At 33.5% G+C, this 131765-nt stretch overlaps 2 protein-coding genes across 7 annotated transcripts; one reads left to right on the plus strand and one right to left on the minus strand.

Moving 5' to 3' along the window:
* The first annotated feature begins 4049 nt into the window (after window positions 1–4049).
* On the plus strand, window positions 4050–4768 carry LOC135122907 (cuticle protein CP14.6-like). Its single transcript, XM_064047400.1, has 2 exons — window positions 4050–4240; window positions 4292–4768. Exons 1-2 carry the CDS (start codon window positions 4229–4231, stop codon window positions 4682–4684), a joined length of 405 nt encoding a protein of 134 aa, XP_063903470.1. The 5' UTR covers window positions 4050–4228; the 3' UTR covers window positions 4685–4768.
* Window positions 4769–8417: 3649 nt separating this feature from the next.
* On the minus strand, window positions 8418–99626 carry LOC135122911 (protein abrupt-like). Of its 6 annotated transcripts, XM_064047429.1 has the most exons (9): window positions 74658–75051; window positions 60262–60765; window positions 54822–54972; window positions 37623–37832; window positions 32855–33071; window positions 28083–28139; window positions 16879–17155; window positions 12417–12602; window positions 8418–12347 (listed from the first exon to the last, which is right to left on the minus strand). In XM_064047429.1, the coding sequence occupies exons 2-9, from the start codon at window positions 60528–60530 to the stop codon at window positions 11870–11872; spliced, it is 1845 nt and encodes a 614-aa protein (XP_063903499.1). In that variant the 5' UTR covers window positions 60531–60765; window positions 74658–75051; the 3' UTR covers window positions 8418–11869. The 6 variants fall into 6 exon arrangements, 5 of the variants coding, with proteins under 5 accessions (XP_063903499.1, XP_063903497.1, XP_063903496.1 ...); XM_064047427.1 differs by lacking the exon at window positions 74658–75051 and adding an exon at window positions 99549–99626 and having other exon boundaries at window positions 8418–12602; XM_064047426.1 differs by having other exon boundaries at window positions 8418–12602.
* Window positions 99627–131765: the final 32139 nt, after the last annotated feature.

Consider the following 131765-nt stretch of genomic DNA (forward strand, 5'->3'; position numbering starts at 1 on the left):
ATAAATCCTAAGAAGGTGTCAATAAGAATTTATAAAAATTCCTAGGCATTCCTATAAATAAACTAAGTTTTGTGTTACGTATTAAAAATAGAACACTCTGTACAGCGCATTGTCATCAAAGAACCAAGTATATCTAATATTTTGAATGTGTTAGCTTCTGCTAGAGGTGCGAGCGAAATTCTAAATAATTTCATTCTTTAATCAAATAATAGTGTGGATTAAATTTTTAAACAACTTTTTTTCAAATTGTGTTTTAGCAAGAATGTGCGAACTTTGTAAATAGTCAATATTAAGTTTAATATTTGCCCCAAAAACACTGCAAACTTTCTAATAATCTATTATTAAAGTTTAATATAAAGTTTTTGTTCGAAAAGTAAACAATATAAAACAAATGTTGGTGCGGCAAACCAGAACACGCGTGGAAAAAAACTCCTTAACAAATACATACATTTTATTTACCAAAACTGTACAACACAAGTTTTAATTCCGAAAGTACCGCAGTTATAAATAAATATAAGGAATTGTATACAAATACAAGCTGTTGGAATGGATCTTTGCATTTAACCGCTTCGCTTTGCGCAAGGACGAAATGATATTCTGTGGCTTTGTAATTATCCTTGAAGCGAAAACGGCGCCGTTAGATTCGGAGGTCTTTCCCGGAATATTTATTCATAAAATTCTTTATACCAATAACCGCGGCGGCGGTTAACTTAAGAATAAAATATTGCGGAACTGTGCGTAATTAAAGTCACGTACTCGATCGATGGAATAAGCTGATAAAAATATTTGTAAAATTGGCAATATATTACGTCGGAGTGCCGAGAATTTAAAAAGTTTGTGTGTCCGCGGAATGCGAAAAAGGCAAATAAAGGATGTAACACGGTGTAGGACATCACATTGGGATAATTCCAAAAAAATGTGTTTTATATCACTTATAAAAGTTTTAAATGATTTATTGCTACAGTTTTAGTGTTCATAATTTTGATTACTACTACTTTTTACATTAGTACAACTTCTGTATTTCTTAGAATAAAATAATGTGCAAAACTGGATTGTATAGAATATATTTAAATATAATTATGTAATATCAAAGTATTTCCGAAAGCGTGGACTTTTTTTTAGGACAAGCCGATGCAAGTGCAAAAAACGGTGACAAAAAACAAAATGATAGAGATATTTAAATAAATTGAGTGAATAAGAAAACGGAATAACCGGATATACGAGGCAGTAATTACAAAAAGCAGTAAAACTATTCACATTTAACTGAAGGACAGCAAATACCTCGTCCATCTATAGTATATCATTAACTTTTAGTGAACATTGACATATTAATTTTATTGTTATCAAGACGCAACCAAAATTGCGGCCAAAGACACATTTGTCGATTAATATAAAATTTTCTACTAGAAATAAATATATTTTAATCAAGACAGACATGCAATAAGAAACCTGCATTTTCGTTTCCTAGAAGTTGTAAAACAACAAGAAACAGTAAAACAAGACATTCCTGGGAATAACTCTTTCACAGTGCACCAGAAACTAATAAATATGATCAGATTTTAAGAATATAACGAAGATTTTTTAACGAGAATTTTATTTTTTGATGCATGTTTTACAATTATACATGTCTCTGTTCGCATGAAAAGTATAAATTAAAAACTCATTCCGTGTGAAAGTACCATCTGAGGTCATGCCATTTGGTCGAATTACTTCCCAATTTTTTTATAATTGTTTACGTGTTTTATTTAAGCTTTTGTGTTAGACTCTGGGAGTTTTACAAGACTGCGTCCATTCTTTTTAAAATAATTAATGAAAATACGGCGACGTCGACCAAAATTATTAAATCTGTTTCGAAACGTTGGAAATGTTTAGAAAATAATTTCACCTGTTTAATAATTTGTGTGCAAACCCAATTTATTTTCTCTCTCCACACTCTGTGGCGTTTTTCCGAACTTAATTAGCTGAAATTTTTATTTTTAATGCTTTCGCGTATTTAGGTAATTAACGACTACAAATCTCATTAAAATCCATTTTTATGATGTTTTATTATGATTTAATATGTTTTATGAACTGAAATTGTTGGATATCGCGTAATTATCTTCAATGAACGCGAAATGTGTAACAAATCGCATCAAATACGCGAAAATACTTGACGTGTTACGAGTACTCGAGAAAATCATCGACCTTATAAAACGTTAACGTAATTCTATTAATAAAACGAAATTACGTGAATGGTTCTGCGAATATTTTGTGTACAAATGTCAGCAACAAGCCAACTAGTAAAAACAATAAAAAAGTACACGTGCATTTAAATAAGTTTTTTGTATAATACTCGTCATATTATTACCATGAGGCGACACTTTGGCACGTGTTTTTAAATTGATTCAAAAGTGGAAAAGACGTATTTTTCGGAAGATCATCTTGTTAAGTTTAGATTTCGTCTCAGTGTGTAACAATTCGGCAAAATCAATATAAATATTTTTGGAGATAACCAGACGACTGTGAAACGTAGTAGCAAACTTGAATTAATTAGTCGTCATTCCTTACTTATATTTATACCGTGTAAATAAGCACAGATCATGGCACTTAGTTATTATTATTAGTTTTAACAACAAGCTGCATTAAGTAGGTTATGTCAACTCCATACACTTATTCAAAAATATTCAGCCAATTTAAACTTTACTTAAGTAATGACTTAATCTTTAATCTCGAATCAAATTTTCAACTCGTTTAGCAGTGACAACACAGGTGCTGCTTCTGCGTGCTCGAACGTCCATAAAAATGTAAAGGAGCTAATTCTTCGATTAATCAATGTCGAATAATTTAAGAACAGACAAAACGGGTTTAAATATTTAACGTGCGATTTGTCTACAAATGCTAGTTTTCTCAACTGATGGAATTGACAAGCAGTTACACCTCCCATCAAAATTAGCAACATCGGTGACACAATTTTTCAGACGTTATTGATTGCATAGATCGTTTCGAAATCATGAAGCCGACATTATGCATCGAGACAATCCTTTAAAAATTTCATAACTTAAGTACGTGATTTACTTAGAATCAACACAGTGCAGAAAAGTAAATAATGTTAAGTGACAACGAAGCTGCAGCTTTCTGGCGATTTATCGGCGTTGGGTGCATTGGGACCGAATTTTATAAATTATTTAGTTGAGAGGCGAAGCCTCACATAAATTATTATTATCTATTGATGAAAATATCGACTCGGCAAAGCGGAGGCGGCGTTCGTCTTAACTACTGAGATTTATGGGTGGCAGGATTTTTGTAATTTACGATAGAAATCTTAAGCGTGATGATGTGACTTTGGGAACAGTTTTAATAAGATATTGTAGATACCATGTCCAGTAATTGCTCATGACATTTGATTTTCTCACGGATACCGAATTCTTTTACCACCTTTCATGAAGCGCTCAAAGAAAACAGTAATTTGTTTAATGTCAATACACAAAAAGAATGATGCATAATTAAACACACTATTTTACAGAATCAATATACCAGTTAACTACCTTCAAAGATATTTACACTTTTACTTTCGGTGTTATTAATACAGATTATCCAATGTTTATCACAGTGTTATGATATAATATGTTAATTTAGTAATTTGTTCGTAACGTTTTAATGTACGGTCTGAATAATGTTATAGCTCCTGTTAATCGATGTAAAGGGCAAGCATCTAAATCTCTCAAAAATACCTGGCTGAAGGATCTCGTGCTGTCACGAATTCATTACCTACCAAAGCGATGACTAATCAAACATTTGTATTGATCCGATTATTTTTTTTTAATGAAGCAGACGCCAGAATATCTAGGTAGCGTCTGCTTACGCTAGAGGAAACGTGGACAAAATAGGAAGCATCTTCAAATGTCACGAATTCGTAAAATGTATCCTTGTGCTCAAGAGGAATGTTAAAACACAGTTCGTGCAAACCGTAGCACACGTTTAATTACTTTGCAAAAATTCATGTTTGTCACATCTGAATCGATGATGCAACACGTCTTACATTTTTTTCAGGTGCAGTTAATTAGATTCCTTAGCCTTGAAATTTGGAGAAGAATCAACCTTGACAAGAAGATGAGAGTAACATTTTGTAAACACAATATAACTTCTATTACAACACAGCAGTTTGAGGAGCCCGTGATTAGTATAAATAAACCCGAGAAGGAGTGTCCACATCAAAGTGAATCTTCATCTCACTGATAACACACCAAACATGAAAACCGCCGTGAGTATAAAACAATCACCGCCGACCATCCCACAGCTCATTTATTTCCAGATCGTACTCTGTGCCATCGTGGCTTGCGCCGCCGCCGCCTCCGTGTCTTCACAGGATCCCATCCCGATCGTCAAGCAAGAGCAAGAAGTCAATTTCGATGGATCTTACCACTCATCTTACGAAACTGGAAACGGGATTTCAGCTTCGGAAGAGGGCACCGTAAAAAATGCCAACAACCCCGAAACTGCAGCTGCTGAAGTTACGGGCTCGTTCAAATACACCGGAGATGATGGAGTTGTGTATACGATCGAGTACGTTGCCAACGAAAATGGATTCCAGCCTAGGGGCGCCCATATTCCTGTAGCTCCCGAAATTCCCGCTGCCATTGCGAGGTCTTTGGAGTACAATGCTGCTCATCCCGAACCTGAAGAACCTGCTCGCAGGAAATTGTAAATGACTTTGGTAGAGACTGCTTTTTATACTGATGTACATATTAAAGTCACTTAACGTGAAATAAAAGAATGAAGTTGTACTACACGGTGTCGAACAATGTCTATCCATTTAATCCCCACAGTTCAAAATAGTTAACACTAACGTTCAACAAAGCATTCGTAATCGGTTTCTGAGCCTGGTTTATAGTGAACTGCAAAAGTTAAGTTATTAAAGTGGGACTTTTATGATTCCACTTCGAGATTAAAATCTGGTGGCGACTATTAAACAGTCATTTCCAAAAAAAGTCGAATTAATTCTATCGTAAAATTTGGCAAAAACGATAAGAACATTCCAATATTTTAAAATAACGAACAACTAGTTATGTGTGAGTTAAGAATGCACATTTCCACTCCAAGGGCTGTTAGCTTACGTAAAACGTTACCATTTGTAAGAAGTCAGAGCTGGTAGAGCGGAAATACTTTGAGAAATATACTACAAAATACCAATAAAACGACTCAGTTGACTCAAAGCCGTCCGGACGGGTCCACTTGTAAATCTTGGAGGGAGGAACCATTGATGGCTTTTGTCACTGTATTTCGTGATTTAACCTAACAGTGTTTCGTTTTTTTCTTTTCGTAGTTTATGAATGATTTTCTGATACTTTGACTGACTGTATTAACTCTTTTTATATCTCCACTCCAGATATGTGTCGCATTTCATGGCAGAAGGTCGAACAAGCCAGTACAGTTCCTACACTTCATCAGTACCTAGTAAAATTTTACAACCGCTACTTTGGGGGATTATCGGACAATGCAGGGGGGTAATGACGCCAATAAAAAGAGCGTGCCGCCAGTGTATAGTGGGCTAGAAACATCCAGGGTTGCATTGAATTTGTGATTTAATGTTTTGTGGATCTAACCTTCATGGTTAACTTTGAAATACCAATAAAATTTTATTAGATACTGATGTAGTATACTTACTGCACATAGGTGAAATATTGTATAACTGTGAAAAGCGATTGTTAATTCTTCAAACATTCTGAGCACGAATCTTCGAAAAATATAGATCAAGAGAAATCTTGCCTTAAAAAATGTATTTCATATCAAACAAATCCAGTTTTTAGGAAAAAAAAATAGTCGCAGTGTAAGAAAAAAAAGTGACTCATGGGGAGCTCGAACCTGCGACTTTCATCTTATTAGCACTACGCTCTAATCGACTCAACGTTCCTCTTATGTTACTAAAAAATGTTGCAATATGATTTTAATTTTTATTGTGAAAACCGTCCAACCTCGGGTGTCATTTGGTAGCGATGCCAGCTAAATTTTATTTTTATGTATTAGTCTGTGCCTCTGACATTTCTGGCAACTGAAAAGATTAATGAATAAATAATAAAAATAAATTATTATTTCCAAATACTTTTGTTAAATCTAAATATGAAGACAAATAACACAATACAAAACGTTTAATAATAATTATAAAATCATATGTGATTTTACGTTTTCGTGTGATGAATATGTGATGTGTGAAATGAGAATTGAGATGTGCGAAATGAAATTTGAGGTGGGAAATGAGATATGTGAAATGAGCAACGAGATGTGTGAAATGAAAATGAGATGTGTGAAATGAGAAATTAGATGTGGGAAATGAAAAATGAGATGTGTAAAATGAGAATCGAGATGTACAAAATGAAATATGACTCTGCCCTAAAATAAGATATGCGAAATGAAAATTGAGGTGTGTGAAATGAAACATGAGATGTGCGAAATGAAGAATGAGGTGAGTATTTGGAAGAGATAACAACAACAGGTAGAAAAAGACTCTATCACAAAGCAAGCAAGGTTAAAAATTGTCTCGAAACTTATTAAGGCCAGTCACCATGTTTACCTCTTATGGGGTTTTCAATGCATTTTTAGAAAATGATATATCCATTATTAACAGACTTATTGATATGAAATTTTAAATAAAACCTGTCCACAACATTTTACCGGATCTTATATAAACGTGTTGACTGGCTTTAAGGCAGATTCATAAATCACAAGTACAGGAATATGTTATTTTATAAAACTGAAACAGCATTTACCACGAAACTTTGGTGTTAACGTTTTACCATGTATACGACATTGCTAAAATACGTAGCATTATTAGCACAAAATCTAAGTAGGAAGTAACATAAAATATAATTTAGTTTACTTAAATTAGATATTAAGATATGTTGTTTCGATTTCTATCAAAAATCAAACACAAAGGATCGCTAGATTCTCATTTAATTCTCTCAAATTTTTGAAACCGCGTAATGTTTTGATGAATTTTACGTTGTATCTATCAAAATTAACATATTTCTCCTGCAAAAATTGATGATGACATTATAAAAAAATTATCACATAAAGCTTTATTGAAAAATTAGCCTTGACATGCATGCGGTATTCGTCGTATCTCAGAGAGCAGGAATTCTACGTGAATAATTAAACTTTTGTTAGATTTGGTTGTTCAGTTTTTTGTTTTTAAATTTTTAAAGATGGTTGTTTAGTTTTTTTTCATTGTTTGACAGTTTTTCTGCACATTTTACTAAATTATGCACATATTTACAAAAAGACGTCATTGTGACTGTAAATACGTGAGGAATGCAATTTTGCACTATTATTGAAGTGATTAATTAAAAAAACAAACAAAGACAAATATGTGGTCAGAGACATATTTTCTTCTAGTCGATGGAGTTATGACGATATAAATTTCAGCGCATAAAAATGTGCAGCTTGATTACTGGGTTAGAATTGCAATTACGACTTTCTTAATCATTTTTACCGTGTTTGGTAATAAGGTTTTAGAAATTACCACTTGAGTCTCGGATTACTTTTCACTTTTTTCGATCTTTTTAATTACTGGACTGAAATTAAAACCAGCTTTGATGTAATTCTTCATTTCGTATTTAATCAGATTATAAATCCAACCTTCAAAGAATCGAAAAAGAACAAACATGGAGAAAACGGATCTAACTCATTAATAATTTTAATTAATAACTGCAATGTCGGCTTGAAAATGGGAAAAGAGACCGTAAGTATGCTGGACGAACCGCATATTATGCAGGGTTTTCCAAGTTTTTTTTTAAACAGATCCATATTTATTTTAGTTTTTTATATTTATATGCAGAACATCGTAACTACAAGCTAATTACTTACGAAAGATATTTCCAAATGAACATTCATTAAGTAGTGTACAAGTATAATTTTCGACAAGCTTTTCTGAATAGGAAGTTCTTAATTTTGATCGACAAGATATGTTCAAATTAATTAATATATTCATTAAATAAATAATAATAATTATAACTGGGTTACTAAATAATAGTTATCTAGAATACTGTGAAAAATTTCAACTCTATGGTTTAAGGATAGGCAACCTAATATACATGGCTACTGTACTGAAGTTAGCTGCAGATTTGAATGTGAATCTAACTTCAGCGACGTGATTTAAATAACTTTCCCAGCAATGAATAATTCAAATAGTTTACACCAAAAACAGTGTGTTCATATTTTTCTAATTGTATAAAATACGTGCGGCTGGATTATAAAGTAGATGAATTTAATATTATTAAAGTGTGATTAACCTGTTAATCTGAAAATTGTAGTGGTTGAATTTGCTCACGTGATCCATTAACTGCATATACGTTGTTATGTATCTGTTTTTGAACCCTATATGTATGAATAAAAAAAGGTAAAATATTTTAATATTAATTTATTATGTATAAATGATACCCAAGCAATACACAACGTATTAATAATAGAATAATAATAATATGGCAAATAGGTATTTATTTATAACGTCACTAATCGTGTTGATCTTATTGCACCTACCTCTAATTAAACAAGGACAATAAAAACTTAACATAACCCTAACTTAAATATTAGGAACATTTTAATTACAAACAAAGAGAACGTTACACATTTAACGATAAAAATCTCAAAAATAAAAATTCTTCACATCTTTTCGATTTTAAGTACAACATAAATAAGAATTGTAAAAAATAAAGAAATGCAAATAATGAAAGGACACAGGGGTATTTTAGGTATACCTATCAGTTTATATACTCTTACACATACACCTATTTCATATAATAATATAGTGTATATACGATTCTGCCGTTTAGCAAAACTATATTTCGGTGTCAACGGTTCACTACGCTATATAAAAGTTACAAGTTATTTGTTTTTAAATGTATTTTCACCTCTCGTAAAGGGAGTTATGTTAGGAACTCTGTTCAGCCTCATATCGTTAGATGTTTCTAACGATCAGCTGTTAAATTATTTTCTGAAGGCACCCAGTCCCTCAACAATAAACACATTTCACATAATATTCAGACCCTACATATTATAGTTTAATAAAATATTAAACATCTCAATAATACAACGAAAGAGAATCGTGAGTGAGTAGGAATACGGGACTATCTGAAGGCTTAGTTGCTGTTGTCGATTAAAAAAATATTGTTGAGGAACCGTACTAAATTAGGAACCATTACTCCGGTTTATTTGCATTTCTTAACGACTGCTGTAGAGTCCTATATATAAAACACAAAACTTTTTGCAATTTGCTGCGGACAATAAATTGCAAAAAGGTCTTCCTAATATATGGCACTGCACACTTATATAAGCTCGCCATAAGTCCCGTAAGGATTTCTCACAAATACTTAACATCATTTCTTGCAAATTCTATAAAACAACTGTATGTACACGTCTAAGCTTAAAAATTAAAAATATTTTTTGATATTTTGTTTTTTTTTCTTTAAGTACAAAAAATACCAGTATTATTGGAGAGAGATCTGCAATGTCATTTCTGAGTTTTTAATACGTGTCACGTGAGGTAAGTCTCACTAATCATAAAAATGAGGTAGGTAACGTGAAAAAACAACAATATCAAAATAATACTACATCACAACGGCATTAAATTAATGAGACATCTTCAACACCCCTCATCCTGCAGCCTTGAGAATTCAACGATTACTGTTAAAAAATCGAGAAGAAAAAAATGAGAGAAAACAGAACTGCAGAAAGTGGATGGCTCCCTTATCGTATAGACCTTAATAATAATTATTTGCATTTTATTGGTATTAAATGAAAAATAAAAAATATGTACAGTAATGCTAATTTTAAAATTGAAACGTCACATAATTATAACGTGTTAACAAGAAATATGAGACTATTTACAATAACATACCTCAAAATCAATATTGTTATCTTCCGAAACAAAAAGCACCATAAAAATATTGTGTTCCTTCGTTCAATAAAGTCTAATTATGGAAGGAACAGTATTCAAGCTCATATTTGCTTAAACATTATCGTTTTGTCCTTAAACCGCTGCCATCAACAAGTGTGTGTATGTAATCCGGCATATTCACGAGCTTTTTGAAGCTATCGGTTTTATATACTTAAGTATTTTCACTGGGACCGAATATGCAGGCGATTTAAGGGCAAAACCCGAAGGTGCTTCCTCCTATGGTATACATCGAAGTATTTGCATTTAACAATATCTTCTATGCTATAGTTAATCTTATTCAATAATTAACAATGACCTCTATTCGAGTGCTATCGCTATTCTAGTTTCTTTAGTCTATTTACTATGCTTTGTCTTTGAACGTAAGCAAATACTTTCTATGAACATTTAACAATGATTACCACCGGGAAACAACGAACTACCAATCGAACTTGGCTTATAGCGACAAGCATGAATGCGAGGTATAAAAATAAGTACTTTCTGAGTCAAACTTACGAAATAAAAAAATGATTAAAAAATACTTATAAATAATACGAGTATACAACTATTGCAACAGTATATAAATAAATGGAAGAACTACTCAGTAAGTGATCGCGTTGCCTGTAATGCGCATGTCTTGTTAAGCTTATTATTGTTAAGTACGTGTGGACAACGAGTTCTGGGGAAGTCGAACTGGAAGTCTAAATTCTAATAAAGAAGCACTATTATTCTCACTTAACCTAGTGACTGATGATACAATGAAGCTATATGAATAATCCTAGAAAATGACTTGATGATACCTGATTATTTGCTATTATTTACCTGACGAATTATCACTGATCATGACTAATCAAGAATGTAAAAAATAATTTGATACTGATAAATTGTTGGCAAGAATCTGAGAAAAATCCCTGAACTGTGAGATTCTTTTGTTAAACGAAACGGCACACAAAGAAAGTGATACGGAAATTTGTACTTCGGTAAGAATGATATTGGAGTATCCTGAGTGATGAACATGAGTTTACATATGTATATGTACACATGTCTATATAGTATTTGATTGTTATATAGCTACGAATTGCTTATAACGGGAAGCATACGAACATATGTGGAAGCATTCTATAAAATAAAGTAAATCTCAAAAAGTTGTAACATTTCAGTATTTCTTCTTTTTTTTAAAGTTACGTACAAAAATATTGATGTAAAGGCAAAAACGCTTTGTACCATTTTCACCTGAATTGAATGTATGTATACATGTTGCGATAAACATATTTAATAAGTAGATACGAAACGTGAAAATGAGTAGACACTATTAAACATGTTTATACGTGGACCATGGTTCTGAGCACGGCAGTACAGACTTGACAAAATCTTTCTTTATGGAAGTATCGGTTGCATAGTAACTAAGTTATATAGGAACACGTAAAATTCTATAGGTAGTGATATTGATCCGACCTGAGTTGGAGGTAATTGGATTAAAACATTTTGTTAAATCTGGGCTTGCGTGCCGTATCGAAACTGAAATGTACGGACCCGTTGCGAAAATAATTCAGGTCTAAATCGCAAGTATAACAACCCGGCAAGATAGTCTAATGCAGTACGAACCTACACAACAGCCTACTGAAACACCGATTTAAGTTATCTTATAACTGCAACGTAGTCCAATATAAACTTTATACTATTTTTTTTTCTAAATTACCGTATACACTTGAAAACCCTTATTATCTTGCACTCGTAACCTATACTATCTTTGAGGTAGACGGATGGAATTTTTAGTATTATTATAGCGGCAGCCCGCTATAAAAGGAAATGTAAGTAATAAATATCTATAATGAGATAAAAACTGAGGTAGTTGGATGGAATAAATGAGTATTAAGTTGGATGATACTTGGCAAGAGTGGCGGCGACTGATTCCTCGAACATATACAACTAACAGTTTTCGTTTTCATTCTTCCATCCTATACACTATTCCCCCGCTTTGACCGCTTCCGGCTCCGCTTCGTCCTCACTATAGTCCTCCTCCTCGCCCCCGGAGGACTCCGCCTCCTCGTTCTCTTTCTCCCGCTCCCTCTCGTGATTCACCATCTCCGCGTCACCCCGCCTGATCTCGTCGCTCCGCTTCAACATCATCTCGTTGGCGCTCTGCATCTGCTGCTGCATCTTCTCCAGGAAGTGCTGCTGCGAGGCCTTGTCCAGCCCCATGGCGTTCAGTTGCGCCAGCTTGGCGGCGTGCACTGCCGCCGCCGCCTGCTCGGAGGACATCATCCCCATACCCAAGCTGTTCTCTGTGATGAACTGCAGGTAGGTGTCGAGGATGGCCGAGCCCGTCGAATTGGCCCCCGACACCGGCGGCGGCAGGGGCGCGGGATACGGCTCTTTCGACAGATTGTGAGCTAGAGAGTCTACGCTTTTGGCGGCCACCGCCTGGCCCGTCGAGTTAAACCTGTTCAGTTTAAAGTTAGAATTCTGCGGGTGGAGAGGGGGTGATAGCGCTAGGTCTAACCCTCCATACCTTTGGTGCGAGATTGTCAGGTCTTCGGGGTCGTTGTCGCCGCATATCGAGCTGCCCGCCTCGGACGCCGCCCCTGAGTAGGCGCTTTTCGCGTCCAACTTGACGTCGGAGCGGCGGGGGCCCGTGGGGGAGGCGCGCGCTCGCAGCTCGGCGGGACTTATTTTCACACCGGCCTTCGCTAGCAATCTACAAGAAAAAAATACGGTCAACAAAAGGACTACATAAAAATGCAAAAATTCAACTGCATTGAAATTACTCTTATGACAAAGGGACGGAAAACGTGGCGTTAAAATAAAACAGTTCTATTGTCTGAAAAAGTGAGATTTCGTCAAAATCGTAACGGAGTTGCTCTTGTTTAGGTCGTCGTAACGCAGAGTTTGGACATCTCATGATAAACAATTTTTAGCCATAAGATCTTGGATCTAATACTGAAGTTAGTCACCATGAACACCTGTTTGTAATTGAGGACAATCATCATCCTGCAATCTCTATGATCTTTGGAGTAAATATCATTTCCATCTTCTCAAAATATCATTTTTAACAAGGCTAATTGTAGTATCTAGATAATATTTCTAATATGAATTAGTCTTTTTTCGTTTGTATTCAACAAACATGTATATCTAGAGGAATTTAAAAGATGGCGCCACCTCTGCAAATTCTGTCAGTCTCTTCAGGGTAATTCAAAGGAAATATTTACATATGAATCGAGACACAACACTAATTTCTTAGCTATATCTGATCCGTTTTGAGCACTCTAAATGCCTAGATGCGGTTGTATTACAAACTTTGTATCAAATTTTAACGCTGATTTCTTTAAATCACAAAGGATATCTAGGGAAAAAATGTAGACTCTAGAAGCTAAATTTATCATCGAAGCCTATTCTCGGTCTCACCAAGAGATTCTACCACCAAAAACTGTATATTTCCGGAATGTACCTAATATTTCCATTATTAACAGAGTTATTGCTACGAAATTTTAAATATATGTAACTTGTCCACAAATTTTTCTATATAACACAATGAAAGTTCATCATCATCATATTTTTAAATTTTGGTGAAATTTTTCATCATGTATTTTTAAAAATCAATGTCGTAGTTATTATTCATGGAAATTTCGGAACGCAGTTTTCGCTACTATTTTCAGCTTACAGAAATCTTGACACTATGTAAAAATCATTATCGACAAAATCTGACTCTGCTGGATCTCATTTCCTTTAAAAAAAGTCGATAATGTTTCTTGGATAATGTCTAGAGTTTTATAAACTGAAAGCAGTAGCGAAAACCGAAATTTTCACAAGTTAATAACTGAGATATCGATTTTTAAAAATACGTAATGAAAAATTTCACCAAAATACGAAAAAGATGATAAATTGTATAAAAATAAAAAAACTGCTGTTTTGTTATACACCGCAAGTTATGGGAAGGTTATATTTAAAATTTGGTATGAATAAGCCTGTTAATAATGGACTGCAAAAATAGGTTGGAAATCCCAATGTTTGGAAAATTAACAAATGACAACTTAACTATCAAATGCGCAAACCCACTCATGGTAACGTAGGTTTTATTATCAACGTAATGTCACCAAACACTAACTTAATATGAACTGCCAAGGCTGATTTTTGCTCGGCATTACTAAATTAATGATGTGTACGCATTGATTTGTTGATAGACGCATAAATCCGCTCCCCCCCCCCCCCCCCCATGAGCGCCCATGTGTGAAATGAAAAACTAAAAACTAACTTTTTTTCAGGAAAACGAGACAACTGGGTGTAGTTTCCACGTTCTCGTGATTATATGTATCTTCAAGGAATTCGTTTCAAGACTTCTGAAATGTGACTTTTTACAAATCTAATATCTCGGTTAATGGTATACGCTCCTATTAGGACACTTTCAAATTATAAACTGTTTGTGAAGAGGATTTAATAAAGATCATGGCAACTTTTTCGAATAAGGTAACAGCAGGTGATGACCAAACATCAGGCTTCCTGATTAGAGATGCAAGATATGTGTTGACTAAACCGCTATGCACCATATCAATTTAGCTCTCATTGACTTCTTTTGCTAGGATCATTTCAATCTATAACAAGGATATTTATGCAACTTGGATCAATAGCCGGACTTGTTGCCGGAAAATCTACATCACAAACATCAAAATGGATAAATAGTTCTAATCATTTATAACGACTTTTCAAACGCCTTCGATTGCGTAGAATTGTAGATCATAAACTTCTTTTAAAGAATACAACTTAGCTTCCTCAATGTGGTGCCATAGATTGTCAAACTTGTTGAGTCGAATAATGATAACATATTTAAAGAGTGCGTTGCAACATCCGGGGTACGTCAAGGCTCAAGTCTTAGACTTGAATCAATTCTTACTTTCTCAACCAACAGAGTGCCATAAACACTTCAGCTCAGAAATGTAGATGTGCGGCAAGCAATTAGAAGAATAATTTACCCAGATTTTATACGATTAGTTGGAACTGTAAAACCGGAGCCTGCTGGCAATAACCGGAATATTACAGCCACTGTCGCTGAATTTGTTTCTATTGATTTATAACGTACCCCTTAGGAACAATATATAATATTTATAACAAATATTTATGAAGTGCGTCTTGGTCACATTTTCCCCTACAAATCACTAGCAACAAACGTGGAAATATAAACAATTTAAATGCCACCAAAATCGATACGATATATTGGTCGCAAACAATGTTTTTCATTTTTAATGCTTCAATTTCTATACTAACTCTGCGACAGTGGAAATGTATTTGCCCAGGTCTCGTTTCTCACAGTACAAAGCGCTAAACATTCGATTAAAAAATTCCATATGACATGAATTATTTACGATTGCTGTGTACCTCCATAACTCTGTTTCATCCAGCAGTTACTTCTTATTATTTCCGAAGGAGAAACCGCATGGGAATGCATACTTTCGAAACAACGTGGCTGAAAAAAGTATGTCGAACTACAGAATCTATAGGGAATCTAAAATATTCTATACAAATGACTATTGCTCACTGGAAGAATGTTGGCGAGTTCAACGCATTTCCCTAAAGGTTAAAAGCAAGACTTTGCCTACACGAAAGTGCTCGAATTCAAATCATTTTTCATACAGGGTTTCCTTTGGTTAGTCGGAGTGAAAATCGTCTCTGAAGCGTAAATAAACAAATCGCCAATCAAGTATTAACTAATTTTAGTGTCCCATTAAAACCATTAAAAGAAAAAAAACTGAATAAAAAAAGCAACGACAAGACAACAATTTTGAATCGTGGATCGTTGGGTCAATTTAAGTATTGACCTCACGCAGAGTATTATACCTAGAGCTTTGGGAGTGAAATAAACTTATAGCAAAATTCGCTTGAAGCCGAGAGAGTTAAAATAGCGCCATAAGAAGCCATGTGGTCAATGACAAAGTACTGCCGAAGATAAACGAATCGCGTTCGGCAACACGACTACGTAGGTACACTCTACAGTATAAGACGAACGACAGAGAATTTAAAAACTTTCTCGGGGTGTGTTAATAAATATTTTGTGTACATTACCAATGGCAACTGCGGAAACCGAACGGTGGTTTTCCTATTTGAAGAGAAGTTTATTCAAGAAAGGTTAAAGCCCACCATTTTTCAAACACAAAAAAGAAGAATTGAGCTGAAATTTAAGGCGTTTGGAAAAGTAGAAGGTGGGTTTATAGAAGGTGTGTATAAAATGTATACGTAAATTGATCCTCCAGTACAGTAGAGTACGAGCCGCCACTGAAGCTGACCTTATTGGCGAAAAATATCCGCTTTTGTGTTAAGTTTGGCGGTTCCGGACCGTTTTTTCCTGTTTTATTAATTTTGAAAAATTCTGATACTCATAATGAAATGAATGAATGGCAGTTTTTTTATGTTTGTTTTAAACCAGTAAACCACCCACACAGTTACTATTTTTAATTCATAAATGACACAGACAATTCTTGTTTCCAATACACAAAAACAAACGTTTTTGCAACGTGTTAAACAATGAACTTTTTTATAAACCGTAATTATCCAGACTGTTTTCAAACAATGCTTTCAAGCAGGTAATACGCAATTCAACTACACTTCGATATCTGTGATATCATTCCCACGGTTATTACTTTAAATTCCTACTGACCCATAATGGAACATTCCAAGCGCTGACACCCCACTGACACTGATAGTTTCAAAGTCGACCTTATAATAATAACCCAGTAAACTGTTTTATTGTACATTTCTGATTTAAAAATTGCGACCACAAGCGCCAAACCTTGCCTCATTCAAGCAACCATTGTGCTTAGGGCCACTTATTTACCATTGTTCTCTGGTAATGCAAACAAGTACCCGTCAACTGACTAAAACGCTACATTTTTTCCGCTCCTTTTTGTATTTGACTTTCTCCATCGGTACAAAAGCATTACTATGAAATGCAAGACTGGTTGTTTTCTTTTGTTTCGGCGGCTTACCTGCTGGCTAGGTCCGGATCGAATGGGGCGGGCATGGGCAGAACTGGCAGGTCTTTTGTACTAATTCCTCTATGTTGTCGAGACATGTGCGAGTGAAGGGAATTTCGGGATTTCGCTACTGTTCCACATAACACACATCTATAACCAGGGCATATCGTATGTTTATCTTCTAAATGAGTTCGTAACGTGTGAGCTGACCGGTAGATTTTACCGCATTTCGGACAGGGTCTAGGGTCTGTCGCTCTGACTCTCATCATGTCCAGAGAACGCCTCGAAACTAGAAACAAAACAAATTTAATTACTTGTTTTACATCACAAAGTTTCAGAATCACAATTACACTTACAGGGTAAAGCTCGCCAGCAAAATAGCCAGTCTGACAAACGTAACCAAAAATGTGGCGCTTTCGAGTTTGGCGCACCAGAGTGCGTGCGACAAACACATAGCGACTTTTTACAGGACTCAAGTGACGAATGATTAAAAGCGTGTTTTTTTTTGGAAAATTTACTGGCAATCAAAATATCACTACATCTCGCGCAACTGGTAACTAATAAATATACAATACTTATGCAAGATTTAGTATCTACAATAACGCAAAGTCAAACATGTTAAATCTCTCTGTGATGCAAATTTCACTTTGACGCCGTTCAAAGTTCCTCTGAATTCTTTAGTCAATTCCCGTTTTACAACACTCGCAATTATCCCGTTTCGCACAGTTCTACAAGCTCCATTTAATTTGTTTCATAATATCCCACTGTTTGGAGTGCTTGCTTCTCATATGATTTCGTACAGAATTAGGATGTGAAAATCGCCTCCCGCACTCAGTCACAGGACACAAAGGACTGTCTCTAGGATAGTGTTCATCAATATGTGACCTCGCAGCGTTGATCGAAGGCAGAATCAGATCGCATAGAGGGCACTCGTACTTGATGGGTACTCCAGCTGGTTGTTCGGCCGCTGGATATCTTCCTGACCCGCTGGTGCTGGCATCTGGAATGCCAAATCTCGCTGCACTTTTAGTTGCATTTATGTGGTATTAATATAAATTACCAAATACAATAAGCAACAAACAAGACGGACTAACTAGGCTACGTCAAACCGCTCACAGAAAAACATCAAGTTCGGGATTCTGCTTACAAACATACAGACTTTTTACTTTCTCTAACGAAAAAATCTGCTTGAATACACAAATAATACATCGGATTAAGTGAATGGGTTTCTGATTTTACCGGTCTTGCTGAATCTACTCAATCAATAAATTCTAATTAATTGCAATTGGATTAAGTCGACCAATGAAGGCAAATTTGGAACTATATTGGATTAAGTACATTACGAAACATCAGTTTAAGTAAATCCGGTTTAGGCTTTAATTAGATTCTCCCAATATAGATTCAAGTAAGGACACATTTTGGTGAAAAGTTTCAAATTTATCCTGTCACTTTTCCTGTCGTTCATGAAACTAAACACTCTTAACTCTATCAAATTTGACTCATATACGTGTATTTTTTTTACAAATTATAAATTCTGAACTATATTATAACATGATTTGAGCACTCTGGAGGACTACTGAAGGAAAAATGCTCACAACAGGTTGTGGTATAGCTCGGAATTGATAAGTATTTTTAGGCAAAATTTGATGGTTTTCTTGATATTTGTGAACCCACTGGGTGCGAATAATCGCTAGAAAGAGTGAGAATAATTGTCAAAAGTTGTATTTTTGACATTTTTTAACGAATTCCGTGAAGCTACAGCCGCCAAAATATGGGAACAACCGCCAATCGTCTCCTTTTCCAAAAAAAGTCGATTTTATATAAAACAAGTGTGTCTAGGCCTTCATTATGGTCAAAATAGATCGCAATACAGCTCAAAATTGATAAATTTTCAGAAAACTGTATGTATTTCAATGTACACCAGCTTCAAAAAGGACACAGTGTACTGAAGAACACACGACTTGAGTGTGTTATCGTTTCGGGAAGACGGTCTACTGTAAAAGTTAATTTTTGTTTTTGTAAAAAAAACTTTAGGAGCATCGTGAAAATCCCTAGATCTGATGCTTTCCTGCGGCTTATTCAACGCAAAATTCCCCGGCTAGCTGTACTATGTGGGGGCGTATTGTCTCTGTCTGATCCCATGAGCTTGTAGCTGGTGGTTGATCAAATAGTGCTTGGTCTTGCACTTCTTTCCGCAAAAGTTGCAAACGATCCAGTTCTCCTGCGAGGTTTGAACGTGCACGTTTATGATGTGCTGTTTTAGGTTACTGGAGTTAGAGTAAAGCCTGCCGCAGTATTGACATTTGGGCTTCTCCTGCCAGGAACAATTAGACGCATTCGGCTGTGCCGCCCCTGTAACAACAGAGGCGGCATTAGTAAATAAGTTAGGAAAAATAACGTATCTGGACGAGTTCGTGTTTCCCTATTCTATATTGCACTTCCAATTACCAAATTGGCCATTATCCCTGCACAAGTCCGTTTCCTTTTTTTCCTATTCTTCCGTTTATTAGCCATAAATCCTTTTTAATAACTGCTTATCTGCTTCCTCGTATTTTTTATGGGGTTCCGCGCAAATGTAAAGTATGAGCTGCGAGCTGTTTAACGACCATTTTTATTTCCTACTCGCTCCATCTTGGGCATTACCACAATTACTCGATGCAACTTATTTTGATTTCAGTTTCGACATAAAAACGACGTCGTGTAATAAATTTCAGATGGTCTGAAGAGCTCGCTCGAGCAATGCTAAGTACATCCTTTAATTTAAAGTTATTAAAATAATGGAGGTCATAATTGGTTTGAATTGAAATCATTAAAGTAATTACTCTTTTTGAATCGTACAATTTTAAATTGAAAGCTAGATCTACATCGCGGCCTCACTTGTCTTTAGGCTAATAGTGGCGTGAGAAAAAACGACGCTTTTAGCATCCACAGCACCACAAGATTTTTTCTTCACGCCCTTGAACTTATAAACATACGAGAAAATGAGACGCTTTTGGCACTTTTTTACACGGAATTAATTGTCTGCATGGTACAAATCTCGCGCCTTACTGTTTTAGTCAGACCAGCCATTGGAGGTGAAATAGAATCTGAAGGAACGTTGCTATCAATCGATTGATTGTGTTTTTCGGTATCAGCTAATAAAGCTTTAATTAAAAATAGTAATATATAGCGCGGTAGGGGAGAGAGGGTCGCGTTGGCACTGCGATGAATGGTCGGATCGTCGCGGTTAGGCATTAAAATTTCTAATTTAGCGCCGAGCATAGTTGGTACGGTGCGATAAATCGTTACTTTAATGTAACTAAAAATATAAGTGACCTATAAACGGCATCTAGCAAAACGTCGAATTCGGGCTTGGTAGTTAATATCATTTCATTATACTACATTATCCCCTTCCTGACATGCAATAGCGAGCATTACTCTGTGAAATAAAAAAGCCCATGACTGGGTCCTTTTCCCGAGCGTAATAAAATTAATGCCCAAGAAAGACGTAATCTGTCGACGTAAAAGTAAAATACGAGTAGGCAACGAGTAATTTCTTAAAATATACCAAAGCAATGGGGACTTTATCGAACATAAAGTAATAAATGTGCGTTATAGCGTCCAAGCACGAACAGTCGATAACGAGGCCTGTATTGCCGACTGATACAGTCCGGTAATGTAAGGCGAAACACTGACATACCCTACGCACACTTCTTTTTTATACGTCGTTGCGTCTTCCTCTTCCTTTTTTCCGACTCGGTCGACGATTCGCCGTTCTTTTCCCCGAGTACACTTGGTGATAAACAGCTTTTCTGTATTTCTGAGCTTTCTCGGGATTTTCTCACACCTACAGAAATATCCGCTGAAATGTGTTCATTTCCTTTTATATTCCAGAAATCGAAATGTTTTCATAAATGTGTTATTCACCAATGCATCTCAATCCTAGTTCCACATAAAAATAAGGTCTACATTTTCTATTGAGTTCAGCGACTCCAAAAAACGATCATGCGTCCAACGCAAAACTTCCTAATTCCCACAAATCGAAACAATTTCAACCAAAATTTGATCATTAGCGATGTACAGGAACGACAAAAAACGCCGTTACCAAACTTCCTTATGGTCTAGAACGTAAATCATCTATATCCTCTCATTTTTATGGATAATAATGTATGCGTTCAATTTCGAAAGCAATTTTTTCAAGATTAATATCAAGGATACAGTTTTCAAATGTAAACTTATCAGGGTGTGCCAAATTCCACCAAATTTTATGGCCATCGTCACCTTAGGTCATTTTAAACTTTTGTATTTATTTTGCTTTACAAAAATTAGGAAATTTTGCGAGGTAAACAAATTTGAGGACGAAAGCGAGCAAGAAAATTCAAGGTGTGTCGTGAATTATTTCATACCGGTGGGCAATGTCTGATGAACATCACGCCTCCATAAATTCATGTTAATATCAATTGTCAAGCTGAAACGATCATAAAGAAAGAAAAAATCAACAGGAATGTCTGTTTTCGGGTTTCATCGGTACATTACCGCTGCGTGCTAATTACCTCTCCTGTAAAAAGAAAGAAAAAATGAAAAAGCAGCCAGACACAAACATTACGGTATTAATAAAATTTCGTGCAGTGAACGTTCCCTTAATTACGCTTATGTACCCATTATGTACCCAAATAAAAACACAATTTATAAAAAGATAATTGAAATACTTTGAGTTGAAAAATCCTGATTATAAAATAATCATCTCCCATCGCCCATAAAATTCAGAGTGAATAACATCATTATAATAACCGGCTCCGAAAATCGCCATATTTTCATGTTTATCGCCAAAATTTTAATACTGTGGAAAAATATTCCCATTCAATGACCATCTTTAAGTAGTCAACCATTTATTATACCTCAAGTTCATGACACTAAATTAACCGGTTTTTGCCATTTTATATACCCCTCAGCCGTCGAAAAATGTCCCAACTTCTTCTATAAGAGCAAGAACAAAAAGCGGCAGATAGAAATCAGCGGCTTAGGGTTAGTACTTAAAACTTTCCCTTCTTATCACCTGCACATCTGGTGAAAAAAGCCACGATGAAAAGCCCCTAATCGGGTTTGCTACGTTCGACGAAAATTATTAATAAATGAAGCCGGTGTTTAAGTTGACTTCTGTTCGGAGAATTAGATGGAAAAGAGGACATGGAATCACGTCACAACAACGTTTCGATTTCTTTACGGGTGAGTTTGTTCCGAATGGGAATCGGATTAACAGAATGGCAGATGTTTAAATGGCGGCCATAAGTTAGAAGAGAGTGGATGTTGATGTTTGTGAAAAATACGGAGACATCGGAAGGGGTATTCGTATCCTGCGACGATCGATCAGTGGAAAACATCGTCAAAGGTAGAGATTTTGGGAGGGTGGAAATGTTTATTGCGAACGGCGACAAATTACAAATAGTAGATCTACTAAATTAGCAGAAAGCGATTTTTAAGTCAATGACTGCAGCTAAAAGGACAGGAATTTTATGCAAGTCTTTGTAAATAATTTGTTATGGATGTTACTTTGAATTCCGTTGCCCTGCTTTCGCTCGAGGCTCAAAATCAGATATAAAGGCTATAAAGTACCCACTCCTGCCTCGAGCAGAAGCGAGACAGACGAATTTAAAGATACATTCCTTGAAGTCTTCTCGTATAAAATTGATTGTTAACTTAACGGAAGGGTCCGGGAAGAAAACAGAAAAATACATGATCTCAAAATAAATAAAGTATTCAATTTTACAAACTAATCTACATAAAGAGGTTCGGTTTCTTCGTAGCCTTGTTGCAAACAAATCAAACTTTTACCATAAAATTTCATAAAATGTACATGCTGCGCAGGAAACGATAAATAACAAAAATAGCGCGAATATTTGTCTTTTGACTGCTGTGATCTTGGAACTTAAAAAGAAAATCCATAGTCAAATAAATGGAACTTTTTTAACAAATATTCCAAAAATAATTAAAGATAATTTTCTCAAATTTTTTGCTCTATTTCCATAGCGACAACTGAAATTTTTGGGCTTTGATATCAGTCTTTTAGCAAAGCTTAATTGTGAATTTTTCGCAATAATAAGAATGATATTAAAACTTAAATTTGTATAGCGCCTTGTTTGCTTTCTTTTTTTAACTATAATAAAAAATTTGAAAATGACATTGAAACTAATTTTTCCAAAAGTTAAATAACTTCCTTATTTCCATAACTATAACTGAAATTTTTAGTATTCGACAACTGACAATGATTTTACATTAAACTGAATAAACGAAAAAAATCTGTTTACATATTATACAGGGTGACTCAGAACGCTACTGCATAATTTTAATGGTGAATTATATGGCAAAAATAAGTAAATAATGCATGGTCAATTTTTTTAAACTATGACTATAAGAAAATATTAACATTTCGTAATTGATCAAAATTACTTTCCACCGGAGTTAATTATTAGGATACAATTCTTACTTTAACACCTTGGTCACAGTTCGTTCAATTTTTACGTTACCAAAGAAATACGTAGGTAATAGTGGCATTTCCAAGGCAACAATCAAATTTTTAAGGTGTTCAAGAATAGTTTTGCTGATAAATTAACGATAGTGAAAAGTAATTTCGATAACAGCAAATTTAACTTAACTTCTCTACTTCTAAGAAATGACATATGTTTGCTAGAACTTTTTACTTATTTTTGACATATAATTTTCCATTAAAATTAAATAATAGTCTCTGAATCACCCTGTATGCTCATAAAAAATTGAAACTATATTTTTTTTTTAGTTTTTCAAAAGTCAGTTTTGATTTTTTTTCGGTTTTCATGATCAATAAAATGTCAGTTCACAACGATAAAAGTCAATTTATGTCATGGAAAAAACATACTAAAAATTGAGTTGTAACTTTATGTAATGCTATATATCTGATTAATTATATTTTCAACTATAAAGAGTGTTCTGGTTTTCTGTATATTTTTACATACTTTGATTGACTTTATTGTAGGCTATATAACTGTTCTTTACTTTTGAAATTCTGATGCAATGTTGCCGCGTTATTCAAATTTTCGTAACATTTTTTAGCAATCGAGGAGTTATAGTTTCTCCAGTTTTAATTTGTGTAAAAGTTAACTTGCTTAACAATAGATTACTACTGCCGGTGATGGGACAGTCATAAATAAGGATTTAACCATGCCGTTACCATTATACAGTAGAATGGTTAAATCCTTATTTATGACCATCCCATTACCGGCAGTAGTAACCTATTGTTAAGAATGTTAACTTTTACACATCAGAAAACCGAATTAGAACTGGCGAAACTATAACAAAAAATCGCAATCGGATTACTTTTAAAATCTGTAAGACAATATTTTAGAGGGAGATAAATAGAAATAATAGTTTGTGGTATCAATTAAATTAAATTTTAATACATCCAGTGTTTTCTAAAAATTCTAAAACATTACACTTTTGAAATATCGATATTGCACTTTTTCAAATACAACACCCTGTATTTTACCACTTCAATTCATACCACAAGAATGCAAATCTCTCTATAAAATATTATAACGCAGATTTTTTTTTGTGAAATACTTATTGCCTAAAAAATTAAAGTAATTGGAATAACGTGACAACGTCGCATCAGGATTGCAAACACAAAGTGTGGTGGTTTTAAAGCCTAGGAAGGATTGCATATATATGGTGTTCTATTTAAAAATACCAAGTTGTGTACTATGTTTCAAAAACAGAACACTCTGTATAGTTGGAAATAATTTAATTGGAATGTAATTTTTAATATACTGAGATTCAATTCTAAATTAAAAGATAGAATACTTGGTTATTTGTGTAATTTATGAGTAAAATGCCACTCTAGAATAAGAGGAAGAAATTTTTTTGAACGATTGTACGAGCTCTCGGCCGAGTTCAAACTGATTTTATACAATTCGGTTTTAAATGACGCAAAAATATATTGATAACGTAATTATTATAGAAATATAGCTAGATTGTAAGGAAATATTTTCTGGGCTCCTATAAGTGCAAAAAAATTCTCATTACTTGTCTAATATCAAAAGATTCTACAGAGAGGTAGAACACAGTTAATTCGAGATATTAGACAACTCGACATTTTTATTTTTCTCTTTGAAATTGTAGCTGTATTTTTCGCAGATTGACAAAAATTGGGGCAACCAAAAAATGGCAATCTATTTTTAGGGTTTCTCCAATTTTCTGGTGCGTGTTGAAAATCAGTAAATGCAGCATTTTTTATATTTTTGAAATTTACGTTAAATAAGCAACTTTTTTCTTCTGATAAAAATTCTTACTTTTATTATTTTATACTTATGTTAACTTTGCCTGTATATAACAGTTTCTATATCGATAAGCTTCTTTCCCTGTGGATATATCAGTGCCGGACTCGAAAATTGTGTAGTTGTTAAGGCACCATATTTAAAGCAAAATTATGTTACACGAATCCTGTTTTGATGGGCCGAGCGATCTAATCCGACCCTGGAAACGGAGCAAACATAGTCGTTTTGACGGACACTTATCCTACCGAACGTTGCAATCATTTTCGTTTATTTCTAGCCGTTCTCTAAGCATTCTTATTAAGTAATAAGTAAAATAATCACGGACTCCACACAAAGATCACAAAATTGGTAATCACATCAAAACAAAATGTTTTTAGGAAGAGCTTATCATCCAATTTACACTCGAAAAAATCCTCTACAACCCACTCATCTACAATAAGACTTGTTAAACTGCAGGGAGGAATACTTAAGTGGTTTACACCCATTGTTTATCCAAATTATTTCTCAGAAGAATATTTTGATGTTCCAAGCACAGATTTATGTAATTATTTGTATGGTTACTGGTTTCTACAGTTGTTTATTAGCAAATTTACATTATTCCTAGAAAAAATTAAGTCTCGTCTCGGCGTATATTTCGAAGCTTTCTTTCATATCCACTCTTTTTCAAAGGTTAAATAATATGTATTTAATAACTTAACCGTAAAAATCTGCAAAATTCAATGATGATAAAATCACCTCTATTTAAAAATGATAATAATAATAAATAACTTATAGTCTGCAAAACAGAATCTGCTTTGAATTTAGCAAAAATTTTAACCAATAAACTCACTTTCGGCGAATTTAAAAAATGCAAATAGTCAGATATCAATGTTAAAATCGTAGAAAAAAACACTATTTACGACTTGAAGTGAAACATCACTTTACTCACCGCTAATGCAGCTCGTAAAATAAATTCGCGAAAAAAAGACGGTACTTTCATCTCTTGCTGTAAAATATGCTATTTTAGTGTTGCTACGAGCAAAAGGTCATCACTAAAAAATTAAAACAAAAAAAATCGACATGAGAGTTATTTTTGATAACTGTTAATTATTCAGTTTTCGATTTTCACTCAATAATTCGCACAAGGCACACCAAGTATTTTTCTTTTATTCTTTCAGAACGAAATACCGTTTGAAAATAAAGCACACTTAATAACGTAGCGTTGTCAATAAAGTCAATACAAAATCTTTATTGGTTTCGCCTACGAAAATAAACATGCTCTTCCAATTTTTCGCCAATGGTTTTTCATGGAACAAAAAATGAACTCTATTTTTGTTGTATCTACAGTGTTCTCGATCCGCTCATTGTTAATCTTGGCGAAAAGTCTTGTTCAAACCACAGAATTATAAAAATCTAACTCACGAACGTTTCAAAATTTTGATCGAAATGGTAATTTCATGAATAATTTTGATAAGGATTGACACCTCATTTTTGGACGACGATTTAATTAATGTACTTTGAGGAGATTGCGGTGGTGTTAACGTAAGGTTGTTTTGTTCGTTTCTGGGTCATGTATTTTTCTTTCCGACGTCGTTGCATGTTCCTGGGTACGAGATATGGGCGTTCGATGAGTTTTCTATATTCCGGCTGTACGACGATGCAAGTAATTTCATTTTCGTCGATGTCTGTAGCGCGTAAACAATCTTAACGAGCCGCTTCTGCAATTGATCGAACTGCTCTTGAGGGGCAGAAGGTCGAGGGGAGGCAGATAGCAAGCACACAGTCAAACATCGAGATTGCTGTGGATGTACTCCCCCGTTCCCGGCATTGGTCTATTGATTTATACGGTCCGTTCGTATGTCTCTCCTCTTTTGTCCAGGCCGGACCGAGAAGGTGGTGGTCCGGAGGCAGAAGCGACACCTACAGAAGGCCCCCTCACTCCGGCGCTCATACAAATTTAATTGGAGTGCTTTCGGGTGTCGCTGGAACTTTTTTACAGTGAAACGCAATTAAAGGCTGGGGTTGGAGGAAACAATTTTAATACACCGGAGGAAGCTACAAGAAATTCAATTATAATAGGTAGTTTCCGGGAATGGGCGTGCGTAATTTTATGAGTAACCCTAGCAACTGAGGGCCCCTCTGTCAAAATTGTCTATTTGGTCGAATGTTTATGAGGAGTTCACTAGCTTCATTTCCCATTATGTGGACTTGGGGTTAGCGCTCCAAGAAATCGATGGCCGGGTACAGGCAAACAATACGAGGAAACTCTTTTAAAGTAGAAGGAGAGGTTTCGCGGTGTGTCCCCGGAAAATGGATAACGGCGAGACCGTGCGTTAAGCTGCTTATCGGAGCGTATTTTCTTTTAATCCTTAAACCATTTTATCGGAAAAGTCTTTTTGAGTGTAAATTTACCTAATTAAAAAAGGGTCGCTCCGTCTAATACACTTTGCGAAGAAGAACAACGCCACTCATCGGGCGAAATTTGTTTAAACTTTGTCGGCTGTTTTAAATCTTGACCGAGTTAGCCCGCATGGAAATTTAATTTTTCCTCTCCATCGCTCAGGTCACGACTAATCGACCAAATTCCATCTCCGCTTCGGTTCCTTGCCTTTTCCACAATCCACCAGTCACTTTCATTTTTCATTAGTTTTCCTTATACCCTCACTGGTCACTGTCAGGTCATCTGACATATTGCACGAGTCTTGTCAAAACTGCACTGACGGCCGGGATAAGAATAAAATATTTAATATAAGAACTTTAGCGTTCCGGCGTGGATGTCCTCTGGCAGATGTCACTTCTTGATTTTCCTTCCATTTGGCCAGCCCTCACTAACTTAAATATTAACTACATTTCCCTCCCGAGACAACTTCCACGTTTCTTACCCGACTATTTAATATGTTTGACTTCGATTTGTTAAACTACTTAAATAAATAAATACAAGAAACTGCTTACCGAAATTATCCGTACTGTTGTGGATCCCCGAAGGACCGGGCATGAGTCCTCCTAATCCTAAAGGTTAAAAATAAACATTAATATTGTGCTCCCATAAAAAGTGGCTTTAAAAGATTGCGTTTTCACGTGCCTTAGGAAATACCTTTGATGGTCGCTTTCTGTAATATCGCGCGTACGAGAATCATCTACTATAGGAAAAAAGCTTTAAACGAAACTGGGGTGGTTTTCGGCACGCGAAATTATTTTCGCACATGTCTCATTGCCGAATTTCATTCGGTGGAAAAATTCGTATGGGCATACGTGATATTTCGCAAAATCGACGCTTCGATACACTCCGAGAAAACCATCGCAATAGATGATTTACTGCTTCTATTCGGATTCGTTTCACCTCCTACTCGTTCCCAGAAACACTATTTCCACTACCACAACAGACATGCTACTTCAAATTTTTACCAGGTATGGTAAACTCTACATTATCGATTTCCTGATGGTAACAAAATTGAGCCATAAAGGTTTACGATATTGCGCCCCCAAAATACTTTTAACCCATTTCAGAAATTTTTATTTAAATACGAATTTGGAAATCGGGTCTTCTTCAATCGCATCATTTGACGGAAAGCAATATATTACTACAATCATTGTGCTGTAGTTGGCGGCAACATTGGCTGCAGTTTCTAATGACAATACAGGGGGTCGCAATGAAATAAAATTGTCTAATTTATGTACATTTAAAAAAGCGAAGTGATGGGACACTCTGTATAAGAAGTCGCTTACTCTACAAACGAAATAACTTGATATTTAATCAACTTGTCAAATACTTGCAGAATATAAAACCCATCAACATTCGCAATAAGCTCCAAATTTCACAAATTTATCTCACGCCCACTCTTATTCAACACAAGACGTTTGTCGACTACCAATAAAGACTCGAATGATTGCTGAGAATATAATAAAATTTGCATGAAACGATACAATATGCAACAATACACGTGTTTTGATATCGCGAAAGTTTAAAATTGCAAATTAACGGGTTGACGGTTGGGGTGTTAAAGGAGGCTTTTGTGGTTGTTTTACTCATCATATTTATTTGCATTTTTGTGTACTGGGATGAGAATGTTAACATACAGTAGAGTTGTTGTAATTTTGGCAAGGTGTTGTAAAACTGCACCAATTGCAACGTCCGGTATGGTTCTGTTTCTGTCTTCGTCCGACACGTTGTATTTAAATAGGTAAAGAATGCTGCCAAAATTAAAAGACTCCTATTTTACGATCTCTCCTTGTACTAATTAACAAATATAAATAAGTAAAAAGCATTCCACTTTGAGTAAAATTGAGTCGAATGGCTAATTTTGTTTCTGTTCTTTGGAAAATATAACAGATTTTGAGAATTAATATGAACAAAAATCAAACACCAAGTATTCTTTTGAACTCAGGTATATTAGGTTGGCGTATTATCCATTCCCCATCTTTTCGACGTAGGGTAGGGACTGAGGTTTCTTCTTCATGTTGCACAAACTGATTTGTTGGTATAGTTTTTTGTCCGCCAGTAACCTGACATAATTATCCCGACATTTACTTCGAGCTGCTTTGGCAATTTTCTTACTTCATTAGTCGGATAGATTTTCTAACCAAGTAAACAAGCTAAAAATTGTCCTACAACAAAAAATTGTAATAAAAAAATGTTTCTTGCAAAATCGTGAGGAATGCAGCTGAAAATACTATCAAAAATGTTTGTTTTTGACACATTTAGTAACCTTACATTGAAAACAACGAATCTAACAAGAAAAATTAGGGAATTTCAATTGTTCTGTACAGACTACAAACTTCGGCCATCTTCGTCGAAAAGATCGTAAATGGATAATAGTAGTGTACGAACAGGTCTGACGTCATAGCCCACGTGACCTGGTGGACTTTGCGCCGTTGGTTGCAGCGTTTGCTCGTGTAGCTGGTTGCGGCATTTTGGCAGCAGATGGTGTGCTTTAGGTATTTCGAATCTTGAATGTTGATAAGTTGATTTTATTATTAATTTATTTCGGTTTAATCCCGACGTAACACACATGAGGAAAACTCATCAACATTAGTGTCAGGTGCAGGATTCGAACCTGCGTTTTTTTAATGAAACCAGAACTTAAATTTAGCGCCGGCCGAGCTGATTTTCAGTCGAAGCGATCTAATTAGACAAAAAAAAAATGTAGGAATTTTTTAAATTTGGATGTTGGTAATTTTGTTTAGGTTTAAAATCGCAAACTGATATAGTAGTTGCAGTAATAATAATAATTAATAAAAAAAGTTGTGATGAAGATGAAGTGTACCTTCAGACTGTTGGATTGTTATTGAGCCAATACACCTCTGTAAATTTATTGGATGCTGAATTTTTAAACATACATATCAATTTTGACGAAAGGTCGAACGTATTCTTACGACGTTATTTTTGAATTCACTAAAATTTTAATAACATCGCACCAGTAGCAGGTAAACTCCCGTGTCAGGGACGTACTTTCAAAATTTCAGTGTGCCGTCAATCATTTAAAATTTTAACACTAACACATATGTGTATTAAAAAAGGAATAAAGTGTAATGAACAAAATAACGTTACATAATTTCTTCTCTGTGGGTCCCAATTCTCTCAATTATAACCCCTATATTTTCACCGAAGGCTAATCGGCGTCATCAACCCTGCCACTCTGGCGTTCAACCCCTCATAATCACGTCATAAAACTTTAGTGGACACAAGAATAACGTTCTGAGTGTACTTGTTGTACTCCCGTGTGGATTTTTGTCGAATTTCGTCAACGTAATTGCGTGATACCCTGATACTTCCGGCTGATTTGTGCATAGAATTGAAAGCTAGGACATGGGTCAATTGCGCCCCCCGGTCTGAAAAATCTGCGAGTGGTTCTAAACCCACTGGACAGTTGCGCAAAAACTACCCGAGATTTCAGGGACAGTTGCGCGCAGCGGTCAAAAAGATTTGCATAAAATTTGAAGGGTTAATACCACAAAAGCATCTGCTGACATTTTTATCCCTGTACTCCTAGCCTTACTATGAAAGTGTCCTGACTTTTTTACCACAATACCCGAAAACTACGGTGAACTCAGGAAAGTAATTGTTTCAAATTTTAACTCACTTTGAAATGTTGTGTGTAGTGGTCAAGTGGTTCATACTCATGGTTTCAGTTCATTGTTCAGAGGTATCAAAATCACTGTTGACTGTGTTTAAATTTTGATTTTTTGAATATTTCTTTTTTTGTATTCGTGATATCTCTAGCCTTAAATAACTTGGAACTATTGAAAATTCCGCTCTTAAAATTATGACCCGTTCAAAATGAGTAAAAGCTAGTTGAGTTCTTATAAAATACTGTCTTCTATAGAAGATTTTTGTTTGTGCCAAAAACGAGTTCCTGGGCGTAATCCAGCAAACGTGAACCTACAGTCAGCTTGAAAGCTCATATGTATCACATTAAGCTTGCATTTCCAAAGTGGGACATCCTGTATTTATATAATCTAACATACTGAAAGCTACTATGTACAGTCGATTGATAAATTTGTGTATTTATTTATTTTTTTTCAAAGTTCGATCGAATAAAAAATTACTTGAAGATATTTCTTCTTGTTTTTCCTTGTTCTGATGAATCACCACCACTACATACAGTCATATTTTAAGGTTCGTCTTTATCACTGCGGAAAAATTTGATAAAAACGAAAAGGTGCACCCATTGCAGTGTCGTTTACATAAAAATAAGGAATTGTACTTTCCAAGCTACGTAATTAGTGTGGTTATCACTCTGGTAACATTGTAGCATATCCTTTGATAATGCAATCTCTTCCGTCGTAGGAAATTTACCTTGTAATCGATCTAGCAAAATTACTTTTGCAATGAAATCAGCAACGTATTTGACGAAATGATTTATGTATCCAGAAATCTATTAAATCGTTCTAATTGATTTTGAAAGCTGATGGGGTCGTGTGTATGTACCTTGTGAGGTCATCCAAAACGAAATTAGCTTCGCTTCTTAAGTTGTGTTTTTTTCCTTAATAACAGAGTCAGAAAGAATGTATTTGAAAATGGTATGTTGCGCACACCTACACAGTCCCCCGAATTCCAACAGAGATGTTAAAAAATCAAGTTGTGCTTTGTTTCATTTCTCCAGTCGAATCCGTTCAGATACATCAATCACCGGTGGAAGATTTTGAATGAAAAAGCCTGACATTAATACCATCATTTACCCATTTACATAAATTACGGGGCTTAAACCATTTGTAATGAACAGTTGGAATTTGATAAATTTATTACAACAAGTATTCGACATGTTCGAGTTTGATAGGTCATCCGGGGTCACAACAACGAAAGAAAGAATTACCAATTTAAACGAGAAGCATTAGACAATGTTATCGCTGTTTTCCGGATACGATCTAGGCAAGAATCGGTAATAAACGGCGAGGATTGGCAGATAAGGCATTTTAATTTCTTGAATTATTAGCCAATAATAACGGTCGTGGGACGCGGGGAGTGCGTGGAACACTTCTGGAGATTATCAATGGCTGATTGAATCGCCGCAAGCTCTAGAGCATTACGAATCATTTTTCGGTTGTCGTTACGATCGGTCATAATCGACATAATTGCCTGGTTTGGAATATTGTCGAAACTTCGGCGTGGTAATTAGCCCGGGGCTCAAATATTTACTTCTAATTATATTTAGTCTGCGTCTAATCCTCCGAATCCACACAGGCAATTATAAAATAAATTATACTTAGAGGGGTTGTAATCTTACCTTGTAGACCCAACAGCGCGCCTGGAAATGTCGGAGTCCGCGTCTGATCAATTAGCCCGCCGTTTGTATTAAAAGGATGATGATCGTCTAACATGGGGTAATCGGAAGGTTCAGTCTTTGGGGTTACAGGGTCTCCGTGATCGCTCATCGCCGTGTCACTGCTGTTGCTGTCTTCGCCAGTCGATTGCGCTTGCAGCGACGAATCCGAATTGCCCTTCTGCGAAAGAAATATGCCATGGAGTCAATGGACTAAAAATAAAGGCAGATGAGAGACGCCCGAAGTGTCATTTCAAAACAGTCAGTCATTCACTCAAAACACTAGTAGTAGCACGGATTTTTGGTTGCTCGAATAACCATTGTCAGTTACTAATACCACCAAAACAAGAGATGTTAACTATACATTAAGATAATTGCTGGAATAATAGAATATTAGAAAGTTTAGTTCGGCAAACGGGTCAGGTTCGATAGAAAGGCACTGTAATGATAGGATATTATCATTAACTAAATTAAACATAAAAATAACTTCCCTTAATGATGTTCGTTGTTGGTACTACTGCGGAAACAATTAACAGAATTCAGATATTAGCAAAAATGCGCTTCTTAATTGCGTCTCTCAGTCGAAAATTGGAAGCTTGGAGCTTAACGAAATGAGAGCTAAAAGAGGGAAATCCTCTTTTTTTAATTGAAAGCCAACGCGTATTTGTCAAAAGCTCAAAAATCTACTCCTTTGGATCATGTGGGTGCCCAGTATTTTTGTGTTTTTAAAATTTATAAAGTTTAAAGTGACAGTTTCATGGTAAAAAATTTGACCCGACCTGACCTAATAACGAATAAACACAAACATTTCTTATTAATATCAAATAGAGAAAAACAGAATGAGAAAAACAAGATCATTTTCAGTTAAATTAAACCAACACAAAATGTTATAGGTTTTGAGTGAATCTTGATGAAGTAAATATTTTACGGAACATACGGTGTTATGTACCCTACTGTTGACAGAAAGAGTTTGAATGATGCAATAAATTTTATTTTAATATAAACAACTGCGGAACTTCGGATTTTCATTCAATCTAAGCATTGCTAGTAATTTAAACAGTCCAAAAGTATCTTATTTGTAAAAGAAGGTATTTTATGCCGTCTGAATAACTCCAAAATTGTATAAATCTGCAAGTAATTTTCTTGTCTGTATTTCTTAAAACAAATGCATCACATATTTCGTTTTGAAATCTGAAACTGAAAAACCGCTGTATACAAAAGCGACACTATACAGTCAATGTGTTTCGTCGAAAAAATTGACATCTTCTCACTACAACTTCAATTCTCCTAACACTTTGGAAGCACTATTTAAAACATAAAAGGAAACTTTTACATCATTTTAAAATCTTGATTGACAATAGGCCAAACCACATCACAATAAAAAAATTTGGTCTAAAATTATTTCGATATCTCTGTTGTCAAAATTGTCACAGTTGCCAATGACATTTAATTTACACAAAAATTTGTTAATAATCGTATTAAAATGTCATTACCAAACTTTCTTGATAACATAAAAGTGATTTACAAGAACTTAAATCAGACTCGGCACGAATATTTTCTCTGAATTGGTTAAATCTATTGCCAACACAAACAGTGATTTTTGATTACGATGAAAAAATGACCTTGCGGCTATTTGACGAACTAAATAAAATATTTTTCAAAACTGCAAAAATTGCAACAATTTTCAAAATCACATGAAGCTGTACCAAAAATTGTTTCATTTTATTTTTATTTTTTAAGAATGTATTTTGTTTTTCAAAGAATTTGGAGAGAATTTCGGCAGAAAATTTTTGAAAAATTTACAACTCAACAGAAATTAATTTTAATATCTTAATTACCCGAGGTTTTAGTTTTTGGCAATGTGAAAACTTTGTTTAATTTTAGATCAAAGTAACTGGTTCACTGAAATAGAGAAGAGGTGGGTGGGTGGGGCTAATTATTTTAATCTTCAAAATTAGTAAGGTCGAAGTTGCCTGTGAAGCAAAACTAATACACCCTGCAGAAAGATAATTTCTAAAAATAGGAGAATCAGACATTTTCCAAAATTTCAAAAATTATAGAAATTTTGACAATTTCATGAAGGTAGGTATACCGTTTTTTTTTTATTCTTTGAAGTCCTCAAACTGAAATAAATCTTAAAATGCCAATAATAATGCTATCCATCCATTGAAAAAGTTGTTCAAACGTCCTAAATTTGAAATTTAGTTGGCAAAAAAAAATGAAATTTGAATGGAATGCATTTAGATAATGTATATTTTTGAAACTTTGGTGTTTTCTTTCAGTTAAAAAATTATGACAAAATGAGTTAAAACCTCAGAATTTTTTTTTATATATATTTTTTACAATGATAAAGAATTTCGGTCCCCTACTGGCTTTCTTTAAGAACGTATTTTGATTTTTTAAAGAATTTGGAGAAAATTTCGAGAAGAAAATTTCGAAAAATTTACGAGTCTGTTTCCCAAAAAGGAAACTACTGCAGATAGGATGCAGATGACATTTAATCTTATCTACGCAAACTTCAAACTTCCTTCATCTCGGAAGCGCAACAATGAGGAGAAGAAATGAATTACCCGAGGTTTTAGTTGTTGACAAAAAAAAACTGTTTAATTTTAGATCAAAGTAATTGGTTCACTGAAATGGAGAAGGGGTGGGTGGGCGGGGTTAACTCTTTTATACCTAAAAGATCTTTGCTCAATAAATAGTTCTTAACAATTTGTCATAGAGTTAATAATGAATCACTTTGTATTTCAAGCAGATAACCAACAGAAAAAATATTATCAGTGCATGCTTAACTTCGATTATTAATGTTTATCCGTCGAAAGAATGCGACGATTAGGCAGGTAGCAAACCGTCTGATTTGAATGATTTTGTCTCCTCAAAACAAAGGAAGCGACTAATATTATTTATTGATTAAGCTACGATGGAGCAAAATGTTCCGAATATTATTTTAGATAAGTAGGCCCTAGCTGTCATTACGATAATACTTATTTTATTACTATTTGCTATAGACTGGCGCAACAGTACTATATTCTTTTCAAATTTTCGAGGGAATGTGGTAAATTGGTTTTGATTTGATCAATTTGATCACCGAGTTTACCACCATCAGTTCTGTAGTTTCGGAAATTTAATAAAAGTCAACACAGACAGACGAGAAACAGACAGAAACTGGAGATCTATTTCTTCGTACTCTAGGGGTCATAAAACGTCGAGAAAACATAAAAGTACCAGTAGCCCAATGGACCCTATTACAATACTTCCTTAGCTTAGCTCTGGAAGTTTTTTTTTAATTACGTAGATCAACTCAATTTTTAAATGAAACCATACATTTTTTCTTGGAATAGTCTGTTACTAAAACCATCCATCAAAGGGTGATGTCATTCTTTTTTAACAATTCAATTATTGATTTGTAAATATTTATCTAGTGCAAAAACTGCTTTTCGGAATATATCATTTAATTACGGTCGCGCACAGTTGAGCATTTTTTGTATAAAAAAGTTAATTGTTAAATGTCTAACTTTCTGTTTTTTTACAAAATTACCTGATCCAGCATAATTCAAATTCCAACAATTCCATTTAGGTACAACCAATTCCAATAAATTTTCACAATGTGTTGGTAATTCTAGTTACAAATGGAATTCCAGTTAACCAAGGAATTTTAGCACATTTAAAGTAATTACATCAATTCAAAAGAAATTACTGGGAGGTAATATTAAGCGGGTACTGATTATTAATTTATTTCAGAACAGATGCAATTTTGTAAACATTATATTTTTTTGTTACAAATTTTGTTAAATTGTCGAATTTCGTTTTATGTATTTAAAAATTTAACAAATAAAATAATAATATTAAATAAAAAACAAAGTGGATTCATGAACAACAAGTATAGGGGTACATTATTTTATAAAATTACTGCACAAAATGTTGAGCTAACACCATTAAATTGTTGGTGGGGATGAATAGACAAATACTAGTTAGTGTTTTACCATTTACTTAATATATACATATAAAACAAGTTATTTTCTGACAAACTTTGTAATTTAAAATTAATTATACAACCTAAATTATATACGATATAACGACTCTCTTATTTCCTACTTTTTGCTGAATTTTGGATTTCACTAATTCCGAAACCTTTCTTAATAAATTATTTTTTTAAATTTCCATAAACAGCATTATTCTTGTAAATTTTGAAATCCAAGCCACGAGGCAAAGACAAAAATATACTTCCATTTAAAAAAGTTTTTGACATTTGGTGCTGTGATCGCAACTTATTGGGGCAACGAAAAATGAACCTTGGAAGTTGTTCCAGAGGGTTGTTTTCACCCTTTCTAGTATTCAAAGATTTATGAACTCTGCGCTTGACTTCGTATATTCAACTTCTTTTACTCTAAGTAAGCGAATTCTTTAATTTTGACAATTTTGTTGCTGTACTTAGAGAGACCCCAATATTTGAAAAATAAAATAAACCCCCTCTTTATATCGACCCTTACATCATCTACAAACACGATGGAATAAATTCCCTAACTACTCCATTTTTACGATTACAATTTATCCTAGATCTCCTCGTCTTTAAAACCTCAACGTTACAAGATACGTGTCGTGCGAAAGGCTCGCTCTGTCCAGAACCACAATAAAACAAATCCGAGCAACCCAGCAGCAATATTTCAGACCTCATTACCGATACAAAAGTGCTATCTACTTAGCCCCAAAACGGTCATTAACAAGCACTCACCTCTTTAGTGAGTATCGTGGGTCCGCCTTCCAAGGCCTGTCCAAGCAGGGACTCTTGCATGTCGCCGTTGCCCCTAGAGGGACTCCTTCCCCTGTCTGGCGTGAATGTCCCTCGTTCCGTACTCCTGGCCCTTTTAGCCGGGGGCGGCGATAAAGCACCCTCGCGGAGAGCATCCGATCGGTCCGTCGCCCACGGTAAAGATGAAGAATTCTAAAATCGACAAAATATTTTATGAGTTCGCGAAGCTTCCGAATGCTACACTTATGGAAATGGTACAGTTTTCCCAACGAAATACGTTATAAAATCCTCATAAACAGGGTAACGGTATCGCGTTCACATAACACTTATTTGATGTTCCGGAATTATTCACGGGAAATTAATAAAAGGGGATGGAACACGAAAGTGCTGACTGTACGAGAATTAACGAATCTAGGAGCAGGCGAAATCGTTCACACACTTGCTTCAGGAAATTAATCAAAGGAAGGTGAAATTTTAAAAAGTACAGCGCGAAGGCAGATTGCAAGCTAGTAAAAATGTTTTCAATCTCTTCGTCCTCACGGAATGCGAAATGAAAATCATGCGTGGTGGCCTTGGGCGAAAAGTGGGCAAATTTGTTATTTAATTTTGATGCTAGTCGATTTTCAGGTTACCGGGGGCGTCGAAGAGCTCAGCATGGTGATAATGGGCATATACTGCAATAAATCAATGTAAGATATCTCAAGGCAGTAGATATTCTCAACAGGCGATCATTTGAAAGTCATTTAAAAGTTGTTGCACATTATGTACCGTTACAACATTTGGAGAGAACAAATTTTTGCGAATAAATTTCCGAAATTAATGCGCTACACAATATGTTTGAATAAAATGCCTCTGGTACATGCCACGCAATCGATTATATGAACACCACAGTCCTGCTTTCCTCGACCTTCCACCTATCAAACTAGTATTACTCGTGTTGTTATCTTCAAAGAACTATTTTTTTTTAATAATGAGCGATTATTGATGAATAATGGTTAAAATGTATGTAATTTATTTTTTATAAAATTGCTAATCAATATAATACACAATAAATAACACAAGTGCAGAAATATCATGATAATTGAATGGAAAAAAACAACATCTTAACATACTAAGTGTGCGGTCAAATTTAGAAAACTTGATATCTACTTCGTAAAAATTCAGCGATAATGTATACCAGTTTTAGTAAAATTTATTTATAAATTTCGAATTCCTGTTTAAGAATTAATCTAATTAGCTTTCCGTTTACATTAATAAATATAGGTAATACTTGATGAAGTATAAAATTGTTTCGAAGACAAACTTAGTTGCCTTCAAGAAAATGAAATTAATTTGGTGAGTTCACACTGTATTTCGGAAATTTAAAATTTTCCAATCTCAAATGTAATAAATGTTCAATGAAATTCAACAGCTACCGAACAAAATCTAATATTTATAACATGGGTTTAGAAAAACCAAGCACCACTAATGATTCCCTAGTGTCTCAAATTCTATTTATAAGTTGTTTTTTCCACTACCTCGAAAATAAAATATTTTTGGTAAATTTCAATTTCTAGAAGTTGTTTTACGCTTCATTTCTTCGAAAAATCCTATCATCTTTTGGATAATTTTTCAACCACCCTCGAAAATTAGCTAAAGATATTTATTGTAGATTGTATTATTGGTAGATTTCAACCCATAGAAGTTATTTTCGGCTCCATGTCTTTGAAAATTCCTACCATTTTTCCAGAATCGTCTGAAATATGGCAGATTGTATGATTTAAAAAAAAAGTTTCAAACCGATTATCAAATTTAATTTTGCGATTATTTTGTGAGAACGTCTATAAAGTAAAAATAATGACAATTTTTGTGATCTAATCTACCTAGAATTTACCATGCTTCCGACAACCTTAAAACATTTCAGAGTATTCGGCTTTGTAGTCTCAATATTATATTGCAAAATGTTTAAATAATATTTATTAATATAAATTTTGGAGATTTTTTACCGTCTACACAATATTCTTAATATTTTATAAAATATGACAACGATCGGTCCAGTAGTTTAGGATTTTATCCGTGGAATAAAACATACGTCGAGAAAATAAAAAAGTAACTTATGCTCAGGAAGTAAAAATATATTTGATACTGTTACAATTCTCTCCAAAAAATCCAAAAATTTCTTGAAGCACATTTTCATAACACATCCGTTGAAGAGTGGAACTGCTGAAAAATTAAAGAAAACACATCTGATTTATATTTTGTATTGTTTAATCGAACCTATGACCTTTGCGCTGCGAGCAGGACTAGAAACACTTTGTTATTAAAAAAATAAATTTCATAGTCTTCTAGAGGATTTTTTTTAAAGATCATATGGTATAAGAGGTTGTTATTCAATTTGGATTTTTTGCGAAACGAAATATGGACGACTAGGGAAAAACTCAAGGTGGATTTATAAACCACAAGTATACCAGTATTTTATTTTGTATAATTTAACTGGTATTTATTATGAAAATTTTGAGGTGAAGTCATCAAAATGTTCTAGGGGACGATTAGACAAATTTTAGTTAGTGTTTTACACACATAAAATTTGCCACAGACGACAGATGGCGGACAGACGCCAGATAAATAGATGGAAACGGAAGCCCTATTGTTTCGTACTCTAGGGGTCATTAAACGTCCAGAAAACACTGAAGTAGCCATTCTTCGGTTGGACTCTACTAAAATACTTCCTTAGTTCACGCTTGGGGAAAAAAATCTGGTTACATTTTAATGCAAAATATTGTCATGAAGATAAATCGAAGCATCCCGGCGAAAAATTGATGACGTAATCACAAAATTTTGCTTCAAAAATTTCACTTGAACATACTGAATAATATGCCCATTTACCTATGGTTTAATAATTCATCCCTATTTTTAAACGAACATTTGGAGGTTAAAAAAAATAAATTTGCAAAATTTAAGAAACTATCCAGAGTCAAGATTTGGATGGGTGACCACCTAGGCTTGTGTAACTCCCCCAGACGCTGAAGGGCAAACTGGGTACGGATTAGTTATGTAAAAAAATGTATATCTAATAAAAAAAACATCTAAAGATTAACACTGAGAAACCAAGCAACTCGATACAAATTATTTCACATTCTAATTCAATAAAAATTGGTCCAAGGATATTTAGAAACAATTTCTCTTGTCCCTGAAGTACACTTTAATAAATTCCGCTTCTTTAAAAATTATAAAATTGTATTTTGTTTGTGATCACCTCCATAAATTAAATATATATATATAGACAATAAGGGTCATAATTTAAGAAAAAAAATTTTTTTTCTTAAAAAATTTGGATGTCTAGAGTCTAAACTCAAGGCGGATTCATAAACCACAGATACGAGACTATGTTATTTTATTAAATATAAATGGCGGTAACTAAAAAAAATTTGAGGGAACGTCAATTGTTGGTGAAAATAATCAGACAAATTTGGTTAACGTTTTACCACCTACACGATATTACAACAGACAACAGACAGAGGAACTTGGAAGACCTACTTTTTCGTACATTCACTGCATGGATCCTATTAGGTTACACCCGGGAATTAAAAAATATTATTTACTTATAGTTCTGGTTCTGAAATAGTGAACTTTGTCCAAATCTCTCCTGATGAGTTTATGTTGAGGTCCCCATGAGACTTTTCAGCTTCTCTTTCAACCAAGTGAGTGTAGTAGTATTTACAGCTGCAGTTCTTAGTAATCAGAAAGTTATCGATACTCACTGTTCCAAAATTAGCTTCTAATAGATCATATTCATTGAGATCAATCCAGTTTTTTAACAAACAAAGATTTTGTGATTAAGTAAATCTTGAATATGGACAGTTTAAAAAATTTAATCAAATTCGCTGTAATAAATTACCCGTAAATTGCTTTTTTAATGCGTGTTTGTCATTTTGAAACTGTAAATTTTACAATCATTTCATAATAATCAACTGCATCAACTCAGACCTGAAATTATAAATGAGCTTAGAGAAAACCGCTGTAAAATCTATTATTTATACCTAACTGTTTTCAGATACTGACGTTTCACTAATTAAAGCCGTGATTATTAAAAGTGAAATACGAACTCTACAGTTCCAATCTATTTAATTAATAACCCAGCGTCCGTCGAAGCGCAATATCAAGTTTTTAAAAAGCTACAAATTCAAATGCGCGGAAAGCTCGCGTCACGTGGATTTCGAATCTCGAATTTAATTCGTCGCAAGAAATAATGGCAAAATATTACTTCCACACATAATTGTAAAGGAAGGGTTATTTTAAAAGCGGAAAAATCTGGCGAAAATTTACGTTTTTCGAGATTCTTGCAACAACATAGTTTGCCGTATATCTCGGGCGTCCGGACCCCACGCAGCTGCGTGTTTTGCGTGCCGGCCCTGGGTAAAGTTATATTTAAAACTTTGCTTTTATCTCAATCTAATATCTCCATAATACATAAGATATTGTAAAATACAATCTCGGCTATTCGACGAACAATAATCAAATTTGATGAACAGGTAGGGTTCAATCAGAATAGTCACGTGGATTTTTGTGAAAAAATCGCAAAAATAAACTTAATTTCACAGTAGTCGGTATTATATTAATTCAAATAATTAAAGAAACTGATTTGAGTCAGTCAGGTCTATTTAAAGACTAAAGCGATGAGATAGTTGGACAAAAATTTTCATGACCAAGGCTACTAATGACTCCAAATGCTACTCTCCAAACAAAGGTTATGTAAAGAGCAGTCATAATTCTTTTGTTCATTTCGTAAATGCTAAATGTCTAATAAATTGCACTTTTGGTAGAAACTCCACCAACAGCCACGACTCAGAATTAGCAACTTATACGGCTCACTGCTTTCAAAGGTCCTCTGCATCATTAATATCAGGTTAAAGACATCACCAAATTCTTCACACTAAAAACAAATTCAGTTCAGGACAATCCAACTGACTCAAAATTCAACAAGTGACAAGATACGACGCCAAGAAAATGACAACTCTGACCCGGCTGGGAAAATTTTTTCAGTTGTTGGTCGAACGTACTTGAAACGAGGCACATTCAATGCTGAATCGAAACTCCAATAAATAAAATAATTACACCTCTGGAGAAGGTTTTTACGCGTTCCGGTGATTTATGGCTTAAATATTATTGATTTTTATTTCAGGCTTAATTAGCATACACGGCAAATGTAAAAAGTTGTTTTTATTATCTGCTCCTAAACCGACTACTGCTTTTTATATACCTCTATCTTCTAAATTCCACAAAACTGCCTAATGAAGAAACGCTACTTAACTTGTACCGTAATGCTACTTAAACCAGCTACCAGTCTGTTGCGTAAGTTCGCCATATCTATTTTTTTGAAAAGTAGAATAGGTGAAATGCAAACCACGTTATTGATCTCCAAATTGTCTTCGTTTCAAATGAAACGTGGAGGGTGCCGGCACGGTTAACTACTGTTTTCATGAATGAAATTTGAATAATAAACGCGTACGTAACGTAACGAGTAGTGGATGTACATGAAAATGAGGGCTTGCGTGTATAGTATTTTACCATGAATAATGAGTGCAATTCGGTACAAGACGTCTTCTCTCACTTTCCTAGTAAACAAATAAATATTTCATGCAATGGACCCAGTAAACAGATAGTCAATAAACTTTACGTCTGGGTGAGTTTGAGGACAAGATTAAAAAATCGTCCCGAGCTCTTGCATTCATTTACCTCACGGAATCGCTAGGCCTAACTGCATTCCGCTTTCAAATCGAACGAGCTCGCCAAAGCACATTAGTCCCAAATCCCCATCAATTTTGTCCAAAATCTTTTATTTCTGCTTCATTATACAGATGGCAGTGAGCATTCACCTGCTTTGAGGCTTAAACTGAAAGTAAATGGTTTCTTGTAATTCGCATTTGGCTGTGAGCTACGCTTTTTACAAAACATGTTGGTGTTTCATTATTGAAACAAATTTATTTATTTGAAATTTATCGGCGTCTCATAAATACCGATTTCACCAACTGCTGTAACATTTGAGTTTGTAATTTGCCTTTTTTTTATTATTTGGGTTTGACCTTTTCTCCTAGCCATATTATGACATGTTCTGAGTTATTGTTATTATTACTGGGCGTCATTGAATTGTTGATGATTGTTTATAAATCTCGATTCGATGTTTACGGTAAGTGCTTAATTATTGGTATTGCAGTGGAAAACTAATCACTGAATCGCCTTACGGAAGTCGTTTATCTGTAGGAAATATGTCGTAATTAGTATGTGTGTGTACCAATTTATAATTAGTAATTTAGAAACTGTTCACTAATCGGAGGTTAAACGAACTTTTACGGCCCACTGCATTTGCACTGGACTAATCAATCATTTCTAAATGGAAAAAAATCACTACACCGATCATTAATTCTGTGCATTTGCAGGAATAATTCGAATCTATTAACGAGTGTTGGAGAAATGAGCCGAAAATTTTGTTCTTTAATTATGACTGCCATTATAAAAAAGAAACTTAATAAAAGTTATAATGAGCGTATGAGTATGTTATATCTCACAGTTATTACCAAAAGTAATTGAGCATAATTACTATTATTTGCATAGAAGAGTTTTATGAAATTAACATATTCATTTCGTAAACATAGCTATTCAATTAGAGTATAAAAATTATCAGTCACTACATGAGAAAACTAGTCACAACATACAGCTCACACAACAAATTAAATTTTACATTTGCATGAAATGATGGAAGAAATTGGCGATTTATTTTATGGAAGTTATTTTTCTACCATACAACTGTGATATTCAAGACGGACTTAAGGCTGTTGCTACAACGGAATGATAAAAAAAATCGCGCTCATCAAAACTACGAAATGAAAAACTGACTGGTTTTTATACTACCAGGTGTTTAGTAAACATGCGCAATTTTTTTCCATGACTAAAATAACTTCGTAATTTATTGTTATATTTTAGGCAAACACTTCTAACAATTTATTATTATCGTTATTACGAAAATAACCGCAGTTTGATGTTCCTTCAATTCATTTTCATTGTATCAACAGTCTTAAATCATGTTGAGTCGAAATTCTAACCAAAAATCTCAAAAATCTAACAGAATTAACAGCTGTTTACTTGTACTTTCATTTATTGTAGAAACCGATGTCATATTGATAGTGATTTAATCTCTAACTAATTAATTAAGTCTTGTAGAACAAGGTTCGTCCTTAACATTTGAAAAAGTACACGAAAAACTGGCGAAATAATGTCGTCCACACTGTTTCTTGTAACTTTTAGCACATAATCCAAAAAAAGGGGACAATAAAAATTAACACAGTTGTTGTTGTAGAAACAATTATGTATGCATCCTGAGAGCAGGTTTTGAGGTTTTCAAAAGATCGTTCGCTTGTTTTTTCAAGCGGCAAAATATCACTGTATGCTCTAAATACACAAATAGCTGTGAAGGTCTTTTGACGAGGAAATTACCGAGCTAAAAAATATTTGACGACGCTAAGGGAAAGAATTGCGCACGAAATTTTTTCTACAATTGCATTATAACTATACGTGACCATGTGAAGGACTTTTCTAAAAAATTGTAGGAAAAATGCGTTCTTTGGCATCACTATGAGCAACACTTAAATTATTGACACTAAAAATTTGTCTGACGTTATTACAACTTCTTAAATACGATGGAACAAATCCAGTGTTTTCGGAAAATTATAAGATTTGATTTTGCAAAATTTTACTTATTTTATGATAACTTGTATAAATAAAAAAAATTACCAGTCACAATGTAAAAAAAAACTCGCCTACATGGTATTTAATGCATCGGATACATGAAACATGTCGAAAATATTGCACAAAAGTAGTTGTAAAGTAACTGTGACAAAAACTAAGGCGGATTCAAAAACCACGAATACAGGAGTCCATTAGTTTATAAAACTTAGATAACGTTTGCTACAATTTTCTTAAATCACATAAAATTTGACAACAATTGGTTCGGTCTAGAAGTTTCAGAAAATATCTGTATAATAAAAATTGACAGAATGGGGTACTCTTGGGGTCATGAAACGTCAAGAAAACATGAAAGTAGCCATTAACCGACTGGACCTCATTACAATACTTCCTCAGCTTATGCTCGAGAAGTAAAATGTTCTCTTAATAGTTTTTCAGAAAACCATATATATATATACAGTGACATGGAAATCAGAACACCCATTAATATTTTAATAATTTTTGTAATACGTGATGATCAAAGTGACTGAAGTGATTCAAAAACATAACGTGTTGATGGTCCCCGACCAAAATTTTCGAAAAATTCAGTCTGAAAATTGTCATTTTTCATTTTTGGAATTTTTGATGAAATGAAGCCCAAAGTTGCAATCTACAAGAACCAGTTGGATCTATAACAAAATGTCTTTGAGTAATTTCCAATTCATGCTCGAAAAACGCTGAAAAAATTATACGGTGGTATTGAAAATTTGAGGTTTTTGAAAAGTTGCTTAAAAATACTCAAAAAAATTTTGGGATACCTATATATCTCGACAAATTATTTGAAGAACAGAAAGTATTAATGCCTCTGGACTAAAATTTTCGAAAAATTTAGTTTGATAATGCATTTTTTTGCCTCGAAAATTGTCATTTTTTCATTTGATCAATTCTGGAATTTTCAAAGAAATGGAACCGAAAATAACATCTACAAATCTAAATTCATAAAAAAGTGCCCTTGGCTAATTTTCGAAATGTTCGAAGGACAAAAAACAACTTGTTTTTTTAAATTATTTTTTCGGTAGTTTTGGAGATTATCTTAATTATCGTAGTAGGTACTAGCCCCGCCCACCCGCCGTTTTTTTCTTCGAGGGTGTCATTTGCCAAAATCAGTCTTATCTTATCAAATAGCTGCTAGCCCCGTCCCCCCACCCATTATTTTTGTAGACAGTATGTCATTTGCCAAAATCAGTCTTAACAGGTACCAGCCCCACCCACCCGTCTTCTCTTTTCTTAGAGGGTATGTCCTTTGCCAAAATTGGTCTTATTTTAGCAAGTACTAGCCCCGCCCACCCGCCCTTTCTTTTCTTAGAGGGTATTTCATTTGCCAAATTTACTCTTATCTTAGAAGGTACTACCCCGCCCACCCACCCTCTCTATTCTTAGAGGATACATTATTTGCCAAATTCAGTCTTATCTAAGAAAGTACCTAGCCCCACCCACCCACCCTCTCTTTTCTTAGTGGGTATCTGATTTGCCAAAATCAGTTTTATCTTGGCAGCTCCTAGTACCGCCCACCCACCCACCCTCTCTTTTCTTAGAGATTATGTCATTTGCCAAAATCAGTTTTATCTTAAGTACCTACTGATGACTAACTTTTACAAAAAATGATGAAATACTAGCCCCGCCCACCCACCCTCTCTTTTCTTGGAGGGTATTTCATTTGCCAAATTTAGTCTTATCTTAGAAGGTACTATCCCCGCCCACCCACCCTCTCTTTTCTTAGAGGATATATTATTTGCCAAATTCAGTCTTATCTAAGAAAGTACCTAGCCCCACCCACCCACCCTCTCTTTTCTTAGTGGGTATCTGATTTGCCAAAATCAGTTTTATCTTAAGTACCTACTAATGACTAACTTTTACAAAAAATGATCAAAATTTGGAAACATTAGCTTACTTATTTGCACATGGCAGGAATTTTGAACATTGTTTATTTGGTTATGCTTTAATAGATTTTTTTTAAATCTTTTACAAAATAAATTAAGAAGGTAACCTTGTTGACAGAAAATGTAAACAAAGTGCAGTTTAGGTTATGTTCACGTTACTTAGTAATAACCTCACTTTTTTGACATATAGTGTGTATAAATACGGAGACATTTTAGTGACAAAAAATTATCAACAGGTACAGTTTCGGCCAGAAAATCTTGGGCAGTATATTTCTGTCATTTAAAAAAAACACGATGTAGTCTATGCTTTATTGTCATAATGACTGACACTTTTAAAAAATAAATTTTGATATACGGCATCATCCACATTCCAGTCTACGTCAAAATGACAAACATGGCAAACTTGAGGTTATAAGTACGTAAAGCCTGTTTTAGAGCTTGTCATTGGGATGACAGAACTGCCCAAGATTCTGTGGCCGAAACTTAACTACTAGCTCCTTTTTAGTTTTCACAAGGAAATTATTTTCTAATTTTTTTTTCGAGGTTTTTAAATATTTTTGCTGGAAAAAATTTGGTCTTCACTTTTGACATAATTTGGATAAATTTGTTCCAAAAAAATCGTTTTATCCAGACTATTTAACGAATAAAATTTTTGGAACAAAAGCTTTTTCCAATCATTCAAAAAAAAAGAAAATTTAGGTTATTTATATAAACAAAAGTTCTAGTTTGTCAAGTAAAGAAGTTAAAACAAAAAAGCGAAAAAAAAGACAAGTCATCAACACCAAAAAATTTGGATGATAAACGAAGATAAACAACGAATTATAACGAGTGCAAAAAGAACAAACAATGTAACAAAACCGCGTGGTATGAGCTTGATAAAAAACGTCTTTACACGAACATCGACTGACAACAATTAATTCGTGGTTTGACGTCAGCCCCATAATTAGGATTTCTTAATTTAATTAAATAACGACGTTTACAGCAAAATAAATTATTGTTACAAAAAAATCTTAGGAAATTAAATGTTTTCACTTTTTGTTTCAACATTATTTTCAACTACTTAAATAAAACATTAATTCGTTTGTAGTCTAAATATGGAATAAATTTATAATAAAGTCTCTGCTACAATCCAGATCATTGTCAGTTAGCAATAAACGATAATTCTTGTAAAATTACCTTGAAGAAAATTATGCAAGACGCTAGTAATTATGCAATAGACTTAATTACCAGTTTATTATTACCGGCCTTATTATTATTATTTACCTGCTAAGTTAATAAATATTAAGCGTTTTAAAATTTATGTTTGAACCAAGTTTTTTAGCCAACAAAAACAAGTTTCAACTATTACAAATTCGTATACACCGACAAGCTAAATCGCTAACGATCCAACATGTTGTATTTAAAAATGCAAACGCAAACACTACATGTTTCCCAGATCGCTCACACCCTCTTAGGAGATAAAATGGATCGGGTCCTTGCCATTCCCACAATACCGATTCATCAACTACGGCAACAGAGATTGTTCTTGAGCGAAACTTGGTGAAACTTCCCCGGAATCTTAATTGGTCTCAAAAATATGAGAAATAAAAACCGGCAACGCCGGGCTAAGTTTAGAGAACAAATTTCGGTTACATGTCGCCTCTGATTGAAACGAGGAGAAAAGAGAACCCATGTCGCCTCCATTCGGTAATTTTACGGACTTAGGGACGTATTGGCAGCTGTTTCCAATATTTTACAGCTTAAACGACACTTCCGTCCCATCAAGTCCTCAAATCATCGACGCTACATCATGCAAATGGCATAAACCTCCATGAACTCCGATCGGAAAAAATCCAGCTGCGAGCGAATTCTGATTTTTATGCGAGGTAATTATTCAAATGTAGGAACTCGGATGAGTGTTAGTTTTCTCTAATTAAATTACTTAATCAAATAGTTAAGTAGGTAATCATATAATTAAACTCATTTTTCAAGCGGTTATTAAAATTGACGCTGGTTTAGGATTTTCACTCGGCCACACGTGACAAATTAGCCAAGTCACTTACGTATTAACCGAATTTAATTAAATTACGTGAGGGATAAGACGCCCTAACGCAGTTATTAGGGTACATACATTAGTTAAGAGGTGATTAAAACTTTACTTGCAAGTTAGATAGGTGTGCTTGGGAGGAGTTTAAATGAGTTTTTTAAGCTTTAGTTTAAAAAACGTGGAGACCGTCGTTGGACTTGGAGGGAACGACGATCCTGAGATTTGGACACTTATGGCCACTACTTTGTTCTATTAAGGCCAGCTGGGAAACGCTTTGGAAAAACAAAATCGGGGTTTCACAAACGACTTTAATTCATTTTCTCACTAAACAAAGCCAACATTAAAGGAAGTGCGCAAAAAAGCACGACGAAATGAAAGAGGGAGTGTAGGTACACCTAATTTAAATAAGTTGGTATAATCAGTGTTTTAAAGACATTTGTTCGCCCTCTAAAAGGTGACCAACACCTCGTACATGTCGAGACGTATTTTTGTTCATATAGGTTTTCTGTCAAAGAAAATCGGAAAAAAAAACACAGCCAATTTTCGGAACAGCTTTGTAGTGAGCTCTTTGAACTAATCTTGACGTTTAGATTTGAAATCTCACGTATTCAACGCCGATTTTAATTCATTCACAGCACAATTGGCAGCTGTTTTTATTCAAGGTTTAAATTTATCGACTTGGGAGTCAATTTTTTGTTGACTTTGTGTCACCGCATACTGAATTTTGCCACATAGCAACACCAACTAGTTATATAACTAGAGAAAATCTGCATTAAGAAAATTATTTGAAATTGACAGGTTCTATACTTTGACAATACCTTGTATATTTTTTTGTTATTTTAGTTTATTTATTCATTCTATACAGCAAAGTAGCAAGATTTTTAAACATACATATTTTTTGGATATTTTTTACAAAAACGCACAAGTCGAATGTAAAAAAGAGTATAGAGCATTAAACGATAACGATCATTTTATGAAATTTCAAGCGCCATTTACTCAAACCATTTTCAAAATTTTGATACACCATTCGTATGTTGCTTTTTAAATCAGCTCATCAAGGTCCGGTTAGGTCAGGTCGATCAGGGATCCCAGAATTTTTTTGGAATAGTTAGGTAACTTTTTAAGAATTTCAGTTTTTCAGTACCTCCCTCCTCCCATGAGTTTTTGACCGTTTTTCGAATTATTTAAGAAAAATTAATTTCCAGACTGAATTTTTCAAAAATATTGGTCGTAATCATCAACACTTTGTTTCTCGAATCAGCTCGTCGACATTTATGTCCCAGAATTTTTTGAGAATGTTTAGGCAATTTTTAAAAAATTGCAATTTGTCAATGAATTTTTTTTCAGTGTTCCGAAATATCGAAATATAAAAAAAACTAATTTTCAAACCAAATTTTTCGAAAATCTTCTCCCGGGACCACTAATACCTCACATATTTTGAATCAATTCGTCCCAGAATTTTTAAACAACTTTTGAAAAATCTGAATTTTTCAATGCCCCCGGTATGAATTTTTTTAACATTTTTAGCTTTCGGAATATTTAAAAAAAAATGTCCAAATTTTTAAAATCAAATTTTGTATGTCATCTTTACTTTTTGCAAAACCCCAACTGTCAAAGAACAAATATTATTGTGTTTCTAGAATATTGGAAAAAAGCTGTGACGCATTTTTGTTTTCTGAGCGCAAACGAATGACTATTTTCATATTTTGTCGACGTTTAATGACCCCCTAGAGTACCAAAAAATAGATCCTCCGTTTCCGTAACTGCTAAGATAAGAATGATTTTAGCAAATGAGAAACCCTCTAAGAAAATAGAGGGCGGGTGGGCGGGGCTAGTACTTGCTAAGATAAAACTGATTTTGGCAAATCCCATACCTTCCAAGAAAATAGAGGGTGGGTGGGCGGGGCTAGTACTTGCTAAGATAAAACTGATTTTGGCAAATGACATACCCTCTAAGAAAAAAGACGATAGGTGAGTGGGGCTAGTACCTGTTAAGACTGATTTTGGCAAATGACATATTCTCTAGTAAAATAGAGGGCGGGCGGGTGGGGCTAGTATCTGATAAGGTAAGACTGATTTTAACAAGTGATGTATCCTGTAAAAAATTTAAATTATTATAAGAAAAGACATTAGACGCTCCAAAGCGCTTTCAAATACCTTCCAAGAATATAGAGGGCGGATGGGAGGGGCTACTATTTAATAAGATAAAACTGGTTTTGCCAAATGATATACTTTCCAAGAAAATAGAGGGCGGGTGGGCGGGGCTAGTACTTGCTAAGATAAAACTAATTTTGGCAAATGACATACCTTCCAAGAAAATAGAGGGCGGGTGGGTGGGGCTAGTATTTAATAAGATAAATCTGATTTTGGCAAATATACCGTCTAAGAAAAAAGACGATAGGTGAGTGGGGCTAATACCTGTTAAGACTGATTTTGGCAAATGACATATTCTCTAGTAAAATAGAGGGCGGGCGGGTGGAGTTAGTAAGCTAGTAAGGTAAGACTGATTTTAGCAAATGACGTATCCTGTAAGAAATTTAAATTATTATAAGAAAAGTATTAGCGGTTCCAAAGCGCTTTCAAATACCTTCCAAGAATATAGAGGGCGGGTGGGAAGGGCTAGTATTTAATAAGATAAAACTGATTTCGGCAAATGACATACCTTCCAAGAAAATAGAGGGCGGGTGGGTGGGGCTAATACCTGCTAAGATAAGAGTAATTCTAGCAAATGACTTATCCTCTAAGAAATTTAATTAAATTATTAAAAGAAAACGCACTACAAAGCACTTTCAAATTCTTTCCAAAAACGAATACCTAGAACTTCAAGAGAGTTTTAAATGTTTAAAAAAAAAAACGTTTATTAGATAGTCTTCGAAACTACCGAACCAATAATTGTTCTCAAATTTTATATGTAGTATGTTTGCCAGGCATATAATGTGGATGCGTAATGTTGTTCAAATTTCCTAAAATAACCTACTCATATATACATATTTGAATTTTTTTTGTTATATTTTTGTGGACTTTTTTGTAGCCTTCTTCCTTTTTTTAAATCATTTTTTGTCACTTTTTTTTTGTTTTTTTTTTGGGAAATATTTTTTGTCCTCTGTGTCGGTTTTCTATATATTTTTTGTTGCATTCTTTTCTGACTTTTTTGACACCTTTTTTTTGACTCTCTTCCTTTAGTCGTATCATCTTGGTCAAATCTTTGGCCCTCTTTCTAAAATACTTTTGTCATGGTCTTTTTTTAGCTTTTTTTTAATTTTTTTTGTTGTCTGTTTTCACATTTTTGTCGCATTTTTGATGGGTTTCTTTGTCCCTTTTGTTCTTTTTTTGTGGACTCGTTTTATCATTTTTGTAGTCGTTTCTTTTTGTGTCACTTTTTGTCGCCTCTTTTTTTCCATTTTTTGTTGTATTTTAATTTTTTAATCATCTTTCTTTTTTCATATTTGTGTTGCGTGTTTTTGTTGAAATTTTGTCGCTTTTTTGTCACTTTTTTTTGTTCACTGCTTTTGTTTTTGTCGCCTTTTTCGATCCCCTTCTTGTCGTCGCCTTTTGTGACCGCACTATATGGCTCTATTTATGAATCACTTTAGTAGTGGCGTTTTTTGTGGTTTTTGTTCATTTCTCTTTGTCTTCTTTGTTGCTTTTATCATCTCCACTACCACTTTGATGACGTCACCTCAAAGTTGTGTGTGGTATCTGTTACCGAAATCTTATAAAACAGCACACTCCTGTACTGGTGGTTTATGAATCCGTCGTCAGTTTTTTCTCTTGGTATCTAAATTTCCGCAAAAAAAAATACAAACTGAATAACAAATTTAAAAGTAACGAAGGTCGTGAGTTCGATTATCTTATGCGGCTTTTTTTATTTCACTGTGACTAATTTATAATTTTTTTTTAATTACTAGATATATTATAAAAATAACAAAATTTCGCGATTTATTGGGCTGTACTTCGGGGGCGAGGGAAGTTCTATCTAAATAGTCTTAGACCAATTTTTGACTCAAACGAGAATCAAAATACAATTGATTGAATCACAATATTTTTAATAATAAACATCTCATGATATACTGAAAGATATAAATAGGTACATTTTAGTCCAGTAGTCACTGGATCAAGCTTAATGTGTTCCAAAAGAGTACGGTAGGTTCTAAGATAAACTGTAAAATTGTAAAATAAATTGTAAATTATACTACAAAAACTTGAGTGTAAAATTAAAAAAAATAATTTAAGCGCGACTTATTAGTCAGCAAAATTTAGTAGGCGTTTTACCATTTGCAGAATAATTTTACACTTAAATTTACCAGCAATTCACAAGCTGTAATAATTGTGTCGAGAAAAAATGAAATTCGTTAAAGTGGTCCGATTAAAAACAAATCAAACGTTTACGTTGCTAGTCGCTATGAAAAAAATTACAATTATCTTTAAAACGTGAGCCATACACACGCCTCAACTGTTTAACAGTAAATAATAGTAAGATTTTTTAAAGCAAATTTTATATTCTTAACAAATTGGCTCAAAAAATAGCACAGACAATCCACAAAAAAGGTGGGTGGATGGATTAGTCAACAACAGGTATAGCCGCATTATTTTAGGCATTTGAAATAGTAGATACTTGGCACATTTTTGAGGTGACGTCACCAAAATTTCAGTGGGGATTATAGACAAATTAGCAAAGTTTAATAGTTGCTTAGTTTCTCCAAAAATCTATGAATGGGATGTACATCTAGTAAAATCGTAAACCGACAGACGACAGACACACAGACGGCAATAGTTACTTTTTTATTTTAATATTAAATTCAGAGTGCCGAAAACATGCACAGGCACACCAAAAACAACCTGTTGACATTTTTTTTTTACAAAATTCGATCTTCAGCAGACTGAACACGAATCGTTTATTTAATGAGCTATTCCAAAGGTGATAATGATAACATTTCAGGAAATAAAGGTCTTATTATTTGACTTTCGGCAAGCACCTTTGTTTTTTTATTACAATTGAACCTTGTCTACAGGTTAGGTGTGGGTTTAAATCGACCCGAGATATGAAAAAACCTGTCATTTGGGTAGTTCGCCGCGAATTCTTACGGGTTGGTTTCGCTCCTGCTACCATATTTCACAGTCATCTCTTCATCACAGTCCTGAAAAGTTTTTTGCGCTTTTCCCCGAAAATCGCCTTTAATTAGAAAATTATCTAAAACAAAATACAAGGTTGCGCGCAAACTATAATTGAGCGAGTCCGATAGCATGTTGAACGGATTTAATTGGTGCCAAAATTTATTACAACTTTGCTAAATAACAATTTAGACGTATTAACATATAAAGTAATATAAAATCCAAGGTTGTATGATCAAGTTTCGGTAAATAATATGCAAGGCATTGAAAGCAAACGTCGTATTGTGTCGTAAGGTTCTAATTGCCCCCGGTTAACACACGAACAATTCAAATGCATTTTTTCCTGTTTATTTGATTTTCGCCTCGCTACGCGTGACTGGATGTAAATTCGCCTAAAAAACTTACAGGTGAGATCTTTTGCTCTGGAGCAGTCAGTCTTTGTCCTGCAGTACCGGCTGGTACGTCAGCTAACCCCCTCACTTGTAACATTTGTGCAGTCTTTAAAAAATCCGTAAGTTGTTCTTGCCCTATGTGTACTTCCCCATTGTACATAAACCTGGAACAAAAAGTCAGGTTTTAATTACATTTATTAAAGGATAGTTCACGCATGGCGGGTTCCATTTTGAGCGCTAAACAAGATATCTGAAGTATGAAAGCTGTCACGAGATGGTAGGAATATATCACTTAAATGACACCTGCAATGGAAAGATTCAAATCTCCGGTTTATCCGACTTCTTTTCGGTCGGAATACGAGGAGCTGATTGGTATAACATACAGTTGGTTGTTTGATTAAAATACCGAAGTGTCGTGTTACACGTGGGCTAAAGGCGACTCGACTCTAATTAGAAAAATATTCGTTTAAATGGTTTTAGAAAACCAAAACCAACGCTTCCGTGCGTTGCTTCGAAGACACCACATTTTTAAAATAGCTTAAAGTGACACTTCTTTGTTCTAAAGTATCCAGTGTCAAAAAGGTCAATTGCAGCATAACATTTTTAGACCATTTTCGAAAATTAATTCATTGGTATTAAAGTTTCTCCGATTTTTTGTTGTTCCTAATTGGCTACAAAATAGTAGAAAATATAATTAAAGTACCTAAAAAGGGCAACAAAAAAGTTGTAACATTAAAAATTAAAAGAGAGTGAAATCTTATCAATAAAAGAAATAACTTAAAATGTAGGTATCGTAAATACCATTAAAATTGTGCTTTAAAGTTATCTATTTAAGTTTACTTTAGAAAATACGCACTTACAACTAAATTAACGGATTCAGTGTCATATTCGTACGAAATTAATAACTTTAGCTGTACCCAACACTTTTTCTACAATCGAGTGGCACACACACATACAATGAGAATTTTGCTAAACAATCGTAAGAAATAATATACTCCACAATTATAAAAAGTAAGTCATTTCGCACGAGTAGTTTTCGATGGGTATATAATGAGCACTTTTCCAAACGAGTTAAGGAAAAAACACTTACGTCACCGTCTGCTGACAAAAGTACCCACTAAACCTCTATAACGCAAATTTTATAGGTATACTGTTTTTTTTTTTAATGTGTTTATTCTGTACCTATTTATAAACAAGATCAGTCAAATACCTTCACGATTATAGATTTTCAAAATATAGGTTTTGCTTTTGAAATATATATTTGTCACTACTTCAGAAACCAAATTGCTTTTATATTTCAATTTTGCTCCAGAAAATTTCTTTGAATTCTGTGGTGTAGAAAATAAAATACGATGTTTTTGGTTTACACTTAGTTGACACGATATAACGGGTGTTCAATTGAAAAAGTCATCAAGTTGGCGTTGCTTTTTTGGCAGATGAAAACGTGTCTAAAAATGTTGTGTTTTATTAAGCCCTATTGTATAACTGACATTCTCGCGTTGTCAGCTGTCATGGATTGAATTTTAGGGTTATTGTTGACAGACTTCACAATGTCAAAAAATCAAAGCCAACTCGATCACCTTTTCAATTCATAGGTGACTCATGAATGAAAACTATACCGGGTGTCTCTTTTATTTGATACAACCGCTGTAATTTTTTTATCCTAAGCCTGTAGTTGTTTGACAAACTTGTATCATTTTAAAAGATCTATCTGATGGCAACAACTTTTCAATTGTTTTTCAAGCAACTAGATTTTGAATTAAATGAAAAATTTTTGAGATATTTACTAAATAGCATGTTTGTTGTTGATTTTAGAATATTGGTTGCTTTTGATTTTTTGTAGTAAAAAATCAATCTTTCCATTTAAGAAAAAATATACCTAGTGTTCCGTTAAAAAAAATTAAGTTGATGTCATTTCCGTCTCTACCGAAAGTGATAATAAAAATGCGTGGTTATCATCACATAGATCGTTTAAAATGATACAAATTTGCTCAAAGAAGTACAGGTTTATCTTTAAGAATAAAAAAGTTACAGGGGTTGTATCAAATAAAAGAGACACCCTGTACAATATAAGCAGCTGACAACTAATAAAAATCTCTTTCCTAACCGATATCACCTTCTCATTTTGCTTTTTAGGGTTACTCAATAAATTTCCAGATAAAAAAGTACTTTGGATTTTTCAGTACATTTTCACAGTGTAAAATTTACATAATGAAGTTATGGAATTATCAATAGACCTTGTCCACAACTTTGTCCAAATAATACACAGAATTTTTTTTTTAAACATCGTAATTTTCACTCATTTTCATAAATCATTATTATTTACAAAAATTTCGGAACGCGATTTTCACCACTGTTTTCAGCTTACAAAACTTTAGGAAATATAGGACAAATATTGTCGAGTTTTTTTGAAATGAAATAGAGTAAAAGCAACCTGTTTCCCAAAAATTGTATTGTTAGTATACGCTCCCAAAAATAGTTATTTTACGGACTCATTTAAGTCCGTAGAATGAGTTTTTTCGGATTCAAACCAAAAAATAGTTATTTTTCGTACTAGTACCTAAAATACAGCTTTTGTAGTTTGATGCGATACTAAAAACATTTTTTTTACTTATAGTTAACCCTAGAATTTTTTGCATTTTAATAAATCTTATTTTCTAAATTTGAAATTAAACCTACGTAGATTCAAACATATTTTTTTAGACCTTCTATAAGTTATTTTTACGGAAGTTTTTAAACTTCTAGTAACAAAACGTTTTTAAAAATAATTTATAAATAAAATGAGGATAAAATACTTTTCCTATAACTATTACCAAAATTCTACGCACATATACAGGGTGTTTACTAAACATGCGACAAAAATTCAGTGGGTGATTCCTTGGGTTACTTTTAAGATTTTTTTGTGCTTGAATGATTTTGGGAAAGACGCTTTGTTTCGAAGATAAAAGGCGATAAAAGCTTTTCCAAAAAATTGGTCGAAAGTTGTTTCGACAGAACTTCCCTCGCACCGAAAGTACAATGAAACATATCTAGCATTTTCGAGTTGAGTTTTTACTTTACACAATTTTGTGCTGACATCAACATTTTTTCAAGAACACGTATATGAACTTGAATTGGTGCAGTATAATACTTGCTAAGATAAGACTGACCGTGGCAAATTACATACCCCCTAATAAAAGAGAGGGCGGGTGGGCGGGCTAGTACTTGTTAAGATAAGATTGATTTTGATAAATGACTGAACAATATTAAGAGTAATCACTGGAATGAAGAGGGCTAAGTTTAACTTTTTCCTACAGAATCTTGTATAAGCAAGCAACAGTCCCGCCCACCCGCCCCCTCTTCATTCCAGTGCTTATTTCTTCGTACTCTAGGGGTCATGGAAGGTGGAGACAACATAAAAGTAGATGGTTGGCCGACGGACTCAATTACAATACTTTCATATTACATGTAAAAAATTTTAATCTACAAAAACTGGTGAAAATGGCTAGCTACAATTAGGATTTAATTTTTTTCCATTGACCAGGGTAGTTTCTTATTGCATTACACCCCTTTTCTCAAATATTCTTCATTTTCCACTATAGTAGTGTACACTATCGTTTTCAAATGGCTCCATAGGTAAAAATCCAAGTGATTTAAGTCTGGAGATCGAGCAGCCCATAAGTGAGGTCCACCTCAAGCAATCCAGCGATCTTCATATATTTGCAGTAAGACCTAGTTTTACTTTACTTTTAGCGCTCATTCAAGAACAAAAAAATCTTAAGATAAACCAAGGAATAACTCCCAGAATTTTTACCGCATATTTAGTAAACACCCTGTACATAATAAATCATTTCCGAACTAGCTGTAGTAAATAATGTATTATACCCAATTAGTGTAAATGAGAAATAAATGCTCCGTGTGAAATGTACACTGTACTTTTCCTTGATTGTTACTGAAATTTTGTTTCAGGCGTGCGTTTCTAAATAGTCGTTGGGAGAAAATGTTAACAAAACAATCTTCTGAAAAGTGTGACAGTTAAAACTCTAAAAAGGCAACTTTAAGATGGAATTGCGTTTTTTTTTCAATACGATTTTTCAAGGTTTCTTTGTAAAATGTTCTTTTCAGCATTTTTCAGATATCGGGTGTTCAATTGGAAAAGTCATCAAGTTAGCCATGATTTGTTTGTAAACTTTGTGAATTATGTCCACAGTTAACCTAAAATTTAATCGATGACAGTTGACAACGCGGAAATGTCAATTAAACACAGCAGTATATGGATTCATAAAACACAAAATTTCTAAAATTGATTGAGATACATTTTTAAAGAAACGTGATGGAAAATTTCACCAAAATTTTAAGATGATAAATTGTTCACAAAAAATACCCTTGCGTTACATGTAAAAATCGTGAACAGATTGTATTTAAAATTTCATAATAATAAGTTTGTTAACAATGGGTACACTCTGAAAATGTACCGAAAATTTCAAAAATCAAAAAAATGGCACCCAAACTTGACTGACAGTTGTACTACAGCGCCATCAAGGTGTCAAGCTTCAAAACTTTAGGGTTACCATAACCTAAACCCAGGTTACGCAAACCCGTGTCACCAAACCGACCATTATGGATAAAAAATGCAAAACTACCTTCCTTGTTTTGCTAGTGTTGACAAATATTCTGTTTACCGAGACATTTACCGTTGTTCGTAAGACCCACCTTAAGGTGGGAAAACAAGAAATTTAAATTTCATGTTTCCATACACTTATAAGGTTTCAATTTATAAATTAATAGATAACTCTAAACGCAAACAACTTTACGCAACGATAAATTGAAATTCAATTTGAGGAAAATTAAAATTTAAAAACACGACTCTCACACTGAAATAATTCTATTTTTGTAAATCGACTACGATAGTACACACTAGATAAATCTCGCGCTGTTTACTACGGAAAAATACGTAACACATTTATATTTTCATTAGGGTTTCGGCTAATTTTACCCGCGTTACCTAACCTTAAAAAATATGTGATCGAATTTATATCTGTAAACTCTTCTAAGAAGCCGGAGCCAGTTTTTATATATTTAAATTAAAACAAGGTTGCGTACTTTAGTAACTTTTGTGTTGACTAGTTTTCAATTCCAAGATCGACACTATCGGTCAAAAATTTTGGCAACTACGTTTTGTGGTAGCAAAAGTAGTGAAAGTGGTTGAAAAAGGTGCTGAAAGCTTGTGTGATCAAACTCGACGTGACACCTTGTAAATTTGCATTGTCGCCCACTGCCCATATCCTCTACAATGCACCAACAATTACCAATAAAGCAGATACAAATCCATACACAGCACGTAGACAGCCTCTACTTTTTCACGCCACGACAAATCCCAAAACTACTCAATTTCGACACGGCGTCCTTCGACACCACCTCTAACCCCTAATTTTCATCTTTCTCAATCCGAATCAAACACACCACCACCTTACCTTAACAGACTTTCCATGTCTTTTTGCTGTACATCCCTAAGGATAACGATGGGATGCTGGCAGGGATTCGCTTTGAGCAACCTCCTAAAGTAGGGACTACACGCCGACAGCACAACTTTGTGTGCCGTAAACGAACATCCATCACAGGCCAACGTGACATCGACGAAGTCTTCTTCATCTCGCAAGTGTCGAAACGACGACAGAATCGACGAATGGAAGTCATTCCAGCGCAGCGAGTATTGCTGCTCGGGGGAGGTGTCGCCCCCCATCGGGCAAAGGGAAGGTGCAATCTCTACGCCAATGATTAAGCCGTTTTAACTACGCCACTGGATGCCCGCGCAGACCGACGGTCCCGTCGTGCGTTCTTGCTATCTCTTCAGGAACATTGACTGAGCTTGAGGATTGCGTCTTGGCGTTGATAGGAGCCTTAAAAGTAGTGAGATCGTTTGCTTGCGATTCGTGTGGGTTAGCGGGTTTTCATGGTTGGTTTCTTATTTCTAGTTTCTGAAACAAAATAATAATAATAATAATAATAGTAGTAATCATAAATTCTTGAAGATATTTAAGTAAAACGGAGGGAAAAATTACAACTATTAAGAAATTTGTGCAGACTTTAGTAGACACTACTTCCCTCGTCCTGTGAAGCGTAACCACTACATGTCAAAATGCAAATTTTTGCGAAGATTTCCTGACGAAAAAATCACAGCCAATTTTTCCGCAATACTTTTCGTTAAGCAATTCATCCATTTAAGGTGATTATTTTTTTAATTTAATTAATTATTGATGGTTTATTATTGTTACACATACAAATTGCTATATCATTCACGTTTCAGGTGAGATGGAATTTACTCAACATAATTTGCAGATGACGTCAATTTCTTGGAAGAGATCAATGAATGAACAAAATTCTGTTAATATTCTGTATTTCCTAAATCAATTTTCCTAAATTAAAAAAAGTCCGCTGTGTAATTTTAGTAGTTTTTTAGTGTATTTTTTACTGAATGTTTAATATCACATCAACAGCTAATATTCTGAGTGAGAGAAGGGTACAAGGGTGTAATTTTGATTTTATTAACTTTATTTTTTAACATAATTACTGTATCTTAATCTAAAGCAGTACAATCCACATATATATAGGGTGAGTTACCAAGTGCGCGGACCTCGATATACTAATTACTATTAGAGATAAAAAATAAGTTACGCACCAAAGTTCTACAGTTTTTTTAGCAGCATATGCTAAAATTATTTTGAACTGTACATAGTGTTTTGCTTTTGAGGCATAACACGCAATTTATTTTTTTTAATAGAACACCCCATATATTTTTACATGTTCCCATTCTCACAGTTTATTTTCAAAATTCCGATGCAAAGTCCCACGTGGTACCAATTAAATGCATTTTTAGTATACAGTGTGTTATAAAAAATCTCCAATTTAATAGTTTTCAAATATCGATATTTTAGTTTTTTCAAATATAACACCCTATATCTTATTATTGCATCTTACTCTACTTTATGTTCCAATTCTTGCAATATGTCCACGTGTCTCTTAAGAAAGTAAAAAATCGCAGTAACAATCAACCTTATATGTAGAAACACCATGTATATGAAGATTCAATTTTATTTATACGACAACAAAGCGGGTACCTTTTTTTATCTTTCCACAAAATATTGTAACACCGATTTTAAAGATGACCCTACGGCGATTTTTTGTGAACCCTTCCATTGCTAAAAAATTTCAAAAAAATTTAAATAATGTGGCAACATCCGAATTTAAAAAATAAACAGTGGTGGTAAAGCCTAAAAAGAGATCAATCAAAATACGTAAAAATATATAGGGTGTTTCATTTCAGAAAATGAAGAAGAGAACACTCTGTAGAGTTAACACTAATTTTATCATAAACTACACCTAAAATGTTTCTAAAATCAGTCCACCAAGTAGTTGCCGAGATCCAATACAAGCCAAGACGGGGGACTGTATGTTTTTAAAGAAAAGAAATGCCAAAGGTCAAAATCAAAGCGGATTCATAAGCCACAAGTACGGGGTTACATATATATTTTAATTTAAACAGCTTTACCATGCCAAATTCTAAGGTGATTCAAATTATTAGTGGGAATGATTAGACAAATTTTGGTTAGCTGTTTGACATCTACAATCTATTGTTGAAAATGGACTATTTTGAGAAAAAATCAGGGAATGAAAATTATTGTTTTCATTTTCACAAATGTACAAGGAGATATCGAATTGGTAGATTTGTCAACTCTGGTGACGTTTCGGATGATAATTTCTTCTAAAGAAATAGAGATTTTGCAATTAAGCTCCGCCCCCCAGCTCACGACGAATAATAAAATTCGTCACAATTGAGATAGGGGCGGGTGGGTGGGGCTTCACTTTCTTTTCGTAATACAGTCTTCTTTCAACATGTAGGTAAGCGAAGAAAAATGTTGCTTCTTCGGTGGGAATCGAACCGCACGTTTACCACTTGCCGGGCGGGTGCCCTTACCACTAGACTACGGAGGAGCTTATATTTCCTCGCTTACTACTAAGTATTATTGTGCCGCCACAAACAGTATAATACTTAAACTATCAAACGGTATATACATTAAGAAAAAGAAGCCAAAAATTAAACCCCGCCCACCCACCCCGATCTCAATTGTGCTGAATTTTTCATTTGTTGTCAGATCGAGGGGCGGAGCTTAATTGCAAAATCCATATTTGTCTACAAAAAGTCACCACTTTTGTTTGAATTAATTTGTTACGAAAAGAGACTACGTATATTAAGAAAAAAGGCAGAACATAAAAAAACTACTCTACTCTAGCGTAAATTGGTAGATCTGGCAACTCTGGTCATGTTTCACATGGTAATTTCTTGTTAAGAAATAGAGATTTTGCAATTAAGCTCCGGGGGCTTAATTTTTTATTTCTTTTTCTTAGTATGTATAGTTTTCCTTCATTAACACGATACTTAAACTATATATATTTTATATATAATTTCTTGTAGAGAAATATAAAGTCTGCATTTAAACTCCGCCCCCCGGCTAACGATGAATAAAAAAATAAATCACATTTGAGATGGGGTGGGTGGGTGGGGCTTATCCATTGTCTTTCTGTTCGTAATATACATACTCTTCTTTCTGCAATAAAATGCTTAAAATATCAAACGGTGAATTTGCGATTAAGAATTATATTTTAGGTATTGTGTCGTTGAAAAAACACTATATTAGAATAATTTTACTTGGGCAGCTTCTATTTATGAAATTAAAATTTTTCTCTTCTAAATTATAGCGAACCTGAATAATAAATTAATTTTATTTTAGGTATTATTTGTTACTAGATACTAAAATAATAATAACATTAACAATAATAATTGTATTTGCGCTATAAATACAAAGTGTTTGTTTATACACGTTTAAACAGAAATAAAAAAAAAAACAAAAACTTGAAATTTTTACTTCCCGAGCATAAACTAGGAACCATCGAGGGGCCAGTTACTTTTATGTTTTCAAGACGTTTCATGATCCCAATAGTATGAAAAAATAGGTCCTCCGTTTCCGACTGTCTGTCGTCAGTTTGTGGGGCGTTTCGATTTCATCATACAGATAATCTCCAAAACTACTAGACTGATTGTTATAAAATTTTGCACGTTTTGCAGGAATAACATGTCCATAAGTTGTCTATTGATCGACACTAATAATTTGATGATGTTACCTCAAATGGTATGTTGTAAAGTTCATAAAATAACATATTCTATACTTGTGTTTATGAATCTGTTTTTAGTTTTACTTGCTCAATCTAGGTTAGGGAAGTATTGCAATCGGGCCCACCCCATGTTTTCTCAATATTTTATGATCCCAAGAGTATAAAAAAATTTGTCTTCCGTTTCTCGTGTCGACATTTATTAGGCAGGTAATTTTCAAAACAGGACCGACTGTAAATTTTATTTTAGGAATATTGTGCAATGGTAAAACGCTAACCAAAATTTGTTTTACCATTCTCGCCAATAATTTAATCACGTCACCTAAAAATTTTGCATAGTAAATGTTATTTAAATTTTATAACTGAGACATCCGAATTATTTTTAATTTGGTATTAGTGTACAAACGCCGTACTTTATAGGCGTCTGATCGATTCTGAAGGCCTGATTTTTTAATGTAGAAGCCGAATTTCTTGTCATGGCGGGGAGGAGCAAATGATTTTCTGTCTAATACCTTGGACAAATTTTTACTGCAATCACTCTTGTTCGATATTCTAATTATTAAAAGAAACCAGGGTTGGAAAAAAATCGGTTTTTTTTTTAAATAAGAAATCGATAATTTTTTTAAAAGAAAACACGATTTTTTTAATTTAAAAGCTTTACATTTTATTTAGTTGTAATTTTCATTTCCTGCGTATTTTCAAACATTAACAAATCACAAATATGCGGCTCTGCCATGTTTGAATCGTGCCTCTATCGGCAAATGTAAACTGCAGCTGACGAAAAAAGACTTTAAATGCCAAGAGTCTGATTCTTTTAATTTTGGGAAAGTGTCGTAAAACCATGGTCAGTTTTTTTTTGAAAGCTTGAAACGGTCTGCACCCATTGTAGACATAAACGTAACCATCCCAGATGTCTTTTTTTGCTATTACTTTACGACACTGCCAAAGTTAAAGGAATCGGACTGTACTTGTAAATTACAACGGATCTTTCGCCTTGCGGTGTCCCAGAAAGGTCTACGTAAATTGCGGCGGTACGCAGGTAGTACCCTTATTGAATGAAATTGCAATTTTTAGGTCAAGCACATTTTGAAGGAATACATTTTTCAGACTTTTTTAAAGAAAAAATAATTCTTTTCTTTATTAGGGTTTAGTTTATCAGCCAACAAGTCTTGGATATTTAGATAAAACATTTCTATATTTATATTTATTGTGTGCAATGATGTAAGAATAAATTCAGATAAGTCACTCATGTAAATCAAAAACAACACCAGACCTAATATAGTTTCTTGAAGTAGGTACATCAAGATAAACTACTTTAGCTTCCGAAAAGAAGATACGATTGAATTAAATTAACACCATCTGGAGTAAATTTATACAAAAACAGCTTTAAAAACAAATACCTAATAATTGTATTTATTCGGATACTATCGCTGAAATATCTAAAAGCAAACTGACTCATCGTAAGTAAGTTATTTTCTTCAAAATATTTAGTTCAGTATTTTGTAAACTAAAAGTAAAAGTACAGATTTAAAATGTCCACTCTTTCCAAAATTACCTAACTATTATTTTTTCAAAACAAGTGAACCTTTCACACTGGGTTTACTAAGAAGATTTAAAAGTACTTTCATTTTAATTGTTGTTTTGTATTCGTACGACGATGAAAATAGATAAAATGCTAAATTGCAAATAGAAGTTGTTTGCATATCATATCACCAACTGCTACTACAATTTGAAACATTCTTAGCCTCCGGGGATGGAACTTTAATTGGAAGTTAAATAAACAAGAAAAGAACAAATACAAGTGAAACATATCAACGGTGACGGATTTATTAGCCTCCACTCATTCATTTATATCACCTGATATTTAAATCGGTGTTAAAATTTTTATAGCCCGAATTAATAATCGTCGTCATACAATAAAGTGATACTTCCGAACTGAAGCTAATTAGTGACTTTGCATAATCAAACTCGTTATAAAAGAAAGCTGCAATGATTTTCATGTAATTTTTTTGTTTAGTGCCACCAGTGGCGCTGCAAATGCGCTTTAACGCATAACAATGTCGGTTCCAGCAAACAAAGAAATATGAGCCATTAGAATCGAAAATAAAGCTAGGTCGGTTGCTTTAAAAGATCGCGGGCCTTCATAACATCATTATTTTTTACTGCTATTTTTTCCGAGAAACCGTGGCTGCATCGAATTTTTCCTCTGAACATATTCCAACTTGTGTTCATTGTTATTTAATGAAATTTCAACGAAATTGGAACCATTGTCATCGAAAATTTATTCTTCCACTTTGAACGGAAGGATTTTGCCGAAGGGGCGCCGCTGGTGTCATTAGCATAAGAGGAATTGCCGATAATTTCAAGCAACTACGTAAAAGACACACCTATTTACATAACAATTTGCTATTAAATGGAATCATTTAAATAAATTCTTTTTTAATTAGCCACAAATAAAGAATTTTAATTCGACGATTGGAGAAGTAAAATTTTGTGTAGGTACTTTAATTAAAGCCGATTTTTGCCGTGACGTAATAATGATTGCAGAGCTGTTTTCCCCTAATAGTAAATATATCTCTAAATGTAAATACTCCACGACAAATTTAATTTAGTCGGGATTTGTTTATATTTTCTGCCTCGCAAAGTAAATGTTTGAACTGAAAACGGGCAGACGCCCGAAGAAATGTCCGACATGAAAAATAAGCGATTCCAGGACGAGCTCGTTATTAGATTACCAGGACATACGTGACAATTCGACGCACTTAAACAGGAATTACCAAAATAACCGAATCATTAAATAATAAATCAATGAGGAATTAATAAATGGAACGGAAAGTGCCGTAATTGACAAAACATTTTATTGCAGTTTAATTGGGTGTATGACGATATCCTTTCAAATTCGTTTCACAAAGAAAAAAATTTGAGATGTTACGCCAACGTGTATTAATTAGTTTAATTGATTGCATGCACTTTTTTCTAGTCCACGTAAGTACCTGAAAATCGCACAATTTCCTCTCTCTAATAACAACATTGAAAACTAATCTACTCCATAAGCAATTATTATTATAGCAAAGGAAGTCTGCTCACTTTTATGTAAATTCGAAGATTGATAAGTGTAGTAATAATTATTTGACTTTAACAAGTAGACGGATTTTTCGAGTCGATGTTCTGCTCTGTTGGCTTATGTTCTTGACATTGACATTTAATTATTGAAGCATTTAGTTTACGCCACACCTATTCGCAAATTGCCGAAAAAAAATACGTCTGGTTTTCTCTCTCCAATCACAATGACCTGACTCAACCCACTCGAGTTAATTCACGAATTTTTAAGCGAAAGACCCAAAAGTATGAAGCAGCGATAACTGCAGGTAATACATTTTAATTACTACTTTAATTACCGGTAATTAGTGCGCAATTAAAGATAGCGTTATCGTTTTTACACATTCGCTGGCGTTTTTTCCGTATTTAGCAACGTCCCTATTTCAGCCTTATTAAATTATTTTAAACAATTGCGCATTGAATATAATTATGAATTTATCGTGTGGAAATATCATGATTATTACCGAAGTTTTATTTTAATTTACTTTTACGCACCACAAAACAAATATTTTAATTACCATTGTGTTCATTACAGTTTAGGCACTTAATTGCTGGATAATAACTCGTAAAAACTAACAATACCCGTTGGAAATATGACTGTATTTTAATGCACGTACCCACAAACTCCAATTAAAGGTTGGAGAGTAAAATTAATAATATGCTCATTAAAAAGTAAAAAAGATGAAAAATTCCATTCAGGGTAAACAGTCCTAAGCGTGCACGAACTATAATTGGTATGATTCATGCCGCATTGTTTAACTCGAACGCGAATACCCAAGTGGTTTGAATGTGATAAAATAACAGAAAACACTTTAGCGCTTAGACCGTTTCTAAATTCGTAATCAGTCGACTCGAATTAAATATTTGCTGAATTTGTTTTTACACTACGCGTGTACTTTAACCATACTTCCGTTATGATTGCCAACGTAATTTTTAAGAAACCACAACAATGATAAAAAATTGCACAAATACAACTAGTGTTTTCTTGCGGTTTTATGCAAATTATATCAATTTAACAATATTTTTCACATGTCGAAAAAGTCGACACAGCTGTTATGCTTTTCACAAAAATTTCTCAAAATATATCATCATCGAAATATTTCCTATCACTTTCGTCGATCTGGTGATGAATGCGCGTGGTTTACATAAAAATTGATATTCTATTTCGAATTATCAAAGTAGCGAAAGTGACTGAAATATCGTCTTTTTTAATTAAAACGTTTGAATTTATTATCCCTCCAAGGCAAATACCGAATTATTATTCCGATGAAAGTCAACATTGATCAAAACCATATTTCACAGCTGATAGATGGCTTCTAATGAGATCATATAGAACACTCCTTTTCCCAAATTCTAAATTTATTAAGATTAGAAGGGATCACCGCGGGGTACAATTACTCGAAAGTATGAAGACGGAAATTACATAGAAAATTTTTGAAAAATTAATAAAATTACACTAGAAAACAAAACAAAAGGGATAGTAAATTTTTTACCTAATTTTTTTATCTGTCTACAGGTTGTAATCACTCACCTGTGAAGGCTCAATAATTAGAGTACATCAGCCTGTTGTCTGGCAGACCGGGCCACAAAGTAATAGATTATTAAAACATTTATGTATTTTCAGCAACCACCGAGCAACATGAAACGTATAAATGGCTATATTTAGGTAACAAGAGTGAAGCCGCAAACTTACATAAATGTGGACATGGACACGCAATACTTTACAAGTCACTAGAGATTGCGTACCCGATCGGTCTAATGTAATTCGGCCTTAAAACTACAAACTCGAAAATGTTTTGATCGGAGCATTGACAATTAACAGTGTTGGACGCTTTGGCTTTCTCTCATTGTTACTTCTGTTGCTTTCTTCCACAAGAAGGAATCTGTCAGTGTCTGAATAAAGGTCCAGGTAAATCTGATCGTTTAGTATGCGTGATTTTAAAATTCAAAGGTCGCGTCATAAAATGTGTGAAATTCCAAGTTCATTGTGAAGAATTTCGGAAGCCATCTTGAAGCGATTTGCTAAAAGTACAACGAAAAAAATTCAATAAAATTTGTAATTCCCAAAACTGTCACTTTCTAATGCCACTTGATAAATAAATTGCTGGAAAACATTAAACAAATTTTGATTGTCATCATATCGCTGATTGTGTTTTTCGAGGAACGTAAAATTAACGATTTAGTAAACAGAAAAAGGTAAGTGCGAGATGGTCGCCACTTTGATTGGCGATAAAATAATTTGCCCATCACTCCTACCAGTACCAGTACCAGTTTTTAGAAACCATCATCAAATGGCAACGTACTCTTTATTCTCCACTAAATCTAAAAGATTGCAAAACAACAAACAGCAATTAAGAATTATCACTCTGCAGCATCCTTTGTTCGGTTCCTAACATGAAAATATAAAACGTGATAAAGTAACACGAAACGAACACTTGTGTAAAAAGCTAAATTAAAATTCTTTTGTAGATGCCTAAATGCGCATTAAGGATTCTTCAGGGACATGTCAATTTACTTAAAGTCTCTTGTAAGCCCTTTCAGGATCCGAGGGCGCTGATTCAACAGTTTCTGATCATGATCCCTGTAATCGTGGTAATAAGTACCTATAAAAAAATCTGGAGAGGAGCTTACGTTGACTTTGGCTGTGCCAAAGCCTAAAGGATGTTTTCTTATTTAATTAGATAAATTCAAGAGATTTGTTTGACGTTTTGTAACCTATCCACACTTCCTACAACACATAAGTTTTTCATACAAATCACACCTGTTAACCATAATTTGTTGGATTCGAACACTATCATCTGCACTGTTTCAAAATATGAGACGATTTTGAAATCCATTTAAATTCCATTCAAATTCTACAGCTACTGCTTTTAAAATATAATTTTAGAAGGTTCGGTTTTTTGTTGTCAGAACAAAAACTTGCATCGGATATTTATGTGCCTAGTTCACATGTTACATGTGTTGGCGCATACAATAAAACAATTACATAATACGTACATCTAGGAATGTTTAAAAAAAAACCGATTTTGATAAAATCAGCATAAAAATGTTGAATTATCGGGCGATCGTTAGGGCAGCCGACTTTCGGTACAACTTGATTTGTGGCTTCAATAAAAGTCAAAATCTGTGTTATTTATTTCAAGACAATCTGAAAAATTCAAAAGTAATTTATGTAAAGATTAGAAACTCGCAAAAAAAGTCGCTCTCATAACCGTGGTCATTAAACCCCGAATTTCCTCCAGCAAACTTAGCATTTTTTATCACTTACACGGTTATAAAGATGTCTGGACGGATTAAATTAAGAAATAACCGATACCCAAATATGCGTAATTATGTCGTTACGGCGTAATCCCGAAGGTGTCATTTATGTAACGCGTGTTGGCTTGAAAGCTGCGCTTCGATTACAAATAAATGTACGTGTATTAATAATAACGCTTACATTTTTTCTCGGCACTCATGCCAAGATATTTAAAAATATTTCACATAGTTAATGCGTGTAATAATGTCACAACAACTGGTACCAACATGAATCGTGCGTAATAATTGCCGAAAAAAACAACTCGGAGTATTTTTACACCCGTGGCGCCGAAAATGAAAAACTCCGCAAAAACTGGCGCAACATTGTAACAAATCGCACTTTGAGCACTGCTATTTTTCGGATTGCCAAAACGCAAACGTGTTATTATTCGACATTATTAGCTATTAGGATGGCCAGGTGCGATTCGAACACGTAGCTTGAGGATGACTTCAAATTTATATTCTAACCACTTACTAGGTGAATTTAGAACAGCTGCGTTTTTTGCTGGTCATTTTTGCCATTGATTTTATCGTTTTGCAAAGTTCGAGGTTGGGCGCTTTTTCTGCACAGACGGTTAATTGATAACGCACGAAATTCAGATTATCAAATCTGAGTCGCCGGAAGGCCGAGGCGACATCTTGGACTCGTAGATCGTAGAGATGAGGATTTTCTGACGCGCTGGCAACCCGTGAATGGTACCGGTCCATGCCAAAACGAAAAATGAGTAATTTTAATGTATGGTCTTTCTAATTTTGCCACAAAGTTTGGACACTGTTTTAATTCTAGTTTACAAAAATTGAACACGCGCACAATTTTCTCGAGTGGGCTTTGGCCAGTTGGTTCTGACGTCACTGACATTGTTTAACTACAAATCATATGTCTGATTTTGACGCGAATCGTCCTGTTGGAGCCACTTGTCAAATTTTTACCAAAAAAATTCAAAATCACAGTTTTTATAGAATCCACATCATCTGTCTACTCTCCATAGCGCAATTTTTTTCTCAATGCTAAAATTTGGTTTGTCCTGATTTTGTTGTTTATTGCTTCCTCGACATTAGAGAGATGTTTAGGAATTATTGACTTATAAACACGGACACGCGACATTCACAAGTTGAGGTCATGGAAGATTCGCATTCCGGATACTTCCGCCCGAAAACAAACTGACGTAATTGTGGCTTAAAACCACGAACTCGAAAATGTTCGGATCAGAGTAAAGCCGCCAACAAAAACAATAATTTACCTTTGACTTTAATTGTCACTGTTAATTCTTGAAAAAAAAAGTAAGTTTGCTACGTAATTTCCTACTTTTACGTTAATTTACAAGATTTTTGAGCGCAATCCAGTTTATCCTTAACAATGCTTCGCTTGAAATAATTACCCAGAATTTTTTATTGAAATCGACATACTTAAATAACAAATTCTCGATTTTACTTTCATGAGCTTCGCTGCAACTCAAAAGTCATTTTTATATTTAATTCTGTGTTCATGGGATTTCTTTCATAGCCACACACATTTCTTAATTATTTTTACTTAAGTCTATTCTTTTAAAACAAAAACAATGTTTGCACAGGTACCCCAGAAGAACTGACTAAAGTCATTTGTTTAATATCGAAACCGGGTTTAATAGTTGTGATATTTTTGAGCTACACTGATTTTTGACAACTCTGGAGCATGTTCTAGCTGTAAAACTAAAATTTTCTGCTTTTCGGGAGATTGACAACATGGTTTTTAGTCAAAACAAGCAAATAAAAACAAACGTGCACATAATTTTGATATTTTCGTCAAGTAAGCAATGAAAAAGTGTCATCTATTTCGAAAAATTCTGCAAAACATATATAGTTTCGAAAATTAAAATATACCTTATAAATTTTATTGCCAATAATAAGTGGTATAATGCTAAAAAATATTTATGGTTCACGTCAGCTCACCCGTGTGGTGTCCGCACAGGGTCGGGTTTGCGCCATTCTTAAAATTTAAGAATAAGTAAAATACCATGTGTATGTATTTGTTTGTAATATTAGAAATAACAATTCAAGATATTTTTTTCGGACCACGTAATTATATAAAACTTAATCCCGTATAGATGGTTCTTTTTATACAGATTATTATCGTAACGAAATGGTAACTTTTGGAACATCGTTATACACAAGCCGCTGTTTTTGTCGGTTGTTTGCAAATTTGGAACAATGGCCGGGGTGCTACAAGCATGTTCTGTCAAAATAAGTAAACGATGGGATTTTTTATCCCCAGAGATAAAATATGCAGCAATATTTGTACTTTTAAATGCTCTACTAATAAAATCGTCTTCTTTCGATTATGTTAAATTCTGTGGAGTTTGACAACTAATGGATACTGGAAATCAAAATAAGATTTTTATTTCTTTTAATGTTTCTTAATCGATGAGTGTTCTAAATCATACGTTCAACCAAATCACTGTTCTGGTTTTGAAAGAGTGAACATTGACCAAGTAACTTTTAATAGCTTTATGTTCTGTTGGAGATTATGGTAATAATAATTTATAACCCTATTCACCATTTCTAAAGCTAACTACCCGAGCACGTCATAAATCTACACGTTTTGCTTCCAACCTGAAGTATAATTAAAGTGTTTACCGGTATAATCTTCAGTTATCAAGACCCATCAGAAGTCATTTGGACAATTTTCACGACTTCAGCACCGGAGTTATACACCGTGTTCAAAATTTTTGTACTAATTCTACGTTAAACCAGATTATTTTTAATTTTGGAATTTCTCAAGCACGATGTTTTTCCGGCATCACATTAGTGGTTAGATATGAAAAAAACATGAGGCAGAATTACGAATTCTAATGGTGACTGAAATTGAAGCCGAATGTAAAACAAAACATTTCTTAAATCGCTGTTGTAAAATGACTCTTACAATTTAGCCGTACTTACTTGAACGAAAAGCACATTTTTGGACTAAGCACGGCGCCGCTTTCGGTGTTTTTTCTCAACTAGATTTTTAGATCTTTGCGGTGGTGAGCTTTGATCAGAAAAAATTTTATTACAATTTTGCGTTTGTTTTGGCAAGGAATGACCCAATCCGTGCTCGAGTGTCTATTTTTAATGAGATGAAGAAAGCTGCGGTGAACCGGTGCTAAAGTCTTGGAGATGTTATGTAGATGGCGCTAGGAAGTCATCCGGAGTGCTAATGAATTGTTTCAACATTGTTGACGCCGGATAATTGTTTAATTAATGTTATAAGATTCGCCGAATTTGGTTTTTATTTTTGAGGAGTAGGTTGACGTTTGCGTTAAGCCAATGATATCATGTATTCCAAATTACAATAAATTATAATGTGAAATAACCTTTAAAAATAGAAAGCGATGCTCATCTTGTAAGTTAGTTATATTAACAATTACCTGACCGCCCACCTCCGAATTACCTACACGGTGTCGTTAGATGTTAATTGTTTTCGATAAAAACAAGTTATTTTGGAAAACACGTCGTAATAAAATATTGCGCTAAGACTTCGTTAATAGGAATGAATATTTAATATCGACGGCGTAAGTTTCCAAAAGATTGGCCATTCGTTTATGACTTGACGCAATTAAACGCTCAAGGTTCGTCTAATTACAGAAAAATTGAAATTAACGTTAATTATCCGGTGGAACAATTAGACGAAATAGTGTGTCATGTTTTTAGGAAGGTGGAGAAGAGGGAAAAGCGCGAAAGCTCGAGCGCTTATAGCGGAAGCGTTAAAATAAATAAAATCAATACAGCACTAAAAATTAGTAAGTGGACAATGGCGCAATGGCAAAAAATTCGGGATATGCGCAAAAATAGAAAAACCGGCGAGTTAAAAACTACGTTCGTGCGCAACACAGAAGTACAAGAAAAAAGTCCATTTCTGATTGGTTCCCAATAATTGCAAAATCAATACGCAGTTTAATGCAATTTAATTGATCAAACATTGACGAATTACTCCTGGAGCGAAACGGAATTCTAAAAGCGTCCACGATACCGGGGGTGGCACCCCCACCCCTCCGCCTGTCAATCGCTTTACATGCATCTACTTACGGTTTTTCGCTCCCGCGGCACCCCATTTACACTATCAACTTCTATTCATTATTTATTTTTCGGTCCGTAATTTAAACGGTACGGACCGTGGTTGCCAACCCGCACCACCAACAAACACCCATTAAAAAATAAATAAACAAAAGAGCATTACGAGTAAGCGCGTAATTTTCGCGCGTAGTATCAAAACCGAAATAGTGTCCACAGTAGTCGAAATTTGAAGGAATTGGCGCGCTCGAAAATTCAAATTGATTGGTTTAAAACTCACGTTTAGTGTGGTGTTTTAAATTTTAGCGGCTTCCGTCGTCGTCCAAAACAGTCGCAAATCAGCACTGCACTGTGTTTCACATTTCCGTAAATAAAAATGGGGATGAGTAAAAAACGCAAAAATCACTACACTGCAAAAATCCGATTGTGCACAACGCGAGCCGACAACGAGTGCATGCAATCTAGCCAGCGTTGCAATTGTTGAAACAATCGCGATCGGTCCACAGCCGCCTGCTTACTTAGTGCGTGCAGAACACTTGCGCGTCGACCTGCCGCGTTTACCGCCTACCACGATTTGAGCAGTACTTGCTCTCGGTGGCACTTAGCCTGCCATCATGGCTGCTACACTCAGATCAGAAAAACCGGCCATGTCCGTACGTCCGCCCGACTTACACTGCAACATTGCACTCTTCGTCTCTATTCGCATTCGCACCTAGCCCGCCCTCCCGCGGACGATGCGATTTTTGCGGTTTAACCGACGTTAATTGGGGCGCCGCGCTCTAGATTGATACTGTCTGGATGAGATTCTGCTGTCGGCGGGGAAATTGACAGTTGAATTTCGGAAATGAACTCGCGGATGGGCGGTGGGCGGCCGGGGGATAAATTGATTTTAATGTAAAAATTATTCGCTCCGGGGAAAATAATTAGAGGGGAATCGCCGGGATTTTTTTTTTTAAACAAAGAAGACGCTTACTCTACGTGTGCGGTAATAAGCTAAAATGGAAAAGATGCTAATTTAATAAAACCGTCACTGCAAAAATTATTATTCTGGTTGCACATTGGTAAATATTTGCAGGTAATTTCGGATCTATAAATAATCGGGAATTTTATCAGTGCAAATGTCGAGGTAAAATTGCCAATTATCTTTTAATTTATCTGTTGTTAACTTTATCGTGCAGTAATAATTTTGCTTCTACACAGTAAATTTAAATATTAGACTTCATTTTAAGTACAGTTTTTTTATTTCCCCTTATTGTGGGTTTTAAAAGCGATAAACATTTTTTCTGCCGGTTTTAAAAAACATTTTTACGTAAAATGTATTTCTTGTTAAACAAATTAATATGACAAAAATAAATGGAAAACAAGTGTATATAAACGAGATTCGTTGCACAAAAAGACATTTGTTGCTAAAATAACCTTTATGTTGATAAATGACGTGCAATCAACAAAAATCATCTCCAACTTGAGACATTTTTTTGTTAATAAATCCTTAAAAGCTTTTGATTACTCGTCATGCGACTGTAGCTTCAGTCATATTAAAATCTCGGATTTTAAACAATTTTTACTCGATTTGTTATTACAGTTATTACGTTAAATACAAATACAGATTCTCTAGGACATCGTGTTTTTACGAACCTTTTAATCTGCTGAAAAATAAATGTACACGTCATTTTTATAAATTTAGTGCTTAAACGTCACAAGAACAGAAAATCAACTTAGATCTTATTAGTGTATATTTATTTTGGGTATAGGTTTCGAACACTTGTTTTCCTCGACGCCCTTGCAATGAATTTCTCATATTTTGTCGACAATGTTTGAACCCTGCCAACAATTTCTGATTCATACTAGTTTATTACACCAACAACTAAAATATTTAAGACCTATTACAAAACAAATAGAGTAGAAAGAAGAAATAATGACTCCAAGGCCCTAAAAAAAATTACTTTTTACTAATCTGCTTAAAAGGTATTTTCTATTATTTGAATGAAACACTAACCTTTTTTCAATTACTAGACAACTTTTGGACACGTGTTTTCCTCAGCGTCCTTGGAATGAATTTCTCATATTTTGCCAACATTGTCTAAACCTTGGCCACAATTTCTGATTCATTCTACTTTAAAGTAACAACTAAAATACCTATGTAACATCTATTAGAAAACAAATAAATTTAAAAGTTTAAATGCTACAAGAACAAAAAATCCTCTAGATCTTATTTGAATGAAGAAAACTTTTTTCAACTACTGTACAATTATTTCGGTACAGATTTCTAACACTTGTTTCCTCAACGCCCCTGCAATGAATCTCTCAATTTTGCCGACATTGTTTCAACTTTGCCAACAATTTCTGATTCATCCTATCTTGAACCAACAACTAAAATATTTGACATCTAAATATTGTAAAATTATTCTCAAATTTATTCGCTAAATAACGGTTACCATCATTCTTAATAATTTTTTTATGGGGTTCTGGGTATTTGGATTTGTATTATTTGATACGTTTGCGTGCTTCTTCCTGTGGTTCGATTGAGTACCGCCGACGGTTTAGCAACTTCTGCCCATCTTGTTTCCGCTGTGTTGTTCTTGTTTCTTAGTTTTTAAATCAATCAACGTTTGGAAAATTGGTGTATAAGAAGTCTTTGTCAGTTCGTTTGAGCAAATCGCTTCCTTGTTATTCTTTAGTTTGTCGTTTTCCATCGATTCTAGTAACGTTAATTTTTTTGATACTGGATTGATGTTTCTCATTAGTTTTTGTAATTCTGTTGGATGATGTTTCCTACATACGTTGGATGAATAATTTGTGTTCTCTTTTTGTGTTTTTCTCTTTTTTCCATCCTTTTTGTTTCTCTTTTTTGTCTCTACCTCTCTTCATAAAGTTCATTCTTTAATCATAAATTAAAAGTTCTACCTATTGGTTTAAACGCTGCTTTCTAATAAAGGAAGAGTTGAAATATAAGTCACACTCACAATATATTACGGTGATTATAGAATACAGCACATCGGAGATTAGTTTCAAAAACAATTTTTCATTTTGTAATTGGAGAAGAAATTCCTACAATTGTGTGAAAGTTGAAATCAAAGTGCAAACTTATTCAAATAAAATATAATTGTAGTACAGTAATAAAAAAATTGATCCAAAGTTGTTTCGACAGAACTTCCCTCGCTCCTGAAGTATAATGAAACAAAAAACAATTTTGTGATTACGTCAAATTTTTGCAAGGACACGTATATCAATTTGGATTGGTGCAGTGTAATACTAAAAATTGTATTGTATTTCCAAAATTTTCTGGGAAAATGGAGTGAGCCGTTCCTGATTTAACCAATAAAATAAATTGTCTCATTCATTAATTTTTTGAGTCACAATCTAAAAAATAGTAATGCAATGATAAATCACAAGCAAAAACTCATTATATTTTGCACATTTTGGGTAGTATTTATTAGGCAAGATTTTGAGATGACGTCACCATTTTTTGAGGGGAATAAACATAGATTTTGATTAACAATTTACCATTCTTACAATAACTTTCAAACGTCTGGAAGATTTCAAAGTATTCAGTTCTGAGGTTTTTAATCTGATCAATAAAAAATTGGTCGAAGGCTATCAGTATAATCCGACAAATCCACCTAGCCTTTAAAAAAATTATAAAATTCGATTTTACGACTTTCGTTTTATAGAAGAGGCATAAATAACACCCCTCGCCCTTCAGCAGTAGGTAATAGCAATCTGAAGCTAAAGTATTTATTTCTGTTAATTATTATTTAAATTATTAATTAAATCACAATAAAACAAAATGTTCTGAATTAATAATGATAAATTCGTACACTACAAGTATATGAGTATATTTTTGTGTAACATTCAAATCATTTTAGAATACCATTCATTGAAATGACCTCATCAAATTATTGGTGGGGATGATTACCCAAATTTTGGTTAACCATCTACAAGATATTTCTAATATACATACAAAATTTGACAACAATCAGTTCAGCAGTTTCGGAGATTACGTCTCTAATAAAAATGAATACAGGCAGACAGACAGACAGACGGAAACGAGAGATTAGTTTTTTCGTACTGTTGGGGTGATGAAACGTCGAGAAAACATAAAAGTGGCCATTCGATTACAGTATAATCTCACTAATCTGGCACTTCGATAGATCGGCGCGTCCAATAATCTGGCACCCTCCGCCCACGCCTCCCTCGCCCCTCTACACCTGTCTAGCAGTCTAACCTCAAAACTTATCACGTGCACGTGCTTACGTATTTTTTTTTTTCAAGTGAGAATAGTTTATAGTTAAAAATGTCAAATAAACGCATATTTTATTCATTACCTATGACTTTTTCACTATAGTCCACTAATACGAACATTTCAATAATCCGGCACCCTCTGGTTTTTAATAGTGCAGGATTAGTGAGATTATACTGTATATAGTTCCTTAGCTTATGCTCGGGAAGTAATAAATGTGAAATTACAAGATTTTATTAAATAAACAAAATTAAATTACAAAATTAAGAAGTTTTTATTCCAAATTACTTCTACGTAGTCAATATTCGAGAGAAAGAGGGAAGCTGACACAAGTATCAACATTTCTAAGTTCTTAAATAGTAGAAATTTAAGAATTTCGATATTTTCTAAAATATTTAACCTTTTTTTCAAATTTAGAATAGATACATTGAATTTTGCACTCTCATACATTTGGATACAGGAATTTCTCTATAAAAATTTTACAAGTGAAGATGAAAATTTATTTCCAAAACTAGTATTCCACGTAAAGTACTTATTCTATGACTGATTAATACAATGCATTCTTTCTTTTCGATTATATTTTTGCCATTCTCTTAATATTTGTATTTAAAAATTAATTTTGAAACAAAGTATTTCTCACTGATTACTTTGATTTATTTCATGTTCAATTTTTCCCATGAAATTAATATCTATCTTTTGAGCTTCTTTCAATTTCCATTATTTCCTTTCTGGACTTTAACCTTTTTTGCGTACTTTTCTTCCTGTGAATTTTGTTATCTGAGCAAACTTTGTAAATTTCTGGCCGAACTTCCATCAATTTTTCGAAAAAAAATCTTTCATAATTTCTGCAACGTTCAATATAAATTTTTCTAGCTCTTTGTTCAGGTTGAAGGTTCGTGAATTTATTTTAACCATCCCATAAATCCTTAGTATTGTAAGATCCAGGGATTACATTCTTTGTTAGCACGTGTTTTTAAGTACTTTTTAGTTTGTTTCTTCCAAGCTGTTTTTTTTTTTTTTCAAATTAATAACCGAACTAAATTTATCTACAAAGTACAAAAACAGGTTTCCCGAGCTTACGTTTTATTACAAATACTGAGAAACAGAACAATAAATCGATTATTTAATTACTATTTTGGTAACAATTTATTTTTAAATATTTTTCGAAATATTCCAACAAAAGTTTTTCCGGTGATTCTAAAGTATGTATTTCTAAATAGAAAAACTGCATACTGCGTCCACAGATGTAACAATAGTTATCGGTTTAGAGCAGACGCGACAAAACACAGTCCCTTCTTGAACAATAAGTTCAAGAAAAGGGTTAATCCATAAATTAATTTGAATTATCTTCGACATATTGGCACACTTGTATTGCTTTAAATGATTTCAATTCGAATGAAAAATAACAGGATAAAGTCCTTTCGACCACAATAAAACCTGCTATTAATTTTCCAAAAGTACTTAGGGCCCGACTTTACCTGAAAGGGTGGCTTAACACCCAGTGGTTTCTCCAAACTACCATAACACCCATACCTTTCCTAGTTATTTCAAACTTAGTACAATATTTGCCACGTGATCCATGAAATGTCGTCTTTCTAGATAAATTTCGATAGAATGACAATTATTTTTTTTTTTTTAATAAATAAGCACCCTAAAAACGATTATCTAAATTACATCTCTGCGATTTTTCACGACTCTTTAGAAAGCTGTTTTCAGGTGAAAACGTGGTTTTTCTCTACTGTTGAAAGATTAGGTTTTTTTTTAATTTTTCGCTTCCTTCATTTTTTTGGATCAAAATTCTGCTTCTAAAAATACAAAAAGATTGAAGTTCAAGCACCGTCCTTGAAGGTTTGTCGATGATTTGGCTTTATAATTTATTAAGGGCTTATACCTTATAAGTAACACTACATTTTACGGGAGAAATTGATCAGCCATTCCTGATGATATGAGCGATATGTCGTTGTTAAATTAATGTCACTACAAAACGTGGTAAACATTAGTGGCTCTAGAACACTCCCTTGAGGTACTTCGTATATAAACCACGTGATCCTGATCACCGGAATCTTCAGATTACCGAAGCATATTAATTGCACAAAGTAGAACGCTTTACTGAGTTGGGGGAACGATTTTTTCTTAAAAAAAAAACAAAATTTGTTACTTACGAAGGAAAAATGCAGCTCAAAAACCAAAAATTACCACGTAAAAGCTATACAGTAAACGCTCACTGGTATGACACAACTGAGCTTTAAGACTAGATTGTAAAACTGCAGGTACCAACGAGTTGGTTGAAAAGCATGTTTTTGACAAATAATTCTCTTAAAAGGAAAGTTTCACGGAAATAGTTAATCTTTGTCACAGTGCTTACTGTACTTACGACATAGCAAATGTCCGTCCGATTTACACGGCAACACTGCATGTCTGCATCTAGTTGGCGAACGATGCGTGCGATTTTTGAGGTTTAACCGACGTTAATTGGGCTGCGCTCTCGGTTGATACTGTTTGGATGAGAATCCACTGTCGACGAGGAAATTGTCAGTTGAATTTCGGAAATGAGCTTGCGGACTAGCTAGGGGCTTTAAATTGATTTTAGCATAAAAATTATTAGTTTGGGGAAAATAATCACGGACTATTTCGGAAACAAAACTAGTGTCTAGTTTTAACAAAAATCAGATAATCGATTTTCGATGAAATAAATTTAATTATATATCGTAATGAAGTAAGAGTAGCTTAAAGTTAAATTATTTACAGAAACGCAAAACATGAAATTAAACGGTGGTCAAAAATGACCGTATTAAAGTACTTCCGTTAGTATTGATATTTTAAATATCTTTCATTAGCGTTTTGTTTCTAATTTAATTTTGGACAATGGAGGTATTCAACATTTTTTCTTATAAATAAACACTGTGGGACGAAGCGTTTGTGTCATTATCACTTCACTAACAAATTAAACATGTCGTTTGTGCGGCAATAAATACTAGCCAAAGGTAAATAATGTAGTTTTTCCTCATCATCAATTTAAATGCATGTAGCTGGGGTACTTATTTAATAATTAAGTAACAATTAGCGATTTTTTAATAAGTTTCTAGTCTACGTCTATCTTAATAATTACAAAAATTACCCATTCTTCATAAAAAAATATATCAAGTGGTTAAAGTATTTTCAGAAATCATATGTTTTCGAAAGAGAAAAACTATATAATTTTAGTCATTATTAAAACCAATTTACCTCTTTGCATTTTTAATTAGCTTCCAATAAATCAAACAAGCGTGATAATTTAATCTAATACTTGCTCCCAGCACTACTTCCTTAAATTAAAAAAATTCGACCCATTTTTAGGAAAACTTATTGACGTTAAAATCTGTAAATACTAAACTCGTCACTAAACACACAAAATTATGCATTTAGTGGAAGCTAATTATTCCATTGATAACGAAAGGACAGAAAACAAGCAACTAATGACAAAGTTATGCATTGATTTCGACGGTCATACACTTTTTTATCTGGCAGACGTGATAACAGTGTAATAACAATTGAAATTGTTTTGTCAGAACGTTCATCACTTTTTTATTCCCTCATATGTCAGCCCGCATGCGACTGAACGACAGCTTGTTTCCTGAGTCTTTTGTTCAATCAAGGTGTTCAAATAATAATAAACTTGAAATAAAAAGGATATTGATTGATGCTTATTGGCGTTTTAAATTTGTTACCCAACTAATTTAATTTCGTGCGATTTCGTGTTTGGACACATGTATAAAACGGCATTAGTGTGTTTATGTTGAAATAAATTATTAAACGTTCCTTGTACATAGAGAGGCCAACGTCTTTATAAAACCGACGAAAACACTTAAAAATATTTCGTACATTCCTCCCTAACGATATTATTCTCTAGCTCTAACACCTTGAATAAAATATCCCACTTTATTACCTTGTTTTACTGAATTAGAAATATCCAATCATATGCGAGTTGCGCAATTAACGTCATACAAATAATAGTAATGATTCTTGTAAACAAATTATTAGCTACATTTTTAATGTATTAAAATTTCGACTTTGTGGAATAAATTAAATGAAGTAATAAAGACTAACAAATAAGTAATTACCATAATCATGCCTCCGCGTCTATAAAAAATGTTAGAAAAATAACTGAATCATAATATCCAGGACCTCGTTGTCATTTTGGCGAATTATTTTATTTCTTTATTAATATGGTGATCGTTAAAAATATGAAATGTGTGTGAAACGCTAAAACGTAGCTGTATAAAAATGTGTATACATATTTTAAAAATAACACTTCAAACTGGATACGCATGTATTAATTTTTTTTCTGAACTTTGACTTGCACTAGTTAAATGTTGTTGTTATAATGGTGATGATTTATTACTAGATGTTAGAATAAAAGTTTCAGAATTACAATGATTGAAATATGGAGTGAAAAACAGTTCAAGTAAATGTGGTTGTTCAACAGTAAATACAAATTTTGTTTGTATTTTCGTTAGTAAAACAAATAAAACAAACCAATGTTTTCAGCATAACGGAAATACTGAAATATTCACCAGAAGCTTTTTCTATATGGTATGATAATTTGGTAAAACAATTAACATACATATAAATCATAAATAAATAAAAAGAGAAAATAACAATTAAATGAATAATCATAACTAATTAACGTCAGTTATTTTAAGTACAATTGACTAACTAAGTGAAATAGAAACTATTTATGTGTGTGAAATTGTTAATTCCTACTATGGGAAAATATCCTTCGTCCACGAAATGTAGCTAACACTTTTGTGATGTAATTATTTTAGCCATACAATTTCGAAAAATTAAGCTAGTAAATCCCCAAATATAACTAAAAATACATTGATACATTTTTCCTTGGTACATTTTTCAAAGTCCAAAAAATGGCCTGAAAACTTGAAACCTTGATTCAATCAATAAAATAAATCGACCCATTCACAAATTTTCAGTCATTCTATATAGCAATTCTAGATAAGGTGTCACACACAATGATCATATACATAGAAACATCAAAGAAAACGGTGAATTAATATTAAATCGATGACTAGATTTTGCATCAACACAAACGCATTTTTCGAAGAAACCATAAACTCAGAACAGGAACCGAAGACCACCAACGATCAGAATTATTTAAAATCGTCTCTGCTTGTTTGATAACATGCCGAAGATGTTCTTAATACAAAAAAATTGGTACTAGGATATTTGCTCACCAGAAGGGGATCGAGACAGTGCAGCCCTTAAGGTGGAGATGGTGGAGTTCCATCTTCCTGAAAAGTGGCCACAAGGAAGGGTTGAGCTGCGTGGGAGTACCTGCGTAGTGACGCAACTTCAGGTGGGGTGCGTTCCAGTGGGGGTGAGCATGGTGGGGTTGATATTGGCGCTGCCGAGGACAGCGCCTTTGAGAGGGTACTAGCGGGGCGCTTTGGAAGCTCCGCTACACCTTATAATTTAAACTGGATTGCTAAGCTACGGGCAAACCAGTTACAGTGTAAAGAAAAAAAATGAGTTTTTCATACAAAATTTTGCGCCTTAAATCCACAAAATCAAGGTAGATTAATAAACCACAAGTACAGGAGTATAAATTGGAAATTGGGAAAGAAAAATTGTTTGACAAAACTAAGACATTGTCTACATTAAGACTGATCTTTGGCAAATGACATCTCTAAGAAAATAGGGGGCGGGTGGGCGGGGTTAATACTTGCTAGGACAAGATTGATTTTGGAAAATGACATAATCTCTAAGGAAATAGAGGGCGGGTGGGTGGAGCTAATACTTGCTAAGACAATATTGATTTTGGCAAATGACTTACTCTCTAAGGAAATAGAGGGCGGGTGGGCGGGGCTAGTACTTGCTAACACAAGACTGATTTTGGCAATGACATAATCTCTAAGAAAATACGGGGTCGGTGGGCGGGGCTAATACTTGCTAAGACAAGATTGATTTTGGCAAATGACATAATCTCTAAGAAACTAGAAAGACGGGTGGGTGGGGCTAGTACTTGCTAGGGCAAGACTGATTTTGGCAAATGACATAGGTAATCTGTTAGAATTCAGAAGAAAATTTCTGAAGGAACCCAAAAATAAAAAACCAAACGCAACAACGTTAATATGGGATACATGAAAAATGTTAATGACAAAAGTGGATTTGAGATGAAAAAGAAGATGAGCTGGTGGGAGTGTTAAGAGAGCCAAAAAATAAGGTCTCATACAGGAAAACAGGTTTTGTTAAAATGAGAAAGATAAGGAGCAGTTCAAAACTTAATAAAGACGAAAAGGAAATAACACTAATCTGATAGATATACAACTGAGGCAGAAAATTAACATCAATAAGAAGATATGGAGTTTGTGTCCTGTTAAGCAATAATTTGGAACGTAACAAAGTTCCAACTCATTTTAGATAGTTATTTAGAAATTGGAGCTGAACATCACATTACCCTGTAAAATATATACGCACCGATCCAAGAAAAAAGAAGAGATATAAAGGACCCTTTTTCGGAAAAAGTAGAAGGCACATATGAAAAATTGAATAATTGAATTTTTTTTTTTTTAACAGGAGGTCAAAGCTTGTATAAAAAAATGTGTTAAAAGTAAAACAAAACCGATTACACAGAACCAGCAGGATGTTAGAGAATTACAAAATAGGAACATACAATAAAAGTAGGAAAAAAAGATCATTCCGACATATTAAGAAAACGGCACGATTGTATTGAAGAAGAATAGGAGAAATTGGAGACAACTATTCAATACGCAACATAGAGTACAAACCTTAAAAAACATCGAAAGAAAGAGCACCGGTAGAATGAAGAATATAAACGAGAGACTGAAATTACAAATTCGTTACGAATGGAGGCATTATAAATAAAAAAAAAGAAAGAATATTTTACAGTAGGCAAATAGCACGAGTCAAAAATGAAGAAAAAGTTAATGAAATAGAAAAATAGTACAAAAGGAAAATAATTCGAAATTTTTATCGAGAGAGAATGCTTCAGTGAAATGCTAAAAGTCTATACTGATGAGGAACTGTAATATGAAGTAGAAGTCGAAGATGATGAAGAAATAATAAGCACTGTTGGGCAGTATCTAAATAAAGTATCTATATACATTTTTGGGTATCTAGTAGGTATCTGTATCTAGATAAAATCGAATTTAAGCACAAAATATCTGTATCTAGATACAAAATTAATGGCGCAGATACAGATACACTTTTTTTTTCACTTTTTTTTCAGTAGTTATTAGTTGAGTTATACTAGTAGTAATTTTTGATACTTCATGTTGGTGATTTGGGTCACATAATCAAAAATAGAGGTAAGAGGTCCACTAATAGTGTTCTGTGACGTAAATTTTCATATTTTAAATACCATCATTTCCTACATCGTAGCCTTCAGTACTCATACATCTTTAAATATAATCCTGAAGGGTAATAAATCTAAGCCATGGTAAGACGGTATTTTAAAAACCATAAACCAAAATTCACTATTGACTGCGTTTTGCCCTTGTCGGGGTAAAGCATTTTATCTGTGTACCTAAACAACCCGGGTCCGGTAGGCCCGCTGGTTGTATTTGTGTTATTAAATAAGAGTAATTTTAATAGTAAAAATATATTTTTAGAAAATAATAATTGCGTGTTACATAATGATTATTTTTTTCAATTAGCACAAATTAGTTTTGTTATCGACTAATCGAATGTTTAATACATACATTTCTCTCGCATAAATCGCATATTTGTTACTGTTTTATATCTTTATTTTTCAGACAAATGTAGCATCTTTTCCTGTTGCCACATGTGTCATTTCTTTACTTTTTCATTGTTGGACCTAACGCGAGGCGGGCTTGGCAGGTCCGTTTTGCCCTAGAATGTGCCGATTATGTTTAAGTATAATTATATTGGGCAATAAAATTAATATTTTTACAACCCTCGGTAGAATAATTTATCGTGATATATTCTCAGAAATCGTGAAACGAGATTAAAAAAAATGAGTTTCAACAAAAATCTGAAAATTTAAAGTTGCACTCTGGTGATTCCGGTCTGCCAGGCAGCCTTTGATTCTATAAGGGGTTTAAATACCTTTCTAAGAAATTGTACTTATTTGCCTTAACGGAACCAGCAATTCTTCCTAAAATGTATATACCTGTCTCACCGGGATAGACGATTACCGGACATGGTCATAAAAACATCGTAAGCCGATATTGAAGAATAATAATTTATGACAGGTTGCCGACAACAGACTTTCAGCACAGAATAATCATTTCCCCTATTCTTTTGAAATATTAATTTTAATGCTGGAGATAATTATTAGATATACTCAAACACAATTTGGACACTGTAGTATGGGAATAAAAACAAAAAAATATTCTTTTTAAGCGTACGTAATAAATATTGCACAATTTGCGACACATCAAACAGCGAAGCGATGGCCTATGGAAAAAAGAAAAGATTTTTCAGTCTTGAATAACTATGCTACAGTAAAACGTTTATTTTTTAAATTTAATATCCCAATCCCTTCTTCTGCACCTGTGGAACGGATGTTTAGTAGCGGAAACCAAATTCTGACACCAAGAATAAATAATTTAGGTGACAATACGTTTAAAATGTTGTTAATTTTTAAAAATTTATTAAACAATACAAAAAAAATACATAAACATGTTTTCAGTTATTTTATTCGCCAAAGCTTCAAAAAGTATCTGTTTTCTTGTATCTGTTATCTAGATATTTTTAAAAGTATCTGTCCCCAACACTGATAATAAGTAACGACCCAACCAAAGAAGTACGAGAAATGATGGAAAAAAAAAACAATACAAGTGAGAATAGGTTGAACAGGTGTATTTATAGGGTTCCTATAAATTATTATAGGGTCGAAGTAGGTCATGTGCCGCCTCTCAGTTTTGCACTTTGAACTTACTAAGTGCCCAAAAACTCACGATAAATACCACACGCATTTGTATAACTGGTTGCCTAAATACTTCAAATCTTCTTAAAAAATAAAACTAATTCATTAAACAAATTTATTAAAATCATTAATTTATTAAACATCACAGTAAATGTTAAAAATATTCAGCATTTAGTTTAAGGCACATATTCACTCTCTTTTTAATTTCCAAAATGTTCTATAACATCCTTTCGTCAATACTTTAGATTGTTCAATTTCATGCTGTAAGAGGAACTCCTAACAGCTGCGGAAATTTTGTCAAAGATGTTTGCGGATTCTGCTCAAGTCGTCTCAAATCATCAACAACTTCCTCAGATACTAAAGGTCTTTCAGGAGATTTCCCTTTGTCGACACTGACAGTTCGAACAAATCTGTTGATTACATCGATATTTGACCAGATATTCTTGCTTACAAGCGGTTACAGAATACACGGACTCTCCGTTTATGAATGTCCCATTGCGATAACACAACCTAACAGTGAAAGAGTCTTGTTCAACAGAATAAACCATTTTCACGGTCTTCGCTTCCTAACACAAAAACAAAAACTTTCTTACAGAAGCACCAAGAGTTTTGAAAACGACTATTTTGAACAAAAATAGCAAAGAATTTCCCAAAATCTCGAAAATAGAATTAATACCGCGTTTTTTTAAATTTCTGCTCTAGTAGGCTAAGACGCGTACGTCAGCAGTACAACTGAAACGGCTGACGTAAGCGTCATGGCCAACTAGAGCAGACATTTAAAAAATCATCCGATATAATTAATCCTAAAAATTTCTGTATTCGTCATCTACAAAATTTAGATAAAAGTTGAAACAACCGTAATTTTAGTCCGAATAATTTTTCTTGTGATATTATAATTTATTATAACAATCTCACTCGTCGGTAGTTAGAAATACATATATCTGGAGTGTAACGTCATCATTAAATTTTAAGAAAATTACTTCGGAGGGCAAAATAATCAAGTATTTCAAGTTAAACCTTAATTAGTTGTGACATTTAAAAGCCTATTTTCCTGTTTTATCGGAAGTAGGATGCAAACGGGTTGTTTATGTTCTATTTACGTCAACAGTTGTCGTTTTTGGAAAGGTAAATATAAACCGAGGAAAGCAAAGTATAAACTTTTTTAGAACTTGAATTTTCCAATTTGCGTTTTTCATATTTTTCAGAACCGCTGAAAACTTAATGAAATCACCACCAGCTCGAAGAACAGGAAAGATCTTTCAAAAGCTGACGACATACAAGTCATTCGCGAAAATGTACAAATTAATCCGACGCAAAGAACCGTTGAGAGATTAATTGTGAATTTTGTGATTAACATTTCGCAGCTTTTTTCGACATGTGCTAACACAAATATCGGAGGCAGCTCTTTTGGTAATTTCGTAACAAGTCTTCAACCAAATCGCACAGTAATGCATTGCAAAACATTAAAATCGCGTTTGAAATCCAATTTTGGTGCGACAAAAGAGTTCGCTTTGATGTTATATGACTGAAATTATGAAGCTTATAAACCGAGAAAGAAAGAAAAAATAAAAACAATGAAAACGATGTTATAGCGCTGACATGGCCATTACAAAACATGAACAACCAGTTCGTGCAAAATGGCGCTTTTTATAAGTTTTGTGTGATTGTTTTCTTGCTATATTTTTAATAAATGGATGCTGTAATCATGCTAATAAATATTAGTGCGTTCGCTTTCGGAGATAACGTTGTATGTATGGTAATGAATTCATAATTCTCATTTGTGGCCAAAAATTTTAACAATTTTACTCAGAAATGGTTAAGCGTACGGATGAAGAACCTATAAAGTAATTAATCAAAACCACGTTACTGAAGATTACAGCTCCCACGTACTTGTTATGTAAATACCACATTCCCGCTGCACTATTGCAATTTGTTGCACTAAATCATACCGCTTAATCGAAACAGTGCCGACATTCACATACATCGAACGTCTTTCAGCCGCTTCATCATTCACGCTTTCCTCGCCATACACACAGAGCTTTTGGAACACCCGACTGTAAAAATAAAACGACGAAAAATTTCCGGGAATCCGTTTTTTTCTAATTATGAACAATTTCAGTGGCGTTTCTTTCAGTTTCCGGCCGCGTCTCGGCTCGTAACGTGATATTTGCGATCTGTGTGTTTTCTTGCTTTATGCATGCCTGTGTTATATCTAAATTCAAAAATCGTCCTTAACGTATGCGGACTCTACCTTTATTCAAATTGAAAAATTTATTTCCGGTGCGTGTAAATGTGCGAATGGTAGTTCGCATATTTCCGTGTGCATCTCCTTCCTCTTCCCCCACGACGTCCCATATCCCTACCCATTTGTCACAACTCGCGGGATACGCAAATCCTGGCGAGAATTTGCCGAGTGTGTCGGCTTCAAATTTCGTAATTAGCGGGTATTCGCGGAGGGAGTTGAGAGTTTTTGACTTTTGAACTCGTGGAGGGACGATTTTTTGTAGTTCGCTGAATTGGAAGCTCGGAAAAATTGTCGAAGGGTAGGATTTAGAAATAATGTGACTTCAAATAGGGGAAATAACGACTTGCGGGGTGGTGAAAGTTGCGCGATTTTGTGAGTTATGGGTAATTAGCTTTAGGCAACGCTGTGTTCATTATGACAGATAATTTTGAGATAAAATTATAGGCTGTAATGAATTTTTTCTTTTAATTTAGGAATGGAGAATGTTTCCTACAAACACTCATTAACGTAATATATTTATCCCCACTGAGAAGTTGATGGCGTCATCTAAGGAATTATTAAACAAGTCCATAGTGAAAAGTAAACTTGGAGATGCATTCGGTGTCGGTGCCTTAGGGGTGCTGGAAGTCGCGTGTTAGGCGCTAGTCTAAAGAGTTCGTAATCCACTCTTTTTAAACAGAATCGAAACACACATGGTAAATTCTTGTAAAAACAATTTCATCATATTAGACTCGAAAATTCCGAGAATTCAACATCTGGACAATAAACATTTCAACATCGATTATCTTCTTGATATTTCATTATTTTCTGAATTTACGTCTTTTAAATCTACGCCCAAAAGTTTAATAAATATATGCATGAAATAAGCAAATTATTATTATCATCCCGCGTGTTGAAAAAATAAAAAAAAATATCATAGAAATCTCTCCTGAGTTTGTCGAAATAATTATAATAAAATCTCTCGTTAACTTCTGTAGAAATATTTATTTTCTTCTGCAAAAATAGTCTAAATTTTCTAGACCATTATTAATGAAATTAGGTATAAAACAAAATCGTAATGAAACATTTTTATTCCTAAGATTGAAACATTTTTCAGTTTGAATGTAAAATAAATCAGTCAGTTTCTGAAAATAAAACAAGCCCAATACGGATTTTCGAAAAATTTTAAGTTTACGTTTCAACATAAATTGTTTTGACCATTACTGCAAAATAATACGCCGTAAACATTTCTTTACGACTGAAGATAATAAGAACAGAACAAATTAGAAAGTTCATTTTCCACTAATGAGACAATTTATATCAGTGGCAACATGACGTCATGAAAAATATCGTTGAATGGAACTATTTCACGTCCAACTGTAATAATTATACAGTGTATACGGAATACTAAAAATACTTGTGATGAAATTATTTAGTGGAAAATAAGGCCTCTAATTGTCGTAGGAGGATGTTTTTACCTTGTACGTTGTTCGTTGTTTCATTCTGTTCTACGTATGTTTATGGAAAATATTCCATAAGACTGGAAACGTAAATAAAAAAATGGCCAAAAATTATTTCGAGAGGACTTGGGGTATAGTCCAACAGTTCCTGCTTCTTTCAAAATAAAAAAAAATATTTTGTGAAACTTTTATTTGTGATAACCTCTATAGATTGAGACAAATATAAGTAATACTAGTAACAATGTAAGAAGCTAAATGACGTCCTATAAATATGTTTTGACATTCTATAATTTTTGATTGTCTACGACAAACACATTTTTTTTAATGACACTCTATATATATTTTTTAGAAACTGTACAGCTTGTTTTCTGAATACATTAATGTGTCATTTGTTTGATTACCCATACCCCGCCTCTGACTCCAACGCATTATGTTACGAAAACACACTTGTTTATATTTGGTCTAAAGCGTCCTTGATAGGAAACGGATTAACAACTTCTCCAAAAATATGAATGCATTGATAAAGTAAGCATGTATTAATTAATGAGTTTTTCCATTTGAACATGTTCTGATCAACGTTATTCCAATAAAGTATGTAAATTCCGACATGTGGCGTATAATACCGCAACCGAAAGGGAACTCTACGCTGTATACCAGGAAATAACGTTATATAATTCCGCATATACTAATATAAACGGTTGCTGTACAATTTCAACTTTTTGCGAAAATCTGGATGCCTCGGAAGTTCTGAAATATGATATTTATAAAATTTAAATCCCAGTTGCTAAGTAGAATTTTGAGGTGACGTCATCACATTGGTGGTGGGGATGATTAGAAAAATTTTGATTCGCGTTTTACCATCTACCTGACATTCCTAATATACATATAAAATTTGACAACAATCGGTCCAGTAGATTCAGAGATTACGTGTTTAATAAATATCGACACAAACGAGAGACAGACAGACAGACAGATAGACGGAAACGGAAGAGTAGTTTTTTCGTACTCTTAGCTTACGGGCAGGAAGTAAAAATACTGAAATTGTAATAAGCTAATAAGAAAAGCATTCTTTGTTGTGAAATCTGTAAATTTTGTGGTCATATCGAAAACTGTTAAAGAAATATGATAATTATAACTGCTTTTTTAATACAAAACCTTTATATGGTAGTAAGTACAAAAAATGCACATACATTCGTTTTTTAAATGGAACACTCTATATATTTTTTTATAAGAAAATTGTATTGTTAGTAATCCCAAGGTTTAGGAATAAAATACAACAGTAAGGACTTTATTACAGTAACAATAAAATTTGGCCTTAGTATACAGAGTGTTTTTTAAAAGTTATATTAATTTAATTTTCAGATTGTCATGTCTCAATTTTTCGTGCAGAAAACACTGTATTTTCTATACCTAGAGCTGATAGTTTCTACGTTTTTTTTTTATTTCATTGAAACTCCAAAATGCCTCGAAGAGGTTTTAACACGCTATTGATGCGTTTCAGCAGCTACGCTGTCATCTCCTCGGGCTAAAATAACCAACAAATTAAACCCACTATCATTTTTTGTGCCCTTCATGCAATTGGCGTTTTATTTGTGTTTCTAAAACTACAAGCTCTCATCAAATATTGGTTTGAAACCCGAAATTATAGTTCCATTCGATGGCGCTAAAAAATTGCCACATTTACTTCAGTCACATTTATTCCCACAAGAGTTTTCAGCTTAAAGTGCGTACTATGATAAGACTTTCGGAAAAGAATAAACGTTGTAAGACAACAGAAAAGTTTATTCTACGAAGAGATGTGAGACAATATGTTGTATTTTTTTTGTGTGGCAGTGATGGAGTCCAAAAGATATTTCTGTTTTGTTTCGAACTAACTTTATACGCAGCGATGAGGACAAAAGTTTCATAAATAAAGTAGGAATGCAGTTTGTTAAAGAAATTACTCAAAAAAAAGTTTTACAATTCACAGCAACAAATGCCAGATGTGCGATTCGGGGAAGCTTGAAAGTTTTTTTGGGTCTAAACGAAATCCAGTCCAACTCCGATGATGGCAGCTTTTTATACTTAATAATGTTTTTGTATATACAGGGTGAGTCACTAAGAGCGTGTTCCTCGATACCTGTCATTAATTATTAGAAATATAAGAAAAGTCAAAGGCCAAAATTGTACGGTTCTTTGACTATACTCTAGAATTATTTTTAACTATACAGAATGTTCAATTTTTAACGCGTAACGCACAACTTAATTTTCTCGAAATTTTTTAGCAGTGGGAGAGTTAACAAAAAATCTCAGTAGGGTTATTGTGTTACAGACTTCAAATATAGATATTTCAGTACTTGTTTCTTATTCTACTTTTCTTTTTTGTTAAGAATTTTCTATATTTAAAGTTAATAGTTACTGCGATTTTTCACTTTGACAAATTAAAAGAATGAGAACAAAAAATAGAGTAAGATACAGCAATAAAATACTATTTTATTTGAAAAAACTAAAACACGGATAATTGAAAATAGTAAAGTTTCAGAATTTTTTATAAACACCCTGTATATTAAAATTTGATTTCATTGATATCACAACAGAGCGCGTACCTTTATTTATCCTCCCACAGAATATTGTAACACATACTTTAAAAATAACCCTATTGAGACATTTTTTGTGAACCTTTCCATTGCCAAAAAATTTCAAGAAACTTGGAAACGTCGCACCACGCGCATAATGACTCACCCTATATATATGTAGTATGTATACTTTCTCCATGCGTTCGTAAGCGCGGTTAAAATTTTGCAAAATCTAAAGAGTTTCAAAGATTTTTTTATTAGTTTGTTGGTAACAGTAATATAAATAAAACTTAAATTTAGAATTTAGGGAGAATTTTTGATTTTTGAAAGGGACAATTACACCAGGTGATTTTTTAAATTTCTGCTCTAGTTGGCCATGATGCTTACGTCAGCCGTTTCAATTGGACGGCCAACGTACCCATCATGGCCAACTTTAGCAGAAATTTAAAAAATTACAGGGTAAAAGTCTGTCTAATCAGGAACCGAATCTAATATGCAAAATGTTGGTGGGAGGGAAATTATTTCTTAAATGATAACATTAATTCGTCATTTTAACCTTAAATTTCAGTGTTTAAGTATATTATTATCTTTATGAATATTCAAAAGTGAGATTTTCTTTTGTTGAAAAATTTATAAAAAAAAAAACTATAATGTGCTACTTGTTATACAATTTATTATGTATTATAATGCGAAATATTTCTGATAAAAAAATATTAAGCCAGGACTGGTTTTAATTTGATAACATTTGAACTAAAATAAATAGCAAACGAAATAATGTGATTTTATTGCAACTAATTTGAGAGAAACTTCGAGTGAAAAAATGGTATAAAGCGACTTTTATGAAAAAAATATTACCAAAGATATGTTTATTTAAATTTTACGGAAAAGTTGGCAGAACAAGAAACTTCAAGTGTAAAACGGCAAAAATGCTAATTCTTTGACCGCAAGGACCAAGTCGAAATTAACCTCACTGACCTAGATGCAGAAAAAAAAAGTTATTAAAAGCTGTAAAAGCATATTCTCAAGCTTCATAAGTAAGCATCATAAACAAGAAAGCCAAAAAGTTAGAAGAACATTAAACGTTACAACTAAATTATTTCAGCAGCGAATTCTACTAGAGTGACGAGCGAAACTTTGATAATTTCAGTTATAAGGTGGGAAATCTAAAACCGCGTCACACCGAGGGGCGCCAAAGCCATAAAGTTGTGTTTTAAATATCGCCATACGACATCTTTCCGGCGGTTTTCCCGAGCAGCATTCCCAAGCGACTGAACAATCGGGGGTGTTTGTTGTCGTCATCGGGGTGCATGCGCTGGGTGGCCCAGTATCGTTTAAATTTTGCGTTAAGGGTAATTAATTGTGTCTGTCTGATTACTCACTTGTGGCAAAAGTGGTCGGTGGCACGTCTTCGTATACAGAAACAGCACACATTTCGTTATTTTAGGGGTTGTCGGGCTGGAGTGGCCATGCTCATTGCCGTATTGACTAAACACTGCAATGTTCATGTGTAGTGAAATGTTTTTTGTGGCGTTCAATTCGTAACATGGCGTACCATACGCATTCACCCCGCACCCCGTCTTTGCGCGTATTTCTCTTCCGCCCTTACTTGCCCCTCCTGCCCCCGCGCAAAACAAACCATATCGATTTTGGGAGAGCGTACCTAATATATACTTGCAGTAGTTGCTAGGGTATATACGCTCGATGGCTCCATCCGAGACCTACGTCCCACTCGGTGCACCCCGAATGGAGCCGAGTAAACAAAGTTTGCGACGTAGCGCCGAGGAGCCAGTGGCAGCTGGACGCATTTTTATGGGGTGTGCGCCACACTTTAAATCACTGCAATTGGTGCCATTACCATCATTATTATTATTATTATTATTCTGAAAACTATTTAATTTATTTCCGAATGGTTACAGCTTTGTGTCAATAAACTAGTTTTTTTGTTTATATTATTACAATGTATTACATTTTTTTTTAGAATTAGTTATTTATATATATATGAACGACTTTTGAATCAGACGCTCTATACTTTTAATAGAAACCACATCCACTATAGTTGCTAATCACAGGAACGGTGGACAAAATTAGTAATGTAGTCTCTGAGGTAAACGTATTTGAGGGGTGGGTATTTATGACAGTGACAGATGATATCGATACAAATTTATGGGGCTTGAAACCCTACAATTTTAAAACTGATTATGTCATTAATTATGCAAATATTCTTAAAAGCTAACACATTATTTAAAAGAGGCGTTTAGATTTACTACGGTCACAGTATAGGCTACTGTTTAAACATTTTGCCACAATTTTCAAAAATTGAGATGAGACACCCTGTATTAGAAACGTTTACAACATGTATGCATATTCAAATAAAGCTAAAATTTTAAGAAATCGTGACGGTAAATTACAAGAGTAAACAATTGTTGTTGCAGTAGGTAGAACACAAAATAGGAGTGTGAAAAATGGAAGTAATAAAGGACATGTCAATCATCTGTATACAGAACATAATGAAAATGTTTGCACTGGCACGAGTGATAATTGCGAATTGAAATTCTCCGATAACGATTTTGGTAGTAGTATTAGTATTTGTATTTTGGCCTATTAGCTGTTTTGTTGACATAATTACAGGATGACCTAAAAGTTCTACGATATTCCTCTTCTAGGTTTTTTTTTGTTTATTTCTACTTTCTAATCCAGAGATTGAAATCTTCTGGTCTTTTACACGGCGAGTGCTCGAGTTGTCTCTGATAAAAATATTAAATTCTTTCCCTTGTTCTAATTTCGCTCCCTTTTTCTTTCTTTCACTCTTTCTTTCGTTTAATTTCTCGAGCGTAAACTAAGGAATGAACTCCATCGGGCCACTGGCTACTTTTTTTAGGTAAACCGTTATTTTTGCTTTCCCATCTCTTTTTAATATCATATGATAAAAAAAGATCGTCCAGTTAGCCAGGGAATTATTTATTTTTTTTAACTCATTAGTGTAATAAAAAATTAGTCAAAGTTTATTTCGACAGAACTTCCCTGCCTTTTTGTTTTAATATCTGCAGACTTCTTTTTACATCAAACTTAAAACATGTTGGAAAATTTGTATAAGGAAATATCGATTTTGCACTAGGCTCCGCCCCATTCTTGCAAAATCTATGTTTTATTTGCAAAAACCATTTTAACCATGTTTTAAGTTGCTTGTTATGAAAAGATGGCTGTGTATATTAAGAAAAAAACAATCCAAAAGTTAAGCCCCACCCATATCCATCCCAAGCTTAATTATGATGAATTTTTCATTCGTTGTCAGACCGAGGGGCGGAGCGTAATTGCAAAATCGATATTTTCCTATACAAATTTATCATTTTAAACATGTTTTAAGTTTCTTGTTGTGAAAGATGACTATACGTATTAAGAAAATAAGGCAAAATGTAAGCCCCGCCCACCCGCCCTATCTCAATTGTGATGATTTTTTATTCGCCAAGAAATAAAAAACATGTTTTTGAGTATCGTGTTGTTCAAAGAGTACTATGTACACTAAGAAAAAACTAAGCCAAAGATTAGGCCCCACGCATTCCTACCCTGATCTAAATAGTAATGAAGTTTTCATTCGTTGGTAGACCTAGGGGCGGAGCTTAATTGCAAAATCCATATTTCCTCACATAAAATTATCACTTTAAACGTCTTTCAAGTTTCTAAGAATTAAAGAAAGATTACAATCGGGATGGGGTGGGTGGTCGGGGTTTATATTTTGTCTGTTTTTCTTAATATGTATACATAGTAATCTTTGAACAACACGATACTCATTTTTAACTTTTTGTAAAGAAATAAGTATTTTGCAGTTCATTTTCGTCCCCTTGGTTGACAGCAAATAAAAAAAATCATCACAATTGAGACAGGACGGGTGGGCGGGCTTACATTTTATCTTTTGTTTTAATACATATGTGTAGACTTTTTTTCACAACACAAAGAAACAAAGGAAACTAAATGTATTAATCAAAAAAGAAAACCAAAGGAAAAGTTTCTGGTTGTGAAAAGATGACTGCACATATTAAGAAAACAAGGAAGAATGTAAGCCCCGCCCACCCGCCCTGTCTCAATTGTGATGAATTTCTCATTCGTTGGCAGATCGAGGGGCGGAGCCTAATTGCAAAATCGATACTTTCGTACAAAAATTGACTGTTTTAAATATGTTTTGCAACTATTTAAAACAGGTGATTAGGCTTAATTTCTTTTCCAAGTTCTTTGAAAAATTTGTTATAAAATTTGATTTTGCGGTTTTTGTTTTGTAATAACCTCTAAATTTTAAGGGGACACGGGTGCACAAGCAAGGACAATGTAAAATATATTTAAAGCAGATAATATGCTTGACTTTGAGTGTTTATATTTATACATCAAAAGAATGCCACGTAGCAATCTGTTTGATTTGAATGAGTTTATCTTCTCACCACAGAGGACTAAAATTATTAATGAAGCCACAGTCGAACAATATGTTCCGAGTATTATAGTTATAATTCTTATAATAAATCTAATATGTAATAACAAACAAAATCAAGGTAGATTTGTAAACCACAAGTACATGAGTATAATATTTCATACAATTTTGAAAATATTAACTATGCAATATAGTGAGTGGTTAACGTTTTACCATCTACATGAAAATTTGACAACAATCGGTCCTGTAATTTCGGAGATTATCCGTTCAAAAAGAATCGACACAGACAGACGGACGGAAACGGGAGACCACTTTTCTTCTACTCTAGGTGTCATGAAACGTCGAGAAAACATGAAACTGTCAAGTCGTCCAATAGACTGGATTACTATACTTCCTTAATTTACGCCCGAGTAAAACAAAAGCTTGAAACAAATGCTAATTTCCTAAATCATTTCCCACAACGTCAAAAATGATGCGAATTACGTCAATAAATTAAAAAAAAATTAATTGCATGGGTGACTAGATGACTTTTTTTTTTAATTCATGTTGTTTACTGTTTCTCTAGAAACCTCTTTGGTCTTTAATTGTGAAAAAGGTTTCGTCCACGTTTATAAGGGTAATCTTCAGGTAATTAGAGACAAGAAGAACGAAAAAGCAAGCAGGAGAGGCGAGAACGAAACTGGACGTAAATCTCTTTCAAACTTTTCATTCTTCTTGTATACATTTCTAAGGATATCCCTTACGAAGCTGGCAGAAACGTCCAGAATCGACTATTTCATTTGAATCTACTTTATTACTTTATTGAGAATTTTAACTAAATTTTTTTTCTTGTGCGTTCCTACAAGCTTTTCATTTTCATATCGCAACTCAATCTAATAAATGCACTTCCCTTTCAATCAGATTTTCAGTTAACTTTCGCCTTTTAGTGCTGAAGTTGGTTACTGTTCTGTAATTTCTGACATTTTTACTACTTCCTTATAGACAGGGCGTGATATTTCTTCCCCACATTCTTAAAGAAAATTTTTATCTACTCTCTCCTCATTCTTTATGTCAGTTAACGCTTCAGTCGTTCTGTTGAGTCTTTACATTTACCAACTAATCCCTGTTCATCGCTTGTTATCATTTTAATCACCCTTTCTGCCTGTAGACTTCTACTACCGTAATATTTGTCTCTTTTCCATTGAATTGTACTAATTAGAATTGGATACATACCCCTACATACCGAATCCGTATACTAAATTCGTCTTTGAGGCTTTAAACTACTGTGGAATTATCAAGATTTTATGCAATAGTTTATGATTCGTCATCGAAACATCATCAATCCCACAGTCCGTCTTTATCATACCTAGATTCTTTTAAAGCAAACTTACCTACAATATTTTTCAGCCACAAGTTCTTGAAAACGTATTTTCTTTATTGAAATTACATTAATTTAAAGCACAATTTTTGCTCTGTACTGTTTTCTTCAATATACATCAATGAAATTACACTAATCTTTGACATTTAGATGGGAAAACTGTCAACCAATTTTAGGGTACAGATAAAACGCCACCTAGATGATATGATATTTGATTGGTTATTATTTGTCATTTTGCTTAATGCTGTGTTTTGCATGAATTTGTAGCGAAAAGTAACGATGTTTCCAAGAGAATAATCTGCTTCTAAAAAAGTCTTTTGTGATTAGATAAAAGTTCCATCGCCTCTGATGTGCAAATTCAGTTTTTTAGAAAAAAAAAGGAGATAACACTAGTCACACCGTAAGAAAAAAAGTGGACAGTCCAGTAGTTTCGGATATCGTCTGACATACTTTTTCATACTCTAGGGGTCATGAAACGTCGAGAAAACATGAAAGGCCGTTCGACGGATGGACCTTATTTCAATACTACCTTAGCTCGGGAAGTAAAAATTGGACAGCACTGTCACACTATTTGGAATTGGAAATGTTACAAACGAGATTTCTGTTCCCTACAACCTACAAGTTTAACTTTTATCGTCCCACCATTTATCTATATATCTTGATTTTCTTCTTCCGGGTACTCAGTTTCATCAGTTTGGGTATTTTGTTAACCATCCTTACAACCTATGAAGGCGTTTCGAACTATAGTATGTTGCTCGATTATCTTATGGATTCCCATAAGTAAGTATTTTTTTTATAAATTCATTCCAATTTTTGCACTTTACAGAAACGCATACTGAAACAGTGTCGTTGTGTCATAACCAGACTTCGGCATTGCGGAAGTGATGCTCATTGCCGTCCGATCGCCAGCGCTATTGCAGTCGTGGCCTACAACTTCGGGAATTCTTAATAACAACTACTACTTTTTCGCGATTTTCCTCAGTTATATGAGTTCTCCTCGATGTTAAAATGCTTTAAAAGTTAAAAATGACTCTTCAACATCACAATTTTTGTGATGACCTTGATTAGATAAACCCTGATTTGCATCAAACGCCACTGAGGTTGAGACGTGGTTGAGTCGGCCAGCCAAATTTATCGCCTGATGTCGCACCGTCGTTTTTAATATTTGTCTGGTTGATTGCCCATCACTTCGGCTGTGCCTAACTGTGATTATAACATTAAGCAATTTTTGCTCTTTTAAATCTTCTAAAGTCATACGTGGTTTTACTGAGTCAATAACTTTGATATTCTAACACTTTTTTAATCAGCATTCTCTTCAAAGACACTCATTTTGATTAGAAAGCTTTTGTTTTGCTGTTTTAATCATAAAAAGTAATCTATACCGAGATGTTACCTTTGACACAATTTTCGCGTTTTTAGATTATTGTCAACTAGAAAATCCGAATTTAAAATGCAACGATCAGAACGAATTTTTAAAATGGTTGCTTTTATCGTGTTTTTTGTTGCTCTCTAAGTGCAAACTGTATGATTTTTCGCTTTTTGGACACTTATTTCATATTACTGAGGTTATCTTTTTCGTACTTACCTAATTCTAAGCTGAATTCTTGTTTCGGTTTTATTTTAATTTGCCATTATACTGATTTCTTTGTCCTTTGTGATCTGTTGTCTTCACCGAAGCAGCTTCTTTTTTTCTCTGCCGTTTAGTTTTTTAATTTATTAGAGTCTTCTATATTTACAAAACTTCTCTATATTAATTATGACACAGTTTCGAGTGTACTTCATCATAATCAGTATTCAAAATAACGACTTCTTTTTTCTAGTGTTATTATTATTTCTTCAGAATCTTTACTGAACCTGTGGAAATATTGAGAAAAATGATAAAATTTTCATTTTTAGCACTATAATATTATTATGCAATATATAACCACATGTCAAGAAAGTGACTAAAATATTTGTGTTTTGTGGCCAAAATTAGCTGCAACTAGAGCTTCTATATATTACATGCAGATGGCGCTAGACTAAAAAGAAAAGTAATTGAAATTTTAACAAGTCGAATAAAAAATCTTTTTTTTTTAGTTTGACATACAAAATGAAAACCTAGTTAAATTGAAAAGAATTGGTAATTTTTTTTGACTATTTTTTTTTGACAAGCAAAGTTGTAATTCGATTATATGTATACAGCGCACTTGATTAGATACCTACTTCCCTCTTTTATCATCCACTAGCACCTACTGCTATTCATTTAGTCGGAAAATTTTTGTTTTCAATGAAATCTATTTTGATCAGAAAAAATGCGACCAAAATCTCTAGACCCCGCAAAAACGAGAGTTTTTGGTAGTTTTTCGACTAAAATTGCAAAAGCCAAAAGACAAATGAGTTGTGTTTGTGAAATAAAAATTGATCTGACTGGAAATGAATAGCTCGGGTGTGATTTAATGAAATAATTTCAACAGATATGAAAAGTACAAAATTTAAAACAATTTTTTTAATCAAACACAAAAACAGCGTGTTTAACAATTAAAAAGAACAATAATTAAAAACAGTTACCATAAATTATTTTAGGATTTGAGTAGGAATTGGAACGAATTGTTAAAATATTATTTTGAGTTGCTGATGAACTAGAAGATCCCTCGTTTCTTAAATTTGATGTTAAATTTTCGTGATGTGTAGAATCAAGTTAGAAATAAGCGCCAATTGAATGTCCTGTAATTTTTATAAGTTCCTGATCACAACTGTAGCTTTAAGTAATGGAGTTCCCGATGTTTGCCGATTCTGCTCAAGTCGTCTCAAATCATCAACAACTTCCTCAGATACTGAAGGTCTTCCGGGAGATTTCCCTTTGTTAACACTGCCAACTCGAACAAATCTGTTGATTACATCTCAAATGTGAGCTTCTAACAATGTTTCTTGAATTATCCAATCATGGTATTCTTGCTTACAAGCGGTGACAGAATACACCAGATATTAAGACATAACAGTGAAAGTGCCTTATTCAACAGAATAAACCATTTTCACGGTCTTTACTTCCTAGCACAAGTGAGTTTTGAAAACGACTGTTAAGTTTTTTGGAGCTTGGATCAACAAAAATTACTGTAATTCACACTTGAAAAACGTTAAAACAATAATGGCCAACAACGCCCTTAAAACCATTTTAAAAAAACCTGTATAACATTTTCATGGGAAACATTACCAAAACGACTCATTTTAACTTTAATGATATTCAAACTGTAGTTGAAAAATTACCATTGAAACTTTCAAAGGTCATTAGATTTATAATTAAAAAGTAACCTTCCTTTTAATGCGATTGCAAACTGACAAATTTGACATTTCTGATGAGTGTATTTACATTGAAATTAAATTATCTATTAATAATTTTTTTCCTTTACAAATAACAGTTTCAAAATTATTTATTTGAAATGAAACATCCACTCATTAATTTTTACGCATGAATTCTTCTTAAGAACTTGTTACGGTTTCTGGTTCATATTTAGTTTTCTTATTTTAAGCTATTTAAGCAATATCTCTTGCCGTTGACTACAGATCAAAGACAGCTATACCTACGTTCTCCCACCTACATGTCGTTTTAATCTCCTCACCGGAAAAAATTGTTTTAGGAGCAAACACATCACTAAAAAAATTTAACCGTAGTGTAAGCGACAAATGATATTAAGTTTCGTCAAATTCGATACTGCCCACAACATTTTATATTTTCGAATCTGAAGCCCCCAAACACCCACGTCGCCGCCGCCTCTGCCACTGAAATGAAATTGCTGATGTATGTCCTTACATATTGCTGCCTCCAAGGTGAAGGAAAAGGGAAACTGGCGACTCATAAAAATAAGATGGACGCCATTTTGGAATGACTTTTTATGGCGCCATAAAGTATAAAAATCTCATCTAGGTGCAATCAATACGCGGGTACTTTTTATTGTAATGTTGAGTTAAAAGTGTATTAGGGCTTACGTTACGGCGCAGGCTTTACCTTTATTGTAGTGGGGTTTAAGGGTTCTTTTGCTCTCGAACGGCTGCTTACGTAAATAATCCCTCTTTTATTTTTTATAATAGCGAATTCGCCGTGTGTTGAAAATGGTCTTACCAGGTGCACGGAAACAATTTTTATAACCAATAAAACGCTCATATACGTCTATGACACAAAATATCAAATGTTTACATTTACACGCTTCGAACTGAATTGTGCGTAATGCTCACGTCGCTTGGGGGCAGGTGAAAGTGATGGATGCAGTGAAGTGCAACATTGCAGTTTTGTACACTCTTTACTCTCGTTCGGTTTGCGGAAAATTGGGGTTTTGGATTAAATGTTTAATTGTAATGTGAACAAAAAAAAAATTATGACACGTTACTAAACTCGGCTTAGTAACTTCCCCAAGACGATTTACATATTCCAGACGGAAACTGAAATGAAGTATTTTTATTTTTATGAATGTATAATTTCATGATTTCTTGAGTTTTAGGGCTTGTATAGAATACAGAGATGTACGTTTCCCAGTCTCATTTCCTCCATGTGTCATAATATTTTTACTCTGTCGACTAACCTGAATGAAATTTTAAGCCCACATAAAGACTACTAACTTTACATGAGTTTTTATAATAAAATTTCACAATTTCTCTTAGAAACTACTTAAATAAGATCTTTGAAATTTTGGTAAAATATTTACAGTTCCCTAATGATTATAAAGTAATAAAATTTAATCTCATACCGTCGAAAAGATAGATGACGTCATTTCAGAAACTGATTATTCAATAAATGTTTAAAAAAATGCTGCTTAAAATGCAGTAGTCCTTCTGTTTTATTAATACTATGCTGTATTGTTTCTGTCTACACATGATGTTTTAAAAATTATATATATATATATATATACTTATTATCTGAAATTTCTGAGTCTTGGTAACGCTATGACCACTGTTAGAATCTCATGTGCTGCATAATTAAAAAATGAATCATTTCTTTAAGTGGGATGTTCTTTAGCCTGGACTTGTGGAAATAACATAAAAGTGATCTAAGATTATTTTGAGTCACCCTGTATAAACAATTTAAACAATATGAATGCACTCATAAACCCCGAGTGTGTTAGATTGTAAAGTGTTATACTTTTTTTTTTTTAAATCGGGATATTTAGGGTAAAAACGAGTTCATAAACCACAAGTGCAGGAGTATATTATTTAATAACATTTAAATAAAATTTAGGTACTATGCACAATTTTGAAGTGATGTTATCACGTTGATGGCAAAATTTTTCATAATAAATAAGATGACGGATACCGTCGAAAATCACCAAAAAATTTTGTAATGCCGATTTTTATCTCTAGAAGTTTAACGAATTCATTTCTACGAAAATTGCAGCCATTTTTCCAAAATTGTTAAAATGGTCAATGACAAATCGTGAAACATTTTAAAAATTTTAATTTAAACTCGAATATTTCGAAAGCCAATAGTATATCGAGTTTGGATTATTTTCACTTACAGATTACAGATCTATTGTTTCTACGCAAATACGAATTTTTTCATAATTTTTGGCTTTCCGGAATCGCCTTAAAAAGTTCTGAATAGAAATGAACGATTATTTCGGTTTTTTCGATGATAGTCCTGAATCTACATCCGAGATAATCAACAATAACTATATTTTTTGATTCACCTAATGTATCTCCCAGAATTGTTTGTAGTTTTTGAGGCAAATTCGCCAAAACGTCAATTTTTCAATACCAATGAAATTTTTTATTTTTCCTAGGATAGCGTCAAAATTTACCAAAAATTTCTAATGCTGATTTGGATTTTCAATAGTTTATAACGAATTTATTTCAACGAAAAGTCCAGCCGTTTTGTTCAAAATGGCCAAAATAGAAAGTAATAAATTTTGAGATATTTTAAAAATTTAACTGTAAATCCGAATATTTCGAAAGCCAACAGGCATATCGAGTTTGGATTATTTTCATTTATAGACCCATCATTCTCGAGCAAACGCGATTTTTTTCATTATTCTGGGCCACCCGGTTTTTCCGGAATCGCCCTAAATAAGTCCTTAATAAAAATGAAACGATTATTTCAAAATTTTCTGCGGCAGTCCTCAATCTTGGTCCGAGACCATCAACATGCTTTCCAGTCATCTGGTCGAGACTTATCATCTCTCAAAATTTTTTGCGGTTTTTGGAGCAACTTCGTCAAAACTTCCACTTTTCAATATTGTATGAAATTTTTGGCTTTTCCCTGGATACCGTCAAAAATTGCCAAAAAATTGGTTGTGTTGATTTGGACATCTAAAAGTGATTAATGAATTCATGTCGATGAATATTCCAGCCATTCTTTCAAAATCCCCAAACAACAAAGCAACAAATTTTGAGGTATTTAAAAAAATTTGACTTTAAATCCGAATATTTTAGAAAATTAAAGGTCGCATCGAGTGTGGATTATTTTCAAACCGCATTTTTTCATAATTTTTAGCTAACCGTTCTTTTCCAGAATTTCTCTAAAGAAGTCCTTAATAAAAATGACACGATTATATCGAAATTTTTGATGATAATTCTGAATTTTAGTCCTAAAGACCAACACGCTTTATTTTTCGATTCAGTTGATCGAGATATTATCTCCCAGAAATTTTTGTAGACTTTTGGTTAACTTCACCAAAAGCACAATTTCTCAATATCTGTCTGTACGAAATTTTTACTCTGACTGATTAGTGATTTTGGTCTCTAGAAGTTTTGAATGAATTCATTTCTACGAAAATTCCAGCCATTTTTCCAAAATCGCTAAAATGGTAAATTACAAATCTTGAGACATTTTAAAAATTTTAATTTAAACTCGAATATTTCAAAAACCGATGGTATATCGAGTTTGGATTATTTTCACTCACCGACCTATTATTTCTGCACAAACACGATTTTTTTCATAATTCTTGGCCACTTGGCTTTTCCGTTGTTAATAAAAATGAATAAACATATTTTTCGATCCACCCGATCTATCTCTCAGAATTTTTTGTAGGTTCTGAGGCAACTTCGCCAAAATCTCAATTTTTCAATCCATATGAAATTTTTGACTTTTCCCCGGATAGCGTCAAAAATTACCAAACATTTCTAATGCTGATTTGGACTTTCAAAAGTTTGTAACGAATTTATTTCTACGAAAATTCCAGTCATTTTATTCAAAATGGACAAAATAGAAAGTAACAAATGTTGAGATATTTCAAAAATTTGGATTATTTTCATTTATAGAGCTATCGTTCCTGGGCAAACATGATTTTTTCCACAATGCTGGGTCCCGGTTTTTCCGGAATCGCCCTAAATATGTCTTTAATAAAAATTAAATGATTATATCAGAATTTTCTACGTCAGTCCTCAATCTTGATCCGAGACCATCAACATGCTGTATTTTTCGAGTCACTTGGTAGAGATCTATCTCTCAGAATTTTTTGTTCTTGTTGAAGCAACTTCGTCAAAACCTCAACTCTTCAATATCGTACGAAATTTTTGACTTTTCCTCAGATACCGTCAAAAATTACCAAAAAATTTCTAATGCGGATTTGGACCTTCAAAAGTCTTTAATGAATTGATTTCTACAGAAGTTTTAGCCATTTTATTAAAATCGCTAGAATAGGAAGAAGGAGTAACAAATTTTAAGATATTTTAAAAGTTTGATTCTAAGTTCAAATATTTCGAAAACTAAAGGTTGCACTGAGTTTGAATTATTTTCAATGATGCACCTATCGTTCCTGTACAAATACGATTTTTTTCATGATTTTTCACGACCCGGTTTTTCCAAAATCGACCTAACTAAGTTCTTAATAAAAATGATACGATTATTCTGGAATTTTCGATGACAGTCCCAATTTTGCTATATCTTTCAATTCAGTTGGTTGAGATCTATATCCCCGTATTTTTCAATACCATATGAAATTTTTGACTTTCCCCAGATAGCGTCGAAAATTACTAAAAATTCGTAATGCTGATTTGGACTTAAAAAAGTTTTTAACGAGTTTGTCTCCACCAAAGTTCCAGCCATTTTTCCAGAATGGCCAAAATAGGAGATAACAAATTTTGAGGTATTTTAAAAATTTGAATTCAAATTCGAATATTTTGAAACCCAACAGTCGCATCGAGTTAGGATTATTTTCACTCATAGACCTATCGTTTCTTCGCAAACATGATTTTTTTCATAATTCTGGGCCACAATTTCTAAAGTGAATTTGGATCTCCCAAAGTTTTTAATGACTTCATTCTACGAAATTTCCAGCCATTTTTTCAAAATCCCCAAACTACAAACCAACAAATTTTGAGATAATATATTTTAAAAATTTGACTTTAAATCCCAATACTTCGAAAAGTAATGCTCGCGCATCGAGTGTGGATTATTTTCAAACACAATTTTGTCATAATTTTTCACTAACCGTTTTTTTTTTCGGAATCGTCCTAAAGAACAAATCGTCAATAAAAATGACACGATTTTTGTGGAATTTTTGATGAATCTTGGTCCGAAAGCATATATTTTTCGATTCAGTTGATCAAGATCTATCTCCAAGAAATTTTTGTAAATTTTTAACTTCACCAAAAGCTAAATTTCTCAATACCTGGCTCTAAGAATTTTTTTTCAGAATTTTAATGAATTCATTTCTACTAAAATTTCAGTTATCTGTTCAAAATCGTCACGATAAAAAGTGACAAATTTTGAAATTTGACTTTAAAGTCTAATATGTTGCAATCGTCATATTGAACCAATTTTCAAAATTTTAGAGCCATTTTTTTGCCTATATATGCATCCAAATGGCGCAAGAATTATACAAAAATTCAAAATAAAAATAAAATTAACCGAACAAAAAGTCGTGTTGAATTTGAGCGTCGAACTGTGACAAATGCACCGATTAGTTTGTTCCTGTGAAAGAAAGCAAACGGTGTACTTGTGGTTCATGAATCCGCCTTGGGGTTTTGCCTGAGGCGTCCTCATTTTCGCAAAACATTCTAAATTGTCTTCGATCGTTGCATTTTCAACTCAAACTTTCAAACTGACACTACTCTGACAAGCGAAAATTCTATCAAGAATAAATCTTCAAAAATCCATAGCTGGCTTTGATCGTGTTTTTTATTGCTCTCTCGGTATAAACGGAGCTCATACTTGTAACAACGCGAACGTTGCGAGTTCGATTCTTCATGGACCTTTTTTTCTTACACTGTTACTGCTATTGCCTATATAATTTTTAATGTGTAGAGGTTATCACAAATAGACCATTTTTTTATTTCTGTTTGTCTGTCATCTGTTACCAATTTCATTCTACAATAATCTTTGAGACTACGATACTCATTGATTTTAAATTTAAAGAGAGACTGTGGTGTGCATAGTCCGGATCCCAAGAAAATTTGTCTTTTCATCCCCCAAAAAATTTGTTGACATCATTTCAAAATATTGTTCTGAAATCTTACCTGAAATATCCAACATAAGTATATCTATTTAAATTTTTAAACATCAATTTTGGTAAGATTTGATTTCATTAAAAAATATTAGAGACACATGTATTCTTTATTATAGAATTTTTTTACATAAATAACAATTCTATTCCTAACGTAAATATAAAACAATTATTTGTTATAAATTCTTTTAAAGAATTTAATGAAAAAAAGTTGCCCTTAAAAACTAATATACAATCTTTGCACTGAGCAATCTTTACACTGCGTACTTATCGCCGCTGTTTACAATAGGGTGTTCTGGAATGAAAAGAGGGTCTTCATTGTGCTATTTTCATAATAGGTACAGAAATGATCAAACTTTAATATGACGTCTACTAAAACCCTTTATTTGCACTGTTAAAGCACAAGGGGGGATCAAAATAATTGTGCTCAAAATTTATTACAACATAGTTTAAATATTCTCTATTATGACCACCAGTTATTTTTGTTTTGAAGTTATTGCTAAAACGTACACACTGGAGGTGTGCCTCGACCCACATGTATTACCTAAACACAATAAAATAACAAAATTATAATCATTCTTGGAATCAGTATATCTGGCAGCCTCTTATTCACACTCTTTTAACCACTTATTTGTCGCTGCTTTAATTTCATTTATGGTTTGAAAATTGACTTCAGGAACACTTTGCGCTTCCGCCGTGAGGGTGGAAGTTAACTAGAGGTCTTCGCAGAACACCCTATCTTATACACACTTCAGTTGACATACAATTGTGTGCAGATATGCCACAATTACCAACAGAGAACGCCACAGTAAAGTTTTAATATCCACGCAAGATCCTTTTTTAAGGGTTTAGTACGATGTGTATAAAACGTTTTACGTGCTATTAAAAATTGTCATATATCATTTCCCATTAGGCAAATTTATTTTTATAATGCTGGTTTTGTGCGAACTTCACGGACAATAACTTTGTTTATAAGAGCAAATATGGTAGATTATTATATTTATGTCATTAAGCAAAATTTTTGGAACAATGTGTATTTGTATTTTCGTCCGTGAAATAATGTTAAATTTTGTACTTTCATCAAACGCTAACAAACGTTAAATTTATGTTCTTTGTTTAGTAGTCGTTTATTTGAGATTAACTTGGTTCCATAATTTTGTGACAGTTGCAAACAAACACAATAATTACTCTGAGTAATGCCCCAGTCCCTGGTGAAATTTCTCGATCAAACCTACATGAAAGTGGTTTTATCTAAATTCACTAAAATATTTTGTAGTTGTTTTTAACGTCGTGATGGCACCATAAAGCACCACAAAAGCCTCATAAATCTTCGTGTGTAAAAAAAGTGGCGAAATACTGCTGGATTTACCGGTAAGACAATAACAGGATATCGACTTCAGCAACTAAACCACAAAGACAATCCACCTATCACTTCTAACGGTGCCACACACTAATTTACATACATCAGCTACCGAAATGTCAAAATATTATATTTTAATTGACACCAGTCATCAAAAGCTGTAATTAAAACACCACGTTCCCGATTTCTCTTTCGATCAAAGGGCTAATTTCATTTAAATCTGCGTGCAGATTCGATTGTTGTCTCACCCAGCGCATTATTTTATTAAAGTGACCTCTTCATTCTTAATTAAAATTGATTGACGACAAATCGAGCTTGTTTACGACGCTAAAAATGAGGATTTGTTCGGGCTATAAAGAAATGTCAAATAACTTCGCGTTACGCGAAGAATTTTTAAGTATTCAAGCCGAAATAGATAGATATATGTGCCAGTTCCTTATCCCCGAGGCTGTTGGAATATCAGGAGATAAAATGTATGTACCTTCATCTACCCTCGATGTTAGTCGTGCCAGATAAATCCGGTTTTGTTTGCGCTTATGAAATATAATAATATGTAAAGCGAAAACCCATTTTGGAATGATATAATTATTAATAATTAGCGTGTTGAGTAAACTTTAAAACGGAATAAGTTGAATGAAGTTAAATATTGAGGAACGAAATGATGTTTGACTGGCTAAAAAGGATCCAACTGATAACGTGCTAGCGGAGAAATTTAGTTAATAAATTAGTATTGGCCATGCGAGGTGTGGTTTCGATATCTCCGATACCGAAAGCAATTGTATAGTTTCTCGAATAACTGGGAAATTAATTTTACGATCCATTGTAACAAGAAGCAGAAATCAGAATGGCAGATATCTGCATATGAAACCGTGTTTTGAATTAATTAGTTTCAGCTTCGTACCAGTTTTACAGATTTGGTTAGGATGAGCAGTTAAGGGAGTCGAAATTAAATCCGGCTTCATCTTCTTATTATTATCATTACGTAGGTGGTCTTAATCACGTTAGAGTTTACGTTTCAATTGAACTGACGAATCCAAAATAGATTATAAATAAATTAGCGAGTGCCCTCGAGTCGCGGTAAAACCGCAAACTGCTTTAAAATTCCTCCAAATAATCGATATGGAGCCTCACTGCGAAAGCCCCTTTGAATTCCAAGCAAACTACATGAATTATGATCTAGTTACTTGATTTGAATTGGTAATAAAATTGGAAAAACAAAATTTACTTTGATTTATGTTGATATTATATGAAGCAAAAAATAATCCCGGGGAGCCAAAGAAATTTATTGGCGTGTTTTATCGATACCTAACTCTCTTTTTATCTTTACCTAATTTCATTTTGCCACGGTTTCTACCAATTCGGGTCATAAACTCTGATCATAATGCTGTTTTTAAGGGCAGAAGGCATGCCTTCATCTCATTATGGAGAGAATACAAAGGAACAACTTCATCTGGTTTATAATACAGTATGTTCACAAAACAAAATTAAAGCCAGGCGTTACCTTTAGTATAAAACAAATACACCGTCAAATAACCGTTTCCCTTGTATGACAATAGAGAATAAAAAAGATCTTGATCAAAATCGGGTCAAATGAGGTACGTCGTCGAACATTTTATTTCAAATGCAACCTGAATAGTCAAACCTTCCGTGATCAATAATCGACATGCGGTATTTTGAACATGGGTGACTGATTACTTCGCTAACTGTATCTATATATTTTTCAAAGTTCAAAAAAAGGGTTGAGCTAGCATGAGTGAGTAAATAATCATTAATTTATTTATGTATCGACGTGCTTGTGTATCATTCAGCTCACTGAATTGAGATAATAACTCGAAGTATGACTTTAAAAATATATACTGCGCATAAAAAGTTAAGGACAAGTATATATAAATCACATTTTTAGGGTAAATGTCTCCTTGAACTATTTAATAATGCTTGAAGGAGTGAAGCTTTTACAAAAAATCGTCTTTGGCTTCTATAAAAAGGAAACATTTTTTTATAAATAAATTATCGATTCACTGTGATATTTTCCGGTGTAATATCTAAATGACATTTGGATTTTTTTTATTCCCGGTTTACCTAATACATTGATCCCCACGGCAGTGTCGTATACAATATACAAAACCGTCAATAATAAAATAAATACGGTTGCGTGATTGTTTAGGGTTTTTGGTATACAGGACGTCCCAATTAAAATTCGGCGGCCTTAAATCTTGAGAATGGCTAGAGATATTGAAATTCTGTAAAATCCATTGTTTTTAGATTGAAAGGAAGGGCTTAATTTAGTACATCGCAGACCTAACCTATTGGTTTTTTATATAGCAACATGTTTTTTTAACGAATCCTGATAGACCATTAAATTACGGTTGCAGTGAAACACAGAACTAAAAATATTTATTTCATTTCCAGTCGACAAAAAAAGTAAAATTTATAAACACAAAAAATAAAAGTTGTGGGAAATAAAGCACTACCATTTTATTTCATAATCAACAAAATCTGTTTCAACGCAGTAATTTTAGCAAATGTGGAACAGACTGTATATAAATACGAAGATTAATTATCAATTAAGCTAGAAAGTAGCAAAACGTTCTGAATATTATTTTGGGTAAGTACTTGTTATTATGATAATTATTGCTATCTCACTCAACTTTAATTTTTTACGTTTATTAAGTTTTTTTTTCAACGGAAAAGGAAATAAATATTTAAATGTTATATATCAGTTTATTATCATTTATCACATTCACAATGTACCAGATTAAGCTTCCCCTTTCAGCTAAAAACAATGGCGTCTACAGAATTTTAATATCTCTATCCGTTAAGCTGTGGAGTTTTAGCGGGAGCAGTGTATAATTTTAGTTACGTCACTGCTTGGGGATCATAGACATGCAAAATTTTTGGTATCAGCAGATTTTTTAATTCCCTTGTTTTAATATACCGGCAACCAATTATACAATTATGTATACAGGGTGATTATATTTGTAAAATCTCAGTTTTCCCCTATTTTTCAGACGGAACACTATTACTATTTTTGTCAAAAGTGCTAAAATCAGTCTTATCTTATCAAATTCCCCGTCTATGCACCGTCTGTTTTCTTAGAGGGTATATCATTTGCCAAAATCAGTCTTACCTTAGCAAGTACTAGCCCCGCCCACCCGCCCTCTATTTTCTTGGAAGGAATGTCATTTGCCAAAATCAGTTTTATCTTAGCAAGTAGTAGACCCGCCCACCCCCCCTCTATTTTCTTGGAAGGTATGTCATTTACCAAAATCAGTCTTATCTTAACAGATACTAGCCCCGCCCACCCGCCCTCTATTTTCTTAGAGGATATGTCATTTACCAACATCAGTCTTATCTTACCAGGTACTATCCGCACCCACCCGCCCTCTATTTTCTTAGAGGGTACGTTATTTACCAACATCAGTCTTATCTTGGCGAGTACTTGCCCCACCCACCCGCCCCTCTTGATTCTAGTTACTACTCTAATACTGTTAGGTATGAAAACATTACTATCATACTAGAATCTTAAGCAAATCTGTTAAACCGTTGGTGAGAAAATAGATAAATTGTTAAACAATGTGTATGGAAAGTGTTAAGCTAATGACGTGAGAATCATATTTAAAAAGGGATATTACTCATGCTCCTCCCACTCGCACAAACTCCACCTTAATAAATCATTTCATTGGACCGGAGACGAGGAGTGGCGATTGCAATTCTACCTCATTGTGTCCACTTTATGTGATTTTTTATTATTTAACAGTAAAGGCTGATGGCAAAGTCGTTTTTCGAATAAAAACAAAAATTTAATAAAAATGAAATTGTAATAATAGATTCTATTGTCAATATAAAATCCAACTTCCGTTGCAGAACCAATAAAATGAGTGATCAAAACGCAATAGGGGTGGGTAGGCGGGGCCATTTTTGAGCTTGTTTTAAATCTTAGATTCTACAGCTTCTCAAAACACAATTTTCGACCATTTTCCAAATTTAACGAGACCTTTTGTTTATAGATATAGATTGATAGCTCATATTATGCCTTTTTTTTTAATATACGTAGTCTTCTTTTCACAACAAGAAACTTAGCATATGTTCAAAATGGCAAATTTTGTAGGGAAATAAGGATTTTGTATTAGGCTCCGCCCCTCGGTCTTATAACGAATGAAAAATTCATTACAATTTAGATCGCGGAGGGGTTTAATCTTTAGTTTTCTTTTTTACTTAATACATATAGTTTTTTTCAACAACACGATTACTTAAGAACATGTTTCACGTGGTAAATTCTTGTAGAGAAATAAAGATTTTGCATTAAGCTCCTCCCCCGACTCATGACGAATAAATAAATCATCACAATTGAGATAAGGTGGGTGGGCGGGGCCCATATTATTATTTTTTTAATAAACGTCGTCCTTTTTTCATAAGAAGAAACTTACAACGTGTTCAATATGGTAAATTTTATAAGGAAATAGGGATTTTGCAATTACGCTCCGCCCCTTGGTCTGACAACGAATGAAAAATTCATTACAATTAAGATGGCAGAAGGTGTGCATCTGGGGTTTAGTCTTTAGCTCTTTTTTTACTCAATACATATAGTTTTTTTCCCCATTTATTCGTTAATTTCACCATCTCTGCTGAATCATCCATTGCTATATTGCACTTCTTTGGATTTAAAAAAAAATCAAACAAAAATTTTTTAAAATCTTGTCCCGGGATCATAAACAGGCTATATTTTTGGAAATCGAAATCTATAATTAAGAATTTTTGGGAATTTTTAGGCAACTTTTTCAAAGATAAAATTTTTCAGTATCCCTGCTACGAACATTTCGGCCATTTTTCAAAACTTAACTATAGACATTTTCTTATAGTTAGAAAGTTAATTTCAGGCTTCCTTTCTTCGGTAACAGATACTGAAGTTTTTTGGATTTTGTTTTTCATTGTAAATTTAGCACCAAACAATTTGACGCACAATATTATTATTAAGTTTATAGCACTAATGCAACGATTCAGCTATAAATAATAATTAAAATAATAAAATGTATTATGCTAAAACAGAAACTGGGTAAAATGATCATTAGGTGTAAATAAAACGTCAGTAATAACTGTAATGAAAATAATTACAGTTGATTTTTTATTATGCAGATACTTTTAATTATGTGTTTATAAAATATTACTTTAGATTCAGCACGTGGTTAAACAAATGAAGGAGAAATTTAATGATTTATATTACAGCAAAGGCAAAAAATACGTCGTTTCATAATAGAAATGTATATTTTTTATTTTCTTGCTTAAATTTCCTTCCTTTTACAAACTGCAGACAATAGAAGATAATAAAGTGAAAATATAATAATATTTGCTAATAACGACGAAAAGTAAAAATTAATAAAGTAAACGAAAATGCAGAAGTTGTAAAGTACAACCATTCCATGAACATACAATATTTGAAACTGAAATGAACTGTAGGAAGAAGTTAGGAAATCAACAAAAACGCATGTTTATAATTTGATGTAGGATACAAAAAACAAAAAAAAAAAAACGAGGTTGCAAAAATCGCATACAATTAAAATATTTATATATTTTCTTTGAAAATCACGATTGAAATAGTTCTTTCAATATATTTTTTAATTTATTCTAAAATAAATAATATATGTAAACTAACACCCGATTTCACCAACGGCAGTTAACCTTAACTCAACTTCACTATTAGTTCTATAACGTCAATCATTAAAACTGCAGTTACACGTAATTTGATGACAAGCTATAATTATTATTAATTCCGATTAATCTGAGTGCCTTATTTGGCCACTTTTGGCCGATAGCTTAGTTCACGTGTTATTGTTAAAATGTTTCCAAAAAAATTCGAAAGTCTTCTGAATCAGTTCCTTAAATTTTTTTCAGGTTACGAACTTGAAGAGAGTTTTTTTTAATATAATTCCGAAAATTCTTAAGCAAAGTTTCCGGGTTAATTTTATAGCATACGATTTTTTTTGACGTTGCAGTAATTTTTTTACACACTTTAACGTACTTTGTTTGACTTCGTCTATTCATACTCAGACCTCTTATAATATTTTCGCAACACCTTTTTCATGCTTCTTAATTAAATATTAATAACCTCCTCAAATAGTATCTCGTGGACATTTGTTAGTTAGTCATCGTCTTTTATTCTTGCTAAATGTCATAATCTTTCTATTTTATTTATCTTTGTGAGGTCTGTATTATCACTTACATCTTCTTCATTTTGTGCTGAGATCATCTAAAAACTCAACAAATAAGCTGGGGCTTAGTGGACATTCTTGTCTCAATCCTTTCCCTACGTAAAATCTTTTACCTGTAGCTACTACATAAATTTCATAAAAAGCCTACTCCTGTAATTGTGGTTTATGAATCCACTTTGATTTTTAAGCACAATTACTTTGCAGAAATTTCGTGTTTTTCTGTATTTTTTAAATATCATAAAAGTAGTCGACTAAAAAATATCAGTTTTAAAGTATGTAGCTACTGTGTTTAAAAAAATTGTTTTTTATAGAAGCAGGTAGAACATTTTATAGTTCATAGCAGTTTCTTTGCAAATGTTAAAACAACTAGATGGACAAGTGAAAATACCAAACCTATCTCCATGGTCATTAGTAAATCCAGAGCTTTAGCCTCACAAGCTTTAATGTAGTAGAAGTTAAACTCTACCTTGCATCAATCTTAGGAGCAAAAATGTACCGAGCCAGAAGGATTTCGAGTGCAGACAATGTCAATTATCCTTCCTGACATTCTTCCTCCGCATATCCTGCGGTTTTTCAGCATCGTCTTAATCTATTCTTGAGTTTTTCAGATAATTGGAGGTTGCAGCCCGGACGTTAATAGGCTTACCGCGTTGTGGGATATAGAATGATTCAGTTTAATCTAGCGTTTCGCATTTCTATTTAAAAGCATTGGGGTTGCTTCTTTTCGATAATACATCAAATATTTACCCAAAGTAAGTCGGTAGTTAAGCTCGGCGAAACGGTCAAATGTCAATAATTAACGCCCCAATAAGTCTGTATGGATTATAGGTAATCGATTGCTTAATAAATGAAATCCCTTATCCGATTATTACAGGGCAAAGACCAAATAAATTCTCTCCTCGCTTATCCTTACTGCCTCGAAAACCTACAAAAGCTAAGGTGGGTGTTTTGTTCAACGGTTACGATATTACTCGAGCTCTCACCTAAATATACATCGACCGTATGCGTGAAAGCTCCCAGCGTTGCGATCTTTCAATGAATTGTTTACATTTTCAAAGAAACTCCTCAATATTTATGCCCCGTAAGTTGCCCTTCTCTGGATTGTGTTTATGTTACATAATGTATTTATGAACCAGTGCAATGTAAATACCCGCATTGTTGATATTTGTTATAACTCCTGCCCAGGGCCGGTGCGAGGGGTGGAAGTTATCTCCGGGTCCGCGCCAACGGGGGAAAAGCACGAAAAACAAAAGCATTAAAGTTTTTCTTAAGGCGGTGCATGGGAACTCCGGAAAAATGACTTTCATTAAAATGGGACATAAAATCTAGCTGGGAAGATTTGTAAAGAATTCACCGGAAAAAGAAACTTCTACAATGGTTTTGTCCTAATATATCTCTGCACATACAATGTATCTTGAGATCGTTACGACGTCTTGGTTCTTTAACCCTTAACAAAGTAACGAAATTGTCGTAAAAACGTTTTGGTTTTAGTGGGGATTAATCGAAACATTTGATACCGAAGTCGTTATGGTAGATGTGCTTGAAGGATTTTAGATGTGATTTGGTTGTACGAGGGGTATTCAAAGAAAATCTGACCGATGCCGTTACGGTCCTGTATTGGCAAGCTGCAAATATGTCGTACAAGTGGGGTTCTATATTGTTAAGTTTTCATTTAGCTGGGATTAATTGTTTGGCTTTTCTGGTGAGCCAAAGTGGTGGTTTTCTTTCCTTGCCAGGAAACTTCTTATTCGTTCGTTTTGTAAGAGGAACATCCAAACAATTCTCTATGTTATCTACACCTCATATTTTGGACGACATAACTACTAGAGTGTAATAGGTTGACTATTATACTTCTTCAGAAAGAGTATTGTTTTTTGATTTTGGATCTAAAATGATATTATTTTTTAGAAACTGATACTAAGAATGATCTAAAATGTTGCAAATTGTCTAACACCTTTGCCATTAGAGGACATTACGTACGTAGAGTGGAAATACTGTGAGAAGAACATGCTGGATCATGCTAATCAGTCACTTTGGTTAATTTATTTTCATATGTCATCTTTTTTAGTTCCTGTAATTTTGAGAAAAAACTGATTTGAATTAAAGTATGAAAAGCACGAAATGAAATTCTTTTAAATTGAACCACCAAGGAATCACAAGAGACGATTAAGATGTAAACATTTGAGGAGATACTGCAGTCCCTCTCAACTTCTTAAAACTACATTTATTCAATTGTGATTTGCACAAGATTTTTTGGTTCCCTCGTTTTAACATAAGGGTAACAAATTAAACAACTATGTATACAGGGTGATTCAGTATGCAAATTCTCAGTTTTCTCGCGATTTTAACATGTAGCAGTTCTATTTTCTTAGAGGGTACGTCATTTGCCAAAATCAGTTTTATCTTAGCAGGTACTAGCCCCGCCCACCCGCCCTCTTTTTTCTTAGAAGGTATGTCATTTGCCAAAATTAGTATTATCTGATCAAATACTAACCCCGCCCACCCGCCCCCTCTCCATTCTAGTGACTATTCTAATACTGTTAATTAATGACAACATTACTATAATACTAGAATCTTAAGCAAACCTGATAAACCCTTGGTGAAAAAACTGATAAATTGTTAAACAAGATATATAAGAAGTATTAAGTTAGTGTTAAATAAGCATACCAGACGTAAGAATCATATTTAAAAAGCAATAGTACCGATGCTCCTCCCACTCCCACAAACTCCACCTTAATAAATTATTTCATTGGCTCGCAGAAAAGGGCGGTGTTATAATTGTACCTGATTATATCTACAATTGTATGTGATGAGTTGATGACTGATTTAATAAAAAAGTAAATTTTATAAAAAAAAAATTTATGTAATTTCTACTAAATTCTACTTATTTGTCAACATAAATTCCATCTTTCGTCGGAGAGCCAATGGAGTGAGTGAGACAGAAAAGATGATGTAAGAAGTAATCATTTGAGGAGATACTGCAATCCCTCTCAAAGCTGTGTGATTAATTAGTTTATCTGAAAAATTTACATACAAAGAGTAATATTACAATAAAAATATAGGGTGTCCCACAAAAAAACCCTCGTTATTATGATAACGAATAGAAATATAAATTTTGTAAGTGCCATTGTTTTTAGCTTGACGGGGGAAGCGTAATTTAGTATACTGCGAATATGACCTGTAGATGGCGTTGACTTCGCTTCGCAAAACTATATTTTTCAGATTGCAAGGTACACGTTTCTTAACGAATTTTGATTGGCCATTAAATTACGATTACATATAAAACTATATGTTACATTAGTTTTAACTGTACATAATATAAATTAATTACATGAAGAGATATATCTAGTTGCCATATATTGTCGTAGAAATAGATATACGGAGATAATTGCCCACTACTTTTAATTTTAGAAATCTTGAACTAAATTTATGTCGCAATACCGACGTTATATTTATGTCACATTCGTACTGTACTATATTAAGCTTTCCCCTTCTAAGTTAAAAGCAATGGCGCTTACAGAATTTTAATTTTCTATCCATTCTCAAGATATAAATGCGCGGAGTTTTATGTAGACCACCCTGTATATATTTTTGAAAATAAATTGTTACTTATTCGGTAGTGTTAAAAGATATTGTTGCTAAAGGTATTCATGGCCGTATAGATAAACTTAGGGTTCAGAACCCTTGACGCTAATATCCCATGTAACCTTGAATTCTGCCTATAGCTTAGATTCTTTGAGATGCTCGTAACGTTGAAAATTTCTAAAACTTTTTTGCTATCTACATTAAGATTGTCCATCAAGTTGAGAAATCTAAGAGAAAAAAATAAAATATACAGGCTCTGAAGTATAAGAAAATAATATTTTGAAATTATCGAAAAGAAGTGGAAATATAAACTATATGTATTAGACAAAAATTTGTTTCGGTTAAAATTGAATTCATTCACTCCGGAGTGTGAATGAAGGAAGTATTGTAATCGAGTCCATCCGGCGACTGTGTTGATTTTTGTTTGACAGATAATCTCCGAAACTACCGGACCGATTGTTGTCAAATTTTATATATGTATAATGAATATCATGTAGATGGCAAAACGCGAATCAAACTTTGTCTACTAATCCCCACCAATAGTGTGATGACGTCACCTTAAAGTTGTATATAGTAAATACTATTGTAATGGTTGGATATATATCAGAAACTGCTTATTTTAAAATGTAAGGTTATGTTTCTGCTAAGAGGTTGTAAGAATAGACATGCCGTTTGTGTCAGATGGAATTCCAATGCCTACTTCGAGTGATTTTTCAATTGAACACCAATTTTTTTAACGCATGACACGTTATTTCAATTTGTTTGTGTTATATACCAAGGAATGCTTCATTGTATACCACTAACTACTCACCACAAAATAAATGAAATGTAATTTAAATTATTTTTGTGCTGACGATCTGCTTAAAATACCTAAAGACAAAAATGATAATAATAAACACAATTGCTTAGAGAAAAAAAATCGTGAGACAACCAATAAATTAGTAAATATTTAAAAATAACTTAAAAACAAATTAACAGGAAAAACCTAAATTTTGTTCATGAATAGATTAATGAACCTTTATAATGTGTAATCATTCCACAATAAAATGTTATTAAGAAAAAAAAAGTCGTCTAAAACCATGGGAATTAAAAAAAAAACAAAGCGTTCCTTCGTTTTGACACTTATGCTTAAATAAGTACCAAACAAACTATCAAGTAGCTGCAGCAGCAATACTACTAGTTGAAAAATTAATCTCATGGTCTACTAGACGACTTTTTTTTTCAATCATATGCTAATACGAAAACGAAAATCCTCTAATCTCTAAATCTTACGTTAGGTCGTCGAATTTCTGCTGTTTGTGTGTTGCTACTTTGGATATCTAAAATCTAAATGACTGTTTTTCTTGGCATAAAGTTCGATTTCACATAATTATAATCACTTTGCAATTTAATGACAATTACAATGAATATGTAAACCGAATAAATCCATTTTTAGTAACATAAACTGCTGCCAGCCAACATTAAACTTTCTGTTCAAAACTGATACTGTTTGCTAAGAAATGTTTCATTTATAAACATCAATCTTACAATGCCTCGGAGCAACTGAGATTACTAAGATCTGAAATATGCATATGCCAAATATGACCATCGATCGTGAAATTAGAGTATTAATTTAATGCGCAACCTTGGTTATAACACACACAAAAAATTATAGATAATTATGTGCAATCAACAATCCGTTTTTATCACATTAAAATAATGTTAATAAAAAATACATTCGAAAAAATATCTTTGTTATTTATTCTTCGGAATTATTTTTATCTGTATTTCACATAAAGCAGGAAAAAAGCAGGCAGCAAAAAAAAATTCTTTTACATAAAATTCCGGAGGGCACGAGCGTGGGTGAAAGACGGTCCTGTAGAGAATCCCGCGTAAATTTCGCCCGTTTACCATTTGCCACATTATTCCAAGGGATAAAATAACATTGCATATTTTATAAACAAAATAATTGTCTGGTGCGTATTTCCCCATTAAAGCAGATTTAAAATTTAATTTTGATGAAGACGCAAAAACAGAAAAATCCTCTCTCAATGAAAGTCTGCGCGAATTAAATAAATTAAGTGTGATTGTTTTCGGGAGGTTTTCGGCGCTTGCATCGGCTCCCACTCGCCTTTTTCTACTTGGGAAGATTTATCGTCACACATGAAAACTGGATAAACATGGAAAACACAATAATTTGGGCGATAAATTTACAAATTGCTATCGCAAATATCTGTTTAGTGCCGGGAACTTGAGAGCGATAAACTGTTACAAATTTGGCACGTTTTGTTTACTGCTTCGGCGTTACTGAGCTTAGCCCGACATCTCTATTATCATAAAAGCAACATTCAACCCTTTAAAGCATACATAATGCTCTCTCTAAGTTTCGAAAATTCTATTTCGATCGGGATTATAATTTATACTGAGGGGGAGCACGGTCGTTTTAGAATTTTTGTGGTGGAATTATGTCAACTTCCAAAGCTGAGTTAGTCGACTCTATGGAGTTAGATTAATAATACATAAGACATTATTTGTTTGGATGTGATGGAACGTTTTGTTTCCTGGTTTGGGCTGCTGCGTCTGTCCAATATTTAAATTTTCTACTAGGCTGGAAAGTTTGAACCGCAGATAACTGGAAAAATGGACAAAATTATTCATTCTAAATTTAGTAAACAACAGACGTAAACACCTCAACTGCATACTACGGGTCAACAAGCGTTAAATTTATTTAAACTATTTCACTGTGACAAGTAAACAACGAGGGGTCGTATGCATAAGTTTGTGTACGGCGAGGAATCTATTATATCGGATGATTATCAAAAACTAGACGCACATTAAAAAAAAATGCATTTAATTTACAAAATTATCTGAAACTAAATACTGATTACAATACAGCGAATGTAATTGGAAAAATATAGAATGATAGTGCTAGAATCAATATCGTTATACCATTCATAAGATCCTTAACGAGGAAGTTCTCACGTCAGAAATAAACACTTCAAGTCTCTTCACCTAGTCTGAATTGACACTCTAAATAACTCACGGCTGTTATTTAATTTTACTTTTACAATATGCCTACTTACCTCTTCTGGTTTTCTTTATTTAAGGAGTCGGCAAAAAATGTAAATAAACAGATCAAATTAAATGATTGTTTAGCAATTTTTAAACCACGGTAAGAAAAGCGTCTTCCGCACTGAGCTGCAATGATTTTATTCTGTTATTTACACAGGAGGATATTCATAAAAGAGCAGAATGTTTTATTAACTTTTGTTCTTGTTATTTGTAAAAAAGTGTCTTTTTGTCACTGTAAAGTAGTACAGACTCTTAAAATGAAATTTCTTATCAAAGTGGAACTAACGTACTTTTCACTTTTTCAGCACTAGGTTTTAGTCTGTATTTTGGAATAAAATTTCTCCACAACTGCAAAGTATTCATCTGTTCTAATAATAACTATTATTATTTATTGGACTATTATTTCTTTATGCTGTTATTACCTTGGTCCTAATGCATGTTCTGAAGTTTTGTCAAAAATTTAAATTTCGATGTCTGCTTTTTCGTCTTTCCTTTTTTGTCACTTGTCACGCGTCTTCTACAACTTATTCTTTGTTTCCTTTGGTCATTTTGATTCCTAAAAACAATAATGTTACCGTTCTAACGTGTTCCTCTTTGACTGTCCACACAAGGGTTGTCGTTTTCCTTTCGAGTGAGTAGAGCCTACAAGTAGTTTAGCTCTACTCAGTCGACGACTTCTTTCAACATTGTTTATTCTGTTGTTAATCGTCTTTTCTTTTGTTTCACGTGAGCGCTTCTTTCTTGAAACTGCAGTGGGTTCTTCGGAGATCCTCGGTCAAGCGGTAATGTAGTTGCATATTTCAACTTCATCATCAACTTGTCTTTAGTTCAATGCTGTAATCGGCAGTCCCACTATTTTTGTAAACGCGAACCATGTCGAAGATTTTCTTTTACAAACTCTTAACTAATCTGAAAAATTCACTAATCTTCACTACACCTCTTTGATCTTTTATTTAAGGGTGGAATTGTTCTATATATAATGTCGGAATGTTCCAGAACATACTCCATCTGTTATCAGTTAGCTTTTAGTCTTCGTCACCAACTATGTACCAGAGTTTAAATCGTACTACGTTTTCTCATTTTCAAAAAGGGTTGTTCCCAATTGTCACCTTTTCTTTTCATATGTCTAGAATGTCTTCCAAAATCCTTGTTTACATCCATTCCTGGTGGTGAACGTTCTCCACCTAATCGAAATTTATCGGAGTAAACTTTTGTAAAATGAGTTTTGCAGATTTTTTTTCTACACCTCTTCGATTCACTCTTTTGGGGTGAGATTTCCCGATTGTTGTAAAATCTAAAAATCCCTCATCCTTGGCAACGTTTTTTATTAGTTTAGTTATTTCTTCAATTTCAGCCCCAAATTAGCGCTAATTTCGTCACCTCTTCTTTTCTTAAATTATAATTCTTCTAAAATCTTTTGGGGCACATGTTATTAGAGTTTTCAATTTCGATTTACACTAGAAATGGTTCACAATCTGCAAATTGTGATCAAAAGTCTTCTAGGGCCTTCTCAAAGTCAGGTTAATAAATTTTTTTTTCAATTCCAGTTTTAAACCGAAAATACAATTCTTTCATGTCTTCCTTTTTCTAAATAAGAAGCTTCTATAATCTTTTCTCTTATCGATTCTTCTCTAATTATTATTATCTTTTCAAAGTCATACTAATGAAGTTTTTTTTTCAACTTCAGTTGTAAACCCAAGACAAACTTCTACTGTTTCTTCCCTTCCCCAGACATGACGCTTCTACTTCTAGAATCTTTTGTCTTCTCGATTCTTCTGGGGTTGTCTTCTTAAAGTCAGATTATAGAATTACGTGTTTCAACCCTAGGTTTAAACCGAAGAAAAACTTCTCCTGTTTCTTTCTTTTCCCGGACAAGACGCTTCTATTTCTAGAATCTCTTCTCTTTTCGATTCTTCTGTGATTATCTTCTCAAAGTCAGGTTAATGCAGTTCTTTTTTCAATTCCAATTTTAAACTTAAGACAAAATTCTTCTATATCTTCTCCTTCCAAAATAGAAAGCTTCTAGAATATATTCTCTTCTTGGTTCTTCTCGAATTGTCTTTTCAAAGTCAGGCTAATGAAGTTTTCTTTTCAACCCTAGGTTTAAATCGAAGAAAAACTTCTCCTGGTTCTTCCCTTTCTCAGATAAGAAGCTTCTACTTCTAGAATCTCTTCTCTTGTTGATTTTTCTGTGCTTGTTTTCACAAAGTCAGGTTAATGCAGTCAGTCTTTTTTCAACTTCCATTTTAATCTGAAGAAAAAATTCTTCTATATATTCTCCGTCCAAAATATGAAGCTTCTAAAATCTTTTCTCTTCTCGGTTCTTCTCTAATTGACTTTTTAATGTCAGGTTAATGAAGTTCTTTTTTTACCTCAGTTGTAAACCGCGGACAAACCTCTAGTGTTTCTTCCACTCCCCAAATAGGACGCTTCTACTTCTAGAATCTCTTGTCTTCTCGATTCTTCTGTGGGTGTCTTGTTAAAGTCAGGTTAATGAAGTTTTTTCCAACTTCAGTTGTAAACCGAAGACAAACTTCTACTGTTTCTTCCCTTCCCCAGATATGACGCTCCTACTTCTAGAATATCTTGTCTTCTCGATTCTTGTGTGGTTGTCTTCTTAAAGTCAGGTTAATGAAGTTCTTTTTTCAACCCCAGGTTTAAACCGCAGAAAAACTTATCCTGTTTCTTTCTTTTCCTAGACAGGACGCTTCTACTTCTAGAAACTCTTCTCCTTTCAATGCTTCTGTGATTATTATCCCAAAGTCAGATTAATGCAGTTCTTTTTTCAACTCCAATTTTAAACTTAAGTCAAAATTCTTCTATATCTTCTCCTTCCAAAATAGGAAGCTTCTAGAATATACTCTCTTCTTGGTTCTTCTCGAATTGTCTTCTCAAAATCAGGTTAATGCAGTTCTAATTTCAACTCCAATTTTGCTCTTAAGACAAAATTCTTCTATATCTTCTCCTTCCAAAATAGGAAGATTCTAGAATCTTTTCTCTTCATGGTTCTTCTCTAATTTTCTTTTCAAAGTTAAGTTAATGAAGTTCTTTTTTCAACGTCAGTTGTAAACCGAAGACAAACTTCTACTGTTTCTTCCATTCCCCAAATAGGACGCCTCTACTTCTAGAATCTCTTGATTCTTCTGTGGGTGTCTTCTTAAAGTTAGGTTAATGATTTTTTTTTCAATCCCAGGTTTAAACAGAAGAAAAACTTCTCTTGTTTCTTCTCTTTCCCAGATAGGACGCTTCTATCTCTGGAATCTCTTCTCTTCTCGATTCATCTGTGATTGTCTTCTCAAAGTCAGGTTAACGCAGTTCTTTTTTCAACTCCAATTTTAAACCGAAGACAAAATTTTTCTGTATTTTCTCCTTTCAGAATAGGAAGTTTCTAGAATATTTTCTCTTCTCGGTTCTTCTCTAATTATCTTTTCAGTTATAATATAACAAGTGATATGATTATTATCGATAATATTTCGGGTGAAACCGAGCTGCAGATTCAACGAGTGCGAAGCACGAGTTGAATGTGCTGCTTCGGTTTCACGAACCATATCTTCGATTATTATTATTAATCATATCACGAGTTATATTCAACATGAGAATATAATGAATCAACACATTTTTTGATAATAGAATTGATTTCGTCGTTTTGAGCTTCCCCCAACGTTGGCAAGCCATAATAGACAAAAAAATTGATGAAATTCTAAAATTTGTCAAATTTGACAGTTTTTAAATTTAGGTAGTAACAGACCACAATAAGGCAATAAAATTATTATCGCTGTGATAGACATGTAACTAAGGGCATGAACAAATTCTGTTGGAAGAAATGGGGTCATGTGATACATGAATTATATTCTCAAAGTCATATTAATGAAGTTTTTTTTTTCAACCCCAGGTTTGAGTCGAAGAAAAACTTCTCCTGTTTCTTCCCTTTTTCAGATAGGAAGCTTCTATTTCTAGAATCTCTTCTCTTGTTGATTTTTCTGTGGTTCTCTTCTCAAAGTCAGGTTAATACAGTTCTTTTTTCAACTCCCATTTTAAACTGAAGAAAACATTCTTCTACATTCTTCTTCCAAAATATGAAGCTTCTAAAATCTTTTCTCTTCTCGGTTCTTCTCTAATTGACTTCTCAAAGTCAGGTTAATGAAGTTCTTTTTTAACCTCAGTTCTAAGCCGCAGACAAACTTCTAATGTTTCTTCCACTCCCAAAATAGGACGCTTCTACTTCTAGAATCTCTTGTCTTCTCGATTCTTCTCTGGGTGTCTTCTTAAAGTCAGGTTAATGAAGTTCTTTGTTCAACCCCAGGTTTACCGAAAAAAAATTTCTCTTGTTTCTTCTCGTTCCCAGATAGGACACTTCTACCTCTGGAATCTCTTCTCTTGTCGATTCATCTGTGATTGTCTTCTCAAAGTCAGCTTAATGCACTTCTTTTTTCAACTCCAATTTTAAACCGAAAATTTTTTTTCTGTATCTTCTCGTTTCAAAATAGGAAGTTTCTAGATTATTTTCTCTTCTCGGTTTTTCTCTAATTATCTTTTCGAAGTCATATTAATGAAGTTTTTTTTTCATCCCCAGGTTTGAGTCGAAGAAAAACTTTTCTTGTTTCTTCCCTTTCCTAGATGGGATGCTTCTACTTCTAGAATATCTTCTCTTGTTCACTTTTGTGTGCTTGCCTTCTCAAAGACAGGTTAATGCAGTTCTATTTTAACTCTAATTTTACTCTGAAGACCAAATTATTCTATATCTTGTCCTTCCAAAATAGGAACCTTCTAGAATCTTTTCTCTTCTCGGTTCTTCTTTAATTTTCTTTTCAAAGTCATATTAATGAAGTTTTTTTTTTCAGTCCCAGGTTTGAGTCGAAGAAAAACTTCTCCTGTTTCTTTCCTTTCCTAGTTAGGGTGTTTCTACTTCGAGAATATCTTGTCTTGTTGATTTTTGATTTTGATATAATTTATTTATTTATTTATTATTTATTATTATTTATTTTGTGTGCTTGTCTTCTCAAAGTCAGGTTAGTGCAGTTCTATTTTCAGCTCCAATTTTACTCTGAAGACAAAATTCTTCTATATCTTTTCCTTCCAAAATAGGAAGATTCTAGAATCTCTTCATGATTCTTCTCTAATGTTTTTTCAAAGTTAGGTTAATGAAGTTCTTTTTTCAACCCCAGGTTTAAACCCAAGAAAGAAATCTCTTGGTTTTTCCCTTTCCCAGATAAAAGCTTCTATTTCTAGAATCTCTTCTCGATTCTTCTGCCGTTGTCTTCTCAAAGTCAGGTTAATGAAGTTGTTTTTCCAATCTCAGGTTTAAGCCGAAGAAAAACTTCTCCTGTTTTTTTCTTTTCCCAGACAGGACGCTTCTGCTTCTAGAATCTTTTCTCTTTTCGATTCTTCTGTGATTGTCTTCTCAAAGTCAGGTTAATGGAATTCTTTTTCAACTCCAATTTTAAACCGAAGGCAAAATTCTCCTAGACCTTCTCCTTCCAAAGTAGGAAGCTTTCAGAATTTTTTTTCTGCTCGGTTCTTCTCTAATTGTCTTTTCAAAGTCAGGTTAATGAAGTTCTTTTTTCAACCTCAGCTTTAAACCCAAGAAAAAATTCTCCTGGTACTTCCCTTTCGCAAATCGAAAGCTTCTACTTCTAAAATCTCTTCTCTTCTCAGTTCTTCTGGGGTTGTTTTCTCAAAGTCACGTTAATACAGTTCTTTTTTCAATTCCAATTTTAAACCGAAGACAAAATTTTTCTCTTTCCTGAATAGGAAGAGTCAAGTATCTCTTGTTTTCTCGGTTCTTCACCAGGGGTTCCAAGTTCCATTGCCAAAAACCTATTTCTTCAGATTTCGTTCCTATTCGGATTCAGTGTTACGACTAGCGGAACTTCCACAAACTATAAGTTTTGTGAGACACTGTCAACTCTCTGTGATGTTTTCTTTTTCTTTAGTTGGATCGTTTTTGGATTCGAGCACTACCTACAACACTGCCTTTTCTATTTCTCGAGCAATCCATCACCAGAACATTCTTGATTGCTGTATTTATTGTGTACTTTTTTTCCCAAATTTTACGTAACATTCTATTTGTCACATTCATAAGTATATACGTTCTCTGAAATTCTTTAATATTTTACATAAAATTTGTATTTTGATTATTGTTCGATTAAACAAAAATAATGTGCTTATTAAGCAAGTATTTTCAAGGTTTCTCAACGTCTCATGACGCCCAGAGTATGAAAAACTATATGGCCCATTTTTATCTGCTTGTCTGTCATCTGTCTGTGGCAATTTTTATTAGATAAATAATCTCCGAAACTACTGAACTGTTTGTTGGCAAAATGTATACACAAGGTGAGTCTCTAAAGGGTCGTCCTCGATATCTCATTAATTATTATTAGAAATTAAAAAAACTCTTCCAGGACTACTCGTATATTCTAAAATTAGTTTTAATACACAACTTAGTTTTTTCTTATCAAATACAGTCTATAGTTTTACATATTTTGATTAACCTCTTTTTTATTTAGGCTTTGCAAACATTGATTATTTTTTAAATTCTAATGCGATGTTGCTGCGTTATTTCAATTTCTTTGAAATTTTTTAGTAATAGAAGGGTTCACTAAAAAAAAAACTGTGCTACAGTATTTTGTGGAGAGATAAATAAAGCTGAATCTTAATATACATATTAACCCTATTGCGTTTTTTGTGAACTCTTTCATTGCCAAAAAATTTGAAGGAAATTAGAATAACGTGGTGGTTGCAGAGCCTAGGAGACGCTAATAACTAAGGAAATATTATAATAGGGTCTATCCGACGAATGGCTACTTTCATGTGTTCTCGACGTTTCATGACCCCTAGAGTATGGAGTACAAAAAAGTAGGTTGTGCGTTTCCGTGTCTTTATCGTCTGTCATCTATCTGTGTCTTTGAATATTTGGCCGATTGTTGTCAAATTTTATATATATGTTAGGTACCTCGAGTACATGGTAAAATGCAAACCAAAATTCACACTAGGAAATTTACTTAAATTTAAGTAAGATACTTCTGGACTGGTGGTTTATGAATCCATGTTAAGTTTTTTTTCCATAAATCCAGATTTATGGGAAAAAAATAAAAATTGTGTAACAACATTTTACAGTTTAATTTTGTAAATGTCAAACCGAATGCGCTGAAATTTTCAAAACGTTTTTTTCAAAGGTTATAGGAAGCATGGCAAATCGTTAATCAAAATTTATTTGGTTATGACGTCCCCAAAAAATGACGACGTCATGTTACAATTTTTGCGGAGTAAATTTACGTGTTTACGTTAGACACCCAGTTCTTTTTTGGAAAAAAAAAAACTGAACGTGCTCAAATCGCTTATTATAGAATTCTTTTGAAGCATAAACACAAACAGTCGAAGTTAAGCATGTACTAACTAAGAATACATTTTGCCCGTTAGCGCACGCCTTTGAAATTTTATAACTTTTCAAAGAAGCGAGATTTTTTGTTTTAATGCCTTCAAGGATTCGGGGCCAATGAGCAGCTACAATTTTTATTCATATATTTTAACAGAAGAACAGAAAAGAAAAATATACAAAACAAAAAAAAATAAACGTAACGGGTAATATTTCTTGAGTTTATGGCAAAAATGGTAAAAGACTGACTAAAATTTGATATTGTCCAAAAAAATTTGTTTGGATGCATACATTATTGGCTGTGCTCTAGAGACGCAGAAAGTTAATATTTCTGTATACTTTTTCAGGATGATTTAAAAAACACTGAACATATTTGGGAGAATATTGTTCGTTAAAAAATAAATTGTTTACAAATTGTTACAATAATCATTACAGTTGTATAGTTTCATTGAGAGGGCTTGACCTCTGCCCATTAATCTTCATTAATAATAATTATTGGTCCAAAAATAGCACATTTATTATTTATTTAGTACTACTTTTGTACTTCTGTCGTTTTTCAATTTCCGTTAGTGTGAACTAAGTCATGTACCTGTATATTTTACTTTATATTTGAATCTTCCTGTTGGATAGTAAAATGTTATTATTAATATTATTATTATTTATGTGGTATTTTTGTTCAGACAAATACATACAAGATAAAATTGCCAGATGTAATATCAAATGTAACAAACACTGAATCTTTTTAATTCCGCAAATATAAATGCTAATTGCCCTTTCTTTCCTTTTTTCCTGCATTAAAAAATTCTGGAAGGAATTCATCCCCTGCTAATTTGAGAAAGCGGGAGCTGCCACCTCGATATCTCTTTAGCATTTCGCGAATTATATTCGAAGATTTATTTGAACGACAGGAACATTTACGAGTAAAACTGCAGAAGAAATTGATGAAGACTAATTTCGCCGAAATTGTGCGAAGGTCCTAATAATAAATTTGTCTTGTGAATCAGACGGTTGTAAAAGCGGCAATTTCGCCACATCCAAAGTCAATCCTCGTCTAAATCGCCATCATCGTAAAAACCTCGGCAAAATAATGGAAGTTATTTCCAGTGTTCATCCTGTTCAAATCTCGCAATAAAGCCATCAAAAAATTACAAACAGCGTATAAAACGTTGCAGCATCTTTAAAAAATCCTTCCCTCATTCCCCAGTTCATGTGGCGCCTGAATACGGCCATATCTCATTCCCGC

Source organism: Zophobas morio, unplaced genomic scaffold (assembly GCF_036711695.1).
Source record: "Zophobas morio isolate AGI-343-1 ecotype UQ-CSIRO unplaced genomic scaffold, CSIRO_AGI_Zmor_V1 ptg000005l, whole genome shotgun sequence".
Taxonomy (NCBI): Eukaryota; Metazoa; Arthropoda; class Insecta; order Coleoptera; family Tenebrionidae; genus Zophobas; species Zophobas morio.

Coding starts and splice junctions, on each gene's coding strand:
- LOC135122911 (XM_064047427.1), bottom strand. CDS start 60,530: ATGGGGGGCGACACCTCCCCCGAGCAGCAATACTCGCTGCGCTGGAAT. Junction 33,072..37,622: donor CCACGATACTCACTAAAGAG/GTGAGTGCTTGT, acceptor TTTCTTTCGCAG/AAGGGCAATTCGGATTCGTC. Junction 17,156..28,082: donor CAACAGTACGGATAATTTCG/GTAAGCAGTTTC, acceptor TTTTGTTTCTAG/TTTCGAGGCGTTCTCTGGAC.